The 144,179-nt window shown below is 41.3% G+C and overlaps 1 protein-coding gene, 2 long non-coding RNA genes and 1 pseudogene across 10 annotated transcripts, besides 1 other annotated feature; 2 read left to right on the forward strand and 2 right to left on the reverse strand.

Annotated features, from left to right (window-relative positions):
* Nucleotides 1-1,455: 1,455 nt before the first annotated feature.
* LOC105376017 (uncharacterized) lies at nucleotides 1,456-105,476 on the reverse strand. 6 transcript variants are annotated; one of them, XR_929559.2, is made up of 7 exons: nucleotides 104,812-105,075; nucleotides 86,119-86,232; nucleotides 83,227-83,395; nucleotides 69,363-69,431; nucleotides 27,454-27,540; nucleotides 2,778-2,844; nucleotides 1,456-2,177 (listed from the first exon to the last, which is right to left on the reverse strand). It is a non-coding gene; the product is annotated as an uncharacterized LOC105376017 (long non-coding RNA). The 6 variants fall into 6 exon arrangements; XR_007061451.1 differs by lacking the exon at nucleotides 1,456-2,177 and having other exon boundaries at nucleotides 2,461-2,844; XR_929558.3 differs by lacking the exons at nucleotides 1,456-2,177; nucleotides 2,778-2,844; nucleotides 27,454-27,540; nucleotides 104,812-105,075 and adding exons at nucleotides 46,297-46,590; nucleotides 105,308-105,476.
* On the reverse strand, nucleotides 49,235-49,633 carry RPS11P4 (ribosomal protein S11 pseudogene 4; annotated as a pseudogene).
* Nucleotides 51,312-51,813: an enhancer, noted in NCBI's record as "H3K4me1 hESC enhancer chr9:32729141-32729642 (GRCh37/hg19 assembly coordinates)". NCBI's record gives its function as "activates a minimal SCP1, AML or CMV promoter by ChIP-STARR-seq in naive H9 embryonic stem cells {active_cell/tissue: H9 hESC(naive)}" and the evidence as "EXISTENCE:reporter gene assay evidence [ECO:0000049][PMID:30033119]".
* LOC105376016 (uncharacterized) lies at nucleotides 61,140-89,620 on the forward strand. Of its 2 annotated transcripts, none has more exons than XR_929554.3 (7): nucleotides 61,140-61,386; nucleotides 65,509-65,584; nucleotides 67,780-67,846; nucleotides 67,942-68,080; nucleotides 86,882-87,043; nucleotides 88,687-88,792; nucleotides 89,494-89,620. It is a non-coding gene; the product is annotated as an uncharacterized LOC105376016 (long non-coding RNA). The 2 variants fall into 2 exon arrangements; XR_929555.3 differs by having other exon boundaries at nucleotides 86,887-87,043.
* Nucleotides 105,477-105,708: 232 nt separating the features above from the next.
* Nucleotides 105,709-111,370, forward strand: TMEM215 (transmembrane protein 215). 2 transcript variants are annotated; one of them, XR_929252.2, is made up of 3 exons: nucleotides 105,709-105,974; nucleotides 106,295-107,168; nucleotides 108,294-111,370. XR_929252.2 is itself a non-coding variant. In NM_212558.3 (2 exons), exon 2 carries the CDS (start codon nucleotides 106,353-106,355, stop codon nucleotides 107,058-107,060), a length of 708 nt encoding a protein of 235 aa, NP_997723.2. In that variant the 5' UTR covers nucleotides 105,709-105,974; nucleotides 106,295-106,352; the 3' UTR covers nucleotides 107,061-111,370. The 2 variants fall into 2 exon arrangements, 1 of the variants encoding a protein (NP_997723.2); NM_212558.3 differs by having other exon boundaries at nucleotides 106,295-111,370.
* The last annotated feature ends 32,809 nt before the right edge of the window (nucleotides 111,371-144,179 follow it).

Below are 144,179 nucleotides of genomic sequence, written 5' to 3' on the forward strand. Positions count from 1 at the left end.
ACCTGGATCCAAATGCAACATATCCATAATGGGACCCATTTATATATCCCCAAGTTTCTTCCATTCGTGGGCCTCAGTTACCAAATCAGAAGCCTGGGAGTCATCTTTAACTTCTCCCCTCACCTCCACCCTTATAGCGAATGGTTGCCAAGTATTTTCTACTCTACTTAATAAGAAGGCCTCACATCTAACTTAGACATTCAAAGAATCAACTGACTATTCTGCTTCCCATCTCACCCCAGCAAAATCTCCTGTGGAGATTGGAATTCTGTGGTTTTCTCATTCTGCTCTTCATATGTAACATCCATTCACTGAATGAAAACACCTGACTTGGGAGGAGTGACCCCAGCTGCAGTGAAGGGTGCCAAGTATCAAGCTGATTTCTTTTCTAAGTATTTGTGTTGAGAAAACAGGGTTTTGCAAGCCATAATCATCTTGAATTATGCATTGTTGAGCTGCTTTAAGCATAAAAGCAAAAGAAATAAATGTGTAATAATATTCAGGGTAAAGTTGGGCCATGAAAATCATCACAGTGAAGTCATTTGTGGGGCCTTGCCAGGTTCTTCTCATAAGGATGAATCTCACTAGTTCCCTTTGAAATGCAGGGGCTTGGAGTTCTGAACCACAATCCTATCTTTGTGCTCCAAGTTAAAACACATGAAAATAAACCAGAGGACAGGAGTGTGCCTGCCACCTCCTCAGCAGCCCTTCTGGCACACACGGGTAGACGATCACGTATAGATGCATCTACATGGGTAGATCCATCACCACAGCCCTACTTGATGTCATCACAAGGCATGTTCCAAGACCCATCTGGAAGGTGTTTCAGAAGAGAAAAAGCCTAGAAGACTTCAACATTTATAAAACAGCCCATGTTAATCAGACTCAATTTTATGTCAGAAAAATTTTTAAAGGAGCAAAAATGAACTAAATACTATCCAAGATTCTTTCCAGCTGAAGAAAAGTCTACAATCCCTTTAAGTCACTGGTTCTTAACTTTGGTGGCAGTGGAGGTGAAGGAGGTGTTGCAGACTCCTTTGAGAAATCAATGGAGGATATGGATTCAGTTTTCAAAAAATGCTTACACATACCCCACCCACACCCCCCAACCACAAACTTTTATGTACAATTTCAAGGATTTCATGCATCCCAGTTTAAGACCTCATGTCTCCATTTCGGCACTGACTACACATGAACTTGAATGTGACTGAAACATTTTTTGTAATCACAAAAATATAAGATTTCCACTTAGCGCCCCTGAAAATCACCTAGGTTTCTAACCTGTTCCTCTTCCATTTCCTAAGGGTTCTTACTATGGACTTCCCTGGGTGGTGGTGGCAGGGGGGCTATTTCTCAGCTCAGCAGAGAATGCTGTTTCATAGTTAAGCCAGTGTTTCTCAAACAAAAGCCTTTGGAAGAACTTGGACTCATTCCATCTCCAGGCCCATGGCTTCTGGACTGGCTGTGCTAGGAAGGGTAGGCCAAATTTTAGCTGTCCCCAGTAGACTTTCCTCTCCACTGGGCTGAGAGTATTATCAAAGAGACCCCAGATTTAGAAGCCAGGCTGGAAGTGGGTAGAATGGTTCAAGCTGCTCCTTTTCTGAAGAGACGTAACTTGGTCTGGCTTGTCTACAGGTTTGAGTCAGGGATGATGGGTGCCTGAGAGGAGGGGAGAGTGGAAGCCATTAAGACAAGGAAACTTTTAAGGGCTTTGGTGGTGCTGGCAGTTGGCATGAGTGGGACACGTGGAACTGGAGCTTGTATTAAGAAGTTAAAGCTGGAGTAAAATGTTTCCCACACTTAAATGTTCTCAGTGCTCAGATCAGTCCACCTGTCTGAAGCCGCCGGAGAGTGTCTGGGGCAGCATTATTCTTGCTGCTTTATTACTATCATTGCCATGTGGCCTCTAATCTCTGTTATTAAGAACAACTTTGTTTTACCCAGATTCTTCACTTTCTAGAAACTCTCACTTCATGATTACTTAATGGGCATTTACTTACCACTTTCATTTTCCTACAATTTGAGGGCTTTTTCAAGAATTTCAAAAAAGGGTCAAAATTTCTGATTCCCTTCTAACTGGAAGTCTTGAGAAAATATCTTGCATGCCATAACAATTAAATAAACATGTTTCAATTTCTCCAGTTGATGAAAAAGTCCAATTTTGTTTCATATTACTTCTGCAGAATTACAGAAAATGAAATGTTGGCAGAATTCCATGGGAAAAAATAAGGATTTTAGCAGTTTTGCCTAATTCAATTACATCATTACTTCCCAAACTCACCAGTTGTTATACCATATTGCAAAATGTCACCAGTACTTTCCCAGTTTCATATATTATGGAGAAAAGAGAATTTTATTATGTGCCTGTACAGAAAGTGGAAGAGGAGTTTGTACAAGAGAAGTGTCACATGACAGTGACTGCGTGCACTTGCCTCCTACAAATTCTGATAGGTGCAGAGAAAAGATTTTAACGAAGTTTATTAGTTCATAATTTTTTTAAAGAACAAAATTTGCAATTTTACTTTGCCTTAATGAGTTAACACAATGTGTTCAATGTATTATGTAGAATAATACTCATGAAATAGATGCTTTCTGTGGACTCAAAAATAGAGGCTTTACATTCACAGTTCTGTCTACCTGGAACTCCCCACCATGCACATACACACTTTCTCTCTCTCTGTCTCCTCTCTCTCTCTCTCACACACACACACACACACACACACACACACACACACACCCCTTCACAAATTCATTCCAGGGCATCCTTCATTCTTCACCTGATTGGAAAAGTGATTCTATGTCCAACGTGAGTAGAGAAGGGGCTCCAACCCAAGGACGTGGTATCTGTTTGAGAAGAAGGGAGGAAAGGTGGGAAATTAGCAAGCATAAGGTTTCAGTGGAAATTATGTCACTCTCTTCCTGCCCCAGTCCCCATGGCACTGTAAATGTGAAAGCAGCCCCAGCCCAAGCCTAAAGGAAGAATAATCTATTATTTATGAATGTAAGCAGTGAAGCCATGGAGCACTTAAAGCACAGATACTGGAAGCAAAATGCCTGGATTTGACTCCCAGCTCTAAAGGTTACTAACTGTGCCACCACAGATAAATTGTTTAACCCCTTTTTTGCTTCAGTTTCCTAATTGGTAAAGGGAAATAATAATAATAACAATAAGAAGAAGATAAAGGAGGAGGAGCAGGAGAAGGAAGATGAGCAGCAAGATGTCGGACTAGAAGGCTCCACCTATCATCACCCATCCAAGGACACCAAGTTAATAACTATCTATACAGAAAAAACACCTTCATAAGAACCAAAAATCAGGTGAGCCCTCATAGTACCTGGTTTTAACTCCATATCACAGTACAAGATATAAATAGAAACAACAAAAAGTTAAAAATCAGGGAAACAAAGTTATGGCATAGAGTTCGTATTTTTTATTTTTTGCTTGAATACGCAAACAGTGTTATGTTGTTATGAGGTTAAAATAATGGGTTATAAGATAGTATTTGTAAGCTTCATGGTAATCTCAAACCAAAAAACATACAACAGAGACACAAAAAAATAAAAAGCAAGAAACTAAATCATATCACCAGAGAAAATCACCTTTCACTAAAGGAAGACAGAAAGGAAAGAAAGAAAGAAGAGAAGACCATAAAATAATCAGAAAACAAGCAACAAAATGGAAGGAGTAAGTTCTTACTTATCAATAACATCACTGAATGTAAATGGACTAAACTTTCTAATCAAAAGACACAGACTGACTGAATGGATGAAAAAACAAGACCCATTGATCTGCTGCCTACAAGAAACACACTTCCCCCATAAAGACACATATAGGCTAAAAATAAAGGGATGGAAAAAGACATTCCATGCCAATGGAAACCAGAAAACAGTGGGAGAAATTATACTTATATAAGACAAAATAGATTTCAAAACAAAAACCGTAAGAAGCTACAAAGAAGATCACTAATGATAAAGGGGTCAATTCAGCAAGAGGATATAACAATTTTAAATATATAAGTACCCAACACTGGATCACCCAGATACACAAAGCAAATGTTATTAGAGCTAAAAAGAGAGATAGGCCCCAATACAACAATAGCTGGAGACTTTGAGACACTTGACTTTCAGCACTGGACAGATCTTCCAGACAGAAAATCAACAAAGAAACATTAGACTTAATCTGCACTACAGACTGAATGGATCTAATAGATATTTACAGAACATTTCATCCAATGGCTTCAGATTACACATTCTTTTTCTTAGCACATGCATCATTCTCAAGGATAGGCCATATGTTAGGTCACAAAACAAGTCTTAAAACATTCAAAAAATTTTAAATAATGTCAAGCATTTTCTCTGACCACAGTGGAATAAAACTAGAGATTAATAACAAGAGAAATTTTGAAAACTATGCAAACACATGGAAATTAAACAATATGCTCCTGAATGACCAGTGGGTCAATGAAGAAATTAAGAAGGAAATCGAAAATTTTCTTGAAACAAATGATAATGGAAACACAACATACCAAAACCTATGAGATACAGCAAAACCAGGACTAAGAGGGAAGTTTATAGCTATAAGTGCCTACATCAAAAAAGAGAAAACGGTGGCTCACACCTGTAATCCCAGCACTTTGGGAGGCCGAGGCAGGTGAATCACAACATCAGGAGATCAAGACCACGGTGAAACCCCATCTCTACTAAAAATACAAAAAATTAGCTGGGTGCAGTGGCAGGCACCTGTAGTCCCAGCTACTCAGGAGGCTGAAGCAGAAGAATGGCATGAACCTGGAAGGTGGAGCTTGCAGTGAGCTGAGATTGTGCCACTGCACTCCAGCCTGGGCGACAGAGAGAGACTCCGTCTCAGAAAAAAAAAAGAGAAAAAAACCTTCAAATAAACAACCTGATGATGCATCTTAAGGAATGAGAAAAGCAAGAACAACCCAAACACAAAATTAGTAGAAGAAAAGAAATAATAAAGATCAGAGTGGAAATTAATGAAATCGAAGTGAAAAAATACAAAAGATCAATGAAACAAAAAGTTGGATTTTGAAAAGTTAAACAAAATTGACAAACCTTGAGCCAGACTAACTAAGAAAAAAGAGAGAAGATACAAATAAATAAAATCAGAAATGAAAAAGGAGACATTACAACTAATACAGCAGAAATTCAAAGGTTCATTAGAAGTTACTATGAGCAACTATATGCCAGTAAATTAGAAAATCTAGAACAAATGGACACATTTCTGGACACATACAATCTACCAAGATTGAACCAGGAAGAAATCCAAAACCTGGACAAACCAGTAACAAGTAGTGAGATCAAAGCCATAACAAAAACTCTCCCAGTAAAGAAAAGCCCAGGACCCGATGACTTCAATGATGAATTCTACAAAACATTTAAAGAAGAAATAATATCAATCCAACTCAAACTATTTCAAAAAAATAGAGGAGCAGGGAATACTTCCAAACTCATTCTATGAGGCTAGCATTACCCCAATACCAAAACCAGATAAAGACACATCAACAAAAGGAAACTGCAGGCCAGAATCTCTGACAAATATTAATGCAATTTTTTGCAACAAAATAATAGCAAACCAAATTCAACAATACATTAGAAAGATCTTTCATCATGACCAAGTGGGATTTATCCCTGGGATGCAAGAATGGCTTAACATATCAAATGCTTTGCGAAGAAAGTTCAACATATCAAATCAATCAATGTGATATATCAACAGAATGAAGGATAAAAACCATATGATTATTTCAATTGATACTGAAAAAGGATTTGATAAAATTCAACATTCCTTCATGATAAAAACCCTCAAAAAAACTGAGTATAGCAGGAGTATAAGTTAACATAATAAAAGCCATATACAACAGACCCACAGCTAGTATCATACTGAATGGGGAAAAAACTGAAATCCCCTCCTCTAAGATCTGGAACATGACAAGGATGCCCACTGATATCACTGTTATCCAACACAGTACTGGAAGTTCTAGCTAGAGCAATCAGACAAGAGAAAGATATAAAGGGCATCCAAATTAGAAAAGAAGTGAAATCATCGTTGTTTGCAGATGATATGATCCTATATTTGAAAAAATCTAAAGATTACACAAGAAACCTATTAAAAATGATGAACAAATTTAGTTGCAGGATATAAAATCAACATAACCAAAATCAGTAGCATTTCTATATGCCAACAGTGAACAATCTGAAAAAGAAATAAAAAAGTTACCCCACTTACAATAGCCACACATAAAATTAAATACCTAGGAATTAACTAAAGAAGTGCAAGATCTCGATAGCCATTCCAAGATGGCCGAATAGGAACAGCTAAGGTCTGCAGCTCCCAGCGTGGTCAAAACAGAAGAAGGTGCTTTCTGCATTTCCAACTGAGGTACCTGGTTCATCTCATTGGGGCTGGTTGGACAGTGAGTGCAGCCCACAGAGGGTGAGCCAAAGCAGGGCAGGGTATCGCCTCACCTGGGAAGTGCAAAAGGTCGGGGGATTTCCCTTTCCTAGCCAAGGGAAGCCGTGACAGACTGTACCTAGAAAATTGGGACACTGCCACCCAAATACTGCACTTTTCCAATGGTCTTAGCAAACGGCACACCAGGAGATTATATCCTGTGCCTGGCTCGGCGGGTCCCATGCCCATAGAGCCTTGCTCACTGCTAGTGCAGCAGTCCAAGATCAAACTGCAAGGTGGCAGTCTGGCTGTGGGAGGGGCATCTGCAATTGCTGAGGCTTGAGTAGGTAAACAAAGCAGCTGGGAAGCTCAAACTGGGTAGAGTCCACCTCAGCTCAATGAGGCCTGCCTGCCTCTATAGACTCTACCTTTGCGGGCAGGGCATAGCTGAACAAAAGGCAGCAGAAACTTCTGCAGACTTAAATGTCCCTGTCTGACAGCTCTGAAGAAAGCAGTGGTTCTCCCAGCATGGTGTTTGAGCTCTGAGAAAAGACAGACTGCCTCCTCAAGTGGGTCCCTGACCCCCATGTAGCCTAACTGGGAGACAACTCCCAGTAGGGGCCAACTGACACCTCATACAGCCGGGTGCCCCTCTGAGACGAAGCTTCCAGAGGAAGGATCAGAGAGCAATATTGGCTGTTCTGCAATATTTGCTGTTCTGCATCCTCTGCTGGTGATACCAAGGCAAACAGGGTCTGGAGTGGACCTCCAGCAAACTCCAACAGACCTGCAGCTGAGGAACCTGACTGTTAGAAGGAAAACTAACACACAGAAAGGAATAGCATCAACATCAACAAAAAAGACATCCACACCAGAACCCCATCTGTAGGTCACCATCATCAAAGACCAAAGGTAGATAAAACCACAAAGATGGGGAGAAACCAGAGCAGAAAAGCCGAAAATTCTAAAAACCAGAGTGCCTCTTCTCCTCCAAAGGATCACAGCTCCTCACCAGCAACAGAACAAAGCTGGACTGAGAATGACTTTGACCAGCTGACAGAAGTAGGCTTCAAAAGGTCGGTAATAACAGACTTCTCCGAGCTAAAGGAGGATGTTCGAACCCATTGCAAGGCAGCTAAAAACCTTGAAAAAAGATTACACGAATGGCTAACTAGAATAAACAGTGCAGAGAAGACCTTAAATGACCTGATGGACTGAAAACCATGGCACAAGAACTATGTGATGCATGCACAAGCTTCAGCGGAATACAGAGTATCAGTGATTGGAGATCAAATGAATGAAATGAAGCAAGAAGAGAAGTTTAGAGACAAAAGAGTAAAAAGAAATAAAACCTCCAAGAAATATGGGACTATGAGTAAAGACCACATCTACGCTTGATTGGTGTACCTGAAAGTGACGGGGAGAATGGAATTAAGCTGGAAAACACTCTTCAGGATATTATCCAGGAGAATGTCCCCAACCTATCAAGGCAGGCCAACATTCAAATTCAGGAAATACAGAGAACACCACAAAGATACTCCTCGAGAAAAGCAACCCCAAGACACATAATTGTCAGATTTACCAAGGTTGAAAAGAGGAAAAAATGCTAAGGGCAGCCAGGGAGAAAGGTCGGGTTACCCACAAAGGGAAGCCCATCAGACTAACAGCTGATCTCTCAGCAGAAACTCTACAAGCCAGAATAGAGTGGGGGCCAATATTCAACATTCTCAGAGAAAAGAATTTTCAACCCAGAATTTCATATCCAGCCAAATTAAGCTTCATAAGTGAAGGAGAAATAAAATCCTTTACAGACAAACAAATGCTGAGAGATTTTGTCACCACCAGGCCTGCCTTACAGGAGCCCCTGAAGGAAGCACTAAACATGGAAAGGAACAACTGGAACCAGCCACTGCAAAAACATGCCAAATTGTAAAGACCATCGATGCTAGGAAGAAACTGCATCAACTAACGGGCAAAATAACCAGCTACCATCATAATGACAGGATCGAATTCACACATAACAATATTAACCTTAAATGTAAATGGACTAAATGCTCCAATTAAAAGACACAGACTGGCAAATTGGATAAAGAGTCAAGACCCATCAGTGTGCTGTATTCAGGAGACCCATCTCACATGCAGAGACACACATAGGCTCAAAATAAAGGGATGGAAGAAGATCTACCAAGCAAATGGAAAGCAAAAAAAGCAGGGGTTGCAATCCTAGTCTCTGATAAAACAGACTTTAAACCAACAAAGATCAAAAGAGACAAAGAAGGCCATTACATAATGGTAAAGGGATCAATGCAACAAGAAGAGCTAACTATCCTAAATATATATGCACCCAATACAGAAGCACCCAGATTCATAAAGCAAGTCCTTAGAGACCTACAGAGACTTAGACTCCCACACAATAATAATGGGAGACTTTAACATCCCACTAACAATATTAGACAGATCAACGAGACAGAAGGTTAACAAGGATATCCAGGACTTGAACTCAGCTCTGCAACAAGCAGACCTAATAGACATCTAAAGAACTCTCCACCCTGAATCAATAGAATATACATTCTTCTCAACACCACATTGCACTTATTCCAAAATTGACCACATAGTTGGAAGTAAAGCACTCCTCAGCAAACGTAAAAGAACAGAAATTATAACAAACTGTCTCTCAGACCACAGTGCAATCAAACAAGAACTCAGGATTAAGAAACTCACTCAATACCAGTCAACTACATGGAAACTGAACAACCTGCTCCTGAATGACTACTGGGTACATAACAAAATGAAGCCAGAAATAAAGATGTTCTTTGAAACCAACGAGAACAAAGACACAACATACCAGAATCTCTGGGACACATTCAAAGCAGTGTGTAGAGGGAAATTTATAGCACTAAATGCCCACAAGAGAAAGCAGGAAAGATCTAAAATCAACACCCTAACATCACAATTCAAAGAACTAGAGAAGCAAGAGCAAACAAATTCAAAAGCTAGCAGAAGGCAAGAAATAACTAAGATCAGAGCAGAACTGAAGGAAATAGAGACACAAAAACCCCTTCAAAAAATCAATGAATCCAGGAGCTGGTTTTTTGAAAAGATCAACAAAATTGATAGACCGCTAGCAAGACTAATAAAGAAGAAAAGAGAGAAGAATCAAATAGACGCAATAAAAAATGACAAAGGGGATATCACCACTGATCCCACAGAAATACAAACTACCATCAGAGAATACTATAAACACCTCTACGCAAATAAACTAGAAAATCTAGAAGAAATGGATAAATTCCTGGACATGTACACTCTCCCAAGACTAAACCAGGAAGAAGTTGAATCTCTGAATAGACCAATAACAGGCTCAGAAATTGAGGCAATAATTAACAGCTTACCAACCAAAAAAAGTCCAGGACCAGATGGATTCACAGCTGAATTCTACCAGAGGTACAAGGAGGAGCTGGTATCATTCCTTCTGAAACTATTCCAATCAATAAAAAAAGAGGGAATCCTCCTGAACTTATTTTATGAGGACAGCATCATCCTGAAACCAAAGCCTGGCAGAGACACAACAAAAAAAGAGAATTTTAGACCAATATCCTTGATGAACATTGATGCAAAAATCCTCATTAAAATACTGGCAAACCGAATCCAGCAACACATCAAAAAGCTTATCCACCATGATCAAGTGGGCTTCATCCCTGGGATGCAAGGCTGGTTCAACATACGAAAATCAATAAATGTAATCCAGCATATAAACAGAACCAAAGACAAAAACCACATGATTATCTCAATAGATGCAGAAAAGGCCTTTGACAAAATTCAACAACCCTTCATGTTAAAAACTCTCAATAAATTAGGTATTCATGGGACATATCTCAAAATAATAAGAGCTATCTATGACAAACCCACAGCCAATATCATACTGAATGGGCAAAAACTGAAAGCATTCCCTTTGAAAACTGGCACAAGACAGGGATGCCCTCTCTCACCACTCGTATTCAACATAGTGTTGGAAGTTCTGGCCTGGGCAATCAGGCAGGAGAAGGAAATAAAGGGCATCCAATTAGGAAAAGAGGAAGTCAAATTATCCCTGTTTGCAGATGACATGACTGTATATCTAGAAAACCCGATCATCTCAGCCCAAAATCTCCTTAAGCTGATAAGCAACTTCAGCAAAGTCTCAGGATACAAAATCAATGTACAAAAATCACAAGCATTCTTATACACCAATAACGGACAAACAGAGAGCCTAATCATGAGTGAACTCCCATTCACAATTGCTTCAAAGAGAATAAAATACCTAGGAATCCAACTTACAAGGGATGTGAAGGACCTCTTCAAGGAGAACTACAAACCACTGCTCAATGAAATAAAAGAGGATTACAAACAAATGGAAGAACATTCCATGCTCATGGGTAGGAAGAATCAATATCGTGAAAATGGCCATACTGCCCAAGGTAATTTATAGATTCAATGCCATCCCCATCAAGCTACCAATGACTTTCTTCACAGAATTGGAAAAAACTATTTTAAAGTTCATATGGAACCAAAAAAGAGCCCACATTGCCAAGTCAGTCCTAAGCCAAAAGAACAAAGCTGGAGGCATCAGGCTACCTGACTTCAGGCTACAGTAACCAAAACAGCATGCTACTGGTATCTAAACAGAGATATAGACCAATGGAACAGAACAGAGCCCTCAGAAATAATTCCACATATCTACAACTATCTGATCTTTGACAAACCTGACAAAAACAAGAAACGGGGAAAGGATTCTCGATTTAATAAATGGTGCTGGGAAAACTGGCTAGCCATATGTAGAAAGCTGAAACTGGATCCCTTCCTTACACCTTATACAAAAATTAATTCAAGATGGATTAAAGACTTAAATATTAGACCTAAAACCATAAAAAGCCTAGAAGAAAACTTAGGCAATACCATTCAGGATATAGGCATGGGCAAGGACTTCATGTCTAAAACACCAAAAGCAATGGCATCAAAAGCCAAAATTGACAAATGGGATCTAATTAAACTAAAGAGCTTCTGCACAGCAAAAGAAACTACCATCAGCGTGAACAGGCAACCTACAGAATGGGAGAAAATTTTTGCAACCAATTCATCTGACAAAGGACTATTATCCAGAATCTACAATGAACTCAAAACAAATTTACAAGAAAAAAACAAACAACCCCATCAAAAAGTGGGTGAAGGATATGAACAGACACTTCTCAAAAGAAGACATTTATGCAGCCAAAAAACACAGAAAAAATGCTCATCATCACTGGCCATCAGAGAAATGCAAATCAAAACCACAATGAGATATCATCTCACACCAGTTAGAATGGCGATCATTAAAAAGTCAGGAAACAACAGGTGCTGGAGAGGATGTGGAGAAATAGGAACACTTTTACACTGTTGGTGGGACTGTAAACTAGTTCAACCATTGTGGAAGTCAGTGTGGCGATCCCTCAGGTATCTAGAACTAGAAATACCATTTGACCCAGCCATCCCATTACTGGGTATATACCCAAAGGATTATAAATCATGCTGCTATAAAGACACATACACACGTATGTTTATTGCGGCACTATTCACAATAGCAAAGACTTGGAACCAACCCAGATGTCCAACAATGATAGACTGGATTAAGAAAATGTGGCACATATACACCATGGAATACTATGCAGCCATAAAAAAGGATGAGTTTATATCCTTTGTAGGGACATGGATGAAGCTGGAAACCATCATTCTCAGCAAACTATCGCAAGGACAAAAAACCAAACACCACATGTTCTCACTCATAGGTGGGAATTGAACAATGAGAACACATGGACACAGGAAGGGGAACATCACACACCGGGGACTGTTGTGGAGTGGGGGGAGTGGGGAGGGATAGCATTAGGAGATATACCTAATGCTAAATGACGAGTTAATGGGTGCAGCACACCAACATGGCACATGTGTACATATGTAACAAACCTGCATGTGGTGCACATGTACCCTAAAACTTAAAGTATAAAAAAAAAATTGTGTCCCATGCTGTAAAACCATGTTCATTTTCTTAATGTGCCATATCCAAAGCAATGTATTCTTGCTCGGGTAGACTGAGATGTTATTTAGAGTAAAAGGTTGGCAGTGGCATAAGGGCAGGATGGAGAAGAGAGAAAGGCTCTGTACTTATCACCTCCTCTCTTCCTACTAAGATACGCAGTTCTCCTTGTAGTAGCTGCAGCCTCTATGTTTCGATACTACTAGTAATGGGATAACTAGGCCTTTTCTCTTCCCAATGTCAACAGTCCCATTCACTTCCAATCTGGTAAATTGGAAACAAATTAATGACTCCTAGTTTCATTTATCATACTTCAGTGACTCTTTCTTAACCTTTAAAAGGCTTATTTCTCGTTATAATTATCATTATTGGCTGGGCACAGTGGTTTATGCCTGTAATCCCGCACTTTGGGATGCCAAGGTGGGCAGATCACTTGAGGTTAGGAGTTCGAGACCAGCCTGGCCAACATAGTGAAACTTCATCTCTACTAAAATACAAAAATTAGCCGAGCATGGTGGTGGGTGCCTGTAATCCCAGCTACTCGGGAGTCTGAAGCAGGAGAATTGCTTGAACCTGGGAGGTGGAGGTTGCAGTGAGTGGAGATAGTGCCACTGCACTCCAACCTAGGCAACAGAGCAAGACTCCATCTCAATATATATATAATGACAGAAGGTGATATATATAGATATAGATAGATATATATCATTACCAAGCCAGGTTACCCCAGAATTCTAGCCTTGCATTTCACTATTTACCAATGAGCAGGTATCCTGAACTATTAAACTTGATTCCCAGTATGTGCCTTTTGCTTTCCTTATGCTGTTCTCTGCTGGATACAGCCTCCTCCCTAATCTAAACCTATCAGACCATCAACCTGTCTTTTAAATTCACATTTATAACATTACCTCAACCTCCATTTAAAAAATGAGCAGGCCTTTATGTGTTGACCTTCGTTGACAAAAATGATAAACATTTTTGTGGCAACCACTCTACCAAAACTAAGTACAGTCATTTATATCTATATCATAATACCAGTGTATTACACACATAGCATGGCCTTGATCTAAGTCAATCTGCATCATAGTTTCTGTGTATCTTCTGTATAAAAAGAACAATGAAAATATCTGTAATTATTTATATTTCATTATTAATCACTTTAATAAAACATTTTATAAACATTTTCAGCCCATACCTCCAAAGTAGATTGATCTACTCTGATGCCCAAAGTTATTTTAATATAATGCCATTAATAGTATATAGCAACACATTTAAAAGGTTATGATTTTGTCTTGATCTGTACACTAAAATTGAGCTTCAGTGCTCAATGGGCTAAAAAAAGTACAACTCCTCACAGTATTAAACATAAACATTATGATTGGAATGAGTTTCATCATTATTGTTCTTTCATGCAAATCCAAAACACAAAAACAATATGATGATGTTGGAACTATTTACAGTACGTTAACCATCAGTTAAGTTTTAAAGATTGGAGAGGTTATAGAAAGAAGAAAAAAGTCATTTATTTCTTGGAATTTTTAGTATCTACTGATTATAACATAACTAGTAAAGCTTAGAAATTCATTTTGTAAGCTGTAATATTATTATCTGTACTAATAAAAAAGTAAACAGCAAAAAAAGAAGTGAACGATCTCTATAATGAAAACTATAAAATATAGATGAAAGAAATTAAAGTGAACAAAAAATGGAAAAATATTCAATGTTTATGGATTGAAAGAATCAATATTGTTAAAATGTCCATACTACCAAAGCAATCTACAGATTCAATGCAATCCCTATCAAAATACCAATGACATTCTTCACAGAAATAGAACAAAAATCCTAAAATTTATATGGAACCACAAAAAACAAAAAACAAACAAACAAAAAAGACAGAATAGCCAAACCCATCCTAAGCAAAGAGAAAAAAACTGGGGGAATCACATTACCTGGCTTCAAATTACTACATAGCTATAGTACTGTAGTACTACTTTTGGTTACTGCAGGGCTACAGTAACCAAAACAGCATGGTACTGGCATAAAAATAGACACATAGACCAATGGAACAGAATAGAGAATCCAGAAACAAATCCATACACCTACAGTGAACACATTTTCGACAAAGGTGCCAAGAACATACACTGAAGAAAAGACAGTCTCTTCAATAAATGGTGCTGGGAAACCTGGATATCCATATGCAGAAGAATAAAACTACTGCAGAAATAGATGAGAGACCCGTATCTCTCATCACATGCAAAAATCAAATCAAAATGGATTAAAGACTTAATCTAAGACCTGAAAGTATGAAACTACTACAAGAAAACATTGTGGAAAATCTCCAGGACATTGGTCTGGGCAAAGATTTCTTAAGCAATACCCCACAAGCATAGGCAACCAAAGTTAAAAGGGGGCAAATGGGATTATATCAAGTTTAAAAGCTTCTGCAGAGCAAAGAAACAATAACAAAGTGAAGAGACAACATACAGAATGGGAGAAAATATTTACAAACTGTCCATCTGATAAGGGATTAATAAAAAGAATATATAAGGAGCCCAAACAACTCTTTAGGAAAAAATCTAATCCAATCAAAAAATGGGCAAAAGATTTGAATAGATATTTCTCAAAAGACATACAAATGGCAAACAGGCATATGAAAAGGTGTTCAACATCACTGATCATCAGAGGAATGCAAATCAAAACAACAATGAGATATCATCTCACCCCAGTTAAAATGACTTTTATCCAAAAGACAGGCAATAACAAATGCTGGTGAGAATGTGAAGAAAAGGGAACCCTTATATGCTGTTGGTGGGAATGTAAATTAGTACAACTACTATGGAGAAGAGTTTGGAAGTTCCTCAAAAAACTAAAAATAGAGCTAGCATACGCTCCAGCAATCTTACTGCTGGGTATATACCCAGAAGAAAGGAAATCAGCATATTGAAGACACATCTGCACTCCTGTGTTTGTTGCAGCTTTTACAATAGCTAAGATTTGGAAGCAATCTAAATGTCCATCAACAGATGAATGGATAAGGAAAATGTGATACATATCCACAATAGAGTACTTAAGCCATAAAAAAGAATGAAAGCCTGTCATTTGCAACAACATGAATGGAACTGGAGGTCATTATGTTAAGTGAAATAAGCCAGAAACAGAAAGACAAATATCACATGTTCTCACTTATTTGTGGGACCTAAAAATGAAAACAATTGAACTCAAGGACAGAGAGAGTAGAAGGATGGTTACCAGAGGCTGGGAAGGGTAGCAGGGTGCTGGGGAGGAAGGGAGATGGTTAATGGGTACAAAAAAATAAAAAGAATGAATGAGACTTACCAGGTTGATAGCCCAACAGGGTTACTATAATCAATAATAACTTATTTGTACAGTTTTAAATAATTAAAGGAGTTATTGGATTGTTTGTAACTCAAAGGATAAAATATTTGCAATCACCCCATTCTCCATGTGTGCTTATTTCATATTCTATGCCTATATCTAAACATTCATGTGCCCCATAAATATATATACCTACTACGTACCCACAAAAATTAAAATAATAATTATATATATAGAATAAATAGGATTCATGAGAAAGAAATAAGTTATTATACTGGCAGCATCTCGTGCCTAGCACATAGTATGCACTAGAAAAGTACTTGCCGTTCCCGTCTGGGAGGTGAGGAGCGCCTCTGCCCGGCCGCCACCCTGTCTGGGAAGTGAGGAGCGCCTCTGCCCGGCCGCCCATCGTCTGGGAAGTGAGGAGCGCCTCTGCCCGGCCGCCCTGTCTGGGAAGTGAGGAGCGCCTCTGCCCGGCCGCCCATCGTCTGGGAAGTGAGGAGCGCCTCTGCCCGGCCGCCCATCATCTGGGAAGTGAGGAGCGCCTCTGCCCGGCCGCCCATCGTCTGGGAAGTGAGGAGCGCCTCTGCCCGGCCGCCCTGTCTGGGAAGTGAGGAGCACCTCTGCCCGGCCGCTGTGCAATCTTCCAAGTGTGAAGTGACAGCCTTTCTGCAGGTGTACCCAACAGCTCCAAAGAGACAGCGACCATCGAGAAGGGGCCATGATGACGATGGCGGTTTTGTCGAAAAGAAAAGGGGGAAATGTGAGGAAAAGAAAGAGAGATCAGATTGTTACTGTGTCTGTGTAGAAAGAAGTAGACATAGGAGACTCCATTTCATTCTGTACTAAGAAAAATTCTTCTGCCTTGGGATGCTGTTAATCTATAACCTTACCCCCACCCCGTGCTCTCTGAAACGTGTGCTGTGTCAATTCAGGGTTAAATGGATTAAGGGCAGTGCAAGATGTGCTTTGTTAAACAGATGCTTGAAGGCAGCATGCTCCTTAAGAGTCATCACCACTCCCTAATCTCAAGTACCCAGGGACGCAAACACTGCGGAAGGCCTCAGTGACCTCTGCCTAGGAAAACCAGAGACCTTTGTTCACGTGTTTATCTGCTGACCTTCTCTCCACTATTATCCTATGACCCTGCCACATCCCCCTCTCCGAGAAACACCCAAGAATGATCAATAAATACTAAAAAAAAAGAAAAGAAAAGAAAAAAGAAAAGTACTTGCAGTTACTACTGCACAGGTTTAAACAATTTCACCGGGACAGGACAATTTTATGAGTTATAATCACCGTCCTTTAGCAATCCTACAAACACACCTCATTTTCATCTGTCACCCTCTCCCCTTTCACTCACTGGCCAGTTGCTCACTCATAGGTGGGAACTGAACAATGAGAACACATGGACACAGGAAGGGGAACATCACACACCGGGGCCTGTTGTGGGGTGGGGGGAGGGGGGAGGGATAGCATTAAGAGATACACCTAATATTAAATGACGAGTTAATGGGTGCAGCACACCAACATGGCACATGTATACATACGTAACTAACCTGCACGTTGTGCACATGTACCCTAAAACTTAAAGTATAATAATAAAAAAAAAAAAAAAAAAAGAGGGAAGGTTGATGCTGGCCATGATTCCTTGGGAAGAACCAGCAGAACCAGTTTTCTCTCCCTGATGACTGAGAAAGGATTTTTTTAAGTTTCTCTGAACTGAGGTTGAAGAGAAGGGGCTGGTGGTGGTATCTGAGGAGCTCCCTGGGCTCTGGCATGTTCCCACAACTCCCTAAGACTTGCTTTAAATGAAGAAACAGAACCTTTAAACAAGAGTGTGGACTTCAGAGAAGTGACCTCTGCCTTGATTCCTAAGTGCCCTGCATCCCAACTGGACTTGAGCAGCATGAACCTCCTAGAACGTCCCGCCCCACCAGGCAGGCAGCAGTTGGGCATAGATGATTGGGATGATGTTGAAGCAGAGAAGACCTAAAATACCCCTTTTGGGTTTCCCACTGACCAGAAAGGTGTGGACAACAGTAGACCCTCTCTGTGCCCCAGAGGAGTGTGGGGGGAAAGAGAAAACCAATCTGAAAAGATATTAAAGCCCTGATGCAGGGACAACACAGCCAAAATGGAGAGGACCGCATGGCTGCAGGCCAGCTAGCAACTTGGTGCTCTGGTAGGTGCCAGTGTGGCAGGATGGCAAGGCCTGAGCACAAGGAGTTTTGCCCATCTCAGTGAGTAACAGAATGGAAAGATACCAACAGCCAGGGGCCTGATCCTCTTGCCCCTGAAGCTATGACACTACCTAAGATCCCTGGATCTCCCAACACCACTGCCATCTCAGGTTGGTAGTGGGGTCAGGGATTAAAATCTTAAATTAACTCAAGTAGAAGCCTGAAATAAATAACTTCACCTCAAATGAACTGAGATTAAATTTTCTGCCAGATAGCGAAATGGAGTTTGAAATAGAAAATAACCTGAGTCATAGAAAAATAGAGCACAGAGACGGAAAATTCATACTAACTTATTAGACAGTGGAAATGCCTGAGATGCATGTTGAAGAGTGCCCTCTAAACTGTGCCTCACTGTGCAAGATTCCATTGAGAATTCTGCTTAGGCAGTCCTCCATATTGCCACTTTCTTACTGAAGGACTAAATCCCCTAGGTGGATAGCTGCTAGAAATGGCAGAAAAAGAAGAAACAAACTAGACATCAAGGGGTAGGTAACCAAGGATTTACAGTGACTATGTGGGACCCACTGCGGCTGGGCAAAGGCAGTACAGCTTGCTAGACAGAGCCCTGAATTTGAGTCAGAGGTCTTGGGTTCAAATCCCAGTCCCTTACTTTGCTCTGTAATCCTGAGCAAGCACTTCAGCTTCTGAGAACCTCAGCCTCCTTATCTATAAGCAGCTTCTCCAGGTTAGGGTTAAATGAGGGCAGGTATGGAAAGTCCCCTCACAGAGCCAGACATATGATAGATGCTCACTGAGTATCTGAAGAATGAAACCCTGCCTCTAAGTCCTTTACTTCCAGACCTGCCCTGGCTTCTTCTCCCAGGTTGATGGTCCTAACTACCATGCATGATTCCATCTCTGGCTCTGGTCTTGTCCTGAGTGGGTGGAAGACCCAGAACCAGGATGCTACCCACACCAATTAAAGTATTATTTGCTCTTTGGATTCTTGAAGTCCTGCTAGCTGGCTAAATAGCCCTGAGTACCCACCCCAACAGTATAAACCCCAATTCACACACATACTTCCCTCGCTGGCTGGACCTGTGGGGTGCCAGCATGTCATGAGGCTAACTTGGCCCTATGTGGCCAGAGGAGCTGTAGATCCCTTGTCCCAGAGACACCATGGAGTTTTATCTTATAACTGAGGATGAAGGGGTTATTGTAAATAAACAGACGGCTTGGGCTTCATTACTAAGCCAGAGGAAAATTGTACAGCAATATCTTATTGTCCAGTTTAAATGGTGTTCAGGCCAGGGCGCTAATGGGGACTCTTTGTGAAGAAAGCAGAGGCAATGAATTCCTCCCTCAGTAATAAAAGGAGCAGAATCTTGAAAGAGGAGTAGCACTTTAAAAGGGGTGGCCCTTTAAAAACTTCCTGGGGCTGGTAGAAAGGAAAAGGGGGTGCACTGGGAGCCAGACACTGAGAGGGACCCCAGAGTCCTTACTGGTGGGAGGCCTGCATGCCTCCCTGACAGCTTGATATATTTCAGTGATGGAAACTGCTGACCATACTTTCTGTTTAAGTTAGCACATTTTGTTGGCTACCTTGTTGTAGGTGTTGAGTTATTCTTTCCCAGCTCCCCATCTGTATCACTTTTCTCCCTTTAGCACACTTATGTCAGGGTCAACATTCTTAATAATGAAGTCAAAATACCCTGTTGTCAAGGCTTCCAGAAAAAAAAAAAAACGCTAAACACAAAGAAGCTGTTAAGGCAGCTGGGATTACACCGGGAAGGGAGGGATAAATTCAAATTGCACTCCATGAAACCTGTAAAACTCCATCAGCTTTACCAGTTTCTCTCCAGCCTCCACATCCCCAAGGACCTCATTGTCCCTAAAGAAACCCATTAGTGTGCACAGGCTAATGAGACCCTCCAGTCACTGGAACAGGAGAGACTCAACAGGGAGCCCATTTCTGCACACTTGGCAGCAGGCTGCTGGAAACACCTGGTCCTCCCATCCACCCCGCAGGCTCAGGGCAGCAGTGACTCCTTCAACCTTGGCTACTCAAGGAATTTTGCTTGAAGAGACAGCCCAAGGAGTTAGAAGACTTCTTTTTGGTGGGTTCTCGTCACTAGCCTGGAATTCCTGTCCCATCTGGGGGACATTGTGTCATAGTTTCATCTTTAAAAATTGGGGAGGCTGTCTTGCAATGCAAATGAGTTTTTCATGAAACTCAATGTGGAGACATTAATAGCACCCAGCTGTTTATTTCTGAAATAAGGAATTATTCCCAGAGATTTGGAGGGTGGCACATGATGACAGGCATGACAACCCCCATTTAAACAGGGATTAACCTTCACAGACTAAGCACTCTCATTCCATTGCTAATCCCGTTTCTACTGATAGGAACTGCTTGGAGCTTGGGGTAGCCCAACCCTACAGACAGAAAAAAAGCTGCGTAGCTGCCCCTGTATCTTCCTCTACAGCCTCATTCCTCCAAGAGCACGCCATGGCCCTGCATTGGTGGTTTCCTCTCGTGATGACACTAGGCCATCTCTGCTTCCACAGAACACACACCATGTTGTCTGCCTAGCTAGAGGTCCAGTCAATACTTTGTAAGTCTTAGGAGTCAATGCATCCAACCATATAGTTTAAATATTGGCTATGTGACCTTGGGCAAGTCATTTAATCTCTCTGAATCACAGTGAAATCAGAATACTATTATTTCTCTTGCTGGGTTGTTGTGAATATTAGAATTAATGTCAGGAAAGCGTTCCACAATCTAAGAGGGATTGAATAAGTGGTTTTTGGTAGTCATGGTAGTAGCAGACAAGTTGTATATTTAGAATAATGAGTACTCACTCCAGCCACGCATTTTACTGATCTGACTCAGTGGCTTTAAGATGGTTTATAGCAGGAGAATTCCCTTTCTTTCCTGATGAAATCAGACACAAAATCTCCATTTCATAAAGCGAATAGCAGGACACTGCTCTGGTGGAACCGGGACAGATAGCCGGGACTCCTGCCCACCTGGCTCCCCCACCTTTCTGTGGAAGTCCCTCAAGTTCCTGCAAGAAATTCCAGGATGACTCACAGCAGTTTGAAAACCACAGGTTTCATTTACAATTGCCATTTTATTTACCAATGCCAGGGACCTGAAAGGTAGAGTCTGAACTTAGGGGCTATCCAAACATGACACCCTAAGTGTGGTCACTCTGAAGCAGGTCCTTGCCACACAGGGCTGTCACTGCTCAGGCGGAGGCCTTCCCTTCACTCACCCGCACAAGCAAAATGCCCTGCCACAAACCTTTCCTGTCTCCAGCCGGTCTTACTCATGCCTACCTGAAACCTCTGTCCCACACCAGCCCCTATCTTATTTACCTCTCAACGTGACAATCACAACTCATACACCGAGCTTAGCTTTACTTTTAAAATGTCATCTCCCATTACGTAAGTTTATTTTGCATTTACATGGCGCTTTATACATTTATCTAATTGATTCCTTGTCCTGACCAAACATGGCAGGTTTGTGGAACAGAATGTTACATGGAAGTTTCAGCAGAGGTCCAAAGACAATGGGAACTGCATTCCAAATGAGGTGCCAAAGAAGTTGCGGGATTTTCAAAATAGGTGCCAAGAACCAGCTCCCCGGTTCTTAGACCCTTTTTCCACAATGAAGGTATAGAGGATGGCAATTGAAGCATTTCTCAAGAGGATTTCTTTGGAGAGAGCTGTAGTATGAAACCTACTCCCCAAAAAGAGGGGTAGGGGGTCCCACCTGACTCCTGGTAATGTGGCCTTCAAGGAAATAGGAGAAGATTTTTAGAGAGAGCTGTGGACATGTAAGTGTAGCTTTTCCCCACCATGCCCACTTTAGTGAGGTCAGAGGTGGTGCCTTTCCTCTCATCTCAATTTTTAAAAGGTTGATTTTTAGGAGAAAAATGATATGTTCTAACTGCCTGACTGACACAGAGGTCCAGTGTGTGACTCCCACCTGAAGGCAGGTGGCTAGCTGCTTCAAAAGCAGAGTGAAAGAAAGACAAAAGGCTCCCCTAGCTTGTGGGGCAAAAATGATGTGTTTTTCACAGACCAGGTGTGGGCCTCCCACGGGAGCTAACCGACGTTGGCTTGTCTTAGGTTGTTTCCAAGAAGACCACCTAAAGGGCAAACAGAGAGAAGCTGAATGGATGGCTGGATTGTCAGGGCCTGAGGAGGAAGAGCCATCTGGAATAGAGAAGCTCTGTCAAGGGGATGCAGGTGAGTGACCACCAGCCACAGGGCAGGGGCACTCCATGGAGAAAGCAGCTGCCCTGTGGGCAATCTGAAATGCCCGCCAAGCCAAGAGGGCCCCGGAGCAGAGTGGCACAGCAGTGGCTCTCAGAGGGAGCTCCTGCCTCTCTCCCTCTCTCTGGATTCTAACCACAAAGCACAGCTATTGGGATGGGAGAAGAGGAGAAAAAGTCGATGAGTTAAAAAAAGAAGAAAATGACCGCAGCCCTTCCTGCATGCAGCATGCTCAATCTGCAGGAGGGGAGAAATGCTGATTTTAAATCAAATTCGTAGGACTCAACATTTTAATCACCAGATTGAGATTATTTTTATTACCCCAAAGTAACCAGAAAACTCATGCAACTGCCTGATTTTTCAGCTAGTGGCAGGGGAAAATGAGTCCCATGGTCTGGATTAAAGGGACAGTGAGAGACAAAAACAGTTACTTTATAATTGTATAGTTATATGTTCTTGGTCAACATGAAGAGTTAACACGGATCAGTCTCACCATTAAGAGCTACGGGTATCATTCAGAACTTTTTATGTGGCTGGCTTAGGTAAATGAAGGAAATTTACTGGCTCATGTAACTGGGAAGTCCAAAGATAAAGCTGGTTTCAGGACCTCAAATGGAGCCGTCACCTCTCTCTTGCTCATCTAGTTCTGTTAACACATTGAGCTCATTTTCTTCCAATGCAAATTGGCTTTATTTGTGCAGAAGTTGCAGCCACAGGCAGGCAGCTATAGACTCGCATAATCCCAGCTTAGTTCCAGAAGAAAGAGAGAGCTTCTTGCTTTCAGCATCTATAAGCAAAATCCCAGAGGAGTACCTGATTGGCTTGTCTTGAGCCATGTGCCCACCTGATCGATGTCCAGCAGGGGCAGGGTGCTTGATCTTGCAATGTTGCATGGAAGAGGTGTCTTACTCCAAAGGAAGTGGGCTGGGACTACTTGAAGAATGGGACAGGCGTGCTGGGCGGACCAAAACAACAAACACCAGTTTTCCACATTGTGTAGCACAGGAAAATGCAGCTCAAAGATATCAGCTGCATACTCTTCCTATGCAGTAGAAAATAATGATTATTATAACAATTAACATCTTACCACTGGGGATCCTTGCTTATGCTCTTCCCTCAGTCAGAGATGTACTCTATCAAAATTCTGCTCATTTTTCAAGCTCAGCTCAAATATTATCTCCTCCATGAAGCCTCTCATGATTTCCAGATATGAAAATGAATTGATCCTTTTACTGCAGTCTTATTGTATTTGTAGAGTTCTCAGCCTTGGTTCTGCAGCAGAATCAGTGAGCAGCTGGTTGAAATGCCACCTCTCTATCAAATCTTCCCTGACCTCAAAAGCACAAATACTCTTCTCTCTACTCGTATAATAACTAAAGCCTTCTAAAACCATCACTTTCTTGTCGACTACTTCTGCACATGCACCCAGATTATTGCTTTTATGAAAGCACATGGCTTTGCATTTGGTACATCGGGAAATTCTGTTTTATTGAGTCAGGCAGCAATTCCTTTTACACTTTGTGCTAGTTTTAAAATAAGTTCACAAATTTTTGAAACTCCTCTCTTCAAGAGGTGGAGTCTAATTCCCCTCCCTTTGAGTGTGGGTGGGAACAAGCTACTTGCTTCTAGTTAATTGAGAAAAAAGGTTCTGTGATAGCGTGCAAGTAATAAATGGTGCTGCAACTTCTCTTGCTCTCTCCTGAATTGTTTGCTCTAGGTAAAGTGACTCACAACTACCAGATTGTGGGAACACTGAAACAGCCTATGGAGAGCCCTCATGGGAAGGAACTGAGGTCTTCTGCCAACAGTCATGTGAGTGGTCATCTCCAAAGCAGATTGTCCAGCCCCAGCAAAGCCTCCAGATGATGGCAACCCTGCAGCTAGCCTGACTGCAACTGCAGGAGACTCCCTTAGCCAGAACCTCCCAGCGAAACTGCTCCTTAATTCTTGACCCATAGATACTGAAATAACAAATGTTTGTTGTTTTAAGACACTAAATTTTGGGATAATTTGTTACACAGCAATAGATAACAAATGCATACTTCTACACATAGATGTGGCAAGCATTCTTAACACTGGGTGTCTTGGCGTGGGTTCCTCAGGAAACAGAGCCTGAGGAAAAGGCTAACGTGCTAATACTAAACTATGGAGTTTATTGCAGGGAAGCAGGAGCAAGAGCAAACCTTAGAGTGCATTACTAAGCAGGGCCCTGCTTGGGATCACTTGCCACTGATTGTTTCATCTTGCAGGACCGATTCTGAAAGGCTGTGAGTTCACTTGCATCTCAGGTCAGTTTGTACAGAGGGTAGAAGTGAAGAGGATTTATCTATCTGCTTTTAACTCCCTGTAGTCAAGCTTTCTTCACAGGACATTAACACTCTATATTTCCTGGGTCTTTACATGGTCTCCAAGCAGGTCCCTGGTGTCACATGCCTTGGGATGAACAAGGAAACACCACTTTCCTAGGCATGGGGCAGGGCACTGCCAGGTTGTCACACCTGAGATCAGTTGCAGCTCACACAAAATTGGTCACCAATTAGCAGCTCGAGCAGAACAAATGGGCAAAGGTCCTAGACAGATGGGGCTAAGAGGCTCTGGTGGTACAGAAGAGGTACCTGATAGACAGGGTGTGGGTGGCACAGCGTGTTATCTGTAAGTTTCCTCAAAACTCAGATTTGGAAAGGGGTAAGATCATCAGTAAAAATGGCCCAAAATACTGTCTGGGATCAGCCAAACTCCAATCAAAGGGACCTGGACATAACCTCAGAGACTGCAACCAGGAAACTCAGATGCCTAAGTAATTGAATTAAATCTTTAAGTCCAAAGATGCAGGTGTTGCTAGAAATAGAGAGTCCCAGCAGCATTAAGAGATGGAAGTTCAGCAAGAGAAGAGCGGGCAGCAGCTCCCACCATGTCCAGGGCAGAGGGTACCCCAACTTGTGTACCTGAATATACGACCAGTAAGGCAGGTAAACCCCAAAACGAAGATAAAGATAAGTTGGTGACAGCAGCCATTAAGGGCTCATATAGATGAGTCCCTTTGTTCTAGTCTTGAGCTTACCAAGTAACTGCCTCTGTATCATTCATCTTCCCAAGTAAACATCCCAAAAGGGAGAGAGTGTTCCGATACATAATCAAGAGGATCAGATTCTCTTGTCGGTTCCGGTTGGTATGAACCATTCAGCCCACTCAAGGTATAGGTATGATCACCGTTCTTATTTATCCAATTAACTGCTCATGTTCTCCCCTGCAGGGATGTACCAGGACGACCAGCCAGCCTTCTGCAATGAGACCCAGTGGCCCTTTTCCCAAACCATGGCACAGGATTTAAAACAACCACACACAAACAAGAAGTTTAGTCTACACAGTAGAGGTGGACACGCACACACTGTAGGCAGCATATAGACACTGGGGTCCGGCTGGGCTGGGTCAGCAATACTCACGGCACTTGAGGAGGAAGGGCACCTTCCTGGGCTTCCACCTAGAGGGACACTGGCACCCAGCTCTCCAGCCTGCCAGGAACTCGGCCAACCATTCCAGGGTGGGTCCTTTTCAAGAACAACACTTGGCCCCTCCTCCTCCTTTAAGTACTCTGTCCACTTGTTTCACTGAGGTCAGCTAGCATAGAGCCCACCCTACATCTCAGAGGAGGCAAATCTACACGTGCTCCCCTGGAATGCCCCCTCTTTCTCTCTTCTCCACCTAGAGCACCTCTCCTCCAGGGACCAAGGAGAAAAGCTCCCTCTGCTGTTTGATGTTGACACCAGCCTCCCACAGACAACGCTTCTATCCAGAGGTGGGCTTAGTACTTTCCCTGGCACAGACTAAAGTGTATAGCCATTCAGGGCTATGTTGCACTTCATTTATTCCCTCATTCATTCATCCATCAAATGCTGGGGGGTTCCTACTTAGAAGCAGAGCAGTCATGGTAGAAATAAGACTACAGATTCAGAAATTGCTGAAACATGGTTTTTTTCATATATTTCAACTGCATGCCTAAAGAAATGAGAGACATATCAGCCTGAAGCTGGGTGACTGCTTCACCTCAGTTCAGTTCTGAATGTACCAGTTTTCTGGATTCTATATCAAATCCACTCACTGTCTCCTTCCCAGAAATTGTTTTCAGATCCACAGGGTTGAGGCCCTTATATTCACAAATAAACAAACTTAGACATTGCATTTGAAAAGTGACTCAAGGGCATATTTTGAAAACCAGGGAAATAACAGCAAATAAAGATAAAACATATATCTGAAAAGAGATTAGATACACATTTAGAAAGAAAAGGAGTCATAGCATTCCTTCAGAAGAAGGATGAGAGTAGGGCACTACTACAGATATCTGTATTCGTTGAGTTTTTAACTTTTAGAACACATGACATTGAGTTCCTGCAGATTCTGCAGTGTCAGGTTCCTCATCCCAGCAGGGCAGCTGCCCTGGGAGAGGGAGGAGCCCTGGACTTGGGGTCAGGCCCCAGATGACTGCAGAAATGATGCTGGGCCAACAGGGGAAACCCTACCACTGAGGGGCTCACAGCCCAGAGGGGAAATGCTGCTAAACAGAAGCACAAAAATCTCCCAGAAGATTCAACCCTGGCTGTGCATCAGAATCACTGGAGGCGTTTTTGTGGGGTTTTTTTGTTTTTTGTTTTTTTAACATTCATGCCTAAGCCCCACCCCTGTCTCCTGAATCTGAATCTCAAGGTCAGACATCACCTCCACTGTCCAGCTTTTCTGATGCCTCCAGACAACACAGTTCCTTCACCTATGACCCTGTACTCCTGGGTTTTTGTCACCTTCCTCCTCGCTTATGTGTTCGCCTGCCCTCCAGCTCCCACTAGACTCTGAGCAAGGTGAGCCAGAGAAATAACTGTCATTTGATTACAAAGCCTTTTTCCCCAGAAAGTGGTTGGATATTCAAAATTAAAGTTAAGAGTTCTTATATTAATGCTTGGAATCATATGTAACATTTCCTTTTTAATTGTGATCTGGGCATCCCACTTATCACTTTTGGAATTTAGAAGTAAATTTCCTAAGGTGGCTATTACAGGCCCTGAGATATACTCACCAGTCTAGGTAGTGACCATGGCCTAAATCTTGTTCAGCCACAGGACTGCAGGGTGAGCCCTGAGCAGGGAATGGCTGTCAGGCAACTCCGCACGGAAAGCTGTTCTCACTTTCTCTCCCAGCCAGTGACTCACCTGCAGCTGCTGCATGACAGGGGCCCCAGGCAGTAGACGGGACACTGTGAACATCGCCCAATTGCCAATTTTCATAATTTGGAAGACCTAGAAATGGGAAAACAGACTACAATAAGCCCTAAAACCACATCACATCTCTCCACGCCACAGAGTTTATTTTCTATTGCTAATGTCATCAGCTGTGTCATCTAGTAGTGACATATACTATTTTTCCTCAAAGCCCCTCTGGTGGCAAATGTCCCATGGGGTCACCTTCTCAGTCAGCTGAGTCAGAATCACAGAATTCTAGAAATGCAAAGCAGGCAGAGCTCTTCCTAATAAGAGCAGAACTGTTCACATATCTTGAAAACCTACTATGGGCCAGCCCTTCATAGATCTTTTTTTACTTAAACCTCACACTAACTCTGACATGTAAGTTTCACTGGTCTCATATTTTAGATGAAAAAGCTGAGATTTGGAAAAGTGATGTGATCCTCTCAAGGTTACATATCTAGTAACCCAGATCTGTATAATCTAAAAGCCCCGGTTTCTGAAAGTGGGGATTATATACAAGGCAGCATGCCAGAGTCACATGAAGTCTCATGGTTAAACAGCACATCCTCTAAAATGTTGATTTTATTCAATGGTAAATAATTTAAAACACCATCGTTATTGTTTTTTTAATTAAATTACACATGAATGCATTGTGGGGGAATACAAACTTGCACAAAATTTAAAGATAAAATGAAAAATGTTGAGGAACTCATCATACTAATGGAAGCTACTTCTTCTGGCTTTGCTCCCAGACCCCCAGGGTTCCCTCCAGAGTCCTCTGCCATGAGGAAAATCCTGGCAGAAAGATTTAAAGGCATGGCCATAGGTCCTCAGTTTCAGCCCAAACAGGACTCAGGAGTGGCACCCCCAAGTGGAGGAGGGGAGAAGGAGTGGTCATGGAAGAGCCAAGCGTGGTGATTGCATGTTGCTGCGAGGCTTTGTTTCAATGCTCATCACTGGAGGAATATAAATTATGTAAGTCCCTGGGCTGCCAAGCCCCTTCCCACCTAACTGACAAGGTTTCCAAAGTTTTCCAGTGTGGAGAGGAGAATCTATCACCAAGTAAATGAGCCAGAGGCAGGTCCAGCCCCCCTTAATCCTGGCCCTATGCCACTCCTTATCACTAGTCCTCCCACTGCCAGACCTTACTTCCCCTAAGTCCTTGCTATCTTTTTCATTAAAATACCCTGAATCATCTCTGAGGTGGCTGCAATCAGCAGGGACTCAATCCTGAGCTAGTTAGGTTCGTCTATACTCTGCCCGAGGCTTGGAGTGCCTCCAGAGAAGTCAGTCACTGAATTCCAAAGGGGATGAGGGGAAGGACTCCAGTCAGGCACTTGGTCAAGCTGAGCTGGGCATGTCATAGCCTCACATCCTGATATCTTTGAAGTTAATAGGGATAGCCAAGAAAACTACCAAATAAAGCAAAGAAGGGCACAGCCTTGTGGGACTATGGAAAGGAGACCCTGATCAAGAGGCAACAGAAGCAAAGCCATTAAAGTGGCCCCACACCTACAAGCACGCTGCTGCCAGTCCACGCCATGCCCAGTTCCCCCAAACACACCTGCTCCCTGGCGCCGCTGACTCACTGACACTTGCCATTCCCTTTCACTGGGAGGCCCTCTGCCCTGCTCATTGCATGGCTAATTCCTACTCACTGCTTGTGACTGGCCTCAGCTTTAATGCCACTTCTTCCAAGAAGATTTCCCTGATTCTCTGCGATCTGGGAACCTCCTGTATACTTCCTAGGAACACCCTACATTTCCCCCATCCAGGTGCTTACCAGATGCATGATAATTGCCTATATATTTGTGAGTGTCACCAGAGCATGAATCCTCCGAGACAATGCCTGGGACATAGTAGGTACTCTGATTGTCTTCTGAATGAATGAAAATTAAAGACATGCCTTAAGTCCCTGAGAAGGCCCATTACACCACAGGGATACACTTTCCTGGCAATTCATCTAGCCTCAAAAGCCCATAGCAATAAAAGGCTGCTTTTGAGAGAGCTGAGAAGGAGGGAGGAGCACATGCAAACAACTAAACACCTACCACCTGCATGAGGACACAGGGATGAAACAGAAAAGGTCTTCTCACTGCAGAAACTCAGTCTGATGAGGGAGACTATTAGGCTTACAATAGCAAGGACAGATTGCTTCGGTACAAAGCTGGAATGGGGACAAATGTGAAAACCAAACTGAGTGATGCCTTTGCTTACGTACTAATCTTATTGCTCAGAACGACTCACGAGACAAAGATACTCACGAGACAAAGATTTCAGGAGAAAATGTTCATGAGAACTTTGGTAGCTATATTTGTAAGGTAATTGACAGTCAACAAAATTCTTTCATATATATCATTTTATTTCATCTTATTCATGTATCAAATATTTGAGGGTGCTTATCTGTACTACACTTAACATCTAGTGTTAGGAAGGCTGGGAGAATTAAAAAGTGACTGTCTTCAAGGAGCTTGGAGTCAAGTTGGGAGACACAGGCAACCTCAATTCAAGGCAGAGAGATGAAAGTCAGGTAAGTCACGGTTGTTTGAGTTGTAAAAGAGTCACTCTGGCTTAACTAAAAAAGGAAATGTTTTTCTCACATAATTTAAATGTTACCAGAAAGGGGTCTCTGGTTCAAATGCCTCTGATAAAAATGCCCAGGAATATCTTTAAAGCCCAGGTTTAGCTTTATCCAGCAGCCTGAATAATGTCCACCAGCCACTTCTCTAATCTCTTGGCTTTGCCTTGGCTGGGCCGACATCACTCTCAGGCTCCACATGGCAGCCACTCACAGCTTCAGGCCCATAGTTTCCAAGGCCCGAATTGACCTGAAAATAGAGCTTCTCTTCTCTGACAGGTTCTAACGAAAGACCAGGGCCTTATTATCCCTGGCCTGGGTGATGATCATGAGCCTACCAATGAGCCATGGGAATGGAATTAGAGTATTGTAACCCTAGGCCATGTCCCCAAACCTTGCCCAGCTCCAAAGCTGGTGTGGGGTCAGGCCCTCCCAAACTGCATGGGCTGTGTAGCAAAGTGTCATTAAAAACAGTCTGGTAATTGGCCATGTACAGTGGTTCATGCCCGTAATCCCAGTGCTTTGGGAGACCGAGGCAGGAGGATCTCTTGAGCCCAGGAGTTTAAGACTAGACTGGGCAACATAGCAAGACCCTGTCTCTATACAATACATTTTTTTACTTAGATATGGTAGCATGCATCTATAGTCCCAGCTATTCAGGAGGTGGAGATGAGAGGATCACTTGAGCCCAGTAGTTTGAGGTTACAATGAGCTATAATCATGCCACTGCACTCCAGTCTGGGAGACAGAGCTATTAGGCTGGTGCAAAAGTAATTGCGGTTTTTGCAACTACTTTTAATTGCCAGAACTGCAATTACTTTTGCACCAGCCAAATAGAACTTGTCTCAAAAAAAAAAAAAAACCACCAAAAGAAAAAAAAACCCAATAAAATGCTTGACAATTAGTCCTCAGGCTAGCTTTGTGTTTCCATTCATTTTACAAGTGAGGAAAATGATACCAATAAGAGCAAACGCAGGACTAAAGCCTGGTCTTCTGACTCAGTCCTATGCTCCTCCCATCAGTGCTTGCCTGATAATAATTATTAGCACTTAATTATAATAGCAATTAATTATTAATAATAGGGGAAGTGCTTAGGGCACTGCTGGAATTCGGAGTGGGACACTTCTTCCTTGTGTGGGACTGTCCCTAGCATTACAAATGTTTCATTACATTCATGGCTCTAATACCAGTGACACTTGCTTCCCAGCATTGTAACAACTAAAATGCTTGCACACACTTTCAAAGGTCCCCTTAGGAAGACAGCACCTCCCCTATTTGAGAAAAACTGTATGTTATCACAAGTGAACCCTGTTAGCAAGAGGTTCATACTTCTTGGAGTTTAAACATAAGCTCTAACCTCTCGCTTTAGAGATAGTCTGAGCTTTTGATTGAATATGCCTTGGAGATCATCAGGCCCAAATCCCTGGGCCGGTAGTTCTGGCTTGGAGGAGAAGGGGTAAGCGAGGGTGAGAGGGAAGAAGATGGGCTGGGAATGCATCCCTGAAAGGTGAGTATGAAGGGTTGCAGGTGGGAGGTTTCAGCTTCCCATTAGTGCTCCTCTTACTCAAAAGTGAAATCACAGAATTAATGCATTTTTTATAGTCAGGATTCAAGCTATTTCTTAGGGGAGAGGGTGTTTGTCCTCCCTTACTTGAGTAAGATAAGAAATTACAGAATTGTGGGGAAGTAGAATGCTCAATTCTGCACAATACTCACGAAGAGAGATGTTGCCAAACTGACCTGCACTCCGGTGGAGCAAACAGGGTATGTGGGAATTTAAAACCAGGTCGTCACATGAAGCACATTCCATAGAACAGGCAAACCTATGCCTGGCAAAATACTCAAAGCGAGACAAGAAATTTGCCTTCTAAGATACTGAAGACATCACCTAGGAGTAGACTTGGAATTACTCTACATATCCCAAAGGGACAAAACCAGTTCTAATAGGACCTGAAAACAGCTGGCCCATGAGAGATATCTAATAATAGAATGAGCCATCTGGGAAGACAGTGAGTTGCCCACTGCTGGAGGCATCCAAGCACACATTGAGATGTTGAAGTGGGTTTAAACTTAGTCTCTCAAACATTCTGAAGCAACACAAGATGGATGCAGTTTAAGTGCTCCACACATTGCTAACAGACCGTGTCAGAGGCGTGTGAACCAGAGCAACAGCATCTTGAAGAGGAGCCGGGTAAAATGAGGCTGAAACCTACTGGGCTGCATTCCTAGATGATGAAGGCATTGTAAGCCACAGGATGAGATAGGAGGTCAGCACAAGATACAGGTCATAAAGACCTTGCTGATAAAACAGTTTGCAGTAAAGGAGCCAGCCAAAATCCACCCAAACCAAGATGGCGACAAGAAGGCGACGAGAGTGACCTCTGGTTGTTTTCACTGCCACACTCTCACCAGTGCCATGACAGTTTACAGATGCCATGGCAACATCAGGAAGTTACCCTCTATGGTCTAAAATGGGGAGGCATGGGAGGAGCCAAGATGGCCGAATAGGAAGAGCTCCGGTCTACAGCTCCCAGCGTGAGCGACGCAGAAGACAGATGATTTCTGCATTTCCATCTGAGGTACCGGGTTCATCTTACTAGGGAGTGCCAGACAGTGGGCGCAGGTCAGTGGGTGCGTGCACGGTTCGTGAGCCGAAGCAGGGCGAGGCATTGCCTCACTTGGGAAGCGCAAGGGGTCAGGGAGCTCCCTTTCCGAGTCAAAGAAAGGGGTGACGGCCGCACCTGGAAAATTGGGTCACTCCCACCCGAATATTGTGCTTTTCGGACCGGCTTAAAAAACGGTGCACCAAGAGATTATATCCCGCACCTGGCTCGGAGGGTCCTACGCCCAAGGAGTCTCGCTGACTGCTAGCACAGCAGTCTGAGATCAAACTGCAAGGCGGCAGCGAGGCTGGGGGAGGGGCGCCCGCCATTGCCCAGGCTCGCTTAGGTAAACAAAGCAGCCGGGAAGCTCGAACTGGGTGGAGCCCACCACAGCTCAAGGAGGCCTGCCTGCCTCTGTAGGCTCCACCTCTGGGGGCAGGGCACAGACAAACAAAAAGACAGCAGTAACCTCTGCAGACTTAAACGTCCCTGTCTGACAGCTTTGAAGAGAGCAGTAGTTCTCCCAGCATGCAGCTGGAGATCTGAGAACGGGCAGACTGCCTCCTCAAGTGGGTCCCTGATCCCTCACCCCTGAGCAGCCTAACTGGGAGGCACCCCCCAGCAGGGGCACACTGACACCTCACATGGCAGGGTATTCCAACAGACCTGCAGCTGAGGGTCCTGTCTGTTAGAAGGAAAACTAACAAACAGAAAGGACATCCACACCAAAAACCCATCTGTACATCACCATCATCAAAGACCAAAAGTAGATAAAACCACAAAGATGGGGAAAAAACAGAATAGAAAAACTGGAAACTCTAAAACGCAGAGCGCCTCTCCTCCTCCAAAGGAACACAGTTCCTCACCAGCAATGGAACAAAGCTGGATGGAGAATGACTTTGACAAGCTGAGAGAAGGCGGCTTCAGACGATCAAATTACTCTGAGCTACGGGAGGACATTCAAACCAAAGGCAAAGAAGTTGAAAACTTTGAAAAAAAATTTAGAAGAATGTATAACTAGAATAACCAATACAGAGAAGTGCTTAAAGGAGCTGATGGAGCTGAAAACCAAGGCTCGAGAACTACGTGAAGAATGCAGAAGCCTCAGGAGCCGATGCGATCAACTGGAAGAAAGGGTATCAGCGATGGAAGATGAAATGAATGAAATGAAGCGAGAAGGGAAGTTTAGAGAAAAAAGAATAAAAAGAAATGAGCAAAGCCTCCAAGAAATATGGGACTATGTGAAAAGACCAAATCTATGTCTGATTAGTGTACCTGAAAGTGATGGAGAGAATGGAACCAAGTTGGAAAACACTCTGCAGGATATTATCCAGGAGAACTTCCCCAATCTACCAAGGCAGGCCAATGTTGAGATTCAGGAAATACAGAGAACGCCACAAAGATACTCCTCGAGAAGAGCAACTCCAAGACACATAATTGTCAGATTCACCAAAGTTGAAATGAAGGAAAAAATGTTAAGGGCAGCCAGAGAGAAAGGTCGGGTTACCCTCAAAGGGAAGCCCATCAGACTAACTGCGGATCTCTCGGCAGAAATCCTACAAGCCAGAAGAGAGTGGGGGCCGATATTCAACATTCTTAAAGACAAGAATTTTCAACCCAGAATTTCATATCCAGCCAAACTAAGCTTCATAAGCGAAGGAGAAATAAAATCCTTTACAGACAAGCAAATGCTGAGAGATTTTGTCACCACCAGGCCTGCCCTAAAAGAGCTCCTGAAGGAAGTGCTAAACATGGAAAGGAACAACTGGTACCAGCCACTGCAAAATCATGCCAAAATGTAAAGACCATCGAGACTAGGAAGAAACTGCATCAACTAACGAGCAAAATCACCAGCTAACATCATCATGACAGGATCAAATTCACACATAACAATATTAACTTTAAATGTAAATGGACTAAATGCTCCAATTAAAAGACACAGAGTGGCAAATTGGATAAAGAGTCAAGACCCATCAGTGTGCTGTATTCAGGAACCCCATCTCACGTGCAGAGACACACATAGGCTCAAAATAAAAGGATGGAGGAAGATCTACCAAGCAAATGGAAAACAAAAAAAGGCAGGGGTTGCAATCCTAGTCTCTGACAAAACAGACTTTAAACCAACAAAGATCAAAAGAGACAAAGAAGGCCATTACATAATGGTTAAGGGATCAATTCAACAAGAAGAGCTAACTATCCTAAATATATATGCACCCAATACAGGAGCACCCAGATTCATAAAGCAAGTCCTGAGTGACCTACAAAGGGACTTAGACTCCCACACATTAATAATGGGAGACTTTAACACCCCACTGTCAACATTAGGCAGATCAACGAGACAGAAAGTCAACAAGGATACCCAGGAATTGAACTCAGCTCTAAACCAAGCAGACCTAATAGACATCTACAGAACTCTCCACCCCAAATCAACAGAATATACATTCTTTTCAGCACCACACCACACCTATTCCAAAATTGACCACATACTTGGAAGTAAAGCTCTCCTCAGCAAATGTAAAAGAACAGAGATTATAACAAACTATCTCTCAGACCACAGTGCAATCAAACTAGAACTCAGGATTAAGAATCTCACTCAAAACCGCTCAACTACATGGAAACTGAACAAACTGGATACATAACGAAGTGAAGGCAGAAATAAAGATGTTCTTTGAAACCAATGAGAACAAAGACACAACACACCAGAATCTCTGGGACGCATTCAAAGCAGTGTGTAGAGGGAAATTTATAGCACTAAATGCCCACAAGAGAAAGCAGGAAAGATCCAAAATTGACACCTAACATCACAATTAAAAGAACTAGAAAAGCAAGAGCAAACACATTCAAAAGCTAGCAGAAGGCAAGAAATAACTAAAATCAGAGCAGAACTGAAGGAAATAGAGACACAAAAAACCCTTCAAAAAATTAATGAATCCAGGAGCTGGGTTTTTGAAAGGATCAACAAAATTGATAGACCGCTAGCAAGACTAATAAAGAAAAAAAGAGAGAAGAATCAAATAGACACAATAAAAAATGATAAAGGGGATATCACCACCGATCCCACAGAAATACAAACTACCATCAGAGAATACTACAAACACCTCTACGCAAATAAACTAGAAAATCTAGAAGAAATGGATAAATTCCTCGACACATACACTCTCCCAAGACTAAACCAGGAAGAAGTTGAATCTCTGAATAGACCAATAACAGGCTCTGAAATTGTGACAATAATCAATAGTTTACCAACCAAAAAGAGTCCAGGACCAGATGGATTCACAGCCGAATTCTACCAGAGGTACAAGGAGGAGCTGGTACCATTCCTTCTGAAACTATTCCAATCAACAGAAAAAGAGGGAATCCTCCCTAACTGATTTTATGAGGCCAGCATCATTCTGATACCAAAGCCGGGCAGAGACACAACAAAAAAAGAGAATTTTAGACCAATATCCTTGATGAACATTGATGCAAAAATCCTCAATAAAATACTGGCAAAACGAATCCAGCAGCACATCAAAAAGCTTATCCACCATGATCAAGTGGGCTTCATCCCTGGGATGCAAGGCTGGTTCAATATACGGAAATCAATAAATGTAATCCAGCATATAAACAGAGCCAAAGACAAAAACCACATGATTATCTCAATAGATGCAGAAAAAGCCTTTGACAAAATTCAACAACCCTTCATGCTAAAAACTCTCAATAAATTAGGTATTCATGGGACGTATTTCAAAATAATAAGAGCTATATATGACAAACCCACAGCCAATATCATACTGAATGGGCAAAAACTGGAAGCATTTCTTTTGAAAACTGGCACAAGACAGGGATGCCCTCTCTCACCACTCCTATTCAATATAGTGCTGGAGTTTCTGGCCAGGGCAATCAGGCAGGAGAAGGAAATAAAGGGTATTCAATTAGGAAAAGAGGAAGTCAAATTGTCCCTGTTTGCAGACGACATGATTGTATATCTAGAAAGCCCCATTGTCTCAGCCCAAAATCTCCTTAAGCTGATAAGCAACTTCAGCAAAGTCTCAGGATACAAAATCAATGTACAAAAATCACAAACATTCTTATACACCAACAACGGACAAACAGAGAGCAAAATCATGAGTGAACTCCCATTCACAATTGCTTCAAAGAGAGTAAAATACCTAGGAATCCAACTTACAAGGGATGTGAAGGACCTCTTCAAGGAGAACTACAAACCACTGCTCAAGGAAATAAAAGAGGATACAAACAAATGGAAGAACATTCCATGCTCATGGGTAGGAAGAATCAATATCGTGAAAATGGCCATACTGCCCAAGATAATTTACAGATTCAGTGCTATCCCCATAAAGCTACCAATGACTTTCTTCACAGAATTGGAAAAAACTACTTTAAAGTTCATATGGGACCAAAAAAGAGCCCGCATCGCCATGGCAATCCTAAGCCAAAAGAACAAAGCTGGAGGCATCACACTACCTGACTTCAAACTATACTACAAGGCTACAGTAACCAAAACAGCATGGTACTGGTACCAAAACAGAGATATAGATCAATGCAACAGAACAGAGCCCTCAGAAATAACGCCGCATATCTACAACTATCTGATCTTTGACAAACCTGAGAAAAACAAGCAATGGGGAAAGGATTCCCTATTTAATAAATGTGCTGGGAAAACTGGCTAGCCATATGTAGAAAGCTGAAACTGGATGCCTTCCTTACACCTCATATAAAAATCAATTCAAGATGGATTAAAGACTTAAACGTTAGACCTAAAACCATAAAAACCCTAGAAGAAAACCTAGGCATTACCATTCAGGACATAGGCATGGGCAAGGACTTCATGTCCAAAACACCAAAAGCAATGGCAACAAAAGACAAAATTGACAAATGAGATCTAATTAAACTAAAGAGCTTCTGCACAGCAAAAGAAACTACCATCAGAGTGAACAGGCAACCTACAGAATGGGAGAAAATTTTCGCAACCTACTCATCTGACAAAGGGCTAATATCCAGAATCTATAATGAACTCAAACAAATTTACAAGAAAAAAACAAACAACCCCATCAAAAAGTGGGCGAAGGACATGAACAGACACTTCTCAAAAGAAGACTTTTATGCAGCCAAAAAACACATGAAAAAATGCTCATCATCACTGGCCATCAGAGAAATGCAAATCAAAACCACAATGAGATATCATCTCACACCAGTTAGAATGGCAATCATTAAAAAGTCAGGAAACAACAGGTGCTGGAGAGGATGTGGAGAAATAGGAACACTTTTACACTGTTGGTGGGACTGTAAACTAGTTCAACCATTGTGGAAGTCAGTGTGGCGATTCCTCAGGGATCTAGAACTAGAAATACCATTTGACCCAGCCATCCCATTACTGGGTATATACCCAAAGGGCTATAAGTCATGCTCCTATAAAGACACATGCACACGTATGTTTATTGCAGCACTATTCACAATAGCAAAGACTTGGAACCAAGCCAAATGTCCAACAACGATAGACTGGATTAAGAAAATGTGGCACATATACACCATGGAATACTATGCAGCCATAAAAAATGATGAGTTCATGTCCTTTGTAGGGACATGGATGAAATTGGAAATCATCATTCTCAGTAAACTATCGCAAGAACAAAAAACCAAACACCGCATATTCTCACTCATAGGTGGGAATTGAACAATGAGATCACATGGACACAGGAAGGGGAATATCACATTCCAGGGACTGTGGTGGGGTGGGGGGAGGGGGGAGGGATAGCACTGGGAGATATACCTAATGCTAGATGACAAGTTAGTGGGTGCAGCGCACCAGCATGGCACATGTATACATATGTAACTAACCTGCACAATGTGCACATGTACCCTAAAACAAAATATGATAAAAAAATAAAAAATAAAACAGTAAAATAAAATGGGGAGGCATGAATAATCCACCCCTTGTTTAGCATATCATCAAGAAATAACCATAAAAATGGATAACCAGCAGCCTTTGGGCTGCTCTGTCTATGGAGTAGCCATTCTTTTATTCCTTTACTTTCTCAATAAACTTGCTTTCACTTTATTCCATGGACTTGCACCAAGTTCTTGCACAAAATCCAAGAACTGTCTCTTGGGGTCTGGATCTGGACCCTTTCCTGTAACAACCACATACAGATAATAGTTTGTGAACTATGTTCAATTTCTATTAGAGTAACTGTAAGGCAAGACCTCTTTCTGCTGCACTCAAAAAACCTGCCGGAATATGCATGTGGGGGACATTATTGTAGGGTAATTTTGAATCTGCCCTAATTGACAAAGAAAAAATGGAAACCTCTAACAAACTTTCATACTCTATTGATAACGCAGTACTTTTAACAAAACAAGTAGTCACCTGGTTAAGAACTGCCAGCCTAAGAGGTTGTGACCACTAAAATTTGTCCAACCAGAAGTGGAGTCTACAAAACTCTACAGGCTAGCGTGCCTAGAGCATGCTCAGTAATCCACCCCCAAAATCTCAGCCACGTGGCATTTACCTTTGTGTTTCTGACTATCCCATGGGCAATCAGAGGTCCACAGACAACCAAAGGTTAAAATGAGATGGATGTTACATGTCACACACTGCCTGGGGGAGTGCTTGCAAGTTGCACAAAGCAACTGGAACTTCACTATGTCACTCCCTCATCTGAACTACTTGCTGAGACAGCTCTTTTTGTAAAGGGTCATTTCTGTCCGGCAGCTGAGCTCTGGGACAGAAATGATGTTTGGCAATACCAGCCTCTAGCAATGAAGCCAACTTTAAATCAGAAATGCTGTGAGAGTGTGGGATGCCAGATTGTGTTTTACAGAGGCTGGAAAGCTCCAATCTTGCCTGGCAAGGCTGTCAGAAGGATCTCTCCAACTCTTTGGTTTTCACAGCCTCTGGAGCTGAGCTAGCTGCTCACTACACATTTTCATGACCATCGAGTCCCTGTGAATGGAAGTGTTCTATTTCATACTGTGGGTTTTGGTGTGAATTCTAGATCGCAGCTTAGGTTAAACTACAAAACATGGGTGTTTCTGTGGGACACCAGAGGCACTGGAGATAATTTGGGTGAATACACAGAAATCTGTGGAAGAGTAGGATTTGGTCTTTGTCAAACGGTCTAGAGTGGCTGTGCCTTGTTCTTTATCTTATAAAGAAATCAATGCATACTTTACTGCCACCAACGCCCCTTCCTTCATATCACCAAAGTCATTCTTCTACTATTCAGAAAAAAGGGATATTGTTGCTGCTTAGTTGTAAGGGTTCATGGCAGCAAACATTCTTCAGAAGAGATCTATAACTTTCTGGATGCTGCTGCCCCCGTCTCGTTGCTATGGTTAGAGTACATGCTGCTTCTGTCTTCTAACCTTCTTACGCAGCACTGTGGCCATCACTCATTGGTACTATTCATGCTCCTGCAAATTAAAGCACAGGTGCTGCCCTCCTCTCAGGGTGCTTCCTATAAAACTGAGCAAAATGAGTATTCATCCTGATGCATTCAAAAAATATTTACTGAACACTGATATGTGCTTGTCTGGTATCTCAAGCTGATTTGCTTTATCTGAAAAGCGTCTAGTTTACAGATGGATTAGCTTTCCCTTGTATTATTTGCCAAATATTCTAAATAAATAATATAAAGGCAGAGATGCTGTAAAAATTATAAAAATGAAGGTGTCATATCTCAGGATTCTATAGTCAGCCCTTTATCCTTTCTCTTCTCACTCTACACTCCTCCTTGGAATGTAAAATACCCTTTAATGATTATAATTAGCCCCTAAAGTCTCTATCATCAGTCCATACATGACTGCTGAATTTCATACCTATATGTGCAACTACTAACCAGTCATCTTCAGAAGTCAGGCAAGAAATTAGATTCATGACATTCCCAAACCAGAATTCATCGTTTGGCAAAGCTCCCACCCCCCCTTCTCCACCCCTCTCCTCCACCGCTTTCCCTCCCAAATCACCTGCTTCCCTCCATGGGCTCCAGGTTTTAGCTGGTGGCACCGCCCATCAGAAACACTGCTGTCCCATTGGATTCCTTTTCCTTCACCCTCCACATTAAATCAGAGAACAAATCCCACTGATTGAACCTCTCAAAGAGTCCTCACAACTCTTTTTTCCCTTTCTTTCCTGCAGCCACCACTGAGGCCTCCGCGCCTCTCACTTGGACTATTTTTCTGATTGGTATCCTCGCCTGCAGTTTAACAGCCTCCAACCAGAAGTGGAGGTTCTGTCCGTGGGATCTAAAACACGACTCTGATCGTGTCACCACCACCCTACGAAAATGCTTCAAGTTTTCCTCATCATCTGGGAAATAAAATCCAGCATCCTTAGAGGGTTCAGATCCTCCCACTCCCCCTGCATTGAACCTGCACTTTAGGCTTACCCAACCCTAGTAATTAGTAGCATCCTATTTCTTGTTGCCATATCTTTGCCTTTGTTTCCACTGCCTGAAATCTTTCCCCACTTCATCCATCTCATAACTTCTTATAATTCAAATAATTCTTATTTGTGCTTTAAAACTCACTCACAGGCAGCCTCTTCCTGGAAGCCTTTTCTGACTTACCTGCTCCTTGTTGTTTCTGCATCTTATATGCCAATTTTCTATTGTTCTATTTTGTTTTGTTTTGCTTTGTTTTTATATGAGACAGGGTCCTGCTCTGTTGCCCAGGCTGGAGTGCAGTGGCACGAGCTCAGCCTCAACCTCCTGGGGCTCAAGCAATCCTCCCACCTTGGCCTCCCTAGTAGTTGGGACTACAGGCACATACCAGTACACCTGGCTAATTTTATTTTTTGTAAAGACGATGTCTCACCATGTGGCCCAGGGTGCTCAAACTCCTGGGAGCAATCCTCCGGGATTATAGGTGTGTGCCACCACACCCAGCCTTCTATTGTTCTTATCCCCCAATTGTCACTGGGGATCCCCTATTACACCATGAGCTTCCTGAGGGCAAGGATTATTTCTCTCTGCCTCCTCTGTTCTGGGTACTGTGCCTGGCACATGGTACAAGCAAATGAGTCTTTGTAGGTATAAATAGATAGATGCTCTCAACTAGACTCCAAAGTGTGTGTGTGTTGGGCGGGGGTGGTGGGCGGGAGAAAGAGAAAAAGAGAGGACAGAAGGGAGGGAGAGGGATTTAAAAAAAAAATCAACAGTTTTTCTAGTTCTTTAAAAATGGAGGCTTAGATTCACCTCTGAGGGAACATTGTTTCTTGTGTCTGGAAAACTTTAATGACCCCTTATGCAAACATGAGGCTATCATCTTCAATTGCAATGGAAAGTTTTTAGAGGCAATCAGGGCTCAACTGCTCTGCATGGAACGTAAGGGTAGTCTTTATTGATGATACAGAGGCATTCCCAGGATTACTATACTACTGGGAGACTGGCGGTAGACTGAGATGAGGAGAAATGGAGTGTTCCCCTGGGTGTTAGTGGAGTGGGGCTCTGGATCTGTGATAGGCAGGAACTCGTAAAAGCACTCCTATTGTAGGGAAGCAAATGAGCCCCTGCAAGGCCTCAGGCTGGTTGTGAGGGGATCCAGCACCAGGAGGTGTTCCCTGTGGAAGAGCATGACCAGAGGACCAGAGAAAAGACACACGTGGTGTCCAGTTTTACGGCACCCTGACTGTGTCATTCCTCCTGTTACCCCATTCTTCAGTAAAGCTTTTTTAAATGTACCAGCCCCATCTTGGTTGAGATTTGGGTAATTAATACAGCAACCAGTGTCCACTGTCACTGAATCAACACAAAGACTACCAATGTAGTCTCAAATTGAAGCTGAGTTTATTACGCACCAGGCAAAGGAGAATTAAGTTTCTTTCTTTTTCCTTTTTTTTTTTTTTTTTGCTGTTTAAATGATTTATTTTATTTTAAAAATCATTTATTTCTTTAAATTTTATTTTATTTTTTAAGTTCCGGGATATATGTGCAGGATGTGCAGGTTTGTTGCACAGGTAAATGTGTGCCATGGTGGTTTGCTGCACCTGTCAACCCATCACCTATGTATTAAGCCCTGCATACATTAGCTATTTATCCTAGACAATCAAGTTTCTTAAGAAAAGTCAGTGAGTGTTCCCCAAACTGAAAGTGAAAAGAGTAGATACAGTATGGAGAAGGGGAAGTTCTTCCCAAGTTTCTGAATGGTTCAAAATGGATCATAAAACCTCTTTTTACTTTTGTTACTTTTCTGGTTTTGAATCATCAAGATGCAGGTGTGGTTCTCAAACAGGTCCAGAATGGGCTGCATAAGGCTGTAGAGATCTCAGTGTCATGCAGTGGGCAAATGTGAATGGGGATGCCGGAGGCTTGGTAAAAATTGTTTTAACATTCTTGTTTGGATAAAACAGTGCCCAGGTCATTTATAACAGTCTGAGTTTTAACACAGATAAAAAGTTACTACAGTTAGAGGCCTGATGTCAGGCCAAGGTGACAAGCAACAACCTGGGTGAATTTTGAAATGTGTAAGGTTCCTGAGAAGTTCCCAGGGTACCCTGGAGAGGCTATCTTGGTAGAATACTAGTAGCTCAGATGTTGGATATTTGGCTATTAAAGGACTCCTGAGCCCAGAACATCTAGGGCTGTTGGGGTTATATGACTACCATCACCCCCAAAATGAAATCGCCTTTCAACTCAGTTGTTCTCTACAACTAGGAATACTGACTCTTACTTTTGTTTCAGTTAAACTCAGGGAAAGCATCACATCAGAGTTAGAGGTGGGAAATTAGATCTATTCTGCACCGACAATAGCACTCCGCATTACACACCAAAACACACAGATGATAGTTTTGTCTATTTAAGCAATATAAGGCTCCTACTAATTTTTTTTAGAAATTGTTATCAATTCCTTTTTATGAAAAATTACCACTGAGGTATTGTTCCTTTTTTTCCAGCACAGTTGAAATTGTACGTGGTAGGGAAGTTTTTAATTAGTCCATTCTGAGCAGGAACGGTGTGTGCTCACTGCAGTAGGAGCCTAATAAATTACTTCATAATCTCAATTGGAGGCTTTGTGTCTGAAAATACTCATTAGTTTGCACCAGCAGCCGTCAGCTTCCCATGAAAGGTCTTAGAACCATGCTGCAGTAGGTTTAGATCAAGTTGCTTGGAGCAGAACTTCTGGGGCGGTGAAAACAAACAGGCCATACAGATCTCAGCTGCAGGGTCTGGGGATAAAACAACTTGGAAACTCCATGTCAGCCCCTTCTGCCCATGCCACACTTTCCTGCTTACAAAGCTCTTCTTCCACCCCGAAAAAGCTTTTCCATCTTCAAATCATTCCAGTGACCCCCTTTTTTGAAGTGTGGATAAATCTAAAGCCTAGGAAATACATGTTGCAGACTAGTGAGAAAATGTTTATACTGTCCTATTTAGACAGACAGATAAATAGAGACAGAGTTGGATGGATAGATGGATGGATGGATGGATGGATGGATCAGGTGATGGATGGATGCAAACAAACAGACATTTAAAATGGGAGGGTAAAAATGTTATTAGCCCAGCTGGTAAAATAATTCCTCTCGGAGGGAACACGGTATGTGGATACGTTGGTAAGTCACCCAGATTAGGTAAGGGTAAGACCCCAAGATGCATGGTCTTATGATAAAAGATGGTCTCTAAACTGCTAAGGAGAGACAGTCTTGCTGATTTCAAAGTTCTGTAAGTGTCATGTCTTGGCGGTTTGGACGATTGCTGAGGTAGAGCTGTTCTGCAAAATAAAGGGATGAGAATTTGCAACTAGGAATGGAGGATGCAGGGAGAGAGGTATGAATCAATAAAGTGAGGTTTTGTACACAAGAAAAGAAAGATGGAAAATTTCATACCTTAGCAGAGTAGGCAAGCTGAGATGTCTAAGGTGACTTTGAAGTTATTTCCTGTAGGATGTACGTAAGTAAACTCCTCCTTCCACCTGCCCTAGAAAACTGTTTCCCAGAAGTGGATCCCAAGCCCATGTGCAGGGGGTTTATTAAGGTGTGCTCCCAAGGGAGATGAGTGAAGGAGTGGGGAAAACAAGACAGAGAAGGATAAAAAGTCAAACAAAAGTTCGATCACAGTCAAGACCTTCGGTCTGATCATATCAGGGAAGTCAAGAGTGTGAGTTACACCTTAGAGTTGTCCCAACCAGAGGTAAGAGAGCTGGGCTTTCATATAGTCACACTAGCATGGGCCAACGATGAGGAGGGGAGGGGAATAAATTCCTAAGCACTTCCCGCTCCCTTTTATAGAGGAAAGGGGGCTCCAATAGCCTGAGGGCAGCCCTCTGAAGACGAGTTGCAGATGCTGATTGTGAGAAGCCACACGGGCAGGGGCAGAGCACAAGACAGTAAAAGTAGAGCTGAGATCTGATACAGCACTGACACTGTCACTATGAAACCCTCTAATAGAGTGTACATTTGCTCATCAATGCTTCCGTATGAGTCAGTCCTTCACGGTAATCAAAGAGAAACTGACATATGCATCCAGGTCACATCTGCACGGAGTAAAAGCAGAGCCTGTGCTTCCACGTGCAGAGAATGGAGAACATCTGTCATCTGGGTCCATGTACTTTTGGAACAAACCTCACTCACAAGTACATTGAAATATACTATGTATACTAGCAAGGCTATACTGCTGATGCTGCACTGAAATGGAATTTCTGTTATCAAAACTCGATTTCTATATGGGAGGCACATGTATTCACATCTGTGTTCATTTCTGCTAATAAAACGCCCATGCTCCTCACTGCATCTAACACAGTCGAGCATTCCAGGTCCCCACAATCCAACTCCATTTCTTGAATCAGCTTTTTCTCGGCCAGACTCCTGCCATGTGCTGCTCCTCATCCACACGCTGTGTCCTGCACGGTAGCCACCAACTAAACAACATGCACCACACTCAGAGCTAATATGGGTTATGGGTGTCTCTTAATCCTAACAATAACTCCATGTCTTAGATGCTATTTTACTTAACAGTTGAGAAAACTGCAGTCTGATGAGGTAAAGTCCAAGTTCTCTAAGTAAGAAGTGGAGCTGGCATTTGGAGTTAATGCTTTCAGCTGCTGCACTGCTCTGCCTCCGTGGACACGGTCCCCTCCTTCCAAAACCCCTTCCCCATGTCAGAATGTCAATACCCTACCATCATCCAAGGCCTTGTTCAAATGCCATATTCTCCACAAAGCCTTTAAATCAGGCAGAGTTCTTAGAGGAAAGGGACAGAAATCTAACGTATGTAAAAGAAAATGTATTAGTTTCAGTGGTTGGAAAGAATACTGGGGTGGCCTACATGTTCCGAGGGATGGCTGCGGGAACCCTAGGGATTAATGCAACTAGAATTTTCTCTCTAACTCTTTCATTTTACATTATCTCCCCCAGCCCAACAGGCTCAGAAGTATAAGACACCCTCCCCCTTCTCTGTCATTGTTCATTTATCATCCCAGGAAAGACTCTGATGAGCCCTGTTTGGGTCATGTGCTTATCCCTGCCCTAACCACAGAGCCCAAGGGAATAGAGTATTATCATTAGCCAGGCCAAGGAGGCTGGATTGTTACACGAGAAAGCAGGTGGGAGGAAAACATTCCAGGCAGTTCACAGCACTTGCTCCCACAGTTCATTACATTGTCCATGAACACCCAGATAGAATCACTCTGTTCCAGTTTCTCTGCCATAAAGCAACTATTTATTGTGCTCATAGATTCTGTGGATCAGGAATGCGGGTGGGACACAGTGGGGATGGCTTGTCCCTGCTCCACAGTGTCTGGGGCCTGAGACAAAAGACTCTAGGCTGAGGCTGGATTCATCTGAAGACTCACTCTCCGTGCCTGGCAGTCGATGCTGGCTATCGGCTTGTAGCCTCCGTTCCTTTCCACATGCGCCTCTCCATGTGGTCTCGCTGTACAAGATGGTTGGGCTTTCTCACAGCAAGGTGGCTACGTTCTGAGGCTGAACATCTTAAGAGAGAGAGAATGCGTGCCGTGTGAGAACTGTATTGCCTCTTTTAATTTAGCCTTACCAGTTCTGCTGCATTTATTTGGCTGGAGCTTCCCAAGCCTGCCCAGGTTCAACGGCAGGGGAAATAGATTCCACTTCTTAATGAAGAATGGCAAAGTTCTACAGAAATTTTGCTGTAGACATTTTCAGAAAATACAGACTGCCACACATTTTTTCCTATGAATTCTTTCGTGTATGTTTTCCATATCTTCCCTAAATTACTATGAGTGCTGTGAGATAGTCATCTTTGTATTTCTATGCAGTGCCTTGTACAGGACCTTATACACAATCAAGCTTCAAAATATGTTGGTTGGCAAAATGCCTCTGACAGCAGCATCCCAATTTTTCTACCAACAATTTTTTTTCTTTTTTTTTTTTTGAGACAGTCTGTTGCCAGGCTGGAGTGCAGTGGCACAATCTCAGCTCACTGCAACCTCCACTTCCCAGGTTCAAGTGATAGGAGAATCACTTGATTCTCAGCCTCCCGAGTAGCTGGGACAACAGGCGCGCACCACCATGCCCACCAAATTTTTGTACTTTTAGTAGAGACTGGGTTTTGCCATGTTGGCCAGGATGGTCTCGATCTCTTGACCTCATGATCCGCCTGCCTCAGACTCCCAGAGTGCTGGGATTACAGGCGTGAGCCACTGTGCTGGCCTCTACCAACTATTAATAGCTGTGTGACTATGAGAAAAATTACATAACATTTCTGAGACTGTTTACAAACTGAGAGAGCTTAAGTTTGTGGTTTCTAAATATTCTGATTTAGCAGCAAACGACAAATCACTTTCTTCAAACCACACCTAATATAGAACCTCGGTATGCAAAACAGACTTTTTAAAAAGCAACAGCAAAGATGCTATGGTTGAAGCAGGTAGAAGAGGAGTAGAGAGTGACCCACTTCCCTCTCCCTCCCCCTGGCTACGTGGCTGACCCTGAGACAGCATCATAAAGATGGTAGTCATCTGCTATTTTTAATCTGTCCAGAATGTCTTTTGATAAGAGAAGAGAACCACTACACACAAACACACACACACACACACACACACACACACACTTATAAATTCATATCAAGAACATGGAAGCACATCAAAACCAAAGACAAACCTTGCATTGCAATTAATGTTGACCATGAGATCTGAAGTCTTTGGTAAAGGTGGTTATTCCAGCATCTCAGGGCCAAGAGGAGTCTTAGTGTTGAGTCACCCAGCTAGTCAAGCCAGATGCGTAGCCTCTGTGTGATGCTGCCTCTAATCATTTTCCCTGTACTTATTTCAAAGAGATTTCATAATAGAGGAAGATTACTGCCAAAGCAGATAATTTTGTCTTATTTTGTTTTGAGACAGGGTCTTGCTCTGTTGCCCAAGCTGGAGTACAGCGGCGTGATCACAGCTCACTGCAACCTCCACCTCCCAGGCTCGAGCGATCCTCCTACCTCAGCGTCCCAAGTAGCTGGGACTACAGGCACGCACCACCAAGCCTGGCTAATTTTTGTATTTTTTGTAGAGACAGGGTTTCCCCAGTTGCCCAGGCTAGCCTCGAACTCCTGGGCTCAAGCAATCTGCCTGCCTTGGCCTCCCAAATTGCTGGGATTGCAGGCGTGAGCCACCGCGCCCGGCTGAAGATGATTTTGAAAAGCACAGGAACGCTTGCTCTTTTTCTGCACTTTTCTTCAGTTACCTTTGTGCCTTTTTCATGTGCAAATGATATCAATGAAATATGTGTGTTTTAAATTGAGGCCCTACCACTTGCAGGAATTCCTTTCTCTTTTTCCTGCTGCTTCAACCTGCCTGCAGTCAGACTTCTATGTCACAGTCATATCCAGGAACACAAATAGTGCTTGTTGCCAGAGACCCAGGATGATAATTTTCCCACACAGAACAAGACAGTTTCCAGGGGGATTGCTCTTAGAAAAATATACCTCAAAGTGAACATGAGGAGGAGGAACTATGAGGCAAGAGGGGAGCCCAGAGGCTCAGTTTCCCAGGCCCTCTCGCCCTGGTGTAGAGGCCCCTCCTCACTCATGAAAGAGGACCAGGCAGGGTCCAGCACATAGTAGGCACTTAATAAGAGCCAAGTGAATGAATAAATGGCATGAAACATGCAAGTTTATTCCATTTTAGTGAATTCACATAGGAGTATAATAGTGGAAAATGGAAAATGGTATTTGATCACCTGTTGTCCCAGAGGGGATGCACTTAAGGATTCAGTAATAACTTTCCAAGTACTGTTTCCTAGATTCTGAGCTCATTAATCCTTAGAATCAATGAATGTCAGCATTGGAAGGACCTTACATTCAGAAAATCTCTTTCAAATACCTGCAGTTGGCCCTGAAGGTCTCCAAACTGAGCTTTCCTGAGTGTACTGTGTAATATTAAGAGATAGTATTTGGAGAGAGGACTCCATGGTGAAACACGTTTGGGAAGCCACATAGTAAACAGAGGTAATTAGGTATCTTTCCTGGACAATGTCTCAAAGTCTTTATTGGCTACTGTTCATTGTAAATCTCCAAGGGACAATACAGTGGACAGTGTTTATCAAACATTTTTTTAATGAGAAAATAACTTTATTTCATTTTGGGGAGTGGGCAGACATCCAGTCCCAGAACTTCTGGAATTGCTTCTTGGTGCTGGCAGTCTTGGTGACTTGAGCGTACTGCAGTACAGGGTCTTGCTCGGGGACTAGCACTCACCCACGATGATATGCCAACCTAGACTTCCCTGAAGCAGGAGGACAGGCTCACGGACACATTCTTATGGCACTTCTTGGAGCAACTGTACTTGTACATGTAGCAGAGATAATCCTAGTGGATGACAGTGGTCCTCTCCATCTTCATCTTGGACCCCTCACCAGACAGGATCTGCCTTCAGATGGAGACATTACCAGTGAAGGGACATTTCTTGTCCATATAGGTTCCCTCAATGGCTTCTTTGGGTGTCCTGAAGCCCAGACTGATGTTCTTATAGCACCAGTTTCTCCCAGCAAGTCCCTCTTTTTTTTTTTTTGAGGCGGAGTCTCACTCTGTCACCAGGCTGGAGCGCAGCGGCATAATCTTGGCTCACTGCAACCTCTGCCTCCCGGGTTCAAGCGATTCTCCTGCCTCAGCCTCCTGAGTAGCTGGGACTACAAGCGTGTGCCACCACATCCAGCTAAATTTTGTATTTTTAGTAGAGACAGGGACCCTCTTCTTTTTTGTTTGTTTATTTGTTTGGGTAGATACAAGGTCTCACTATGTTCCCAGGCTGGTCTCAAACTCCTGGGCTCAAGTAATCCTCCTGCCTTGGCCTCCCAAAGTGCTAGGATTACAGGCATGAGCCACCATCCCAGATCTGATTACATTTCAATTCTTCCTGTGAATACATTGGGGGTAATCTATTCTCTTCCCCTTCTTTATCAAGCCCTTACCATTCTAATAATACAGTCCTAAGACTCTGTTATAATATGCCAAGTCTCTCTAAGACATTTAATAAAATACAAATTAAAAATACCAGCAGGATTGTTTTAACTAGTCAAGATGATTCTAATGTTTAGATGGAAGAAGCAACAAACAGAAATAGTGACGAAATAAAGAAGGGGGGAGCTGTCACCACCAGACGTCAAAACATATTATAAAAATATAAGAACTAAAACTGCATAGTACTGTCACATGGCCAAATCAACAGCTCAGTGGGATAGAATATGGATCCAATGTCCAGAAATGGATCCAATATATACAGGCACCTGGAGTCAGGGGGGAAAATATGAGTCATGTAAATGCATAGAACTGGGATATGAGTTAGCCACTGAGACAAAAATAAAGTTAGATCCATACTTAACAGCATCCATTTTTAGGCTTGACATATTATTTGAAACTACTCATACCCAATTACCTTTGGCCTGGTTAAAACTTCCCCTTCCTGTATGGTTGTTTGCGAAATAGCCCACTTGTTCCTCATCTCACCGACCTAAAACTCAACACACCCCACAGCTGCTGACCACAATAAATCCCAATGGTCAACACCAGAGTCATGTAAATGAGGTCCCCCTTCCTGTGTGTTTTCTTTAAATTAGCTAATCCATAAACGTTGTGGGAAAGCCCAAGGAATAACACCCATGGATATTAATAAAAGCACCCACTCCCTAACCATGGTTGAGCTTCCTAGCACCTGCAGACTCCTGTAGGCCTCCTGTCAGTGTCTGTGGCCTCTCTGACCTGTGAGTAATGCATTTCTTCTCTTTCATGCCCTCTGGCTTTACCTCCTCATTGTGTCTCACCCAAACCTAACTTTCTCCCTACTCAGGGCTCTCCTAGAGAGTTCTATCCTTGCTTTTAACCACTCTCAAGAGAGTAACTTCAGGACCAAATTATAAAGAAACCATAACAATAGAAATCACAACCACCAGAATAAATTCCAAATGGACAAAAGATGTAAGCATAAAAACTGATATCATAAAAGTACTGGAAGAAATTATGGAATAATTGTTTTATAATCTTGGAGGGGGAAAAGCCTAATTGCAATAAAAACCCAGAAACCATAAAAGAAAGGAATGATGAACTTGACTAAGAAAAAAGTCAGGGGGAGGAGCCAAGATGGCCGAATAGGAACAGCTCCGGTCTACAGCTCCCAGCGTGAGCGACGCAGAAGACGGGTGATTTCTGCATTTCCATCTGAGGTACCAGGTTCATCTTACTAGGGAGTGCCAGACAGTGGGCGCAGGTCAGTGGGTGTGCGCACCGTGCACGAGCCGAAGCAGGGTGAGGCATTGCCTCATTTGGGAAGCACAAGGGGTCAGGGAGTTCCCTTTCTGAGTCAAAGAAAGGGGTGACGGACGGCACTTGGAAAATCGGGTCACTCCCACCTGAATACTGCGCTTTTCCAACGGGCTTAAAAAACGGCGCACCATGAGATTATATCCCGCACCTGGCTCGGAGGGTCCTACGCCCACGGAGTCTCACTGATTGCTAGCACAGCAGTCTGAGATCAAACGGCAAGGCAGCAGCGAGGCTGGGGGAGGAGTGCCTGCCATTGCCCAGGCTTGATTAGGTAAACAAAGCAGCCGGGAAGCTCGAACTGGGCGGAGCCCACCACAGCTCAAGGAGGCCTGCCTGCTTCTGTAGGCTCCACCTCTGGGGGCAGGGCACAGACAAACAAAAAGACAGCAGTAACCTCTGCAGACTTAAACGTCCCTGTCTGACAGCTTTGAAGAGAGCAGTGGTTCTCCCAGCACGCAGCTGGAGATCTGAGAACGGGCAGACTGCCTCCTCAAGTGGGTCCCTGACCCCTGACCCCCGAGCAGCCTAACTGGGAGGCACCCCCCAGCAGGGGCACACTGACACCTCACATGGCAGGGTATTCCAACAGACCTGCAGCTGAGGGTCCTGTCTGTTAGAAGGAAAACTAACAAACAGAAGGGACATCCACACCAAAAACCCATCTGTACCTCACCATCATCAAAGACCAAAAGTAGATAAAACCACAAAGATGGGGAAAAAACAGAACAGAAAAACTGGAAACTCTAGAAAGCAGAGCGCCTCTCCTCCTCCAAAGGAACGCAGTTCCTCACCAGCAACGGAACAAAGCTGGACGGAGAATGACTTTGACGAACTGAGAGAAGAAGGCTTCAGACGATCAAATAACTCTGAGCTACGGGAGGACATTCAAACCAAAGGCAAAGAAGTTGAAAACTTTGAAAAAAATTTAGAAGAATACATAACTAGAATAACCAATATAGAGAGGTGCTTAAAGGAGCTGATGGAGCTGAAAACCAAGGCTCGAGAACTACGTGAAGAATGCAGAAGCCTCAGGAGCCGATGCGATCAACTGGAAGAAAGGGTATCAGCAATGGAAGATGAAATGAATGAAATGAAGCGAGAAGGGAAGTTTAGAGAAAAAAGAATAAAAAGAAATGAGCAAAGCCTCCAAGAAATATGGGACTATGTGAAAAGACCAAATCTATGTCTGATTGGTGTACCTGAAAGTGATGGGGAGAATGGAACCAAGTTGGAAAACACTCTGCAGGATATTATCCAGGAGAACTTCCCCAATCTAGCAAGGCAGGCCAATGTTGAGATTCAGGAAATACAGAGAACGCCACAAAGATACTCCTCGAGAAGAGCAACTGCAAGACACATAATTGTCAGATTCACCAAAGTTGAAATGAAGGAAAAAATGTTAAGGGCAGCCAGAGAGAAAGGTCGGGTTACCCTCAAAGGGAAGCCCATCAGACTAACAGCGGATCTCTCGGCAGAAACCCTACAAGCCAGAAGAGAGTGGGGGCCGATATTCAACATTCTTAAAGACAAGAATTTTCAACCCAGAATTTCATGTCCAGCCAAACTAAGCTTCATAAGCGAAGGAGAAATAAAATACTTTACAGAGAAGCAAATGTTGAGAGATTTTGTCACCACCAGGCCTGCCCTAAAAGAGCTCCTGAAGGAAGTGCTAAACATGGAAAGGAACAACCGGTACCAGCCGCTGCAAAATCATGCCAAAATGTAAAGACCATCAAGACTAGGAAGAAACTGCATCAACTAACGAGCAAAATAACCAGCTAAATCATCATGACAGGATCAAATTCACACATAACAATATTAACTTTAAATGTAAATGGACTAAATGCTCCAATTAAAAGACACAGACTGACAAATTGGATAAAGAGTCAAGACCCATCAGTGTTCTGTATTCAGGAAACCCATCTCATGTGCAGAGACACACATAGGCTCAAAATAAAAGGATGGAGGAAGGTCTACCAAGCAAATGGAAAACAAAAAAAGGCAGGGGTTGCAATACTAGTCTCTGATAAAACAGACTTTAAACCAACAAAGATCAAAAGAGACAAAAAAGGCCATTACATAATGGTAAAGGGTTCAATTCAACAAGAAGAGCTAACTATCCTAAATATATATGCACCCAATACAGGAGCACCAAGATTCATAAAGCAAGTCCTGAGTGACCTACAAAGAGACTTAGACTCCCATACATTAATAATGGGAGACTTTAACATCCACTGTCAACATTAGACAGGTCAACGAGACAGAAAGTCAACAAGGATATCCAGGAATTGAACTCAGCTCTAAACCAAGCAGACCTAATAGACATCTACAGAACTCTCCACCCCAAATCAACAGAATATACATTCTTTTCAGCACCACACCACACCTATTCCAAAATTGACCACATACTTGGAAGTAAAGCTCTCCTCAGCAAATGTAAAAGAATAGAAATTATAACAAACTATCTCTCAGACCACAGTGGAATCAAACTAGAACTCAGGATTAAGAATCTCACTCAAAACCGCTCAACTACATGGAAACTGAACAACCTGCTCCTGAATGACTACTGGGTACATAACGAAATGAAGGCAGAAATAAAGATGTTCTTTGAAACCAACGAGAACAAAGACACAACATACCAGAATCTCTGGGACGCATTCAAAGCAGTGTGTAGAGGGAAATTTATAGCACTAAATGCCCACAAGAGAAAGCAGGAAAGATCCAAAATTGACACCCTAACATCACAATTAAAAGAACTAGAAAAGCAAGAGCAAACACATTCAAAAGCTAGCAGAAGGCAAGAAATAACTAAAATCAGAGCAGAACTGAAGGAAATAGAGACACAAAAAACCCTTCAAAAAATTAATGAATCCAGGAGCTGGGTTTTTGAAAGGATCAACAAAATTGATAGACCGCTAGCAAGACTAATAAAGAAAAAAAGAGAGAAGAATCTAATAGACGCAATAAAAAATGATAAAGGGGATATCACCACCGATCCCACAGAAATACAAACTACCATCAGAGAATACTACAAACACCTCTACGCAAATAAACTAGAAAATCTAGAAGAAATGGATAAATTCCTCGACACATACACCCTCCCAAGTCTAAACCAGGAAGAAGTTGAATCTCTGAATAGACCAATAACAGGCTCTGAAATTGTGGCAATAATCAATAGCTTACCAACCAAAAAGAGTCCAGGACCAGATGGATTCACAGCTGAATTCTACCAGAGGTACAAGGAGGAACTGGTACCATTCCTTCTGAAACTATTCCAATGAATAGAAAAAGAGGGAATCCTCCCTAACTCATTTTATGAGGCCAGCATCATTCTGATACCAAAGCCGGGCAGAGACACAACAACAAAAGAGAATTTTAGACCAATATCCTTGATGAACATTGATGCAAAAATCCGCAATAAAATACTGGCAAACCGAATCCAGCAGCACATCAAAAAGCTTATCCACCATGATCAAGTGGGCTTCATCCCTGGGATGCAAGGCTGGTTTAATACACGCAAATCAATAAATGTAATCCAGCATATAAACAGAGCCAAAGACAAAAACCACATGATTATCTCAATAGATGCAGAAAAAGCCTTTGACAAAATTCAACAACCCTTCATGCTAAAAACTCTCAATAAATTAGGTATTGATGGGACGTATTTCAAAATAATAAGAGCTATCTATGACAAACCCACAGCCAATATCATACTGAATGGGCAAAAACTGGAAGCATTTCTTTTGAAAACTGGCACAAGACAGGGATGCCCTCTCTCACCACTCCTATTCAATATAGTGTTGGAGGTTCTGGCCAGGGCAATTAGGCAGGAGAAGGAAATAAAGGGTATTCAATTAGGAAAAGAGGAAGTCAAATTGTCCCTGTTTGCAGACGACATGATTGTATATCTAGAAAGCCCCATTGTCTCAGCCCAAAATCTCCTTAAGCTGATAAGCAACTTCAGCAAAGTCTCAGGATACAAAATCAATGTACAAAAATCACAAGCATTCTTATACACCAGCAACAGACAAACAGAGAGCAAAATCATGAGTGAATTCCCATTCACAATTGCTTCAAAGAGAATAAAATACCTAGGAATCCAACTTACAAGGGATGTGAAGGACCTCTTCAAGGAGAACTACAAACCGCTGCTCCAGGAAATAAAAGAGGATACAAGCAAATGGAAGAACGTTCCATGCTCATGGGTAGGAAGAATCAATATCGTGAAAATGGCCATACTGCCCAAGGTAATTTACAGATTCAATGCCATCCCGATCAAGCTACCAATGCCTTTCTTCACAGAATTGGAAAAAACTATTTTAAAGTTCATATGGGACCAAAAAAGAGCCCGCATCGCCAAGTCAATCCTAAGGCAAAAGAACAAAGCTGGAGGCATCACACTACCTGACTTCAAACTATACTACAAGGCTACAGTAACCAAAACAGCATGGTACTGGTACCAAAACAGAGATATAGATCAATGCAACAGAACAGAGCCCTCAGAAATAACGCCGCATATCTACAACTATCTGATCTTTGACAAACCTGAGAAAAACAAGCAATGGGGAAAGGATTCCCTATTTAATAAATGGTGCTGGGAAAACTGGCTAGCCATATGTAGAAAGCTGAAACTGGATCCCTTTCTTACACCTTATACAAAAATCAATTCAAGATGGATTAAAGACTTAAATATTAGACCTAAAACCATAAAAACCCTAGAAGAAAACCTAGGCATTACCATTCAGGACATAGGCATGGGCAAGGACTTCATGTCCAAAACACCAAAAGCAATGGCAACAAACGCCAAAATTGACAAATGGGATCTAATTAAACTAAAGAGCTTCCGCACAGCAAAAGAAACTACCATCAGAGTGAACAGGCAACCTACAAAATGGCAGAAAATTTTCGCAACCTACTCATCTGACAAAGGGCTAATGTCCAGAATCTACAATGAACTCAAACAAATTTACAAGAAAAAAACAAACAACCCCATCAAAAAGTGGGCGGAGGACATGAACAGACACTTCTCAAAAGAAGACATTTATGCAGCCAAAAAACACATGAAAAAATGCTCATCATCACTGGCCATCAGAGAAATGCAAATCAAAACCACAATGAGATACCATCTCACACCAGTTAGAATGGCAATCATTAAAAAGTCAGGAAACAACAGGTGCTGGAGAGGATGTGGAGAAATAGGAACAGTTTTACACTGTTGGTGGGACTGTAAATTAGTTCAACCATTGTGGAAGTCAGTGTGGCGATTCCTCAGGGATCTAGAACTAGAAATACCATTTGACCCAGCCATCCCATTACTGGGTATATACCCAAAGGACTATAAATCATGCTGCTATAAAGACACATGCACACGTATATTTATTGTGGCATTATTCACAATAGCAAAGACTTGGAACCAAGCCAAATGTCCAACAATGATAGACTGGATTAAGAAAATGTGGCACATATACACCATGGAATACTATGCAGCCATAAAAAATGATGAGTTCATGTCCTTTGTAGGGACATGGATGAAATTGGAAATCATCATTCTCAGTAAACTATCGCAAGAACAAAAAACCAAACACCGCATATTCTCACTCATAGGTGGGAATTGAACAATGAGATCACATGGACACAGGAAGGGGAATATCACACTCCGGGGACTGTTGTGGGGCAGGGGGAGCGGGGAGGGATAGCATTGGGAGATATACCTAATGCTAGATGACGAGTTAGTGGGTGCAGTGCACCAGCATGGCACATGTATACATATGTAACTAACCTGCACAATGTGCACATGTACCCTAAAACTTAATGTATAAAAAAAAAAAAGAAAAAAATCAAAGATCTTACATGGCAAAACCCAACATGAATGAAAGCCAACAAAATGGGGAAACAGTTTTTATAGCTCATATCACAGAGAAAGGGTAAATTCCTTAGTATAAAAGAACTCCTACTAATCAATAAGAAAAAAAGTCTGAAAATGCAATAGAAAAAAATGAACAAAAATTATCACTCCACAAGAAATGAAATACAAATGTCTCAAGACATCAGAAAGCATAATCAACTTCATTCATAATAAGAGAGATGCAATTTAAACTATACTGAGTTACCACTTATAGTAAGTATGGTTAACTACTACAGGTAGAGGAAAAAGGTAGGAGAACATGAAATAGGCATAAAATATACCTGCAAATTTGCAGGAAAATGTCAACACTGTTGCTTGTCGGGAAACCGGATGGTTGAGAGACTGAGAAGGAAGGAAAATGTCAGTGTCTTTTTTTTTTTTTTTTTTTTGTACCTTGAGAATTTTGAATCATGTGAATGACTTTGAAACATGTGGAAAAAATAAATAAAATTTAATTTAAAAAATCAATTTTCATTTCACCATTCTACTTTGCTCAGCTGCAGCTGGCCTCTGCTTTCCTGGCCCCTCTTCAAGAACTGCAAGAGCTTCTCAAAGTCCTCATGACATCCAGAGTGGTTTTGTAGCTCATGAAATGAAAGTCGTCCTCAGAACATTGCCAAATCGTTTCACATTTTAACGTGATGTTTCTGACAGAGCAGCTGTGGCTTCATTTAGCAGAATATTTGAGCATCTTAGTCTAAATACAACAGTTGGGCTCCTAGAACAAAAGGTTGTGGGGATGCATGTGTAAAAAGTCTGGAAAAGACTGTTTTTCTCTGTGGCATATACTACATTTCAGAACTGGAATTTTATTTTTACTTTATTATTCTGATTGGGTTTAACACGATAATATTATAAATAGTATAAGTAATATTTATCCCAATTCCAATACGCAGGTATATATTTTGCTTTTTGTCTCTTCACTCTTATAAAATTTAATTATTCTCCTTAACAGTACTGGGTGGAGTATAGTAGAACATCAGAGCAAGGAAGAACCTGAAAGTTCATTTGATGGTATTATTTCTCACAAGAATCTGTTTGCTGGGTATCAAGGGAATACCAGGTGACCTCTTTCCCTCTGTATTTGAATCTATTGTCTATTTCTCGAAAGACTCAATACAACAATCCATTTCAGGTCCTGAAATGACATGCGGGGCCAGGATGGTTTCTATTAACATATGCAAAGCCCCAGGAGGGTGGGAAGGAGAACTTGGGAGAACTCAGAACTGCAGAGACCAGCCTGGCTTGAAGAGTCTTAGGAAATACCATGAGATCTTGCCAACATCATAGGAGCAAGTAATTCTAACTTAGTTCAAATAAACAAAAGTTACAAAGATTTATAATACAGGTTAAGCCCCCTCCACATGGCACAGTGATGTTATAGTTCAACCTTTTCCTGTTTTAAAAACAGAGGAAAATTCATCCCTTAGTGACCTTTTTTTTTTACCTCCCAGACTAACCCTCTTGAATAACCATAATAATCCTCAACCTTTGATAAGCATCAAGGAACCAAGGGAGAAAGAAGAATTAAACCTACAAGTATAAGCTTTGCCCCCAGTATGAAAGAGACACAGCCAATCACTCTTCTTGTGGCATCTCACATCCTGTGCCACTCAGCACCTGCCTTTGATACTAGAAGTGTCCCCAGATGGACCCAGCCTTTCCTGACATTTTGACACATATGAAATATGTCCATATCAACCATGGAAGTTCTGCTTTTATTCAATGTTCACATCTGCCATCAATATTATAATTGTTTGAGAAAATAAATAAAACCAGTTTGAAGTCTAATGATCCAGACTGAACAAGTACTGTAGTGGGAACACAGATTATGAAAGAATGGTCCCATCCACAGCCAGGGACATGTGGGACTTTAGAGGGCTCCAAAAAAGAACTTTTCCATTCACTCCCTTCTTAAGCCCAAATGAGGTAAAAAGGTCTACTTTGGATTTTATCTGTTATTTCTAAAACCAGCTGAAGAGAGCACAGTTCCTGCAGGCAGATGTTATTTATTCCTCAATAATCTTTGCAAAGGTAGAGTTCATCATTCTTCTGAGAAAAGCTTGGGAAAGCTCTAGTTGAAGCCCTTAAGTTAGAATGAATTCATACCCAAGATTAGGGCCTGAGAATTCCTACGGTACCTGAGTGTCAGGTTCATAGAGGTATTTGCCTACCTCGGGAAATTCCGGGTCCAAAGGAACTAAAGAAAGCATTACTAACCACACAATATGGGAGCAATGTCTCCGCTTCATTGGCCAAGAAAAGCCTATTCAAGACCTTGAGTTTTTGAAGAAGTACAAGGGATATTTTACACAGCTTCAGTCCCAACCACCTCCCTGGGAATCTGTGGACACTATGGATAGTGGTGGTTGGAGTAGAAAGTGAGGCTTAAAATGCTCCAGGCCTGGTGTGGGAAATACCCAGTCCCCTATCTTCTTTCCTGTTCCCTAATCAAAGAACATCTGTAAACAATCATGCCACTCACAAGTACCCAGATGTAACTGCAAAATCCTGCTAAATACAGTGCTCCAGGCACACACAGCAAGTGATTAGGATTAGCCCCAAAATTCAATATATTTCCCAAACTTGCTTTAGATCAGGGTTCCTCGACAGCAGCACTACTACTGTTTTGGACCAGATCATTCTTTCTTGGGGATGGCTGCACGGTGCATTGTAGGTTGTTTAACAGCATCTCCAGCCTCTACCCATCTAATGCTAGCAGCACCCCCCACTCATTGTGAAAACCAGAAATGTCTCTAGACATTGCCCCCAGTTGAAATATACTGCTTTGGATAATAACAGAAGTCAAGTTACTCCAACCATCAAAACTTAAGAATCACCTGAAATAGAAAGAGTAACACAAATGAAAGTATCTCTGGATGGTCCCCTATTCCGATTCTAAAAAGTTTATTGGGAGATACATGTTTATGCAAGGGGCTAATTTAAGTATCAATTACATCTACAATCCCAGCAGCCTTGGATAAAATAGTCTGCTCTAGAAGCAAGAGAGAGAAATTTGTGGAGACCTGTTATCTTAGGCTGTAATTATAGTTGGGAAACTTCACGTGAAGAATCAGCCACAAGAAAGTATACAGAGATAGGGAGGGCTTATGGGGTCTTGCTGGTGGTCCACTTATCACAGAGCTGCCCAGGTTTCTCCCATAATAAAGTCCTGGAAGCTTGGAAGGATAATTATCAACAAAACAGCTTAGCATTTACTGAGCTTTCTATAGGCACAAGGCATTTTACATACAAGTATTTCACTTTTATTATCTTATTTAATCCTCACAAACATCTTAGGAATTGGATATTATTCTTATTCTCATCATACAGATAAGAAAATGGAGACTCAGAGAGATGAGGTACAAGTTTCCACAGCTAGTGAGTGCCAGTTTCAAAATATAAATTCCATTGTCCTGGCCGCAAATCTCATATTCTTTCTGCTACATGAAATATCCAGGAAAAATCGGATGCACCTCCTCCTCTTGGGGTCCCTCTTTTCACAATAGTCTGAGTTGAGTCCTACCCAGCTATATGACTCCTCCAGGTTGGGAAAGAGTCAATTCCCTAGGCAGGTCCTGAGTCAGAAGACTGCATATCCCCAAAGTGGACAAGCCTCAGCAAGGCCCTGCCAACTCCCTCTGAAAAAGGGGATCAGCACAGAATTGGTCCCTGAGGAATCTAGGCCAATGTGGGACTGGCAGTAACATCCTTAAGGGAAGATCCAAGCACACAGTAGAATCTCTCATTCTCCAGCTTTTTCTGGGGTTCTAAAGGATAGAACTTGTGTGCAATTGTATTAACCAATCACCATTCACCTGGGCAGTGACTCACCTAGAACATGAGTCACGTTTCACCCATTTCACTAGACCAGTGGTTCTCACACTTTAGAGTGCCTCAGAGTCACCTACAGGGCTTGTTAAACCACAGATTGCAGGGGTACCTAAGCCCAGAATTTCTGATTTGGTAGGTCTGGAGTAGGTCCTGATAATCTGCTTTTCTAACAGGTTGTCGGGTGATGCTGATTGTGCTAGTCCTAGGAACATCTTAATAACTACGTCGCCTTATTAAGCCTTGGATAAAGAAGACCACTTCATGGTAGGTGAAGTTCCTCTACCCTTTCCCCAGCCCCAGGCTCATATTCAGACAGGATTATTTTATGAATCCAGGTTACACCTTCACAGCCCAATAGAACTCAGTCAAGAATTCAACAGAGCAGGATTAGGAGAACATAGGGAGAGGGCTCCATCCTACAGGGCTGACCTCCTTCTCAGAGTGGGGTTCTTCTCTTTCCTTTGGGGAGCCAGAGTGCCAAGAAGGTCTTGTGCAGCCACAGAACAGCATTTCCCACTTGCAGGGTCCAATGGCCACGCATCACTAATCCTCCCCACAAATCCTTCCTCCAGCACCCCTTTCCAACAGCTTTCTCCCCATTTGCCAGGGGCTGTTCTGGCTCCCTACTCATCTTGCGAGCACACTGGCGGGCCAGGAAGGGAGGTGTAAAGGAGGAAGTCTAAGCTGGTGGGTTATTAACAGTTTGGCTTGGATGGGAAAGGGAATCTGAGCAGGGAGACAAAGTTATTACTGGAGACAGTCTGTTTATAGGCCTAAAGGGTCAAGAATTCCTGCTAAAAAGAAAATCCTCCAAAGACCACCCAAACCAATGAAGTATCAATACATCGGTCAGACTCAGAACTCAAAGATGGTATTAACAGAGTGGCATTTAAATGCCCCTTTTGTGAGTCCCTTTGAATCCTAGGCTAGGCCTAAGCCGTCTCCCTCCGTGATGAAATAGGGACAAGAATGTCAAGCTGATACCTGAGTTGCTCCTGATCGAGTAGGATTCAACTGTTCAGGACTGCATAAAAGGCCCAGCCGTGCATTTCAACTGGACAAGGCTACAACCAAAATGACAGTCATAATATTCTTGGCTTATTAAAGATATTTTATCATGTCATCCGAGACTCTAAGTTTGCTCTGCTGGCAAGTGGCTTGAAGACCAAAGTAAAAACGAATCTCTGTTATCTGGATTTTTATAACCAGTCTGGCAAGCCAGGAAACTCTTCCTTCAGGTGATATCTTGAAGTATGAAAAACCAAAAAAGGATACCAGAGGCTACAGAAGGAACTGTGGGGCAGTCAGCAAATCCACAGATTAAAACAGACAGTCACATGCCAAGGGGATAGATTAATATTACTACTATTAACAGTGGCGTTAGAAATTTGGGGGAGCTCATTTAATCACACTCCCACCCGACGCTGGTATTGAGAACAGACACAGGCAAGAAACCAGATGAGGATCAAAATAGTATCAGCTTTAATACTAGTAAAGCTGGATTTAAGACTGAAGCTCACTCCTGTGGTCCAGGCAGGGACTTCCTGCTTCCTCCTTCCAGGTCTGGTCATGGGGGTCTGACATGGGAACAGTTGGGTCTGCAGAGTAGACACTTACTCAACTTATGTGTGGAGGATCAAAGAACACCCAACACCCACAGATGGCAGAACAGAATCAGAGAGAGAAAGTAGCCTCTAGGCTGCCTCCAGACCAATGGTGTCAGATGCAGTTTCAGGTTGAAATCATTTGTTTACAAAAAAGGAAAAGTGAAGCAAAAAAAAAAAAATGTGGATGGCTGTGGGAGATTAGGCCTCAGAGATGGGGCCAAGAATAGCAGAAACATATACTTGGTGAGTATCCCTGACCAGGTAAGTTGTTCCTGACAGGAAAGTGAAGAGGGGACGAAGCGGGAAGGAAGTTTCCTCCCCAGGACTGCTGCTAGCAAAATGCCTCTTTTTTTTTTTGAGATGGAGTCTCACTCTGTCTCCCAGGCTGGAGTGTGCAGTGGCACAATCTTGGCTCGCTGCAGCCTCCCCTTCCCGGGCTCAAGCAATTCTCCTGCATTAGCCTCCTGAGTAGCTGGGACTACAGGCGTGCACCACTATGCCCGGCTAATTTTTTGTATTTTTGATAGAGATGGGGTTTTGTCATGTTGCCCAAGCTGGTCTCAAACTCCTGAGCTCAGGCAATGGGCCCATCTCAGCCTCCCAAAGTGCTATGATTACAGGTGTGAGCCACCACACCCGGCCCAAAATGCCTCTTCTGTGGGCCAAGGCAGAAGTGTGGGAAGATTAAGAGGATGCCAACCCTCCAAACAACAGTGACAATAACTGCTATGTTCACTTAACTCCTACTGTTTGCCAGGAGTTGTTCTTTCATACATTTAAATTTTGGAACAATCCTGTGTGGAAGGTATAACTATCCCCATTTTACAGATGAGGAAATGGAGGCTGACAAAGGTTACATCACTTGCCAAGGTGAGGGTGTAACTGAGTCACAGAGCTGCTGTGACTAGCTGCAGAGTCTATGCTTGTCCCATCACATTCAGCTACATACTCTCCTCCAGAACAGAGAGGGAAATGCAGTCACCAGAGAGTTGGAACTATGTGTATGCACAGCAGGGTGACTATCTAGGTTTTATCTGGGTGAGCACTTCAGACACTGCAATTCTTCTCTTAAACACCCATGCATATACTTGTAACTACTCTTCTTTAAATGAGGCATTAAATGAGGCATGCAAAGCTCTGTCTTTGTAGTTCACCTGGATAATGGTAATGATGGCCTGTGTAGAATAAGTCTGTGATGTCAAACAATGGGCTGAGCCTTCCCCAGTGTCAGGAACTTACCCAACCAGAAGTCATTAAGCTCGGTGGTTTCCCTCTTGCCTCCACAAGCACTCATTAGGGGCTGCGAAAGAAATGCCTTTTTATGTACATTCTCCCTGAAGTTTCCTACTGTGTGAGATTGGCATTTGGGTGCAGATTTCATCATCTGGGCTCCCTGCCAACTGCAGTGGAATAGTTCAAACTTCCAGCCTGTGAAGTCTCCTGGTCAGGGACCTTTACGCTCTGTTTTGCTGAAGGGTATGACATTTGCAAGTCAGCAGAAGGAAGGTTTCTGTACTTCTCGAATATCTTGGTAGAAATAAAATCTTTATGAGGGAGACCCTGTGTGGGATGATTTGAGCCAACCACTTGGCTTTCTTACAGAATAGACAGGTATAATTTCCATGTCCCAAACCAGGTCATCCTAGTGTAGTTTGTCCATTTGACAAATAGAAGGCAAAGAAAGAGCAAGAAGCAATGCTGAATGCTTCGGTTTCAAAGTTCAGGGCAAAGAGCTACAACTGGAATGTTCACATTTTTTCAGTACTCATCCCACGATCTGAAATTCCTAATAATGCTGGGTTGATGGGATGCAAACTGGGAGGGCAGGCACTGGGTGTGATTTAAGCATGAGTCAAAGACCATGGAGGCTTCAGTCAAATCTCATTTTCTTTTGTCAGGAATCCTTCATAATGCCCCAGTCTCTGATGTCATTTTAGTGGAATTCAATTTTAAGCAGTGCAGAACTATAGAATTGGTTACATTAGGCGTCAGATACAAGTCCAGTCACTAAACAGTCCAGCCTGTTGGGGAAGCCTAGTGGTAACCAGGACAATCAGCAGGAGGCAGGTTAGGAACTCCTGCCTCATGGTTTACAGTTGAGCATACAGTGATTAAGCAGCAAGCTCTTAAGTTAGCCAGGCTTCCCACTTTCTGGGGGATGTTTAATTATATCACACAGTGAACGGGAAATGCAAGACTAGTTTTCTCTTCATATTCTAACAAAAAGTGGCTCTTTCCCTCTAGAGGTTTGAAATGCCTCCTCCATTGACATGATGAAAGGGAAGGGCATTGATGCCACAAAGAGAAGGCAGTTGTCCAAGAAAATACACAGAGCCCTTGGGCCGGAAGGACAGAAAGCAGAGGCCACTTCTGGCCATCCCCATTAGTGGAGGCGTAGAGGTGTCTGCTGCGTCGTACTAAGAATACCGGTATGGGGTGGACAGTGGGAGGTGCGAATTTATGAAGTATCTGAAGATGATACTCTCACAGGATTGTAGATAAGGAATTAAGAATTGAGGAATAAGGACACTGAAGAAAGATTCAAACATCCAGCATACAATGGTACAGGGCAAGTTCTTTCAGGACAAGAGTCCCCAAACATAAAAGAAGGAAAATAATCTAGACCTTGGTTACTGGGTTGTCACTAGTGTCCTAATGAGAAGTGACTGAAAATTGCCCCCACAATATGATGTTTTGTGAAGTTCTAATTAAAGACCCAGAGCTTGGTCATTCTGTATAAACCTGTTCATATCTTCATAAAATCCCAAATCCCCTTCAGGTACCATCAGATGGAGGCCCCTGACCTGAGGAAACCCTACTTCACCATCGGCAGAACCAGCCCCCAATATTTCAATGTAGGTTCTTTTCTATTTTCCCTAAGTGTTGGCCTGTCTGAGAAACAAAGAGAAAGAGTACGAAAGAGAAAAATTTTACAGCTGGGCCTCCGGGGGTGACATCACATGCCAGCAGGTTCCCTGATGCCCCCAAGCTGCAAAACCAGCAAGTTTTTATTAGGGATTTCAAAAGGGGAGGAGTGTACGAATAGGGAGTGGGTCACAGGGATGACACAGTTCAAATGGCAATAAAATATCACAAGGGCAGAAGGGCAGAGCAAGGTCACAAGGCCAGGGCAAAATTAGAATTACTAATGAGGTTCCATGTCCCCCTGTGCACACATTGTCATTGATAAACATCTTAACAGGAAACAGGGTTCAAGAGCAGACAACCGGTCTGACTAGAATTTGCCAGGCTGGAATTTCCTAATCCTAGCAAGCCTGAGGGCGCTGCAGGAAACCAGGGCGTATTTCATCCCTTATCTTCACAGTTTATGTTCAGAGACTGCAGTAAAGACAGGCATAAGAAATTATAAAAGTATTAATTTGGGGAACAAATAAATGTCCATGAAATCTTCACAATTTATGTTCTTCTGCCATGGCTTCAGCCAGTCCCTCCATTCGGGGTCCCTGACTTCCCACAACACTTCACTATTACAGTTAGGTGTCTGGGGCTCAGCCAGAATGGTGAAGCCAAGCAGGCAATCCTTCTCTGATAGGATGTTTCCTAACAAGGCTTATTTCTGCTTCCACGTGATACACATTAAAATGTTTAGTTAAATTTGAAGGCCTAAACATCACAGGCTAGGATCAGGAGATGGCTGGGCCATGACTACATATTATATACCTGGAGTTTAGGACAAAATTCAGCAGACATCCAACGTGGATGCAGATGTATTTGCTGTTAAACTCCAACATAATAATTTGAGAGTCTTAAAGAGAGTTCTTAAAACCACCAAAGGTGATTAGACCCAAACCTTATAACCAACTTGAAACACAAAAGCTGAAATATTGGGAATACTGAAATATCAGAAATGAAGAAACTAGCAAGTTCTAGTTATTCTTAGAGTTTGTTTAGATACATTCAACCAGAAACTCTTGTGTTTGTCTAAATTGGCCAATTCAGTCATGGTCATTAAAATTTATCATTCAAAAATTGAAAACAGAATTACCACATGATCTAGCAATCCCACTTCAGGGTACATAGCCAAAGGAACTGAAATCAGTATGTCAAAAAGCTATCTGCACTCTCATGTTCACTGCAGCATTATTCACAGTGGCTAAGATATAGAAGCAGCATACATGTCAATCAACAGATGAATGGATAAAGAAATGTGGTATATATACACAATGGAGTACTATTCAGCCTTTAACAAGAAGGAGATGTTGTCATTTACAGTAACATGAATAAAGCTGGAGGACATTATATCAAGTGAAATAAGCCAGTTACAGAAAGACAGATACTGCATGATCTTACTTGTATGTGGAATCTTAAAAGAGTCAAACCTATAGAGTAGAGAGCAGAATGGTGGTGACCATTCTACTGTCATTCCAGAGGATAGAATTAAGGGGGATGAGAATGGGGAGATGTTATTCAAAGGGTAGTTTCAGTAAGTTAGGAGGAATAAGTTTCAGAGAATAAGTTTCACCATGCTATTACACAGCATGGTGACTATAGTTAATAATAATGTATTATACATGTCAAGTTTTCTAAGAGTAGGTTATTAATATTCTTGCCATGAAAAAATAAGTATGCGAGGTGATGAGTATGTTAATTAGCTAATCATTCCATGATATAAACATATATTAAAACATTGTACCTCCTAAATATGTACAGTTATTTGTCAAGGGCAGATTGCCTGAGGTCAGGTGTTCATGACCAGCCTGGACAACACGGTGAAACCCCGTCTCTACTAAAATACAAAAAAATTTAGCCAGGTGTGGCGGCATGCTCCTGTAGTCCCAGCTACTCAGGAGGCTGGGGCAGGAGAATTGCTTGAACCTGGGAGGTGGAGGTTGCAGTGAGCCAAGATGGTGCCACTGCACTCCAGCCTAGGTGACAGAGCAAGACTCTGTCTCAAAATAAATAAATAAAATAAATAAATAAAAATTATAAAAAATAAAAAAATGAATTTTTAAAGATTTACAGTTCAGACCAAAATATTGATTTTCACTTGTAAAGTTTTCTTAGTACTCTTTTTCTCTTATTTTTAAAGTTTATTTTTGACCAGATAATGAATGAATATGGTTCAAAATTCAGAAAGTGAAAAAGGATGTATAAAAGTAAGTGAAATTTTTTCCTCCCACTCCCAACTCCCAGCCACCCACTTTTCCTCTCCTTAGGCAAAGTGTTATTAATTTTTGTGTGTATCTTCCAGAGATATTTGAGACATAAAAGCAATGTGGGTTGGGAAAAAGAACGTATACCTTTCCCCCATTTTTGTACCAATGATACCAGATGTCAAGGAAACGTATTTGAAGGAGAGCCCTCAACATTTCGAAAAGTTTGGCTGACAGGTTGGTAACACTTATTTATAGCAATCATAAGAACTTATTTAGCAGTTGTTTTTTATGTCTTCTTATAGCTGTGATTATATTGTTTGGGGTCAGAGACCCCTTTTGAATATATTATGAAAATAATGGATCCTCTCCATAGAAAGAGAAGCACATATGTACTTACATACAAAAAATTGCATAGAATGTCAGAAAGTTTCATTATCCACACAAAGCACTACCACCAACAACAAAGACAGCAAAGGAATCAAGGTTCAGAGAAACTAATTTGCCAAGATTCATAGAGTTACTGAACGGTGGAGCTGGAATTCAAATCAGTCTGCTCGATTCCAAGGCTCATGCTCTATCTCCACCCTTCTCTTCCCTTCCTCTCTTCTATGTATTGTTGCTACTGAGCCCTTCACTGATACAAGGGCAGGGTAGATGGTGTCAGTTCAGCAGCTCCTGTAGTCTTCAATTCCCAGCTATCTTGGTGAAATCTAACCTAGAGCTATGACTCCTTGTATGGTCTTGAGAACCTACTTCTCGAGATACAGCCTCTTACATAAAAAGTGATACAGGATTGAGAGCAAAGGACATTGAAAAATAAGACAGAGACACAGGGCCATTTGTGCAGTTGCTGATATCTTTAGTCCCAACTTCCTACATGTAGGAATTTTATGTTAAAAGTGACAGTGTCTTCCTGAAAAGACAACTGGTATCCTAAGTCTGATAGAAAATACAAGGGATAAATCAAAGATAAGATTCATAACTATGCTAGTATGAATGACTTTCTTTTCAAGAAACAATATAAAAATGATAAGTGGGGAAAAGGCATAACACGAATCAAAAGTCAAACTGTCTCTGCCCACTCTATCATCCAACTGCCTGTTTTAGAAACTTACAGGTTTCTTTTTCCTATAGAGGAATTCCGCCACACACTCCACAAATATAGGGCCTTGGACATCAAATTTGTTCTCTCTTTATAGATTTAGTCATAGTTGTATTTGTCACCTGAGCAGCCATAACCTGCTGAATCTCAATAGAAGGACAGAAAATGAGTCACAGCAAGCGAAAGGGTGCTATGAGAAGGGATATGTGGAGCAGCAGGGCAGGACCCTCTAGACAGCAGTGGTGGATTTACCCTTCTGTACATCTTTCCGGAATATGGCACAGAGAAACAGAAACAGAGATGCTGGTGCCAATGGGAAATTTTCCTGGCAATTGCATTTGTTAAAATCTTGGGTTCTGAAGTCAGAAAGATCTCTTTGAACCTTGGCTATGCCATTTTGAGTAAATTACTTACCTTCTCCGAACCTCTACTTAGAACTTCATCCATAAAACAGGGAAGATGACAACATATCTCATTGAGTTTCTGTGGGAATTAAGTAAGAATGGATTGACACAGTGTCTGACACATTGTAAATGCTCAATAAAAGGAAGCTATTAGTATGACTGGTCTGTAATTGTGGACATTTTTACCAATGGCTCATGGATGCTGTTCTGCTCATAATAAAAGCATTTTCCAGTGACATCCCAGGATGAGAAACATATTCTAAATTGGGATTTTTCTTAAGGCTTAAACTAACCAAGTCTTCTAGTTTGCCCAAAGATGTTGTTTTGTTTTGTTTTCCTTTCAAACCATGAATGAAAGTTTAATTTTATCAATTGTTTTTATAATGCCTATAGAGACAATCTGTTAATGTGTTGAATTACATTCATATTCAAATAATAAATAAACTTTGCATTCCTGGATTGAACCCAACTTTGATGTTACATTTATTTTATTTTAATTTTATTTTTCCATAGGTTATTGGGATACAGGTGGTATTTGGGTACATGAGTAAGTTCTTTAGTGGTGATTTGTGAGATCCTGGTGCACCCATCACTCGAGCAGTATACACTGCACCATATTTGTAGTCTTTTATCCCTCACCCCCTCCCACTCATCCCCAAAGTTCATTGTATCATTCTTATGCCTTTACGTCCTCATAGCTTAGCCCCCACCTAACAGTGAGAACATATGATGTTTGGTTTTCCATTCCTGAGTTACTTAACTTAGAATAATAGTCTCCAATCTCATCCAGGTTGCTGCAAATGCCGTTAATTCATGCCTTTTATAGCTGAGTAGTATTCCATCGTGTATATATATATATACACACAGTTTCTGTATCCACTCATTGATTGATGGGCATTTGGGTTGGTTCCAGGATTTTGCAACCACGAATTGTGTTTCTATAAACATTGCATGAATTTTAAATCAATGTCTGGATTCAGTTTTCTAATTTTTGTTTAGCATTTTTGCATTTATGTTCATGAGGAATACTGACCTGTACTCTTCTTTTCATGAATATTCTTGTTAGGTTATGGCATCAAGATTATCCTAGCCTTATAAAATGAGCTAGGATTATTTCTTTAATTCTATGAAAGAATTTATATAAGATTGTTTTTCTTTCTTTCCTGAATGTTTGGAAGGGTCCACTGGGGAAGTCATATGACCTGGGGTTTTCTATATGGAATGACTGCAATTTTCAGATTTAATTTTTTAAATAGCTATAGGGCTATCTAGAATTTGTTTCTTTTTGTGTCCATTTTGATAAGAATGTGTTTTTCAAGAAATTGTTCATTCATTTGAACTTTTGTTAAGTGACATAAATTCTTTAATAATACCAACTTTTTTTAAAACTTTAGTAGGATCTTCAGTGATATCCTGTTTTTCATGCCCAATGATGGTAATTTGCATGCTTACTCTGTCTCTCTCTCTCCACCCCCCAACCCGCTCTCCCATCTCCCTCTCCCTCTCTTTTGCTGCTTAATCTTGCTAGGGGTTATTGATTTTATTAGATTTTTCAAAGAGCTGACATTTAGATGTGTTGACTTCTGTTCTATGACTTTTCCATTTTTACTCTTATCTTTATTATTTCATTTATTCAACCTTCTTAATTTGTTGTTCCTTTTTAACTCTTTGAGATAAAAGTTTAGATAATGTGCTCTAAGTCCTTTTTTAATATATACATTTAAGGACAAAAATTTTCCTCTATGCACTGTTTTAGCATCATTCATATATTTTGTATGTCATATTTTCATTATCATTCAATTTATAATATTTTCAAGTTTCTATTGAAACTTCGACTCATGGAATATTTGGATGTATATTACTTGATTTCTAAATATTTGGAGATTTTCTAGTTATTTTTGTTATTGATTTGTAAAAATAAAAGATTCTTTGAGACTTACTTGAAAAACATATGTGTTCCGAAGTTGCTGGATACACTGTTCTATTATGTAAATTAGATTAATTTATCGATTAAGTTTTCTAAATTTTCTGTATCTCTACTGATGTTTGATTCTTCCATATGTTACTGGGAAAAGTTGTTAAAATCTTCCACTATATTTGTAAGATTGTTCACTTCCCTATTTAGGACTGTTAGATTTTGTTTCACATATTTTGAAGCTATGTTATTAGGTTCATACAAACTTGAACTATTGTATCTTTCTGGTAAATTAACCCTTTAAAATGTCATCTTTAATACGTCTTGCCTTAAAATCTATTTTGTCCAAGTCCTTACATTCAAGGTATGTCTCTTAGTAAGAAGCATACAATTGTGGGGTTTTTTTCTATTTCTTTTTGCTTTTTAATTGATGTATGTCAATTTATATTTAATGTAATTACTCACATTTGAATTTGTATCTATCATGTTACTATTTTCTAGTTCTTCCTCCTCTGTGTTCCTTTTTCTCTCTTCCTACTTTCTTTTGAATTACTCAAATATTTATTCTGTATTTCTCCTCTATTAGAACTTTTACTATGATGTTCCTACATGTGGTTGTCTTTGTATTTATACTACTGTGTTTTATGTCTTGAATCTATGGTTTGATGCCTTCTACCCATTTTGTACATTTTTCATCCTTTAATGCTTGAAATATTACTTCTAAATCATTCTCTGTTTTCTCCTTTAGGTATTTCAGTTACATGTGTGTTAGGTCTTGTCACCTAGTTCCATGTCTCCTGTGCTTTTTTCTGTATTTTCTATATTTTTTTCCTAACACTGTATGCTTCAGTCTGGATATTTTATATTCATCTATCTTCCAGATAAATAACCATTTCTTCAGATAGCTGTTACATATTCTTAATCTATTGTGTTTTTAATTTCAGGCCATTTGGGGAGTGTTTAAGAGGGGCATTTTTCCAGTTCTAGAATTTCTTGGAGTTTTTTTCAGGGCCTTTTCTCCTTGGAAAACCCTAAAATCCAATTCTTATCTCCCCACCATTGTGAGAAAGCTCTGTTTGGCAACTTTGCCCCTTAACTGCCTCTTTTTTAAGTCAGTGAATACCTCCAGGAGATAAGTGGTTTAGACTGTCTCATTTTTCTGCAGGCTTTTGGCCTCTCAGGTTTTTGCTGTGTCTATAGCTCTAAACTCCGATTTTTATCTCCCCTGCCATAAGAAACAGATAAAAGCTCTGCTCAAATTCTTTGCCTCCTAGAAGTCACTTTCTACTTGGTTTCTCAAGTTCTTTGTCCTTGCTACTTAAGAATCAAAGAGAAATACTTTGAAGGAGGCTAGGCATGGTGGCTCACACCTGTAATTCCAGCACTTTGGGAGGCCGAGGCGGGTGGATCACCTGACGTCAGGGATTTGAGACCAGCCTGGCCAACATGGTGAAACCCTGTCTTTACTAAAAATACAAAAAACTAGCTGGGTGTGATGGCATGCACCTGTAGTCCCAGCTACTCGTGAGGCTGAGGCAGGAGAATCACTTGACCCCAGGAGGTGGAGGTTGCAGTGAGCCAAGATCGTGCCATTACACTCTAGCCTAGGCAACAAGAACAAAGCTCCATCTCAGAAAGGAAAGAAAGAAAGAGAGAGAGAGAGAGAGAGAAAGAAAGAAAGAGAGAAAGAGAAAAGAGAAGAGAAGAGAAAAGAAAAGAAAAGAAAGAAAGAAAAGACAAGACAAGGAAGAGAAAAGCAGTTTCAAATATCAGGCTCACCTCAATGAGTGTTCCTTTATCTCCAGAATTTTCTCCAGTCCTGGCTATCTTCATACCTCTCCAAAGCCCCTTTCCCATCTACCTCCACCTCCCCTGCTACAGGATGACTGACTGTTCTTCCTGAAGCCCTGCCACACTCAGACCGCCTGATCAGAACCTCGGTGGACACCATCCATCAACAGTGGATATAAAGGAAGCTATGGCAGTAGCACTGGGATAGTGCCTGGCACATAATAGGTACTCAAGGACATAGGAACGAATGAATGAATGAATGAATGAACTAACCAACAAACAAATGAATGTGAGAAGAGGCTAAGAAGAAAGTGAATCTCAGGAGCTGGCTCTTTGGCTCCTATTCTGCCTCCTACCCCCAAACTCCTCTCTGCTAAAAACTCTTGAGGCCTCCAAGAGTTATATCCCTAAGATCTGGTTTCCTTACAAAGGTCATGGCCTCCTTGCCTCCTGGGTCTGGGGGAATTTCAGAACCCTAATTTCTAGGACAAACTCTCCAACTACTTCTGGGATGAGTTCCTGACTTGGCTTTGGTCCTGTCCAGGGCTTACTCTGCCTTCTCAATAGCAATTCCAGGCCAAGAATTCTGAAGGCATTTCTTAAAACAGAAGATGTTTCCTTGAGTTACACTCAGTTCTCTAGAAGTTTCACTATAGGGATTTCCCTACGTAGACCTGGAGACAGACATTCAACATACATTAGGGGTCTGGGATAAGAGAAGTTTAATAAATAATATTTGTTAATAAATCCCTCTGGATCTACTCAGAGAAAATCATGTGGTGGTGGCACACTAGAGATTTTAAGATGAATAAGATGTGAAGTTTACTTTCAAGAAATTACAGCTTTTAAACCGCATCAGAATTAGTGAGCATTCTTAGTTGCAAGTGACAAATGGATTTTGTTTTACTTCTACAACTGAATTATAAAAATACATGGCCTGGCCGGGTGCAATGGCTCATGCCTGTAATCCCAGCACTTCGGGAGGCCGAGGCAGGTGGATGACTTGAGGTCAGGACTTCGAGATCAACCTGGCCACATGGTGAAATCCCATCTCTACTAAAAATACAAAAATTGGCTGGGCAAGGTGGCTCACACCTGTAATCCCAGCACTTTGGGAGGCCGAGGCGGGCAGATCACCTGAGGTCGAGATTTCAAGACCAGCGTGGCCAACATGGAGAAAGCCCGTCTCTACTAAAAATACAAAATTAGCCGGGCATGGTGGTGCATGCCTGTAATCCCAGCTACTCGGGAAGACTGAGGCAGGAGAATTGCTTGAACCTGGGAGGCGGAGGTTGCAGTGAGCCAAGATTGTGCCATTGCACTCCAGCCTGGGCAACAAGAGTGAAACTCTAGCTCAAAAAACAAAAAACAAAAAATTATCCAGGTGTGGTGGTGCATGCCTGTAGTTCCAGCTACTCGGGAGGCTGAGACATGAGAATCACTTGAACCAGAGGGGTGGAGGAGGTTGCAGTGAGCTGAGACTGCACCACTGCACTCCAGCCTGGGCAACAGAGTGAGACTCTGTCTCAAAAAAAAAAAAAAAAAAAGGCCTGAAAGTCAACTAAAACCAGGACAAGAATGCAACCAGGACTCCCTCTTGACCCTTTATTTCAGCCTCTCTCTGTATGTCAGTTTTCTCTTAGTCTTCTAGAAGTCACCAGAAACGCGACTAGTAGCAGCAGCAGGCTCTTATCACCAGCTTTGTCACCAGACACAACTCAAGAAAAAATAATCCCAGAAAAGGATTTTCATTAACTCATCTTGGCTCAGGTGCCCATTCCCAGAAAATCCACTGTGGCCAATGGGATGGATAGTCTAATTGGCTCCACTTGGATCATATGTTCATCTCTGGCCAATCAGCAGTAACCAGAAGACTAAGAACTATAAGAATACATCAGATCTCAGTCAAATTATATGTCTAACATAACTCAGCAGACAGAACAATAAACATTCACTACTACTCCCATAAGACCAAGTTCTTTCTACATGGGAAACACCCTACAATAGAGGCATTTCCTGGAAGGGCTATTCATTTTTCAGTGAGCTGTAACAGTTTTCAAATGTCTGTAGATGCCTCTGATTGCAAAAAATAGTCAGATCTTTTCATTGTGAAGACCCCTTTGTCCTCTAAACTTGCTCACTATCTGGCTAGAGCCCTCCTACTCAAGGTTATACCACTGACTGGGTCAAATCTGTTTTCTGGCTTCAGGAATGAAACATAATGAGCCAATGTATTTATCTCTGATGGGCAAAGCTCCACCTTCAAGCCCTTAAGTGACCTTGTAGACTCTACTATAGTGACATCCTGTTGATGACAAGAAGTCAGGGGATCTGAGTTCTGGCCCCACATTTTGCCTTCCAAGGCCAGATGCTGTTGGCCAGGTCACCTCTCTTGAGACTCAGGGATTCAGTATCTACCCTCCTGTTCACAGAACACAGACAGGATCATGGGGATGAATGACCATGTACACTTGAGTTGTGAAATCCTCTGCAGACCCAAGAATGGCAGTTCATACAGGGCTACCCATAGTCTCATCTAGAGCATCTCAGGCCAACCCAGTTGCCCTCATGCTCAGGAGCTCCCTCCCTTTTTAGGCCCTGTCTGTTCTGCTCATGGCCAACTTAAATTCCTCTGGCTCTTGGGTTGGGGGTGGGGAGTAGATGACCACCCTTGCCCTTAATCTGGAGTGGGCTAAGCCTAGTCCCTCCCACTATTCATGTGATGTAGGAATTAGCCCTTGGCTAAGAACAGACTCCATGCCATTCCAGGACTCGCTGCCTTAGAATGAGCAAAGAGTGGGAGGGCAGGAAGAGAAAGGAAATGTTTACCATCTGTTCAATCTGGGGGCCACTGGGAGATCGAATTTTTGACACAAAATGTTACCATGTGATAACGACAATTTTTAATAGTAGACAAAACTCTAGACCAGGAGACAAGGGACCCAAGTTTTCCTTTTGACTTGGTCTCTAGCTACGTGTCCCTTGAAAATGTAAATTCACCTCTGTTTTCTTACCTACAAAATAGAGTGATTGGATCAGGTAAATTGTTCTCCTTCTGTCTCTAATATTTGATGATATGGAAGCCTGTGCACAGGAAGGAGTGCAGTGGCAGAGAAGAGGGATATAGACACTCTGTGTAGATCTGTGGTTCCTGACATTGGCCATGAACCCCTAGGAGAGAGGACACAGAATTTTTTCAAAGGGTTCTCAAACTTACACATGAGCCAAGAATTATCTGCAGACAGAATTAAAAAAAAAATTTCACACATATATGTACTACTTTCAAATCTACATGTGTGCTACTGGGATTAATTAAATGTGAATTCATTTTAAAAAGAAATTTTTTACATTATAAAATACTTTCAATCCACGGATGCCAAAAGAACTACCATCATTGGGGAATCTTTTTTGTTTGTTCATAATAAGGTTTTCTTATGAAATGGAGAACCAGTGATGATGAGGAAAACTTACAGTATGGAGAGATTGTCCCTGGGGAAGTTTCAATTTAACTACTGCCTATGAATTATGAGAAATTAAGGCTAATTTTAGACAAAATCCTGTTTTGCTTTTAAAACCTAACCTTAATGTCGCCTCCTCTATGAAGCCTCCCTGCTGGGTCACCATGCTGCCCATAGCCCCAACAGGATTAGACATCCTATTAGTCAGGGTCCTAGGAGGAAAAAAATGACACACTGAAATAAGGATAATTTGGCAAAGATTTGCTACAGGATTATTTACAGAGGTATAAGCAGTTTATAAGGAAAATACAAGGGCTAGTGCCATACCCAGCGTGCTACGAGGAGGGCTGTTTCCACCTGAGGCCTGACAGCAAAGGGAAGAGTGATTGTTGGAACTGGCAGGAAAGCGGTATGGAGACGGCCACCTTGTGTGGAGCTGTGGTTCTTGTTGGAGGGATGCGGCCAGCCCAAGGCCACACTGCAGGGGAAGCCAGGGGAATAAATACCCCACCTCACTCTCCTCCTCCACCTCCCATCACCTACTGCTGCCCCATGAACAAGTGCAGCCAGAGACTGGGAGACAAAGGAGTCCAATGACATAGCTCACGCAAGCCAGTGTTCTAGGGCAGAATGCTGGGTGAAGAAGGGTGAGAGCAGGCCTGGAGGAGCAAGCAGGAAACATCCTCACACAATCACCTTCTTTTCTGAGCTCCTGCAGGACTCTGTACTTATCTCTCTCTAGCTCTTTCCCTATTCAGTGTTAATAGCCTATTGATACTTCTGCCTCTCCACTACACGGTGAATTCCCTAAGGGCAGAAACTATTTATCATTTGGTTTTGCAGTCACAAAACTAAGCACAATGTAGATCCCTAAGAAATATTTGTTGGATTTTTATGTGAGGCAACAGTTTTGGAAAGAAGTGCCATATGGTCTGCATAGGTGGCACCCGCTGCTGCTGCTGGGTGTGCTGAGGACCTGCGGGTCCTGGAACACATCTCCTTTCCCACAGCACCACATGAGATGAATGGGAAAAATCGTACCTGTCGAGTGTTTCTGAAGCTGAGGCTGATGGAAGCCTATTGAAAGGGGAAAGGTTCCCTTGTCGCCCTCGCAGGGTGTGCGATTGTGGCTCACTTCTTCAGTGCCCCACTGCTCAAACCTCTAGGGGAGCATACAGACGGGCAGGCTGTGGGGCTCCAACCCCACGGCAGTGTTTAGGGGTGAATGTTTACAGATCCTGAGGCCCCAGTGGGCGTGGGTTACAAGGTGCTCCTTTAGTTTTGCTCTTTTAGTTTGCAGGGCGGCTTGTGTTAACCAGCTCAGTTAGAACCTCTACCTTGTCGCAAGGACAGAGGGCTTTCTGTATCCCGGATTCTTGCCTTGGTGTACCGGAAGAATCGGATCACACGTGGGCTTGGAGAATGAGTGTAAAGTTTTATTGAGTGGAAGTAGCTGTCAGCCGATGCGGGGAGCCAGAAGGGAGATGGTCTTCCCCTGGAGGTGGGCCTCTCTGTGGCCCCAGCTCTCCTCCGATCGCCCTGGCCAAACTCCGCCTCGTCCCCGCCGTTGGATGGCCTGCCGGGTGCCGGCGTCTGTCAGTGTGCTCTTCCCTTCAACGTCCTCTCGCTGTCCAGCCGCTTGTCTTCTTCGTCAACGTGTTCCTCTCACCGTCCAGCAGCTTCTGTGTCTCTGCCTTGCTAGAGTCTCGGGTTTTTATAGGCCCAGGGTGGAGGCATGGCGGGCCAGGGTGGTCTTGGAAAATGCAACATTTGTGGGTGAAAGCAGGATTGTCTGTCCTCACCTAGGTCTGTGGGGATGGACCCCTAGCCAGGGACCCGCCTTTCTCTACCCAGCACTTTCCTGCCCCACTCCCGTATCACTACGATCGTAACACAAGTAACTAAAACCTCAAAGCTCATGGAGTTAACCTAAATTTATTGGAGAATCAAAAGAGGGGTAAGTGGAAGCAGGGTGAGGGTTACCTATTGAATACGATGTATACTATTCGGGTGAGTGGTCCACTAAAAGCCCAGACTTCACCACTACAATTCATCCATGGAACCAAAAACCACTGTATCCCTAAATCTATTGAAATAAAAAAAAATCAAAAATTAACATACCCTTCCCATTTATCTGATTCTCTGAGGTCACCTTTAATTGTCTGAGCTATTTTTACAACTCTACGAGTTGTAGATAACTGATAGCAATAAAAATGATTCCTATCCATAGACACACAAAAAATAAGTAAATTTTCCAAAAGTTTCCATAGGTCACCTTTCTTGTTCTTACTTCAAAGTGTCACTTATTAAATTGCCTTCTCTTGTTCCCAGAGTCACATAACTTTGAACACAGAAATCATGTGTATTCTGATATGTTCAAAGAAAAAAAATTACATACTATTTACAATAGGATTTTTAAGTACCTAACAAAAAATGTGCTAGACTTTAATAGAGAACATTGTAAAAACTTTATTGAAATACATTAAGAATAACCAAATAGATGTAGAATGTTCATCCAAATGATGTGTAGATTTAATGCAATTCTGATCAAAAACCCACATATATGTTGTGAAACTTAATAAGCTGATGCTCAAATTAATACAGAAATACAAAGACTAGCCAAGACACTCTTAAGGAAGAATAAGATGAGAGGATTTCCTTGCCAGATATCAAGACCAAGAAAGGATAGACAAAGCCACCAATAGAATAAACAGAGAACTCAGAAACAGACCCACTATATATGGACATTTGACACATAACAAAAATAGCATTGTGGATCAACGGGGAAAGGATGAGCTCTTCAATAACCAGTGGTGGGATAATTGGATATACATGGGGGGGAAAATGCTACATTAATTCCTACCTCTTACCATACACAAAAACAAACTCCAGATATATGAAGTCCCTACCATCACATCATTTAAAAGAATCATTTAGAAGAAAATATAGGAGAATATCTCATGACCATGGGGTAGAAAAGGATTTCTTAAACAAGACATAAAAAGCACTAACTATAAAAGAAAGTACCGATAAATTTGCTGGTATTAAAATTGCCCAAAGAGACACCCTAAAATATAGTGAAAAGAAGAAGAGATATTTGTAACACACGTAAGGAACAAAAGGCATACCTAGAACCTATAAAGAATGGCCAATATGATTTTTGGCATTTTTTGTTTTTTGTTTTTTTTTTTTTAGACGGAGTCTCACTCTGTCACCCAGGCTGGAGTGCAGTGGGGCGATCTCGGCTCACTGCAAGCTCCACCCTCCGAGTTCACGCCATTCTCCTGCCTCAGCCTCCCAAGTAGCTGGGACTACAGGCGCCCGCCACCATGTCCGGCTAATTTTTTGTATTTTTAGTAGAAATGGGGTTTCACCATGTTAGCCAGGATGATCTCAATCTCCTGACCTCGTGATCTGCCCGCCTTGGCCTCCCAAAGTGCTTGGATTACAGGCATGAGCCTCAGTGCCTGGCCAAGAGCAGCTGATATGAAAAAGGCAAGCAACTAAATAGAAAAATTGGCAAAATACTTGAACTGGCAATTTAGAAAAGAGGATGTCCAAATGGTGGATAAATATAAAAAGGGGCTCATTGGTCATTAGGGAGCTGCATTAAAACTACAATGAGATACTATATAACTACAAGATAGACAAAAATTTATAAGTCTGATAAAACCAATTATCAGCAAAGACGAGGAACAGTGGAAACTTGTATACACTCCTAGTGGGAGTAGTAAAAGGAGACACATTTGGGAAACAATTTAGTAATGTCTAATAAAGTTGACTGTGCACATGTATATCCTGCAATCCAGCAATTCTACACCTAAGAATATACCCTAGGGAAACTCCTGCCCATGGTCCCCAGGAGATATGTACAAGAATATTCATAGTAACACTGTTTCTGACAACCCAAAACTGGAAACAGCCCACATGTCCATCAGCAGTAGAATGAATAAATAGTTGTGAAGCACTACTCATCAAATAAAATGAATGAGCCACAATTGCACAGAACATGGAGATGTCTCTCAAATATAATTTTAACAGAAGAAACAATCACCAAAATAAATATATAGTAGCTTTCTATTTTATATAAAGTCCAAAAAATAGACAAAACTAAATAATGTATTGTTTAGGGATGCCCACGTAGGTTGTGCTGTTACTTATTGCTGCCATAACAAACCATACAAAAACTTAGTGGCTTAAAACAACCATGATTCTATTTGCTCACAATTCTATGGGCCAGGGAGTTGCACAGAACACACCAAGAATCACTCATCTCTGCTCCATGATGTCTGGAGCTTCAGCTGGGTTGCCTCAAATATCAGGTCTGGTTGGAACAGCTTGACTGGGGCCATAAGTATGGGGCCTTGGTTCTGGCTCTCAGCTAGGTTCCTCAGATCTCATCCATGAGGGCTTTCCACCTGGCTAGCTTGAGCTTCCTCATAGCATGGTGGTCTCAGGGTTGCAAGAAGAAATATTCCCCAAAAACTTATCCCAATGTGCAAGCACTTATTAAATCTCTCTTCCATGCTTGTTAATGTCCCATTTGTCAAAGCAAGTCATATGGACAAACTCAGAAGTCACTGTGAGAGGAGACTACACTAGGGCAGAATGGAGGGAGCCATGGTTCATTTAGGGGGCCACCAAAGTAATGGTCCACCACAGCTGAAAGTAAGAAAATAATATTCTCAAAAATAGTGGTTACCCTTCAAGATGAAAAAGGGATGCAATCAGGTAGGAGCACAAAGGGAGCTTTCTAAAATATTGGCAATATTCTATTTCTAAACTGACTGGCCGTTAACATAGGGTACATTTTATTCTTCTTTAAAATGTCAATTCCACTTGACTCAATATTATGCAGGCATCACAGTTTTCATTTGTATACTTGCAAATAATTTACAGTTTAATGTTTTCATTACAAGATAAGAAACAGGGAAATATATATGTATATTACAAAGACCCCAACTATTTATTAGAACCATTGGAAAGAGAGCTAGAAGTAAATAAACCTCCACACCTCCATGAGTGGTTGTGTCAGAGCGGTAGTAGAACCATGATTGATTAATATAAATTTTCTTTTTATATTTTTCTATGCCTCCCAAATTTTCCATAATAAACACATATCACTTTTAGAATCACTAAAACTTTATGGGGGTAAAAACATGAATCACACCTCCCACAAAATGTTGTCTAGGTTATTTGAAGAAACATGGATTCCCATGAGGGATTCTAGTAACCTCTGCACTTCTCCTGACTGGCTTCACTTTAGCATTCCAGTACTTCTCATTGTGGCTACCAGAAGTTAATTTCTGGAGCACAAGGTATCCCAGGCTTTTCAGAATAGACTCTGATAAAAATTAAATCAAAACCACTTGAATTCGTTCTTGGACATGAATAGTATTGCCAAGCCCTCGATTCAGTGCTAAAATGGGAACTGTCAGTCAGAAACAAAAGGGGCAAAAGGTGACAAAGAGTGATGAATTGAGGTGTCTTGCAGCCTCTCTATTTTGAATCACAAGATACTGAGAATTTGGCAGAATGGACTTTTTCTGCAGGTGATCTACAAATGTTCCGTCTTCTCTGATTTAAAATCATAATTGGAGGAAGTTAACTCCAAGACCTGCAGGAAGTTATGGAGGAGGAGGGGAAAGCAACCAACACCTAATAAATTAAGAACTTGGACTCTGCTGTCCAACTTACTCACTGTAAGACCTTGTACAAGTTCCTCCACCTCTCCAGGCCTCAGTTTCCTCATTCCTAAACTGGGGACTTAATAGTGCTACCTTTAGGGTTGCTGTGAGGAGGGAATGAAATAGTAAATGTAAAGTGCTTAGCACAGAGTCCAGAATATCAAAAGCACTCAATAAACTATAGCATCTCCCATTGCCAGGACAGGTGAGGCACCCACACAGGTCACAGCAGATGCCTAGGTATGGGCCAGCACTCTGCTGAGAGCTTCACATATAGTCAGCATTTTATATCGCATCTGACCCTCATGGTACCTAGGGATTAGATATTATTTTCCCCATCTTACCGATGAAAAAACAAACAGAAGATCTGAGCATCTATAACCCGCCCAAGGCCGCAGATCTCCTGCATAGCAGGGCAGTAGTTGAAGCTAAAGCTGTTTCCAAGGCTTCTCAGAATCTAGTGGACAGGAGAGGAGGGCTATACTCTGAGAAAACACTCCCACTTCTTTTTGTTCACAGTAACCACCACTGAAAGTAAAACTCTGAAATGTTTTGGGCTGATGTGAATACATGTAAGTAACAAGCACCGTGGAATCAAAAGACTGAAAAACACTACCAATGTCTGCAAATTACAATTACCAAGGTGGCCGGGCCTAAAGACTGAACTTCAGCGTGGAGGGGTCTTTAAAAACTCAAGGATCTGTTCCCAGACCTACTTACATTGAGAAAAACGCTTCCTGGGTCATCTCAGAATCTTGTAAATGTTTACATTGACTTTGGACCTGATATTCCTTTTCATATGATGCGATGGAGTGAGGAAAAGACCACAGAGGGCAGACAGAGGCAAAATTGCTCCCCTTCACCAAGGCTTATGGGGAAAAAGAAATGAACTTGCCTTTCCCGAGGAGTCCCCCCTCCTCGCAGGCTAGGAGCTATTCCATTCTTAGGCAGGATTTTATGAGAAACAAGTCTTCCTGGGACAAGGCTGGCTACAGAGAAATAAAACAATGTGCACAGACCTACCTTTTTCTTTCTTTTCCTTGTCTGCGTTCAGTATGACTTCACTGGCAATACTGAACTGGAGAATAAGAAGGTATACCGCTTTGCAAAGTTTGAAATTTTTGTTAAGACGGCAAGCTGGCTCAGGTCCTTTTTCCTGGTCTTCTCTAGCGCCGCGGTGTGCTCCTGGGAGCTGAAGCCAGAGACGGTTAAACTGCCTCACTCTCTAGGGTCTAAATGACTTTTCCTACCCTCTGCCATCAATCAACCCCCTGAGACCAGAAATTGGAGAAGGGCATTTCCCCTAAGACTCACAGAAACCCCGCCTTTAAAAAAATTCTCCACAACCAGAGTATGGCCCCTTCAAAAAACATCCATGTTATATCTTTAAGGCATTTCATCTCCCTCAATTCCTTCACTCAGCCTTAAGCACACCTTCAAATCCTTATGCAAAGGACTCAGGGAATTCAGGTGAGTTCCCCTGAGCCATGATTTTCTCCAAGGAGCTGATGTTGCACATTAGAACTAATAGGCTTCAAGTAACTGCAGCAAGACTAATATCTTCTGCTAATAATGCTGTGAGTGACTTGAGTTTCCAATGAGCTATTATTTGTAGAAAGACATTGACTTTACTCTTGGACTCTTGAAAGTACTTGACTGATCTGAGTTAATTAAGCCACATAAGCCTCCTGAAAGGCAGAGAGAAGACCCAGGAAGAAAAAGAGGAGGGAGAAGAACAGGAAAGTGTTGACTAACACTGAGATGCACCTGCCTGCTGGTCCAGTAATATTATAGCAAGTGGACCTCACTACTGCAGCCAGTGAAACCCCAGGGAAATTTACAGATCCTTTGTAACAACAGAAAGTGTCATTGACAGTGATTAAAATATTAGAATCATAAAATACTCAGAGCTCAAAGGGTCCTTAGAGATCATCTGGGACAACGCCTCATTTGAAGACTGAAAAAAGATGGCCGTTTCACTAAGTGAGAAGGGAAGACAGGCCTGCTGACCCTCACAACTCTTTCTAGGCTGCTGGCAATGAGCTAGCTGGGACCTTGGACTGATACTCCTTGCAGTAGAAGTGGCTGTGCTCAAACCAACTTCCCCCAGGACCAGGGGAGCCGAAGACTCCAGGGGCTTCAGGAAGCTCCCTAAAGAGCTGCACCTAAACGTAGACCTGGCTTAGCAACTGAATGCAAAATATTTGTTACTCAATAACAAGGCTGGTCCATTAAAAAGGACAGCAACAGAGGGTGAGGTTCTCTTGCTAGAACTCAGTCCTCAAATGCGTCCAGCTGCACCTTGACCCAAGCATGCTTCCCCCATAGGGTGCTGGAGATGATGGGGTGCCTCTTCTCACCCTTCTCCCAGTGAGCTCCAGCCCCTGCCACAATGTTTGCTGGTGTTCACCTATAGCCTTTGCATGACACCCAGTGACACATTAGCCCTTCCAGTCCTTTCCTGTGGTTGTTTTTCACTGAATACATTATGACTATCTTTCTACATAAGTAACCATTACATAGGAAAACATTGTCTTTTAAGAAATGACTGCATAGACATACTAGAAGGTAATAAACCAATCCCTACTGACTAGTTGTTTCCAACTTAGGTCCTTTCAATTTTTCACAATTAAAAACAATACAGTTGGCAGTAAATAATGTACAAACATCTTTGCATGTTTTCTAATCATTTCTTTCATATAAGTTTTTAGAAGTGGAATTGCTAATTCAAAGAATATGGACTTTTAAAAGGGTTTTGATATGATCTGCCAAGTTTTTTTGTTTTTGTTTTTGTTGTTTGTTGTTGTTGTTTTGTTTGTTCTGTTTTGTTTTTCAGAAAAATGGTATTAGGGTAGGTTCCCACCAAGACTTTTGAGATAGATCATTAATGACTTCAAATAGTTTCCTTGTGTTTCATTCACTTTCATTCTAATAGAAAATAACAGCCTAGTCAAATGCCAAATGGTACATTTCCCAGAGGTATGAATAAGTTGGATAACTTTCCTCACATTGTGACAGTTTTGGAGAAATGAACCCAGGTCACGACTGTCTTCATATCTCACTGCAGTGAGATAAAGGAGCTTTTTCTTTATGACTCATCTTAATTTTGATGAAGCTAGCTTTGGATAGTGATAGCTCCTGCATGGTGGAATTATGGATAATGGTTATTCTTTATTTTGCTTATCTGTATTTTCAAATATTTTTTGCAATGTCCTACTAACACTACTGCAGAGTTTCTCAACCTCAGCACTACTGACATTTTGATCTAGATAATTATTTGCTGTGGAGCTGTCCTCTGAAGCATAGGATATTTAGCAGCTTCCCTGGTGATATGGTTTGGATCTGTGTCCCCACCTAAATCTCATGTTGAATTGTAATTCCTAATATTGGGGAAGGGACCTTGTGGAAAGTGATTGGATCATGGGGGCAGATTTCCCCTATGCTGTTCTCATGACAGTGAGTGAGTTCTTACCAGGTCTGATGGTTTAAAAGTGGCACTTCCCCCACCTCTCTCTCTCTCTCTCCTGCCGCCATGTGAAGAAGGTGCTTGCTTTCCCTTCACCTTCCTCCATGATTGTAAGTTTCCTGAGGCCTCCCAAGAAGCAGAAGCCTGTACAGCCCACAGAACCATGGGCCAATTAAACCTCTTTTCTTTATAAATTACCCAGTCTTGGGTAGTTCTTTATAGCAATGTGAGAACAGACTAATACACCTGGCCTCTGCCCACTAGATGCCAGCAGCACTCCTAGTTGCAACAACCAAAACATCTCTAAATATTTCCAAATGTCTCCTACAGAGTCATAATTACTCCCAGTTGAATGCCATTGAACTAGTGTAATAGACAATACTAAGTAATACAATAATAAGATATTATATAACATTATATGATAGTATGTAGTAATAATAAACACTTACAGTGCTGTGTGCCAGACACTATTCCCAGTGCTTCAGGGATATCATCTTGTTGATTCTCTTCAACAATCCTTTGAGGTAAGTACTATTATTCTATCCATTTTACCTAAACGGAAACTGAGAACACAGAGGTTGAGTAACTTGCCCAAGGTCACACAGCTAGATAGTACAGGATCCCAGATTGAAACCCAAGAAACTTCAGAGCCCACGCTCACAATCATTTCCTGCAGTTGTCTCAGAAGTCTTTTTAAATATTCTTTTTAGTCATTTAAATTTTCCAACAAATCTCACAATATTTTAAAAGACACACAATAATACAATGAACATCTATATACTCATCACTTAAATTTACTATTAGGTTGGTGCAAAAGTAATTGCGGTTTTTGCCATTGAAAGTAACGGCAAAAATCGCAATTACTTTTGCACCAACCTAATAACTCTCAAGCTTTTTCCATACTTGATTCATTTGTCCCTCTTTATTTCCTCCGCTTTCTTTCTTTTCTTCTTTACATCTTTCCTTCTCTTTCTGTCTTCTTAGAAGTGGAATCTTTCTTCCTTTCTCCCTCTCTCCCTTTCTCCTTCCCTCCTTTCTTCCTTTCTGTTGTATTGTCCCTTACATAGGTCACTGTGAAGTTCTAAAAAATATTGATGTTTTCTGACATAGCCATCATGCCTATAACACTAACAAAATTAACGATTCTTTAGTATCAATTCATGTTCAAATTTCCTTGATTATCTCAAAATTTTATTTTAAACCTCTAAAAAGTCCAGCTTTGGACTAAGAAGAATGAAGTGGTGATTCCCAGCAAATTGTGAATCCTAAGGGAAGAAGGATGGAGTCATAGTACATTTCAGAAGAGCTCTATGTGGTCTGGGCTGCAAATGAAAAGAGAACACAGAGTCCCCAACGACCATAAGAACCTTTAAGGTAGGCAGGATTTGGGTTCCCCAGAAGCAAGACCCTGAGGCAGGGAGTTAAGTGCAGGTCGTTTATTTGGGAGGTGATCCTAGAAAGCACAGGCAGGGTGTGGGGAAGTAAGATAGAGACGGGAAGGAAAGCAATTCGGGGTAGGAAATCAGCCAGCTACCCCTGGGAAACTGGAGCACAAATTCCCCTGGAGACTCCAAGAAACAGTAGATTGGCCTTATTTATCCCAACTGTGGGCTGAAGAAGTCGGGGTTTTATCCACTGACTCCCCATCCATCCTTGGTCGAGGACAGCTCCAGAGCCATTCACTCTGGCACGTCCAGCTTTCCTTGCCCCCAAGGCCAGTGTTCTCCCTCAGCCAGAAGAAAAGCTCAGGGTGACAGGAGTTTTCAGGAAGCAGCCTAAGTGAAGAGGCAAATTCCAAGGGGTTAGCCCGGGCACCTGCAGTGTCTGCTAGGATCCCCGTTTACCAGTGAGGCTCATTTATTCTTTCACCAAACATGTATTGAATGCTTGCTTAGTCTTGGCCAGACAGTGTGTCAGGTGCTGGAGCTCACACACAGAATAGGCCTCCCTGCACTTGAGAAGAGCACAGTCTGTACACATGTGTAGAGAGATTAAATTGTCATACACTATGGTAAGTGCTATGCCAGAACTATAAGTTTTTGTGCCCACCAAAGGTGAGCAATTAAAATGAGTTTTTTTAAATAAAGCATTATAAAATATTATAAAATATAGAAGACCTCTGTCTAGAAGAGTCAGACAAATGTCCCCTCCATCATGATAGCCAGACACCCAAATAAGGCACTTAAATAAAACAAGGTAAAATACTAAGTGACAGGGTCAGCTCACCTAGCGGGTGAAAAGCAGAGCCAGGACAAGAAGCCACATTTTCTGACTCCTAAGCCAGTATTCCTTCCACTCTACCCACAGTCTCTAGGAGTTGAGATCTGGCACCAATCACAATGCCCAGCTCACAGTAGGTACTCAGTATCTTCATGACATGGACACAGAGCATTTGCTTGACCATGAGAAGGGAAAGTATAATGACCTAGTGCCCACTTACAGTCACTCTCCATTCCCACCCCCAGGGCTAGGCAACTACTAATCTATTTCTATCTCTATGGATTTGCCTTTTCGGAAAAGTTTGTACAAATGGAATTATATACCATGCGTTGCTTTGTGTCTGACATCTTTCACTAATCATAATGTTTTTGAGGTTCCTCCATGTTGCACATGTACTAATACTTTGTTAATTTTTATTGCCAAATAGTATTTCACTGCATGGTTATAACATATTTTGTTTATTCATTTATCAGTTGATAGACATTTGGATTGTCTCAACTTTTTGGCTATTGTGAGTAATACTATTATGAACATGTGTGTTCAAGTTCTTATGTGCATATATGTTTTCACTTCTCATGGGTAGATACTTAGGAGCAGAATTTCTGGGTCATATAGTAACTCTATTTTGTAAGAAGCTACAAAACTGTTTACCAAAATGGATGCCTCTCCTTATTTTATACTCTATTTTTATTTTGAATTATTTTAAAGTAAATTATAGTCCTCAAGATATACCATGTAGCCAAAAAGCATTATCCCACTTAACAAATTGTCAATAATGCTTATTATCACAAATTCAGATTTCCACTACGGTTTCCTGAAGATATGAACATTTGAGTCACTGGAAAGTAACACATCTCTCTGAAGATCAGTGAAGTGGCTTTCTGGTTTATATATCAGCCTCCTGTGAGTTTCGTTAGTCTGACCAAGTGAATGAACGATTTGACTGGCTGTTGGCTTGAGTCTTGGGCAGCCTGGATTTAAAAGATGAGCTGGAAATTTGGAGTGGGGACACTGGGAGGGCAAGTGCGTCAGCTGTGGGAGCCAAGCTGGATAGTGAGGTAAACTAAGGGAGTGAGGCCACCATATCAGGCCAAGGGTAAGAATAAGAAGTGGACGCCAGGGGAGATGACAGGAACAAAGCAAATGTGCTGAGAGGTTGAGATGAGAGAACACACAGACACTGGGAGAAAGGAAGTAACTCAATCACAGTGTCCAAGAAAGAAAGGGCTTTGTCCCTATTCCTGGTTCCCACAATGAGGGATTTTTCCTAATGCAATCTTGGCTTCTCCGTACTCTGAGGTGAGTTACTTATCTAGCTGGTAAATTTGGGAGAATAACTGGGTGTGCCTGGCTTGTTCTTCCTCCTGGAAGTGAAAGAAACAGGAAGTAGCCTGTCCCTTCACATGGAAGGCATCTTCTCCTCCTCCAGGCAGGGTCTGCCCAGGTCCAGTTTTCTCAGAATGGGGTAAAGTCAACTGAATTCTGAGGTTGGAGTTGATAAAGATGCTTAGCTAATAGACTGAAAGGCACATCCTCCAGCCCCGTCTCCATCAGTAATAGAGGCGTGTTTTGGCCTCCTTTGTTCTGTTCCTCAATTTCTTCAGCACCACATGGTGAAGAGAGGTGCCATTAGTGACTGCCCTTCAAAGATGCCAATATCCAGACACCCAAGGCCAGCAATACTTCCTGCCCTTACAATTGGTGAGATTTTCCAGTATCCTTTCAATAGTGTCCCTGGTTTAGAGTTACCTCAAATGGCTTTTTCTTCCTTGAAATAAAAGAATCTTGGGTAGAATAAGACATTTCTCTGAAAGTTAGGCTCAAAAGATAAAATGGCAATTGGTTTAAGTTTTTATTACTAATTTGGGAGACATGATGCAGGTAGGCAGAGAAGCACTTGTCTACATACATTTTTACATTAATTTTTTTGGATTAGAAATTTTATATTGTCAAATATGTTTAATAGATAGCAGTAATGTTAATGTGTTAATAGCAAAAAGCACCATTTCGAATGTTATCCTTCAAATATTTCTGAGCACAAAATGATTGATATTAATGAGTTAAAATAATTTCAATGGCTATGATAGAGTATAAATTTTAAAAAGCTGTTTTTTATTTTAATTTTAGATTTTTAAGCATGCCTTTTAAATTCCAGTTTTTTTCAGATTTGCTTTTGTTATTACTTTATTTACTTTAAATTTTTTATTTTTAACTATTATGGGTATGTAATAGTTGTATATATTTATAGAGTACATGTGATATTTTGATACAGGTATACAGTGTGTAATATTCAAATCAGCGTAATTGGGATGTCCATCACCTCAAGCATTTATCATGTCTTTGTGTTAGGAATAGTCTAATTCCACTCTTTTTGCTATTTTAAAATATACAATAAATTATTGTTAATTTTTACATTAACATTTATTGAAGCATCATATACATAAAGGAGCCAAACCATTGATGTACATCTGAATACATTTTCACAAATAGAACTCACTCATTTAACCAGCACCCAGATCAGAAAGGAGATAATTTTAGACCACAGAAACCCTCCTTGTTCCCCTTATGCCAAAACTCTTCAGTCACACATATTTGTGTGACTCCAATAAATTATAGACCTCAAGATATACCATGTAGCCAAAAAGCATTTTCCATGCTCGCCAAAAAGGAGGAGGAGCCGAACGTGCCTTCCATGTGAAGGGAGGGGCTACTTTCTGTTTCTTATAGACAGCTCACTTCCAGGAGGAAGAAACAAGGTCTGGGTTTTATCCAACATCTGGATACTCTTTTATTGTGTATGGTTTTTTTTTAACACTCAGAGGGTAACCTTATTTCCAAAGCTTTGGGAATACCATCACCATCGGGCCCAGGTAGCACTTACAGTAGATCAAGGTGCAACACTGTCAGATAATTTTGGCAAATCTAGGTAGATTATATGAATTTCTTCATCAGTTATGTTTTATCCACTTTCTGTCTTTTAGAGATCTCTCAATATTTTTGCTCTACTGATGACTTTCTATTTTCCAGGGCTGTGGTGGAATTAATCTTAAAATGCACACTCACCAGATCTCTAATCCCATTTCTCAATTTTGGGAGACTGAGAAAAGGGAGGCATATGAGTTTGGGCTGCCATATTGATCCAAGCTGCAAGTTCATTTTTCATGACTATGATATCTCAGTGTATTGATGTAATATGATTCATATAGCCAATTCATATTTTTCCATACTAAAATTAATGTTGCAATTAATATCCTTATATACGAATATTAGCATATGACTCTGATCGTTTCTGAAGAAACCTTTTTAATGCCTATTGAGTAAAATAGGAAAATAAGTTGGTAGTTTCTGTGTTAATAGATATATTATCAAAATATATACGATAGCAAATATATTATCTAAAGGCCAAATATGCTACAGTACTAATATGTTTAGTACACGAGAATTTTAATCAGGTTATGGCAAGATGTCAGTCAAAGGACACAAAATTTCTGTTGAGAAGAATAAGGTCAAGAGATCTTTAGTACATCACAGTGACTACAGTTAATAATAAATATGATGCCTGAAAAGATACAACATATTGATAAGGGAATAGATATTAAGTGTCCTCACCCCCAAAAAATGTTAAGTATGGGAGGTAACACATACACAAAATACTTGATTTTTCCATTTCATAATATCAAAACATCATGTTGTATACCATAAATATACATAATTTTTGTCAATTAAAAAATAATTTTTTGAAAAAAAAACAAATCAATCTTTTGGGGGATCAAACCACATCAGAACTCTCTATTTCCAACTCTTTGTGATTCCTTACAGTCTATTTCCTTGCCCTTTCTTTATTCCTGTCCCAAACATACAGAATCAAAAGAGAGACAACATGGGGAAAGATCTAAACTGTTGAATATGCTCAGTTCTCGAGAGCAAATGGATGTTTGGCTGGAACCACTCAGATACCTAAAAGGCTTTTATATTCAGAACCCTAAATTTAAAACCCTTAACTTGCACCATCTTTCATTTTTAACTTAAGATTTGTGAAAATTAGCCAGGCATGGTGGTGTGCACCTGTAGTTCTAGCTACTCAGGCGGCTGAGGTGGAATGATTGCTTGAGCCTGGGAGATTGAGGCTGCAGTGAGCCCACCACTCCATTCCAGCCCAGGCAACAGTATAAGACACTGTCTCAAACAAATAAACAAGAAGAGAGACAGAGAGAGAGAGAGAGAGAGAGAGAGAAGAAGGAGGAGGAGGAGGAAGAGGAGGAGGAGGAGGAGAGAAAAGAAAAGAAAGAAAGAGAGAGAGAGAAGAAAAGAAAAGAAAGAAAAGAAAAAAAGAAAAGAAAGAGGCCATGCACAGTGGCTCACACCTGTAATCCCAGCACTTTGGGAGGCCAAGGCAGGCAGATCACGAGGTCAGGAGATCGAGACCATCCTGGCTAACACAGTGAAACCCCGCCTCTACTAAAAATACAAAAAATTAGCCAGGCGTGGTGGCGGGCGCCTGTGGTCCCAGCTACTCGGGAGGCTGAGGCAGGAGAATGGCATGAACCCAGGAGGCGGAGCATGCAGTGAGCCAATATCATGCAACTGCACTCCAGCCTGGGCAACAGAGTGAGACTCTGCCTAAGAAAGAAAGAAAGAGAGAAAGAAAGAAAAGGAAAGAAAGAGAGAGAAAGAAAGAAGAGAAAGAAAGAAGAAAGAAAGAAAGAAGAAAGAGAAAGTAAGAAAGAAAGAAAGAAAGAAAGAAAGAAAGAAAGAAAGAAAGAAAGAAAAGAAAGAAAGAGAAAGAAAGGAAGGAAGGAAGAAAATAAAAGAAAAGGAATCTGAACAGACAAATAATAAAAGTAAGTGGAATGACTAAGTAATCAAAAACCTCCATGAAAGAAAAGCCCAGGACCTGATGACTTCACTGGTGCATTCTACCAAACACTTAAAGACAAATTAATGCCAATCAAATTAGTACATTGAAGAGATATCTGCAACCCCATGTTCTTTACAGCTCTATTCACAATAGCCAAGATTTGGAATGAAGTTGAGTCTGTTGATAGATGAATGGATAAAGAAAATGTGGTAAATATACACAATGGAACATTATTTGGCCATATTAAAGAATAAAACCCTGTCATTTGCAGCAACATGGATGAAACTGCAGGTCATTATGTAAGTGAAATAAGCTAGGCACAGACAGACAAATAACACATGTTCTTACTCATATGTAGGAGCTTAAAAAGTGGATTACATGGAGGTGGAGAGTATAATGGTGGTTTACTAGAGGCAAGGAAGGGAAATGGGAGGGAAGGGATAAAGAGAAGTTGGTTAATTGGGTACAAAATCACAGGAAAAAATAAGTTTTAGTGTTTGATGGTACAGTAGGGAAATTGTAGTTAAAAATTATTTATTATATATTTCAAAATAGCTGGAAGAAAAGAAATTGCAATAGTCCTAACACAAAGAAAAAATGAGATGATGGATATTCCAATTTACTCTGATTTGATCATTACACATTGTGTACAGGTATCAAAATATCACATGTACCTCAAAAGTATGTACAACTATAATACATCAATTAGAATACAAAAAGTACTGATAAAAAGAATGCCCATCCTTCTGAAACACTTCCAAAAAAGTGAAGAGGAGGGAATACTTCCAAATTCCTTTTATAAGGCCACCGTTATCCTGTAGTTTGTCTGTTTACTATGTTAATAGTTTATTTTGCTCTGCAGAAACTCTTCAGTTTAATTAGGTCCCATTTGTCGGTTATTGGTTTCGTTGCAATTGCTTTTGGCATCTTCATCATGAAATCTTTGCCCGTTCCTATGTCCAGAATGGCATTTCCTAAGTTATCTTTCAGGGTTTTTATAGTTTTCAGGTTTACTTTTAAGTCTTTAATCCACCTTGAGCTGATTTTTGTATATGGTGTAAGGAAGGGGTCCAGCTTCAATCTTCTGCATATGGCTAACCAGTTATTGAATATGGAATCCTTTCTCCATTGCTTGTTTCTGTGAAGTTTCAAAGATCAGATAGTTGTAGGTGTATGGCATCATTTCTGGGCTATTTTGTCCCATTGGTCTATGTGTCTGTTTTTGTACCAATGCTGTGCTGTTTTGGTTACTGTAGCCTTGAATATAGTTTGAAGTCAAGTAATGTGATGCCTCCAGGTCTGTTTTTTTTGTTTTTTTTGTTTTTTTTTTGTTTTAGCTTAAAATTGCCTTGGCTATTTAAGCTCTTTGGTAGTTTCAAATGAATTTTAAAATCATTGTTTCTACTTCTGTGAAGAATTTCATTGGCAGTTTCAAAGGAATAGTGTTGAATCTGTACACTGCTTTAGGCAGTATGGCCATGTTAATGATGTTGATTCTTCTTATCCATGAGCATGGAATGTTTTTTAATTTGTTTGTGTCATCCCTGATTTCTCTGAGCAGTGTTTTATAATGCTTGCTGTAGAAATCTTTCACGGTCCTTGTTAGCTGTGTTTCTAGGCATTTTATTATTTTTATGTCAGTTGTGAATGGAATTTCATTCCTGATTTGGCTTTCAGCTTGGATGTTGTTTTGGTGTATAGGAATGCTACTGATTTTTATACATTCATTTTTGTATCTGAAACTTTGCTGAAGTTGTTTATCAGATCAAGGAGCTTTTGACCAGAGACTATGGAGTTTTCTACATATAGAATCATGTCTCTGCAAATGGATAGTTTAACTTTTTTTATTTTGATGCTTTTTATTTCTTTATCTTACCTGATTGCTCTGGCCAGGACTTCCAGTACTATGTTAAATAACTGTGGTGAGAGAGGGCATCCTTGCCTTTTTCTGATTTTTAAGGGGAATGCTTCCAGCTTTTGCCCATTCAGTATGATGTTGGCTATGGATTTGTCATAGATGGCTCTTGTTTCTGAAGTTTGTTCGTTCAGTGCCTAGTTTATTGAGGGTTTTTAACATGAAGAGATGTGGAATTTTATCAAAAGTCTTTCCGGCATCTATTGAGATAATCATGCGGTTTTTGTTTTTAGTTCTGTTTATGTGATGAATCACATTTATTGATTTGTGTGTGTTCAACCAACTTTGTATCCCAGGGATAAAACTTACTCGATTGTAGGGGGTTGGCTTTTTGATATGCTGCTAGATTTGGTTCGCTAGTATTTTGTTGAGGATTTTTGCATCTATGTTCATCAAGGATATCGGCCTGAAGTTTTCTTTTTCTGTTGGGTCTCTGCCAGGCTTTGTTATCAGAATGATGCTGGCCTCATAGAATGGGTTGAGTAGGAGCCCCTCCTCCTCAACTTTTTGGAATCCTTCAGCAGGAATGGCTAATTTTTTTGTGTGTGGAAAACAGTGTGTTGCTATATTAACCAGGCTGGTCTCAAACTCTTGGACTCAAGCAATCCTCCTGCCTTGGCCTCTCAAAGTGCTGGGATTGCAAGCACGAGCCTGTCCGGTAGGTTGTATGTTTCTAGAGATTTATTCATTTCTTTCAGGTCATCCAATTTGTTGGCATACAACTGTTCATGGTAGGCTCTTATGACCCTTTGTATTTCTGTGGGCATCAGTTTTAATATTCCTCTTTCATTGATAATTTTATTTATCTGATTCTTCTCTTCTTACTTAGTAGTCTACCTAAAGGTTTGTCAATTTTGTTTATCTTTTCAAAAAAACCCAACTCTTAGTTTTGTTCATCTTTTGTGTTGTTTTTCTAGTCTCTAATTTATTTCTTTTCTTTACTATTTCTTTCCTTTTGCTAACTTTAGACTTAATTTGTTAATTTTCTTTGACATGTAAAGTTTGGTTGTTTATTTGAGATCTTTATTTTTTCTTAATGTAGGCACTTATCTATAAAATTCACTTTCAGCACTGCTTTTGCTGCATGCCATAAATTTTGGCATGTGTGTTATTTTTGTCTCAAGATACTTTTTGACTTCCCTTTATTTTTGTTTGTTTTTGTTTTGTTTTGTTTTTGAGACAAGGTCTCACTCTGTTGCCCAGGCTGGAGTACAGTGGTGCAATCTTGGCTCACCGTAACTTCCCAGGCTCAAGCAATCTTCCCCAGCTCAAGCAATCCTCTCGCCTCAGCCTCCCAAAGTAGGTGAGACTACAGGCACGTGCTACCTGTAGAGACAGGGTTTTACCATGTTGCCCAGGCTGGTCTCAAATTCCTAAGCCCAAGCCATCCGCCCACCTTGGCCTCCCAAAGTGCTAGGAATTACAGGTGTGAGCCACCACACCCGGTCCTAACTTCTCTCTTGATTTCTTCTTTGATCCATTCTATTCAAGAGCACATGGTTTAATTTCCATGTATTTATGGATTTTCTAACTTTCCTTCTGTTACTGATATCTAGTTTCACATCACTGTGGCTCGAAAAGATATCTCATATGATTTCAGTCTTCTTAAGTTTGTTAAGATTTGTTTTGTGGCTTGGTATGATATATCCTGGAGAATGTTCCACATGTACTTGAGATGAATGTGTGTTTTGCTGCTGTTGGATGGAAAGATCTATATATGTCTGTTAGGTCTATTTGGTCTATAATGTTGTTCAAGTCTGCTGATTCTTTTTTGATTTTTTTTGTCTGGATAATATATCCATTGTTGAAAATGGGGTATTAAAGACTCTTACTATTATTGTATTGCTATGTATTTCTCCTTTCACTTGTGTTAATATTTGCTTTATATATTTAGATTCTCCAATGTTGGGTGCATATGTATTTACAATTGTTATACCCTCTTGATGAATTGACCTTTTTATTTGTCTCTTCTGACAAATTTCAAAATAGACTGAAAGTCTATTTTGTATGATATAAGTATAGCCACCTCTGCTCTCTTTTTGTTACCATGTGCATGGGACATCTTTTTCTCTCTCTTTACTTTCAGCCTATATGTGTCCTTAAAGCTAAAATGAGTCTCTTGTAGGCATCATATATTTGGATTTTGGTGAGATTTTTTTTTTCTAATCCATTCAGCCACTCTATGCCTTTCGATTGGAGAATTTAATCTATTTACATTTAAAGTAATTATTAATAGGTAAGGACTTACTGTTGTCATTTTGTTTATTGTCTTCTGTTTTATAGTTTCTTTCTTTATTCCTTTCTTGCTGTCTTCCCTTGTGGTTTGATAATTTTTTGTGATAGTGTGTTTCAATTTCCTTCTCTTTATCTTTGATTATCCACTACAGATATTGTTTTCTTTGTAACTACCATAAGGCTTACATAAAACAGCTTATAGTTATAATAGTCTATTTTAACCTGATAGCAACTTAAATTCGATCACATACAAAAACTATACTTTTACTCCACCCTCAATATTTTATGTTAATGTTGTCACAATTTGCATCTCATTTCTTAATATTCTGTATCCACTAATAAGTTACTGTAGCTATAATTATTTTTAATACTTTTGTCCTTTAACTTTCACATTAGAATTAAAAGTGATTTATACACCACCATTATAATATTTGAGTTGTCTGGATCTGACTATATATTTTTTTACTAGTAAGTTTTATACTTTCATATTTTTTCATGTTTCATCCTTTTATTTCAACTTGAAGAATTCCCTTTAGCATTTCTTACAAGGCAGGTCTAGTGGTAATGAATTCCCTCAGTTTTTGTTTGTCTGGGAAAGTCTTTATCTGTCCTTAATTTCTGAAGAGCTTTGCTGGTTAAAGCATTTTTGATTGGCAGGGTGTTTTTTTTAATCCAGCACTTTGAATATATCATCCCACTCTCTACTGGCCTGCAAGTTCTTGCTAAGAAATCTGCTGATAGTCTTTTGCAGGTTCTCTTGTACGTGATGAATCACTTTTCTCCTGCTGCTTTGAAATTCTCATCTTCAACTTTTGACAATTTGATTATAATGTGTCTTGGCAATGATTTATTTATGTTCAATCTAATTGGAGTTCTCTGGGCTTCATGAATCTGGATATTCATTTCCCTCCCCAGATTTGAGGAGTTTTTCTATCATTATTTCTTTAAATAAGCTTTCTGCTCCCTTCTCTTTCTCTGCTCCTTCGTGTACTCCTATAATGCATGTATTGATTAATTTGATGGTGTCCTATAAGTACCATAGACTTTCTTTATTCTTTTTCATTCCTTTTCTTTTTGTTCTTCAGGGTGACTAATTTCAAATGACCTATATTTAAGCTGGTCGATACTTTAAAATGTATATGCCAATAGAAGCCACCCATGGTGGCACACACCTGTAGTCCTAGCTATTTGGGAGTCTGAGACAGGAAGATCACTTGATCCCAGGAGTTTGATACTGTAAAACACTGTGATCATGCCTGTGAATAGACACTACACTCCAGCCTGGACAACAGAGCAAGACCCCCGTCTCTCTTTTTAAAAAGGTGCCAATAGAGAAGTTGGAGGCACTAAGAAACATGGAACAGTCAAAGGAATTTTCACTACTTTCTAATTCCTATTCAAAGCAATGCCAGGCATCATTCAGATATTATCTAAGTAATTAATAGATAATATGGTTAATTTTATATGTCAAATTGGCTAGGACACAGTGCCCAAATATTGGTCAGGCATTACTGTGAATGTTTGGCAAGAGTGTTTTTCGACGATTTTACATTTAAATCACAGGACTTTGAGTAAAGCAGATTACCCTCCATAATGTGAATGGCCCTCATCCACTTATGTGAAGGCCTGAATAGAACAAAAGGCTGACCTCCCCCAGGGCAAAAGGGAATTCTCCAGCAGACTGCCTTCAGATTTTATCTGCAACATCTGCTCTTCCTGGTTCCACAGCAGACTGCCTTTGGACTCGAACTGCAGCTCCCTCTCTCCCTCTTGAGTCTCCAGCCTGCTGGCTTCCCCAACTTATTTTGGAATCACACAGTTTCCACAATCACATAGCCAATTTTTAAAAATATACCTGTTTCTTTGGAGAACCCTGACTAATACATTACCCTGCATGCCTTCCTACCTTCCTCCAAAGTTGTGAATTGTTCACTGCCCAGTTGGGCTCCCAGACAAGCAAGGTTCACTTGGTGGGTAAGGCAGATGAAGGGTGCATGTCCCTAACCCATAGTCAAGCTTCTTGGTCATTTCAGAAGTAATGGACTGTTTCAAAAGGAGACCATTGTATAATCCTTTTTATTTACTCCCCTGAAGCAGAAATTGTAAACCCATGACTATATCCAATTATAACTCTCATTCAGAATATTAAAACTTGTTTTTCTTTGTTCTTTAGTGAAAACACAGGCAATGTCCCAGCACAATTCCTAACAAACAGGCTTTCGGTATGAGACACTGGGGAATTTGCCTCTTCTCCATCTTTGCTGTCTTCTTTCTTTCTTTCTCTCTTTCTCTCTCTCTCTTTCTTTTTTTTTTTTTTTTTGACAGAGTCTCGCTTTGTTGCCCAGGCTGGAGTGCAGTGGCATGATCTTGGCTCACTGCAACCTCTGCCTCACAGGCTCAAGCAATTCTCATGGCTCAGTCTCCTGGGTAGCTGGGACTACAGGCACCCATCACCACAACCGGCTAATTTTTTTTTTTTTTTTTAGTGGAGACGGGGTTTCACCATGTTGGCCAGGCTGGTCTCGAGCTCCTGACCTCAAGTGATCCACCCACCTTAGCCTCCCAAAGTGCTGGGATTACAGGTGTGAGCCACCACCACCACCAGCCATCTGTAATCTATCTTTCTTAAAAATGAAACAAATATGGGCCAGGCACAGTGGCTCACACCTGTAATCCCAGCACTTTGGGAGGCTGAGGCAGGTGGATCACGAGGTCAGGAGTTCGAGAATAGCCTGGCCAACATAGTGAAACCCTGTCTCTACTAAAAATACAAAAATCAGCCAGATGTGGTAGCACACACCTGTAATCCCAGCTACTTGGGAGGCTGAGGCAGGAGAATCGCTTGAACCCAGGAGGCAGAGGTTGCAGTGAGCTGAGACGGCACCATTGCACTCTAGCCTGGATGACAGAGCAAGACTCTGTCTCAGGAAAAAAAAGAGGAAACAAATATGTATATAACTGACTCAAGAACAGTAGACAACAGTCACAATATTTTAATTTTATCTTTCTCTGGGGGCAAGGGGTGGAGAATGGTCCTAATGTCATCCCAAAACAAGATCTTTTTTCCAAAATAGTCAATCTTCTCAACACCATTGGGTCTGTAATGCTTCCTTTATCTTGAACTAAATTCTAATAAATACATAGTACTATTTCCAACATCTCCCTTCTACTCTATTGATAAGTGTGACTTTTTTTGCACCATACCAGACAGCTTTAATTATTGTAGTGATTAAATTTAGTTTCACAGGTGGTTAATAAAGCCCTGACTTTATTGCTTTTCTCTCTCAAACCATTTTTACTATTTATATGTGTGATTTCCCAGATGAACTTTAAAAGTCATTTTTTCAAGGTCCAAGAAAATTTCCATTTGGGATTTTAATTGGACTTGTGCTAAACATATAAATTAAATGGGGAAGAGTTGGAATCTTTAGCATAGTCAGTCTTTCCACTAATAAATATGCCATTTATTCCATTTTTATTTAATGTAGCTCAATAAAACCTCCTAGTTTTCTAGGCTTCAGCTCTATACATTTCTTGTTGATACTCTCCTTTAGCAGAGCATATTATGCTTATAATTTGTCTTGTTATGAGATATGCCCCCAATCCCTATATGAAATTTGGAGCTATGGATTCTGCTCTCAAAGAGTTTAAACTCTAGAAGGATGTTAAGTAGCAGAATATACACCAGGTACATCTTCAGTTGACAGCTCAGCCACCAGAAAATCACTCCACTCTTTTCCTCTGGCCACTACTTCCTTCCTATCCTATTGTTACGATAAAGGAGTTCCTGGCAGCTCTGTCACCTAACAGCTGACTGGACTGTGAATGGGCACCTGTCCCAAAATGATACAATGAATTCTTTCCCTGGGACTTTAAAATTAAGAGATCACCACCTCGTCTGCCTCTAGGTGACCAGATTGGTAACATGGACACACTGGAGCTACTGGTGCCATGCTTTTCCACATGGATACCAGATAAAGGGAAGAAATGAATCTGTACAAAGAAAGAGACCAACAAAGTAGACACAGAGAGAAGAGAAGTAAGCATCTGAGAGAAATACCCAGCAATGTTTGAGTCTCCAATTTTGACTCTTTTCAGACGTTCAGCTACATTCCTGCCCTTGAGCTCTCAGAAAAGTCCCAAAAAAAGGCCTCTTTTTTTTTTTCTGACTCAGGCTAGCTGTAGTTTATGTTACTACAACCAAAAGAGCATTCCTAATACAGAGAGAAGGTAGGCAGGATCCATGTTTCATGGGTTTTCAGGCTCCAGACCTAAAAATTCAAACCCAGAAGAGACAGAAAGGCTAGAAGAGGGCAGACAGACATTGGGAAAAGTCTAGAGAAGAAACAGGCTAAAACAGCCCCAGGCTTTATTTGGCCATCACATTTACTGTACCTCCAGGTCTGTCTGCTCCTTCCATCACACTAGGAAAGGACTGAGCCCACACCAGGGAGGAAGACATTGATGTTAGATGAGTCTTCAGCAGAAAGTGAAACATCTTTCAGTCTCAGAGAAAACAACTACAGAATTTGTATGGTACTAGACAAAAATTTCCATCTTTAGCCTTCAAAGTTTCAGAAGTTCCAAAAACTCTACTATCCTTTGAGATGGAGTCTCCTTCTATCACCCAGGCTGGAGTGCAATGGCTCAATCTTGGCTCGCTGCAACTTCCATCTCCAGGCTCAAGCAATTCTCCAGCCTCAACCTCCCAAGTAGCTGAGACTACAGGCACATGCCACCACACCTGCTAATTTTTGTATTTTTTGTAGAGATGGGGTTTCACCATGTTGGCCAGGCTGGTCTTGAACTCCTGACCTCAGGTGATTTGCCCACCTCGGCCTCCCAAGGTGCTGGAATTATGGGCGTGAGCCACCAGGCCTGGTCTCTATTATCCCTTTAGGGTTGGATAGCTGAGCTGGAAGGAAGAAGTGAAGCAAAAGGAGGAGGAACCTGAGAGATGGGGGTGATGGCAAAGTCTAGGGAATACACTTTACCAGCCAGCATGTGGTTTGTCCTGCTCTTTTGTCCCTCTGCTACAAGATCGGCCGTGTCCTAAATGGAAGCTGCTCTGTCAATCTGAACATCAGAGTGAAGATGACATGGAGAGAGGCAGCAGCTGGCTCATTACAGACATGTATAATATTATGAGCATGTAGCTTTTGTAGAACTAGAGGTCTTTTGTTGTCACCACATAATCTGTCCAGTCCTGACATACACACAACTTGCTCTGAGGGTGTGAGTTCTATAAAGGCAGACCATGTCATATTTGATTTGTACCCCCGGCACCCAGCACAATGCTAAGCACACAATAAATACTCAAGTAATATTGGATGAATGAAGCCTTTCTAGACTTCATCTGTACAATAAAGAAGTTGGAGTAGATGTACTACAGGGTATCTTCAAAGGCTAGCATGCCATGATTTCTATAATTTCAGAAATAAAAGGTTCTGTTTCCTTCTGAAACACCCACATGCCAAAGTCTCATTTCAGCCTGAATTCCTTGCTCTTCTAAGAAAAAGCCTTTGTACATGGCTGTATATGCTTACAGGATTGCAAGAACTGCTTAAGGTTTTAAAATCCAGACTATACAGGCAAGAAATTAAATACTAAGAACACCTTATCTGTCTCTGAGTATTGTGACCCTGAGTGATGTCTCCAATCCCTACCCACTGTTGCTGCTGACTTGGGCAAGTATACCTGCTGTTCAAAGACCATCTGAAATTACCTCTAAGAAGGAATTGCTTTGAAAATGAAGCTTATAATTAAACAGCAATTGAAGTTTCCTGTGGTTTTATGCCCGGGTCTTATCTAATGCCTAAGTAGATAAACTGCATGGCTTAAAAATCAGAAAAGAACTGGATGTTTGTACAAGTGACAGGAGGTCTCCACTCAGCAATCTTGCTTCTTTAGGACCCAACTTTATTTCCAGCACTATTGTCAAAACACGTCCACAACACTGACATCAGCTCAGCCCTGCAGAAGTAACTACAAGAGAACCAAGGAACATTAGAGCTAAAATGAATCTTACCTAGCACCTCATTCAAAGTCTTTGTTTCATTAAGAAGTTGAAACACAGGAAGGTAAAGTTATTTTCCTAGGGTCACCACCATAAGAGGGGATAATCAAAGGACTTAGGAGGTAAAACTATAATGACTTGGGTGACTTACTGGACGTAGGCTGTTAGGGAGAGAAAGGAGTAGAGAACAATTGCAAATATTCTCAGTTGGCAAATGGAAGGAATGATGAGGTTGGGTTTGGAACATAATCCCAAAGGACACAATCCCAAACCCCACAATCCCTAATGTTGAAATCCCCATAGATCAAAATCACTAAAGTCTAAATCCCTGAAGTCTAAAGTCCCTAGCAAGTGTGAGGTGTCTGCATACCATCCAGATTAGAGATATCAAGCAGACAGTTGGATATTATAGATTTGGGGCTGAGGGAAAATGACAAAGCTAAAGAGAGAGTTTTGGGAGTCATCAGCCTATTCAGGCTGTTCGAGGCTATTACAGAATGAGAAGAAAGAGAAGAGAAATCAAGAAAGGGGAGAAGCAAGAATAGAACCCACAGAACATCAGTATCTAAGGGGTTTGTTAAAATAAAAAATAAATAAAATAGGAGTTTATAAAGTAGCCTACAAATAAGTGACCAGGGAGATAGGAAGAAAACTAGGATAGAATGGTGTCAGTAAAAGAAACGGTTTTAAGAAGGGAAAACTTTTCAATAATTGTAACACACGTAGCGAGCTGCTTCCCCAGTATTTAAAAGGAGCAGTATGCTGCTCCTTTTAAACAAAACCCTTTTTTCAGACCATCAGTGGATCTGGTAAATAAATAAACAACAATTTCCCAGGTACCTTTGTATCCCAAAGCTCATCCATCTCTGGTCAATTACAGGCAGATGCCTATCTACTTGGGGGGGCTGCCAGGAAAATTATTATTGTCCTCATACAAGTGGCCAAAGAACTGGCACCTCACTTTTACCCTTTGCATTTTCTCCTTTCTTCCCTCCTAAATGATTCTATGCCTAAAGGTGCAGCAGCTGTCTAATGGTCATGAGTACAAAAGATACAAAATAGATGATGGAGAGGAAAATGAGAAGGATCTGCTTCCTGATCCACCCCTTTGAAAGTGAGAAAGTTGGGAGTTGACCTTGGCTCCTCCCTTCATCTCACTTCACTGTGCTCCAAGACACTTCACTCAACCCTTAAATACCCTCAGATCTGCTTCCTTCCAACTCCTCTACCAGCCCGACATTGTTAAGGCCACATCATGTCTTGCCCGGCTTACTGAACTTCTCAGCTTACTGAACAAGACTCCCGGCTTCCAGACTTACCAGCTCCAACCTATGCTCTCACCTGCCGCCCCTTTCAGTCAAACTGGAATGTTTTTGTATTGATCTTTGCTTAAAATACATCAAGCGTTCTTCATTGCCTAGTGGATAAAAAGTCCTTAGTCTCACAGCCTTTATGATTTGTTTGGCTCCTGTCATACATGATGAAGACACTAATTATGATGACAAATATATATACATATACATGTGTACGTGTGTGCATGTGTGTGTAATTTTTGTACACAGACTATGTACCAAGCATTGTGCTAGGAACTTTACGTTTATTTAATCCTCACAATGTTTCCTCATATATTTGGTATTAATCTCATTTTACAGATAGGACGACTGATTCTCAGAGAGGTTAAGTCACTTGCCCAGGAATATACAGCTAGTTTAACTGGGGAAGGCCTGGATGTGAAAATTCTTTCCAGTAAATCAGTGTCTTGACATGAAAGCATGTACCGCTCATCAACCTGTTCTCCACCGCCCTCCTCTATCCTAAATGGGCAGCCCTGTTGAAGAATCACAGCCAAAGCCAGTCTTGCCCCCCGGGGCCAGAGGAATCCATCTGCCCCTGCCTACCAGAGCGGGAGGAACGCAGGCTCTCAATGCCTGCTTCAGCAAGGGAGGAGAGAATCGCCCAGAGCTGAGCGGCGTCGTAGGGTGGTGGTCCTGACCGGTCAAGGCCCCTTCTCCTCGTGAACTGGGGGCCAGGGAGCCCTTCTCCCTGTCCCCCCGGCACCACAGCGCTGTAGAAGTGAAATCCCGGCTCCAAGGTCACCCTCTCCCGAGCCTGGAGCTGGAAAGCCACGGGGACTCCGGGGACTCCCCCAAGGCCCGGACTAGCCTGGCACCCACCCCTCACCACTAACCCACTCCGCCTGGGCGCTGGTTCTGTGCGCTCCCGCGGCGCAGTCGCTCCGCTGCAAGAGCGCTTTCGCGCGCCGCCACCGCCCAGAGCCGGGACCAAAGCAGTCCTCGGGCACCGGCTCCCCGAGGGACACACACCCCCCCGCGCCCCGAGTCGAGGGGTTGAGAGAAGGGCGGTCGGGGAGCCCCTGGGCCTGCCGTCAGTCACCCGGATTTGTAACTGGAGAAGGGTGCGGGTCCCGGAGGGACATCTCCAGCTGGCACCTAACTCCTCGGATCCCGGACTGGGAGCCCGAGCTCGGATATTGCAACGGCTGCCCCGTGGGCAAACCGACCCTGGTTTCCGACTCCGGCCACTGGCAGCCTCGCGCCCCAGACCCTTCCCGGGCACGGAAGCGGGTCAGGTCGCCCTGCTCAGCCTCCGGAACGGCGGCGGCACAAACCCCGGCCGCTCCCAGCAGCCCCGACGAGACCCCGGGCAGCGCCTGCCGCCGGGTGGCCTCCCTCTGGGGCTGACCCCCTCGCGCCCCCGCGCGTCTGTCTGCGTTTCTGAGCCTGCTCTGACAGTGATGTAACAAGGCCAGGCTCGCGCCGCGTCCCCTCTTTCCCAGACTCAGTGCTCCCTCCTCCTCCCGCGCCCCGCGCTCTGCGCGCTGAGCTGGCGCCGGGCTCCGCTTGCACAGCACCGGGACCGACGGGCACTGCTGGGAGAGCCGCTCTCCCAGGTTCCACCTCCCCGATGCAGAGTCCGTGGGGGAAACCAGGCTTTCCTCCCAGAACCAAGGGAGCGAGCCGAGGGGGCAGCTGCTGTGGGGGCTTCTGAGGAGACAGCCTGGCTTCTTTCCCTACTTCCTGGAGAGGGCAGGAAACCTCAGGTACCTCGTTGACCCCAGCCGGAGCGTGTTGATATGAGAGAGAGACGGAGGTTGCAATAGTGAGAGGAAGAGAGGGAGGGCACAAGAAAGGGAGGGAGGGAGAGGGGACGGAGAGAAAGAGTAGAAATAGAAACAGGGAGAGATTGCAAGAGAAACGCAGAGAGAGAGATAGAGAGATTGCAAGAGAGATACAGAGACAGAGATCAAGACTGAAAGTCAAGAAGCAAGTCGGAGACAAAGGGCAAGAGAAAGACAAGAGTTGATGGGTGGGAGCTTGACTTGGATTTTTTTTTAACGCACTGTGGTTTCATCTCTGACAGAATAGAGGAACGCTGCTCCCTGGTCAGCAAGCAGCCCCCAACCTGGATGGAGTGAAACATGCGGCCTGATGACATTAACCCGAGGACTGGGCTGGTGGTGGCCCTGGTCAGTGTCTTCCTCGTCTTTGGTTTCATGTTCACCGTCTCTGGGATGAAAGGGGAGACTTTGGGAAACATCCCCCTCCTGGCCATCGGGCCAGCCATCTGCCTACCAGGCATCGCAGCCATTGCCCTGGCCAGGAAAACCGAGGGATGCACCAAGTGGCCAGAGAACGAGCTGCTGTGGGTCCGCAAATTGCCCTGCTTCCGGAAACCCAAAGACAAGGAGGTGGTAGAGCTGCTGAGGACCCCTTCAGACCTAGAATCCGGCAAGGGGAGCTCAGATGAGCTGGCTAAGAAGGCGGGCCTCAGGGGGAAGCCTCCCCCACAAAGCCAGGGTGAGGTGTCCGTGGCCAGCTCCATCAACAGCCCCACACCCACGGAGGAAGGAGAATGCCAGAGCCTCGTCCAGAATGGGCATCAGGAGGAGACGTCCAGATACCTGGACGGCTACTGCCCCTCGGGCAGTTCCCTCACCTACAGTGCCTTGGACGTCAAGTGCTCAGCAAGGGACAGATCTGAGTGCCCTGAGCCTGAGGATAGCATCTTCTTTGTGCCCCAGGACAGTATCATCGTTTGCTCCTACAAGCAGAACAGCCCGTATGACAGATACTGTTGTTATATCAATCAGATACAAGGCAGGTGGGACCACGAGACCATCGTCTAATCTCTGCCTACAAAGGTGGCTGGATTGATAGAATATGACTAAGCCCAGCTCCCCGTGGAAGCAAATTGCTCTGCTTGGAGAGCCTTCACACTGTTAGAAATTGACCTGGTATGTGATGGGTGTGATAACCTCTGGTACCCGAGAGTCATGTAAATAGGCATGTTGGGGACACATTTTAGGGAAGGGCGATGAGGGTTAAGGACACTGGAAGAGGCAGTGGGTAGGAAAGGAAGCTACTCCAGTTGCTTCTTAACAATTTACACAATGTTAAATGTTTTGTAAAATAACCCAAAAAGTGCTATCCAGAACCAGCTGAGAGCAAGATAAATCTAGAGTGGGCTGCAGATGTGAGGCATCAAATGATGCATGAGCTGACCACAGGGAAACTGAGCTGCTTTATGTTTGAATAAGTTGAAAATAAAATTAATGATCCGTTATATAAAGTAATTTTTGCCTGGTTAAAAGCTTATCACACTTGGTATTTGCTGAAAGAAAAAAAAATCAAGATACAAGAGTTAAACCCTCCTTAGATGGGATGGTTTTTGGGAAAAGGGTAGTTAAAGAGAGTTGGATTATGTAACTGAGTCTTGTGGCATTATTGTCTGACAAGATCATGGTCTCTAATAAAGTAAAATAAGTGTGAGCAGCTATGTGAAAAGTTAACATTTTTAGATGGCTATGTTACTTCTTAAACTCTTCGTTTAAATCCATTTATTGCATCTTTATCTGAAATGGGTTTTTTCTAAACATTTACTATCATTCATGTATTATTTCCTTACCAGGTGCAACATTATTTGAAATGATACTTTCATAGATTGGAATTTGTTTTCATCAAGACAAAATGAATTTTACATATATATCCAAGTCTTTAACATTGGCAGACATGTACTGATAATTACCATTCCTACATACCTTTTAAAATCTGAAAACTATAAAGTCTACACATTAGCCTTGAACATTGCACATAATTTGTATGAAATGCAATGGTTAAACCTTTGGAAGTGTCATTATTTGTACATTTGTTCAACTCCTCTCACAGACTGTAAATGCCAGTGAAACAAGAACTCATCTACTAAATTTAACTGAAGCCTAGATTTTATTAAGCTCACCTGATCAGTGAACATTACATGATAAAAGTCTCTTTATTTCATACATTTTTGCTGCTGAGGAAAACAACAAATCACAATGATATCCTAAAATGTGCTTTCTATTTCACTTGCTCAACTGCAATAGATAAGAAGGCTATCAAGCAGAATGCCATTTGATCCCCGGTGAAGAAAAATATGAATTATATATAGGAATGGTGATAGAGTTCATCTTGAAGATCAGAAGTATTTTGTATCCTTCAAAGAATGATCATTTTAAGTGATCATATAGTCTTAGTCACTTTCTCCCAAAAGGGGAATTGAGGACAAAAATTTGGGCATATATGTTTTGTGTATTTCAATTCCAACTCTGCAATTCTTTCTTAAGTATAGCAATTGTTCTGTCTTAAGAATCATGGTATTTTTAAAAAATCATAATTTTCAAGTCAAGTTCAAGATCAAAAATATGTAATTATTTTAGTAGGGCTTAAATATCAGAAATGAGATGCATGATCTTGGGCAAATTTTATCTTCTTACACCTGAGTTTCCTACTCTGTGAAGGGAGGGGGAACTGATTTACACTTGATTATTTCTATCATTCATTTTCAGTGTAAATATTCTATGGTGTTATGTCAAAGGCATTTTATATATTGCCAGGAAATGAGTTACAGCAAAATGCATGCCAAAGTTATGAAATTTATGATAATTATGTGACATACATTGCACAGCTACTACTCAAAAAAGAATTTTGTAGATGTATGAAAGCAGATTATTCAACACAATGCATTCCTGAGAATAAAATGAACATAATCAGAGTAAAATATTTTTGAGGAGAAAACTTAAAATGTTGGTATAACTCAAAGTAATCTAATACACAACCTTGCACTAAATGTGATTGACATTTGGATTTGGGATGGGGAGAGATAGTTTCCTAAAATCACAGTAACTTTTAATAATTGTAATGCATTTTGAAAACAGAGAATCATATTTTTATAATGGTGAGAACTATGCAATAACTCTTTAGGAATGAAAACTTCCTTTAAGAAGTTTGCCACCGTTAGAGATGAGGAGATAGTGAGACAGAGAGATGTTCACAGAGACTCAGCAAATCTTAGACAATAATGCTGCAATTTTCTGAAAGAAGATGCTTGCAGTGTCAGGTATGGTTTGGGGGTTGGAAAAGTTACTTTTCTGATTTCTTGGAACCATTTAAAACTCCTTTATATCATTCTGTCTCTTTCCAAATTGAGGGTCAACTACTAGTTTAGAGATATAAGGTATTTTATCTTGTTTTCAAGTTCTACTTCAGAAGAAAACCTATTTCATGTTTCTTCTCCCATTACCTACTTAAGATACTTAAGGTATTTAAGTATGCATTTGAGGAAATATTTTCCTGTGCTAAAATAAAGGTTTGCAAATGTTGGTGTGAGAGGTTTTAACTTTGACCAGTGAGAATAAAATGTATGATTGTGTGTGTGAATTTCTCCTAACATATTAACCAACTCCTTTCTATATGCAACAAGGTAACCTGGTGCCCCAAATCAATACTTGTAAGTACTATTCAGAGTTAAACTTCCAAAGTCAAAAAATATATATACACAAAAAAAGGGGAAAAGCCACATTTTTTTGAACAGAGGTAGAAGAGAAAGAGAAAAAAAGTGTCTCAGCCCTTTAGAGGAAAAGAGAGCAACTCATTCTGATGAGTTACACAGTTTTAGCAAATTGTTCTTATCAATATAATAGACATGAGGATTGTTCCTGGTAGCCTTCAAGAGCTCCTAGACAGATATAAATTTAAGTAGACATTACTTTATTTTGCTGTTAATCCAAGTAGACATTGCGACTTGATTCTGAATAGGCATTTTATTTTCAAAATTTTTCTACTGAATTTCTCTTGCTCTGTATGCCTACTTATTGTGCACATGGGTTGTTTTTCCAAACTGCTTCTTGATTCTTAAGTGAGAATTCAGACATGATACTCAAACGAGAGCATATTAGACATCTGTTTTAAGATTTATTTTCTGTTGCAGTCATCTTGGCAAACAAAATCCAGATACAGTTAAGTTCAGGCTCTCTTCCAAACCCTGCTAAGCAGCTGCTTTGAAAATGTTTTCAATACTATGGATCTTAATATCCACTGAGATGACAAATGTAGGAAAGGAAGATTCATTCTGTTAAATGTTTTTTCTCTTTTGCAATGTCCAAGCTCTACTTATTTATTAATAGCCTCCCTCTGTACCCATAACATCATTTATTTGGTGAATTCACTGTTATTAATACTAGTATTTTATCACAGTAAAGAAAAGGTTTCTGAAAACCCACAACCTCACTATCCTAAAGCAACTACTGTGTTTCTATTTTGGTATATCATCTTCCAGGCTTCCTCCACATGCAAATGCAGCATACATATTATAATAGTGTGTTTTTCTTTTCTCTTTGAATTATATTCCATGCATGTTTCCATGTTTCTATGTAGTATTTCTAATTATCAATGAACGATTGTGTAATATGCCATTTTAGTGATGTTCCATAATTTATCATGCCATTCCTTATTGCTGGCAAGATACTAAGTTTTATGGATGATTTTGTATGTTTTTTTCCTATTGCTGGTTACACTGCTATATTATTTGTTATATGCCAATAGAGAGGAACTTTACTATTGAACAGGTATCTCCTTGTGGATGAGAGAGAGGAGGCAGAAATGTGTAAATGAATGGAACTCTCCATATTGTTGTGTGGGTCTTCCCTTCACTCTTGTGGATATAAGACCCAGGGTGGGAAACAAAACGATGCTTCTTCCAAAAGATCCTCCCATCAGGACCAGAACTAGTATGTTTAGGAGTAAGATGGAACATTTCCCCAGCTAAGATACCAGTGGTGTGTTTCTCACAATTAGATTACAGTGGTGTCAGTCTTCAAGAGCATCGTGTTCAACAAGCAAAATGATAAATAGATGTAAACAATAATAATGACTTTGTAATATGCCAAAAGCATTTTCTTAAAGTACCTCATCATATATTTTATAATAGATGTATTTCATATGTATATGTATTGTCGCCTATCAGTGACTTACAAATGAACTGGAATTTCAGGAATCTGATAGACTCTGCCCTTGAGTTTTCTGTGTTTCAGTTTCCTACTGGGAAAAACTAAACTGAGGATGGAAATGGGGACAAATGCTTGGTTTGCCCAAATATCTTAATAAAAGACTAGATTCCATTCAACCTCTTGTCCAGTTCACATAAAATCATGTAGACACCACTGAGTCTGAGACCATGACTTTGATTTCTCATGACCTACCGCAGGGTCCTCACTCTATGGGCACCCAACCAAAAGAAATGTGTACATGATGCTGCCCAGATACACAAACAGGCAGGCACTGATGTTAGATAGCCAGTCTTTGGCAAGTTGTTCCTGGGACTGACCCTTACTAGGGATTCTTTTTTTATTTTTCCCTTTATTCCTTCCCTGACCCCAGATTACAGCCTGCAGACTTGGTATTCTCGGTGATAGTACAAAGCTTTGCATGCTTTATCCCTAATAAGGTACAGAGTTACAAAATGAACCGATTACAAAACAGTACATAAAGCTATTAAAAATCTCCTGTGCTGCTCTTTGACAAATCTATCTTTAGAAAGTTGAACATAAAAGATAATTTTGCAATTAGTCACTTTCTTATTTTTCATGGTAATGAACTATTGTACATAAGACAACTCTTCAGTAGGAGGCCAGACCACATTTGTTTGAAAAAACTAGGCTTTTGAAAATCACCTGCCTGTATCTGAACATGAAAAGTATGGGCAATTATTTTCTTTCTTTCTTTCTTTCTTTTTTTGAGACAGGGCCTTGTTCTGTCATCCAGGCTGGAGTGCAGTGGCATGATCTTGGCTCACTGCAACCTCCATCTCCTAGGTTTCAAACGATTCTTCTGCCTCAGTCTCCCCAGTAGCTGGGATTACAGGCGCCTGCCACCAAACGGCAAATTTTTGTATTTTTAGTAGAGACGAGGTTTCACCATGTTGGCCAGGCTGGTCTCGAACTCCTGACCTCAGGTGATCCACCAGCCTCAGCCTCTCAAAATGCTAGGATTACAGGCGTGATCCTAGCACTGCACCTGGCCATTATTTTCTATATAAGTGATTAGACCACCAGACCAACTCAGAAAGGCCCACTCTGTTCCTCTGCTTTTCCGAACTACCTCCCATCCCCTGCGGGAGCTTCTTGAATATTCCTGATTGTGCCCTGCAGCTGACCACCCTAAGGCTTTGCCCCAACCATTTTCTGTGCCTCAAATGCCCTGTCTTCACCCCTCTGCTGCGTAAGGCCCTAACGTCCTTCAAGGAGAAGCTGCCACATCTTCCACCATCTTCTGGATTTTCCGACTCAGAACTAATCCTTCTATTATTCTCTGGCCTCACAACACCCTCCACCACTATCATCACACACATTAGTTGCATGGGTATCTGTCTCTCCAACTGTAGTGTGAGCTCCTTGAAGGCAGGGACCACATTTTATCCATCTTTCCAATCCCCTACTTCACCCCCTGACACACTCATTTATTCCATCTTGCTCAGTGAAAACTCTAAATTGCACCATTTAGGTCACCCTCAAAGCCTACTTTCTTTTTCAAGTTGAATATAGTCAGCAACAATATGGGTTAAAATTGGCTTCTGTGGGTTGGGACCCTAACTTTTATTTTAGTATATTGTTTCTTTGGGAAAACCACGTCTTATATAACAAGAAGAAAGAAAGAAATCCTTCCAGAACATTTTCCCCTACCTCCATGATTAACCTAACTTCCACTCCATGAGTCAGAGACTGCACCAAACACGTGATAAGAACTGGTGGTTCTAGGAGCATGTGACAACCATTGAATTCCTGACCAGAAATAAGGTGAATCAATGTACTCAGGTTAATCCTGCAAGTAGGTCAACAAAATATAATTCCTCAGCTTTGACTATTGTCCTTCTAATATGTTTTTTCACCAATAATTCTAAACAAGACCTTCAAGACGACCTGGATATTCTCTTGGGTCAATATTGAGGGGCTGAGGTGCAGACCCTCTCCCACCGCCCCCAGTGATGCTCCCCTTCTCCATGAAAGCTGTAAATACTCAGAGACCATGGTTTGTAATTCAGAGAAGTCCCGGCTTGTTCTGGAACAAGAGATAGCATTGTTCAGCAATTCCTGTGAGCAGAATTTGAGGCCAGTCTTAATAACTTCTGACCCATGTAATTTTTCCTGTGAATTTTCCCAACTATCTGACTAGGTAAAAATAGGATTTAATTGGAGTAACTCTTTATCTTGACTGTGGTGAATATCAGGGTCTCTTTTAACAATAGAAAGAAAGACCTCCTTTAAGTATGTATAGGAAAGGGAGCATAGGGAAAGAATGAGCAGAATTGTGGGCATGGGGAAAAGAGCCAACAATCCCTGATTAAGCCAGTCACTTTTGCGGCATCCACCCCCTCCATCCCCCTAGCGTTACCACTTCTCTTCTCTACTTTGGAAGCAAATGCTAGAAAATGGACTAAGAGGACAAACCAAACAGAAAATGTTTTAAAAACGTGAAGAGTAAAAGGAAAATGTTAGAGAATTTTAATATATTTTTAAATGGCTGTGAAAATAAATATGTACTTAATTTAAGTGTATATTCCAATAAGGGCAATATTTAGCTAGAAATATCCTGCTGGGCACAGTTAAATATAAAATAGTATCCAATAAATAAGATCAAATGGGTTCAAAAAACTATTCAACAATAGACTAAAAAGTATAATAAAAACTATGAAGCTAAATGAATATAAAGTGAATAAGACTAGCTGAAGTATTAGAAGGATAAAGACAGTAAAGTTAAATAATTTTAAATGCATAAAGTCAGCCAAAATTTTCCACTGAAAGAAGAATGGGGTATTAAATGCAAGCAACAATACAGAGGCCAGAACTAAGACCCCAGCAATGTGTTGCAGGCTGAGGCAAGAGCAAACAAGGGACACAGGTTGTGCTCAATTCTCCTCCCAGGCGAGATCCCCTCAAAGCAGGGTGTCACCCTTCAGGTTGCAAAAATTCAAGGCCCAAATGATTTTTTGGATATGACACCAAAAACACAGGCAACGAATGCAAAAATAGACAATGGGATTTCACCAAACTAAAATACTTATGCACAGAAAAGGAAACAATCTACAGAGTGAAGATAACCTAGGGAGTGGGAGAAATATTTGCAAGCCATACATCTGATAACAGGTGTATTAATCTGTTCTCACACTGCTAATAAAGACATACCCTAGATTGAGTAATTTATAAATGAAAGAGATTTAGTTGACTCACAGTTCCACATGGCTGGGGAGGCCTCACAATCATGGAGGAAAACAAAGGAAGGGCAAAGGGGATGTCTTATATGGCAGCAGTCAAGAGAGCATGTGCAGGGGAACTCCCCTTTATAAAACCATCACATCTTGTGAGGCTTATTCACTATCATGGGAACAGCACCGGAACAACCTGCCCCCATGATTCAATTACCTCCCCACCCCCAGGTCCATCCCACAACACATGGGTATTACTACAGTTCAAGGTGAGATTTGGGTGGGCACACAGAGCCAAACCACATAAACAGGTTAATATCCAAAATGTATCAGGAGCTCAAACAGCTCAATAGCAATAAAACAATCCAATTTTTAAATGGGCAAATGACTTGAATAGACATTTCTCCAAAGAAGACATCCAAATGACCAACAGGTATAAAATGCTTAAAATAATTAATCATAAAAGAAATACAAATTAAAGTCACAATAAGATATCACCTCACACCTGTTAAAATGGTTATTATCAAAAAGACAAAAGATAACAAGTGCTGGAGAGGATGTGGAGAAAAAGGAATCTTTGCACACAGTGGGTGGGAATGTAAATTAGTACAGTCATTGAGCTTCCTCAGAAAACTAAAAGTAGAATTACCATATAATCCAGCAATCCCACTACTGGATATATACACAAGCGATATGAAATCAGTATGTTGAAGTGATATCTGCACTCCCATATTTATTGCATCACCATTCACAATAGCCAACATATGAACCTAAATCTTCACTAACAGTTGAATGGATAAAGAAAGCATTGTATATTATACACAATGAAATATTCAGACTTTAAAAAGAAGGAAATTTTGTCATTTGTGACAATATGGATGAACCTGGAGGATGTCAACGCTAAGTGAAAAGATTCAGGCATGGTCTCATATGTGGAATCCAAAAAAGTTCAACTTATAGAAGTAGAGAGTAGAAGTGTGGTTACCAGAAGCTGGAGTAAGGGAATGAGGAGATGTTGGTGGATAGGTACAAAGTTTCAGTTAGACAAAAGGAGTAAGTTTTCCAAATCTATTGTAAAGTGTGGTGACCATAGTTAACAATAATGTATTGTATTTTCAACATTGCTGAAAGAATAGATCTTAAGTGTTCTCACTATAAAAACATAAGCATGTGAGATGATGTATTATGTTCCTTAGCTTGACATAATTATTGTACAATGTATACAGGTACCAAACCATCACTTTCTACCCCATAAGTATATAAAACTATTATCTGTCAATTAAAAATAAAAAGGTAATTTAAAACACATGTCTGAATATATCCCCAAAAGTTCATGCATTGGAAACTTAATTTCTAATGCAACAGTGTTGGGAGGTAGGGCCTTTTGGGAGGTATTTAGATCATGAGGGCTCCACCTCCATGAATAGAATAATACCATTATAAAAGGGCTTAGCAAAGGGAGTTTGGCCCTTTTTTGACCTCCCACCTTCTGCCATGTGAAGACATAGTGTTCCTTCACTCCAGAGGATGCAACTTTCAAGGCACCATCTTGGAAGCAGAGAACAGCCCTCACTAGATACTGGTGGCTTGATCTTGGACTTTCCAGCCTCCAGAACTGTGAGAAATGAATTTCTGGTTTTTGTAAATTACCCAGTATGTGGTATTCTATTATAGCAGCACCAAAAAAAAGACAAAGACAGGAACTGAGTGTACAGTATTCCATGGGGCTTTTCTGAAGACTAGCATTCAAATAACTATACTTTGTGAAGTCTTCCCCCAATTCCCAAATCTAGAAGCATCAATCAGAGAAGTCAAATTTCCAGAAGTCAGAAAGATTGAAGTATCAAAAGAAAGAAGAAAAAGTTACGTAACCCCCAGAATTACCCTTATTTTCTTGGCCCTCGTCATTCACTGCGTAGCAATCTCTCAATAAACCCCTCTTCCCTCAGCAGGGAGACTTGAATGATCAGAAAAAATATATATCTGCTGGACATATTTTGCTTCCAGATGTTAGATTTTGAGGTTCCCAACTTTACCCAACAATAGTTGCTAGGTCCTGCCTTCACTGTAGGTACAAAAATTGGTATGGACTTTTTATAAGAGTTCTAAGAAGGTTTATAATGCATATTTAATATCTCAAGGAACCAGCAACCCATTGGAAAACATAACCCTTGCCTTCCCTAGTCCTACCCTACAAGACCTTGAATGAGCATTCTTAGCCCTACCCAAGGCCTAAGCAAATATCATTAAGGTAGGCCAGTAGTTCTCAAGCCCTAGCATACATCAGAATCACCTGTAGGGCTTGTTGGAATACAGAATGCTGGGGCCATCTCCAGAATTTCCATTTCTAAAAAAATTATCAGGTTATACCAATGATATGGGTCCCAAGTCTCCTTCAATTTGTGCATGTGTACTTTTTAAAAGGTGAGATCTGGCTATGTTGCCCAGGATAAAATTTACAGGCATGATCTACAGCCTCAAACTGCTGGATTCAAGCAATCCTCCTACCTCATCCACCTGAGTAGCTGGAACAACAGGCATGCACTACCATGACCAGCTGCTTTTAAGTGGTTTTATATCCAGGAGTCTGGTATAGCCCCTAGTCCCAGCTATGCCCAAGCAGCAGCATTTGGATCTAATGTCTGGAACACAATAAACATTCAGTAAATAATTTAATTGAATTAATGAATGTATTAGTCTGTTTTTACACTGCTGATAAAGACATACCCAAGACTGGGCAATTTACAAAAGAAAGAGGTTTATTGGACTTACAGTTCCACATGGCTGGGGAGCCTCATAATCATGACAGAAGGTGAAAGACACATCTCGCGCAGGGCAGCAGACAAGAGAAGAGAGAGTTTGTGCAGGGAAACTACCCTTTTTAAAACCATCAGATCTCATGAGATTTATTCACTATCATGACAATAGCACAGGAAAGACGGGCCCCCATGATTCAATTGCCTCCCACCAGATCCCTCCCACTACGTGTGAGAATTCAAGATGAGATTTGGGTGGGGACACAGCCAAATCATATCATTCTGCCCCTGGACCCTCCCAAATCTCATGTCCTCACATTTCAAAACCAATCATGCCTTCCCAACAGTCCCCCAAAGTCTTAACTCATTTCAGCATTAACTTAAAAGTCCACAGTCAAAAGTCTCATCTGAGACAAGGTAAGTCCCTTCCACCTATGAGTCTGTAAAATCAAAAGCGAGTTAGTTACTTCCTAGATACAATGGGAGTAAAGGCATTGGGTAAATACAGCTGTTCCAAATGGGAGAAACTGGCTGAAACAAAGGGGCTACAGGTCCCATGCAAGTCAGAAATCCAGTGGGCAGTCAAATCTTAAAGCCCAAAAAAGAACTCCTCTGACACCATGTCTCATATCCAGGTCATGCTGATGCAAGAGGTGGGTTCCCATGGTCTTAGGCAGTCCACCCCTATGGCTTTGCAGGGTACAGCCTCCCTCCCAGCTGCTTTCATGGGCTGGCATTGAGTGTCTGCTGCTTTTCCAAGCACACAGTGCAAGCTGGCAGTGGATCTACCATTATGGTGTCTGGAGGACGGTGGCCCTCTTCTCACAGCCCCACTAGGTGGTGCCCCAGTAGGAATTCTATGTTGGGGCTCCAACCCCACATTTTCCTTCCACACTGCCCTATCAGAAGTTCTTCATGAGGGCCCCACCCCTGCAACAAACTTCTACCTGGGCATCCAGGCGTTTCCATACATCTCCTGAAATGTAGGCAGAGGTTCCCAAACCTCAATTCTTGACTTCTGTGCACTTGCGGGCTCAACACCACATGGAAGTTGCTAAGGCTTGGGGCTTCCACCCTCTGAAGCAACGGCCCAAGCTGTACCTTGGACACTTTTAGTCACACCTGGAGCAGCTGGGATGCAGGGTGCCAAGCCCCTAGACTGCACACAGCATGGGGGCCATGGGCCTGACCCAGGAAACCATTTTTTCCTCCTAGGCCTCTGGGCCTGTGATGGGAGGGGCTGCTGTGAAGACCTCTGACATGCCCTGGAGACATTTTCCCCATTGTCTTGGGGATTAACATCTGGCTCCTCGTTACCTATGCAAATTTCTGCAGCCACCTTGAATTTCTCCTCAGAAAATGAGATTTTCTTTCCTATAGCATTGTCAGGCTGCAAATTTTCTTAACTTTTATGTTCTGCTTCCCTTATAAAACTGAATGTCTTTAACAGCACCCAAGTCACCTCTTGAATGCTTTGCTGCTTAGAAATTTCTTCTGCCATACCCTAAATCATCTCTCTCAAGTTCAAAGTTCCACAAATCTCTAGGACAGGAGCAAAATGCTGCAAGTCTCTTTGCTAAAACATAACAAGAGTCGCCTCTGCTCCAGTTCCCAACAAGTTCCTCATCGCCATCTGAGACCACCTCAGCCTGGATTTCATTGTCCATATTATTATCAGCATTTTGGTCAAAGCCATAAAACAAGTCTCTAGGAAGTTCCAAACTTTCCCACTTTTTTCTGTCTTCTTGTGAACCCTCCAAACTGTTGCAACCTCTGCCTGTTACCTAGTTCCAAAGTCACTTCCACATTTTTGGGTATCTTTTCAGCAGCATCCAACTCCTGGTACAAATTTACTATGTTAGTCTGTTTTCACACTGCTGATAAAGACACACTCAAGGCTGGGAAATTTACAAAAGAAAGAGTTTGATTGGACTTACAGTTCCACATGGCTGGGGAGGCCTCACAATCATGGCGGAAGGTGAAAGGCATGTCTCACATGGCAGCAGACAAGAGAAGAGAGAGCTTGTGCCAGAACGCCCCTTTTTAAAACCATCAGATCTCATAGGACTTATTCACTATCATGAGAACAGCACAGGAAAGATCTGCCCCCATGATTCAATGACCTCCCACCAGGTCACTTCAACAACACGTGGGAATTCAAGATGAGATTTGGGTGGGGACATAGCCAAACCATATCAATGAATAATTCAGTTTATTTAATTCCTAAGACTGAGATTCTGTTTTGGGGCAGTGTACTCCACTTTCCCTGATGGAACAGAAGCCTAGTCCTCTACCCTAACTTGCTCAACTGGGCTCACAACTCCCTACCTGTCTCCAGACCTTGCAGGGACTATGTGCACAAAAACCAGACCTTTTGCTTAGTGAGGGAGATCTGAGGGAACCCAAGTGGGACAGGCCCTCTTTAGACCCTGGGATTTAGACTCCTTGTCTGCCTGGTAAAAGCCCACTCCATCAGGATCAAGTTTGTCCCAACCATTCCTGGTCAACTCTTCTCCCTGCCAAACCATTCCTGAGATCCCAGCAGGATCCTAGCTACAGGTACACAGCTGCATTGGAATCACAGGGAAAGTATCTGAACCACGTTCTGATGGTGAATTTGAAATGGAGATTTGCATTAGAGATCTCGGAAGCTTTCTCTAGCTGCCAGAATAGAGAATGGTTTACTTTATCATTTTCTTTTGTACTATTTTAATCATGCTTTTGGTGCATGGATTGCAGTGGCTAATTTCCTTCTTTCTTCCCTGTGACTTGGACCTGTGAACTGTGCAGAAGAGAAAACCATACTACGGCCCTGGGAGAGAAATATACTCAGGCTTTGATGGATTGTAGAGAAAATAGATTCTAAGAATGAAGATTTTCCCCAAGAAATTCAGGAAGAAAAATTAAAATCTATTGTTTATTAATATCCCAACACTTTAGTATTTTTATTATCCAAGGACTCTGAGGAAGTCCAGGTAACTGCCTGTGTAGAGACACTTTGTAGAATGACCCATCTGTGCTAAACCACAGCCTTCCCACTCCTTTACTTTTGCAGCTTCTACCACTGTTTCCCTTGGAAACCAAAGTAGCAGCTGCCTACAAAGACATCTCTCTCCCTCCTCACTCATTAGTCCCAAGGATTAGAGCCTGTTTTCTTCCTCACTGAAAACATTTGATGTTAGGGGACTGTGTGCATATGAGAGACAATGTAAAAACAGTACCACACTGGGTCAGACACATTGTGCATTCCATCTAATATTCTGTCTTGGATAGTTTCATTTTTCCTCTTCATTTTATATGATACGCCATCAATTTATTTTGTGTTGTAATGGCTTGTGTACACAAATCTTCTCTATTAGCTAGTAGGCTATTTAAAGTCTAGGGATGCCAGGTGCAGTAGCTCATGCCTGTAATCCCAGCACTTTGGGAGGCCAAGGTGGGAGGATTGCTTGAGCTCAGGAGTTCAAGACCAGCCTGGGCAACATAGCAAGACCCCATCTCTAACAATAAAATAAAATAAAGTCTAGGGAGAAATCAACATATAAAAGAGATACATTCACTCCCATGTTTATTGCAGCGCTATTCACAAGAGCCAAATATGGAATCAACCAATGGGTGTACCATCAGATGAATGGATAAAGAAAATGTGGTACATGTAGACAACAGAACACTATTCAGCCATAAAAACAGAATAAAATCTTGTCATTTGATGGATCTGGAGGACATTATGTTTGATGAAATAAGCCAGGCACAAAGAGACAGATACTTACACCTGGAAGCTGAAAAAATTGGTCTCATGAAGGTGGAGAGTAGAATAATGGTTATCAGAGGTTGAAAAGGGTAGAGGGGAGGAGAGATAAAGAGTCATTGGTTAATGGGTACAAAAGTACAGTTAGATAGAAGGAATAAGATCTAGTATTCAGTAGCACAATGGGGTGACTATAGCTAACAATAATTCACTGTATATTTCAAAATAACTAGATGAGTGCATTTGGAATGTGTCCAACACAAAGAAGTGGTGAATGTTTGGGTGCTGAACATTCCAATTATCCTAATTTAATCATTACACATTGTATAATTATATCAAACTATCACATGCACCCCATAAATGTGCACAACCATTATTAATCCATAAAAATTTTAAATTTAAAAAATTAATAAAATTAAAAAATAAAATCTTGGGAGAACATGGTTTTTTGTTTGTTTGTTTTTGAGACAGGGTCTCACTCTGTCACCCTGGCTGGAGTGCAGTGGCACAATCAGGGCTCACTGTAGCCTTGAGCTTCTGGGCTCAAGCGAACTTCCCACCTCAGCCCCCTGAATAGCTGGGACTACAGGCATGCACCATCACATCTGGCTAATTGTTTGTATTTTCAGTAGAGATAGGGTTTCACCATGTTGTCCAGGCTGGTCTTGAACTCCTGGACTCAATTGATCCACCCACCTTAGCCTCTTAAAGTGCTGGGTTTGCAGGCGTGAGCCACCAAGCCTGACCAAAAGAACATGGTCTTCTGTTTGCCATTCCCCACAGAGTCCTGACAAAGTCCTTTGCTTGATAAAAGTGAGTTGGATTATGTAATTTTTGATTACATAATTATTGATGTAATATGATTATAGCCCAATGATGAAAGTTTTAGCACCCATTGATGATTCTTGCCTGAATCAATTATTACTCTAATGACTGCTATTCATTTTTCTTCACTCATTCTACATTTGTCAATTGTAATTCTACCCTAATAAAGAACTTTTCCTTCTCCTCCCTTTATTTGTTCACTTATTTATTTATAAATGAGTATGAATTCATGGACTATTATTTTATGCAATGGGTTATCTTCTGTTACAGTCATTTTTCCAGCTTTACTGAGGTATAATTGACAAATAACTATTATTTTTAATAATCAAATTGTCATAGATTGTCATTTTATGCAATGGGTAGAATTCTGTAACTATCATTTTTTAATGATTAAATTGCCCCAAATTTGGCCAAGGAGAACACTTTCTGGCTTGCTCCTGTTTCTCTTTGACTTATCTCCTCTTACTTTAATCTTTTTTTTACTTTTTATCATGTTTCCATCAAACACTTATTCATTACAAAAAGAAAAATAGTAATCTTACAGCAGATAAACCTGGTAGATGACACCTTAACAAAGTGACCAAGTTAATATCATCATCAGTAATGGTGCCTTTTGATATTATGTGCTGAGAAGAACATGTAATCACTTTGATAGTATTTCTGCCAAAAAGTGGATAATCACAAAATAATCATGAGGAGACATAAGAATAATCCAGACTGGGGGACATTCTACAAAATACCTGGCCTATAGTATTCAAAAATGTCAAGGTCATAAAAAAACAAAGACTAAGAAATGATCCAGATTAACAGAAACTAGAGACATGACACTAAATGCAATGCATAATCCTGGATCAGATATTGAACCTAAGGGGGAAATTTTGTTATTAAACAACATTGGGACAATTAGAAACATTGTAATAAGGTTTTTAGATTAGAAAGTAGTACTGTGCCAATGATAATTTTCTGATTTTGATCATTTTGCTATGGTTATATTAAAAACGTGCCTTTATTCTTATGGAACAGATACTGAAGTACTTAGGGAGAAAGGAGCATCACATCTGCACCTTACTCTCAAAAGATTCAGAAGAATGATGCTGCAGTTTGAGTGTGTCCTCCAAAAAGCATGTGTTGGAAACTTATTCCCTAAGGCAATAATATTGGGAAGTATGGCTTACAGGGATGTGTTTAAGTTATAAGGGCTCCACCCGCATGAATGGATTAATGGCAATTATAAAAAGGACTTGAATCTGCAAGCACACTCTCTTGCCTTCTTTTGTCCTTCTGTCTTCTGCCATGGGATGATTCAGCAAGAAGGTCCTAGCCAGATGCTGGTCCTTTGACCTTGGACTTCTCAGCTTCCAGAGCTGTGAGCCAATAAATTTCTGTTCATTATAAATTACTCAGTCTCAGTTGTTCTGTTATAGCAGCAAAAACAGATGAAGACAAATAATAGGTAAATGTGGTCATCTGGATGAAGGATATGGAAAATTGGATGAATGGCATATGGCATTTTTTGTGCTGCTCTTGCACCTTTCTGTGTTTGAAATTGAAATTAAAGGTTATAAAATTAAAAGCTACAAAAACTGATTTGGATAAAACTCAATAATAGTATTGAGGCTTTATTTTTATTCATTTATACTTCACTACGTTCTAAGTAGGATTAAAGCAATTTAAAAGCCTATCTATTCAACAAAATTTTTAAAAATTCAGTGTCTTCAGCTGGGTTCTCCTAGAGGCATACACTGAGCCAAGGATTTCAGTGCAAGTAGCTTATTTGGGACATGATCCTAGAAAGCATCAGTAGGGGGGTGGGAAGTGAGATCAGGAAGGAAAAGAAACAATCAGGGTGTGTTATTGAACAGGTTACAGCTGTGGACAAATAGGGCTATATTCTATTTGGGAGACAGTGTAGAGCTGGCTCCTTTCCTGAGAAACAAGGAGCCTGGGGTATTAATCTATCAATTCCCACCAGCCATTAGTTGAGGGCTGCTCTCTTGAAGGTATTAACTCCAAGGCACTGCACTGTACACAATTTTAGCAGGCTACAATGGCCAGAGAAAACCCTCAGGAAAGAGTCACAGGTTCTGCATCTGGAAGGCTGTAGGGTTGGTATGCACATAAATAGTAAGGAGGGAGTCTGGGTGGAGCCCAACCATATCTGCTAAAGTAAGTGAGCAAATCAGAGCTAAGGAAAATAGATGAATCAGGGTGAGTTTAGTGTATAAAATGCATACCCTTAGGTCCTATAACACAGCAGTCCCTAACCTTTTTGGTACCTGGGACCAGTTTCGATGGAAGATAATTTTTCCATGGATGGGGGAGGAGGTGGGTTGTGTGGTTTCCAGATGAAAGTGTTCCATCTCAGTTCATCAGGCATTTGATTCTCATAAGGAGACCACAACCTAGATCCCCCACATGCACAGTTCATAATAGGGTTAATTCTCCTGTGAGAATCTAACGCCACCGCTGATCTGGCAGGAGGCTGGAGCTCAGGTGGTAAATACTCCCTCTCCCTCTGCTCACCTCTTGCTGTGCCAACTGGTTTCATAATACTAGTCTGTGGCCCAGGGTTTGGGGACCCCAGCTATAACACAAATATGTGCTTTTATCAGAGGCCAATAACATTAAGAAGATTTGTGAGAGAATATGTCTACCCACCCTGTCACTAACTTCTAAATGTTTCCCATAATATTCCCATAATAATCCTCAACAATCACATTGCCATCATGTCACTTCTTTATAGGAAAAGAGTTCTAGAAATTTACTGCCGTGAAGAGTGTACATCCTTTTACTCATACAAACTTACCTGTTTTAAAATTCAAGAGCTCTCCAGGATCTGGTAAGTAACTTCGTTTCTCCTGCCTGCACTCTGCATTTTTTGAGACTTTGAAGATATATTCTTTTCATTTACATCTTTTTAGACCGAAAACATTTTTAATTAGATTCTCACTCAGCAGTTTATTTTATGAATTATGGGAAGATGCTCGTGTAGACTTCTCACTGACCAATGTCATCAGCAGGGCTTCTCTTTGAGATTCATCTGCCCTTGACCCTGAACCCCTCAAACCAGCTCTGGCATGGACTCAGCAGGGAGAAGGACTTGGGTAACTGGCTCTTTAAAATGTGTTCTTCACACCACATAAAACTACAGGGTCTAGTTTTCAAATGATCCTTGCCAGTGGCATGCCCCCCTCATCAACAAAAGAAACCCTATCATACGAACATGAGTGAGGAAAATCAGATTTCACTTTGAAGAAAACATCACTCTTTCTGGCCCAGCATGTAAGGAGCTTCAAAGTCCCCACTCCTTTCAAACAACAAGTAAAAATTTGAACAGACTGAAAAATAAACAACTCTCAGATCTATCAGAGAAGTGAGCTCACCAGGCAATATACTGCCTCCCAAAATTGGAGGGATAGACAGAGAGGGTACAGAGAATCGAAATACTGGAGCAGAAACACAACACAAACAGAAACATCCACAGGAACCAGTAGCAGGGTAGAAAAACCTTGAACTGTAACTGACAAATTACTAGAGGCTTAGTGTGGACAAATCTGAGAGTTTAGAACTACAGGGGGAGTCCTATACTTTTGTAAGTCTTGCCTCCTGGTTCTCAAAGTGAATCAGAGAAAAATCCCTTGTGCTTCCAACACGGAGAGAGAAAATACAACAGAGCATTGAAATATGCCAGAGCATTCTGTTGTTAACAAGGCCTGCCCTCAAGAGAATCTACTTTATGAGAGCCTAAACTATTGGGGTTTTATTCGAGGCTAACCAAGCCTTGGGGAGGGAAATACCTACTCCAGCTGTCTCTAGCCACATTGTCCCACTAAGCAGTGGGGGAACTGAGAGGCACTTGTGAAATTCACAACCCAGGGGCACAGGCTCACTAAAAGACTGAGACCCAATCATAGGACCAGAGACCACTTTTCCTCCCTTAATACCAACTACCACATTACTGAAGGCCTATTTACCAGAGTTCTTTTTATCTGGTACATCATGTCTAGCTTTCAACAAAAAATTACAAGGCATACTAAAAGGCAAAAAACACAGTTTAAAAAGACAGAGCAAGCACTAGAACCAGACTCATAGAATTATCAGACTGTGAATTTAAAACAACTATGATTAATACACTAAGAGTTTTAATGGAAAAAGGAGACAGTATGCAGGAACAGACGGATAACATAGGCAGAAAGATGGAAGTGCTAAGAAAGAATAAAAAAGAAATGCCAAATATAAAAACAGTGTAACGAAATAAAGAATGCTTTTGATGGGCTCATTAGTAGACTGCATGTAGCTGAAGGAACAATCTCTGAGCTTGAGGATATATAAACAGAAACTTCCAAAACTGAAAAGCAATGAGAAAAAATATTTTTTAAAAAACAGAATATCCAAGAACTGTGGAACAACTACAAAATGTGAAACATACACATAATGGGAATATCAGAAGGAGAATAAAGAGAGCAAGGAACAGAAGCAATATTTGAAGGAATAATGACTGAGAATGTTGGATACCAAACCACAAATTCAGGAACCTTAGAGATACCTCAGAGAACACCAAACTGAATAAGTGCCCAAAAAAATATTTACACCTAGGCATATAATCTTCAGCTGCAGAAAATCAAAGGTAAGAAAAAAGATGAAAGAAGCCAGAGGAAAAAATTCCTTACCTATAGAGGAGTAAAGATAAGAATTATATCCAACTTCTCCTCAGAAACCATGCAAGCATAAAGAGAGTGAAGTGAAATATTTAAAATGTTGAGAAAAAAAAACACCACTAGCCTAGAATTCTCCATCCTGTGAAATTATCCTTCAAAAGTAAAGAAGAAATAAAGACTTTCTCAGATTAAAAAAAAAAAGGCTGTGTGTGGCAGCTCATGTCTGTAATCCCAGCACTTTGGAGGCTGAAGTAGGAGGATCACTTGAGGCCAGGAATTTGAGACCAGCCTGGGAAACATAGTGAGACCCTGTCTCTACAAAAAAATTTTTAAATTAGCCAGGAGTGGTGGTGCTCAACTATAGTCCCAGATACTCAAGAGGCTAAGATGGGAGATTCCCTTCAGCCCATGAGGTTGAGGCTACGGTGAGCTATGATTATGCCACTACACTCTAGCCTAGCCAACAGAGAAAGAAAAAAAAAGAAAAGAAAAGGAAAAGGAGAGAGAGAGAGAGAGAGAAAGGAAGGAAGGAAGGAAGGAAGGAAGGAAGGAAGGAAGGAAGGAAGGAAGGAAGGAAAGAAAAAAAATTCAGGGAATTTATAGCCAGTGGACCTGCCTTACAAGACATATTTTTAAAAGTTATTAAGAGGGAAGGAAAATTATATAAGTCAAACTAGGAACTGAATGAAGAAAACAAGAGTATTAGAGAAGGAATAAAGTAAAATAAAAACTTTTCTTTTTCTTATTCTTAATTGACCTAACAGATAACAGTTTGTTCAAAATAATAACAGCAACAATGCACTTGATTAGAAATTATGTTTAAGTAAAGTGAATGACAGCAATGGGATAAGAGGCATGAATTAGGAATATTTTATTATCATAAGGTACTTGCACTACCTGTGAAGTGTTATAGAGTTATTTGAAAGTAGACTTGGACTCATTGTTAATGTATATTGCAAATTCTAAGGCAACCACTGAAAGAAGTAAAAAAAGAAGTGTAATTGATGTGCTAAGAAAAGAAAGAAAATTGAATCATATAAAATGCTAAATTAAAACTACAAATGGCAGAAAAAAGAGTGGAAGACAAAAATAGGAACAAAGAACAAGGGCAATTAATAGCAAGCAGTAACAAATATGGTAGATATTAATCCAACAATATCAATAATTACTTTAAACATCAATAGTCAACATATGACAACTAAAAGATATTGCCAAAGTAGATTAAAAACAAGATCCAACATTATGTTGTCTACATGAATACCACTTAAATATAAAAATACATATAATTAAAAGTAAAGGGATGGAGAAAAATATATCACGCTAACACTAATCAAAAGAAAACTGGAGTAGCTATATTAATTTCAGACAGACCAGACTCCAGAGCTGAGGTAATTATCAGGGATAAAGAGGGTGCTGTAGACTGAACTGAATACCTCAAAATTTATATGTTGAAGTCTTAACCCCCAATGTGACTGTATTTAGAGATAAGGCCTATAAAGGAGGTACTTAAAGCTAAATGAGGTCTTAAGGAAGGGTGCCTGTTTTAATGGAATAAGTATCTTTATAAGAAGAGACACCAGAGATCTCATTCTCTCTCTACACACAAAAAGAGGTCATGTCAGCACACAGCAAGATGGCAGCCATTCAGCCAAGAAGAGAGGCCTTACTTGAAATGTATTATACTGGTACCCTGATCAGACTTCCAGCCTCCAGAACTGTGAGAAAATAAATGTGTGCTGTTTCAGCCACACGGTCCATAAGGGTATTTTGTTATTTGTTTTAGTTTTTGTTGAGATAGGCTCTCGCTTCATCACTCCAGCTAGAGTGCAGTGGCTCAACCACAGCTCACTGTAGACTATTGCTGGGCTCCAGCAGTCCTCCCATCTTGGCCTCCCAAGTAGCTGGAACTACAGGTACATGCCACCCACCACATCCAGCTATTTTTTTTTTATCTTTTTGAAGAGGCAGGGTCTCACTATATTGCCCAGGTTTGTCTCAAACTCCTGGCCTCAAGTGAACTACTCAACTTGACCTCCCAAAGTGCTGGGATTACAGGTGTGAGCCACTGTCCTCAGCCCTATGGTATTTTGTTAAGGCAGCCTGAGCTGACTAAGACACAGGGGCATTACATAATGATAAAGGGGTCAATTCTCCAGGAAGACATAATAATCCTTAATGTGTGTCTACCTAAAAACAGAGCATCAAAACATGTAAGGCAAAATCATCACACTGGAAGAGGAGAAATTGGTAAATCTATGATTATAGTTGGAGACTTCAACACCCCTCTATCAGAAAATGGTCAGATCCAGAATGCAGAAAAATCAATAAAGACATAGCTGAATTCAACAACACCATTAATAAAGTGAAGATAATGAATATCTGTAGACTACTTCATCCAACAACAGAAGAATATGTATTCTTCTCAAGTTCACATGGAACATACACCAAGATATACCACATTCTGGACCATAAAACACACCTTAAATTTTAAGGAATAGAAATCATACAATGTATGCTCTTAAACTACAATGGAATTTAACTAGAAAATGATGATAGAAAGCTGGAGAATCCCAAAATGCTTGCAGATTAAGCAACACACTTCCAAATTACGCATGGGTCAAAGAATAAATCTCAAGAGAAGTTTAAAAATATTTGGAACTAAGTGAAATAGAAAATAAAATATATCAAAATTTGTGGTATGCAGTGAAAGCAGCACTTAGAGGAAAATTTATAGCATTGAATGCACATATTAGAAAGGAAAAAAGATCTAAAATCGATCATCAAGCTTATACCTTAGGAAACTAGAAAAAAAGAGCAAATTAAATCCAAAGAGAGAATAAAAATTAGAGCAGAAATCAATAACACTGAAAATAGGAAATCAATAGAGAATGTCAACAAAACCAAAAGCTGTTTCCTTGAAAAGATAAAAATTAATAAGCCTCTAGCCTGGCTAACTAAGAAAAAAAGAGATGACACAAATTACTAATATCAAAAATGATTTCTGCTGCCTTGTAACTTCTAAAATTTAACAGACTGGGCTCTTGTCATCAGGCCAGCAGAAAGAACTGTAGAAATGTAAGGATTTCCATTGTCAATTTGATGTATATAGACCTCTCTTCATTTTTGTTGCTTGTGAATTTTGTCCCTGGAGATTTGCTGACTTGACATGAGATAATTATGATATTTACATAACCCTGTTTTTATCATGCAGTTCAAGTTTTATAATTGCCCTTTTAAATATTATGCCTACTGAATCTGTTTCTTTCTGACAGAGCGTACCAAGTGTTCTAATGTAAATTTGTTAATTACTTCTTATGTTCCTTCAGATTTAATGCATTAAATTTCTTGGCTGTATTGTACTTCCAAAAAAAAAAAAAAGAAAGAAAAGAAAAAAAGGAAGACAGGACATCAGTACAGATCCCATGGACATTGAAACAATAATAAAGGAATATTATGAACAACTCTATGCCCACAAATTTAATAACCTAGATGAAATAGGCTAATTTTTTAAAAGACACAATCTGCCAAAACTCAAACAAGAAGAAACAGACAATCTGAATAGGCCTATATCTATTAAAGGAATTGAATCAATTTTAATAACCTTCCAAAACAAAAAGCACAAGGCCCAGATGGGTTCATTGGTGAATTCCTCCAAACATTTAAGGAAGAAATTATACTAATTCTCTACAATCTCTTTCAGAAGACAGAAGAAGAGGGACTATTTCCTAACTCATTGTATTAATATAAGGCCAGCATTACCCTAATTGCAAAATCTAAAAAAGACTTTAGAAGAAAACTATAGATCAATATCTCTCATGAACATGGATGCAATCCTCAAGAAAATTTTAGCAAATCAAATCCAACAAGTATAAAAAGAATTACATATTACAACCAAGTGGCATTTATCCTAGGTATGCAAGGCTAGTGCAATGTTTGAGAATTAAATAATGTAATCCATCATATATGATATCAACAGGCTAAAGGAGAAAAATCACATATCATATCAACAGGTGCAAAAAAAATCTGACAAAATCCAACATCTATTCATGATAAAAAGTCACAGGAAATAGCAATAGAGGATAACTTCCTCAACTTGATAAAGAACATTTACAAAAAACCTATGGCTAACATCATACTTAATGGTAACAAACTAAAAGCTTTCCCACAAAAATCAGGAACAAGGCAATGATGTTCCCTCTCACCACTTCTTTTCAACATAAAACTAGACAACCTAGCTAACGCAATAAGACAAGAAAACAAAAGTATACACATTGGGAAGGAAGAAATACAACTGTCTTTGTGCACATGACTTAGACATTATTGTCTACATAGACATTCTGAAATAATTGATTTTTAAAACTCCTTCAACTAATAAACAATTATAGCAAGATTGCAAGATACAAGGCTAACATACAAAAGCCAATCACTTTTCTATATACCAGCAATAAACAAGTAGAATTTGAAGTTAAAAATATAATATCTTTTGTATTAGCACCACCTCCAAAATGAAATACTTTATGTATAAACCTAACAAAATTTATACAAGATCTACATGAGGAAAACTACAAAACTCTGGTGAAAGAAATCAAAGAACTAAATAAATGTAGAGATATTCCATGTTTACGGACAGGGAGTCTCAATATTGTTAAGACGTCAGTTCTTTCCAATTTAATCTATAGATTCAGCACAATTCCAGTCAACATCTTGTGAGGTTATTTTATAGATACCAACAAACTGATTCTAAACTTCCTTTGGAGGGACAAGAGAACTAGAATAGCCAACACATTATTGAAAAAAAAGAACAAAGTTTGACGATTGACACTACCCAACTTCAAGACTTACTATAAAGCTACGGTAACCAAGACAGTGTGTTATTGACAAAAGAATAGCAAATAGATCAATGAAACAGAATAGAGAGCCCAGAAATCAACTTACATAAATATAGTCAATTGATCTTTTTTTACAAAGGAGCAAAGGCAGTACAATGGATAAAGCTTTTTAATATATGAAACAACTGGACAGCTACACATAAAATATAGACTTTACACCCTTCACAAAAAATTAACTCAAAATTCAGATCATAGGCCTAAATGTAAAGCGCGAAACTATAAAACTCCTAAAAGATAGCATAGAACATCTAAATGACCTGAGATATAGTTATGACTTTTTAGTTATAATACCAGAGGCACGATCTATGAAAGAAATAATTGATAAGCTGGAATTCATTAAAAGTAAAAACTTCTATTCTGCTGAAGACAGTATCAAGATAATTAGAATACTAGCTACAGACTGGCAGAAAATGTTTGCAAAAGACGTATCTGATAAAAAGTTGTTATCCAAAATATGCCAAGAATTCTTAAAACTCAACAGTAAGAAAATGAAGAACCAGGCCAGGCGTGGTGGCTCACGCCTGTAATCCCAGCACTTTGGGAGGCCGAGATGTGTGGATCATGAGGCCAAGAGATAAAGACCATCCTGGCCAACATGGTGAAACCACACCTCTACTAAAAATACAAAAATTAACTGGGTATGGTGGCGTGTGCCTGTAGTCCCAGCTACTTGGGAGGCTGAGGCAGGAGAATCACTTGAACATGGGAGGCAGAGGTTGCAGTGAGCCAAGATCACGCCACTACACTCCAGCCTGGGCAACAGAGCAAGACTCTGTCCCCACCCCCAAAAAAGTGAAGAACCCAATTTAAAAATCAGCAGAAGATCTGAACAGCCATATTACCAAAGAAGATAAACAGATGGGAAAAAAAAGCACAAGAAAAGATGCTCTGCTTCACATGTCATCAGAAAACTACAAATTGAAACAATGAGATACCTCTACACACCTATTAGAATGGCCAAAATCCAGAATCCTGACAACACCAATTCTGTGGAGCAATAGGAACTCTTCAATCATGGCTGGTAGGAATGCAAAATGGTATAGCCATTTTGCAACACAGTTTGACAGCTTCTTACAAAACTAAATATACTCTTGTCATACAGTCCAGCAATTGCAATCCTTAGTATTTACCCAAATGAGTTGAAAACTTATGTCCACACAAAAATCTGCACATGGATGTTTATAGCAACTTTATTCATAATTGCCAAAACTTGGAAGCAACCAACCAAGATGTCCTTCAATAAGTGAATGGATAAATAAACTGTGGGACATCCAGACAATGGAATATTTACAGTGCTAAAACGAAAAGAGCTATCAAGCCATGAGAAGGCATGGAGGAAACTTAGATACATATTTATTATAGCCTTTTCAGATGTATAGTTATATCTGTATAATTCCAGCTATATAACATGGAAAAGGTAAAACTGTGCAGACAATAAAAAGGTCGGTGATTGCTAGAGGTTGCTAAGAGGAGTGGGAATTAATAGGAAGGGCACAGAGGATTTTTAGGGCAGTGAAACTATTCTACATGATACTCTAATCGTGAATACAAGTCATTATACACGTGTCAAAACCCATAGAATGTACAATACCAAGAGTGAACCCTAATGTAAACTATGGACTTTGGGTGTTAATGATTTATCAATGTAGGTTCATCAATTGTAACAAATGTACCACTCTGGTGGGGGATGTTGATAGTGGGAGAGGCTGTGCATTTGAGGGCAGGCAGGGGGACAGGGAAAATATGGGAACTCTGTATTTTCTGCTCACTTTTACTATGAACCTAAAACAGTTGTAAAAAGTAAAGTTTATTTAAAGGGAAAAAGAAAAAACATCACTGATTTTAGCTGAATGGAGATTATTACAAAGCATTTCTGCCCTCTGAAAGCTAATAAGAATACACAGTTCTAGAAAGGATGCCCTACATAATAGGATCTTACACTGGAATCCATGACCAAACTCCATGAAAATATATGCAATGTGTGAGCGTGTGTGTGTGTGTGTGTTTTCAAACATGCCTTTCTTCCCCTGGGAGGAACTCCAAACCTTTCATCATGATTCTTAGTGGTTGATCACTATCCCCTTCCCAAAATTTTAAGGCTCTCAGGCCTACAACAATCAGCTCTGAGTATCTGCTTCTGACACCTTTCATTTTTTTCCCAGTGGCTGATACACAGTCAGCAAATGATGCAGTAGCAAGATCCCTCCCCAGCTTCACAAAAGAAATGCAGCTTGTGGGCTGCCTGCCATGCTTGGATGTCAGCTGATTATCCATGACTGATAATCGGCTCACATCCCTTCAAGGGAGAAGCTGCCATGTGCTTCGTGTCCAGAGATGCAGAGGAAACACACTGTGACATCAGGAATAGCACGTTCCCAGACACAGACATGGCCAGTTGAAGGACATACCCACATCCCCTACCCCCAGGAGAAAAGAGAAGGCAGGGGAAAATGTATAGCATATACTTATAATTACCAATATGGTTATAGCTATGCCTATCTCTCCTTCAACTGCTTGACTTTTCCATCTGAAGTCTAACCTAAAACTATTTTTAAATCAAGAAACAGGCCAGGCGCAGTAGGTCATGCCTGTAATCCCAACGATTTGGGAGGCCGTGGCAGGCAGATCACTTGAGGTCAGGAGTTTGAGAACAGCCTGGCCAATATGGTGAAACCCTGTCTCTACTAAAAATACAAAAATTAGCCGAGCATGGTGGCAGGTGCCTGTAATCCCAGCTACTCAGGAGGCTGAGGCAGGAGAATCACTTGAACCTAGGAGGCAGAGGTTGCAGTGAACCCAGGAGATCACACCATTGAACTCCAGCCTGGGCGACAAGAGCGAGACTTCGTCTCAAAAAAAAAAAAAAAACAACTTCAATGTACTTGTGTGATTTCCTATTCCTGCTACAAAGTAAATACAGATAATAAGAAAATTCTTCACTTATAATAGAGATTATAAGTGAAGTCTGAAATTTTAGTGCACCCAACTGGGTGCGGTGGCTCACGCCTGTAATCCTAGCACTTTGGGAGGCCGAGACTGGTGGGTCACTTGAGGTCAGGAGTTCGACCAGCCTGGCCAGCAGGGTGAAACCCCATCTCTACTAATAATACAAAATTTAGCTGGGTGTGGTGGTGCATGCCTGAAGCCCCAGATACTTGGGAAGCTGAGGCAGGAGAATCACTTCAACCTGGGAAGCAGAGGTTGCAGGGAGCTGAGATCGCACCACTGCACTACATCCTGGGCAACAAAGTGAGACTCTGTCTCAAAAAAAAAAAAAGAAAAAGAAAAAAAAGAAAGGAAGAAAATTCTGAGGGAAAATCTATTTTCTCCCACTCTCTCCCTTGGAGAGGACATCCACTCCTCCCCATCAGGTCACCAGCCTTCCTACCCCACAGCTCCAAGTCAACAGTTCCACCATTTGCTTTTGTAATCAGATTTGACATATCGATTGTCTTCTTATCTTTGACTTTCTCACTCTTCACACCTCCTCATCTAGCCAGTCCCCAGGTCCTCTCAGTGTTCCCATAGCCACAATTATTACATCTGATTATTCCTTTCTTCCAGCCCTGGAATGGCCCAGAGGACTCAACACAATAACGCCAATGACATTTTCTAACCCCATTAGTTTATCCCATCGCTTTTCCTGACAATAACTACTTCTCTTTTATTCAAAAATAGAAAATATTAAGTCCTTATGGCGTACCTCAGTAAGGTGTAGGAACTTTAACACAACTCTGTGATATAAGTGTCATCTTCCTTCTCACAGAACAGACTACTGAAGCTCTCTTCACAGAAATTCTAAGTTGCTGCGATCACCAGAGATAAAATGATGAGAAAAAGAGGTGCACAGATTCTATTGAAGGTACCCTTCATGAGTGTCCTTATGTCCTGCCTACATGCCGATGTACAGCAGGAAATCTGAGTGGACCCACAGAACTCCTGCCCCATGATAACCCTCCAGTACTGACACATTCAGACAGACAAGGCACATACCCTGGTGAAGGTAGAACACAGCCGAGAAGTCCACTTGACTTTGTCTTGGGACAGGCCCCAAAGATTGGCAAACCCTCTCTCTACTTTGACCTATGGTCTATAAGTGAGGGGTTATAGCTCTTTCATTATTTCTTAAAACTTGAAAGAAATGGTTCATTCTTCTCAATAAAACCACATTGGTCAAAGTACATATGCCTTTTGCTGGCATTATCCCTGCTCCCTGGGGTAACAGGGGTTTACTCCTACTTATCTGAGCCTCTGGTTGGTAGCAATATAGACTTCTGATAAACAAAAGATTAAGAAACATGTTAAGCATACTTAATAATATAATTTTACACGTGAGAAAAAACTCTCAGAAAAAAAATTCACAAAGTCCTTCAGAGTGACAAGAGGTAAAATCACTGGTCCTGATCATTTCTGGCCATTTTATTTACCGATCCTTGTCAATATCAGCTTCATGACCAGCACAGCCATCCTAGCGCCTTCTGTTTGGCCTGACCAGGTGTTAGGCTGACCCTTACTACAGCCTGCCCTTTGGTTGCTGGCGTTACCAGTGAGCAATGCTAGCACAGCCAGACCGCTGGCCCTGTGTGGTCAGCACTCCCAGCTGCAGCCCCTGCTACAAAGACCTCAGGACAACAGCCAAACCTGTGGCCCAAGGGGCAGTGAAAACGGGAGTTCAGAACACCTATGTCTGCCACTGCTGGGGCACAGAAACAATACCCCAAAGTACAGCGCTTTGGCTTGCTGAACACTTTTGGATTAAAGGAAACTGGAAGGCCTTAGAAGGTTTCACTTGTTTCTCCTTGAACCCCTTCCCCACCACCACCAAGCACAGAGAGCGGTTCTCTCTGGAGGTTCCCTCATCTGACTGGGGAATGCAAGAATACCAAATACCACATGTTCTCACTTACAAGTAGGAGCTAAATGATGAAAAGTTATGAACACAAAGAAGGAAACAACAGACACAGGGGTCTACTTGAGGGTGGAGAGTGGGAGGAGGGAGAGCAGCAGAAAAGACAACAGTTGGGTACTGGGCTTAGTACCTGGGTGATGAAATAATCTGTACAACAAATCCTGTGACATGAGTGTACCTATGTAACAAACCTTCACTTGTACCCCCGAACCTAAAAGTTTTTTAAAAAACAGGCCAGGCGCAGCAGCTCACCCGTGTAATCCCAGCACTTTGGGAGGCTGAGGCAGACAGATCACTTGAGGCCAGGAGTTCGAGACCAGCATGGCCAACATGGCAAAACCCCATCTCTACTAACAATACAAAAATTAGCCGGGCATGGTGGCGCAGGCTTGTGATCCCAGCTACTTGGGAAGCTGAGGCAGGAGAATCGCCTGAACTCACGGGGCGGAGGCTGCAATGAACCGAGATGGCGCCCTGCACTCCAGCCTGGGTGACAGAGCAAAACCCTGTCTCAAAAAAAAATAAATAAATAATAAAAATAAAAAATAAACAAAAACAAAAGAAATACAATTGTCTTAAGACTCCATTTCCAGAAATCCCATCAAATAACCAGGAAAGATTAACTACTGGAAAAGAGGAGAGACTAAATAAAAGTCATCACCACACCCAGACAGACTTTCTATCTATTCTTCTGTAGGCAGTTCTGAGAGATTACTGAAAAGATTTTACATGTGTAATAAGATAACCTTTGTTCACAGTGCTCCAAACCTTCCCGTAACTTGTTCTGTTCAGCTTTCAAAGGGGATCATTTACAAACTACTGTCTGCTCTTTGGGCTCATTTGATTCCCCTGAAAATCATTTGCTATGCCTCAAAATTGTCTACACCCCCATTTCCCTGTCCCTGATGAAGAGGGTGCTATTTTAAGCCTCAGCTATCTGGCCCTTCTTTGAGTCTCATATCTGTGGGACTCCTGTGTCCATGTGCATATTAATAAATTTGTATGCTTTTTCTCCTGTTAATCTATCGTGTTTGTTTAGCAGACTTGAACCTGCAGGAGCGTGGAGGGTATTTTCGTCCCTACACCTTTTTCATGAAGTAAAAGACAAACCAGTAGATTGTATAGCCCTTACAAGTTGTCCTTCCAAGGAATGAAGGGAGCTAATTTGCACTGCAGCAAGGAGAGACAAATAGCATGGCAGTCACCTAAGAAACATAAAATACTTTACACAGACAAAATAACCATGCAGGATATGAGTTGCCAGTCACAAATTACACACTTTAAAATTGTCATAGTAAATATTTATTCAATATAAAAATTATCTTTTGATAGGCCACAAGACACCGGGCACATCAAGGTGATTAAGGAGGACACAGTCTGGCCGGGCGCGGTGGCTCACGCCTGTAATCCTAGCACTTTGGGAGGCCGAGGCAGGCGGATCAAGAGGTCAGGAGTTCGAGACCAGCCTGACCAACACAGTGAAACCCCACCTCCACTAACAATACAAAAATTAGCCGGGCGTGGTGGCGGGCACCTATAGTCCCAGCTACTCGGGAGGCTGAGGCAGGAGAATGGTGTGAACCCAGGAGGCGGAGGTTGCAGTGAGCCAAGTTGCGCCACTGCACTCCGGCCTGGGCAACAGAGTGAGACTCCGTCTCAAAAAAAAAAAAAAAAAGGAATGAAATAGGTTAATATGTGTAAAGTGTTTAGAATCACATATTGCATGTAGCAAACGCAGTGTGAGAGATGGCTGCCAAGATCATTACCATGGAGGATCCAAGAGGTCAGGGTGAAGTATTTGTTCAGTTTGGACAGAGAGCCAGGAAAGCTCTCTGAGCTGTAACAGGAAAAAATTGGAACTGGACTTTAAGACAATGAGTCTGGCATGAGGTAAGGGAGGGAATGAAATGGGAATGGCAGTTGGGAATTGGGGAAGTGAACATGGGCTCCAGGCTGTGGCAGAGGGAGTTCTCCCCCTGAAGATAATGTGGGCAGCTTCCAAGGGCTCCTTAGCATTCGGGTGGCTACACCCCTTAAGGCTCCTACTCTTCGCTCAAACCACATGATTAGAATGTAAAGGACCATGAAAAGGGTTTAATATCTGTGACAGGAAAAGCTGCTCTCCAAAGAGTGGAACGTAACTCTTGATATATCAAAAGGAAAACCGACCTCTAAAAGCTTCCAGTTTTCTTTCTGTGTCCTGAACTAAGACTGAAAGGAAGCTAAGGATGTCTTGTTTAAAAGGACATACAGGTCTTCACAAAAAGAGAACAGACACTTCCCTCTTCGGAAGGTGTTGAGCGTTACTTTAAAATTCCCTTCTAAAGGCTTGTCCCAAAATCTATGTTCTTACTGTGTGCTACTTCCATAAGATAAAATAACAGTGATCCTTCTTAAAACGCAAAATATCACCTGTCCCATACAAATTTAATATGGCAACAAGAGTAACGTATTCCATTAACCAGAAGCCAGTCACTAATGAGGCCCCAAAGGACAGCTGGATTTGACTGAGACCCTAGAGGACAAATTGATCTAGAGCTCTGAATGAGATGCTGGCATGGGTGAGGGTCCAAGCAAAAGCACAGGACAGGGAGAATGTGAGAAGGAAGCCACATAAAGGAAGCAGATGCAGAAAGGAGAATAAAGCAGCTTAGGGAATATATTTGCCAATCTCAAAATTTTGTTGTAAACCAGTCCTGCCCTGACATGTCTGATGAAACTTACATCTGCCACCAAACCAGAAAACCTTGGTCCTCAGTGCCACCTGACTTAACGCTCTCTCCTCTTAGCTGCATGTACACCCCTGCCAGGGACCACTACTCACTCATTTTCCCCAGGAAAAAGGAAAATGAGAGAATGTTTACAGTTTTTATAGTTTTAACCCTCAGTGGTTTCAGATGATCTGAAGGGAGCAAGTGTCACCCCTTCCATGCAGCCCAAAGATGCCATGAAAATATCAATGTCTAGGCTCCCTACATTTCATGAGAAGAGTGTGACACGCTGATCTACATGGCCAGAATGAGTAAAAACACAGGTACAGAACAAAGACATGACTTTAAGCTGACCTACAGAGCAGTTGGTTGTTAATCACTCCAGGAATTAAATTAAAAGAGCTTCTCTCTGGTTCTGTAACGGGGACAGCAGTGCCAAAGAACTCTTTGCGGGATGCAGTAAACTTCTTTCCTTCCAGCCAATAGGTGACCATTTCCCTTTTTCCCAGGGAGGAAAACCACAAGTGTTAATTAGGGGAGAAATAGCCAATTCAGCCAGAAAGGGAGCCATCTGGAGATAGACCCATCAACTCATTGGACATGACAGGGCACATCCTCAAGTCTGCCCAGGGAAATCCTGGGGTCCCAAGGGACTGGCATCCCCAAGAGACAGCTCTTAAATTGGTTTCCCATTTGCTGCTGAGTGCACACCCTGCATTCAGGGCAGAGACCACTGCTTCATGGCACCTGGAGACACAGGCAGATTGAGTCAGTCACCGGCACACACTCACCTGTGCTGCCATGGCTAACAAATCCCACATGTACTGCCAAGCTGGGAGGGGAGACACAAACTTGGGCTCTGCAGCTACTTAGCCCTTCTGACAAAGCTAAAAGAGTATAATGACCCGGCAATTCTGAAGAATAACGTCTTTTCAGGACAGTGACTAAACAGGCATATCGCCACATGAAAAATTAGTGCCCTTCCAACAACTGTGGATCAGTCACAGCCTCCTCCCAGCACCGGGGTCAGAATTTCTGCCTCTCATTTACATGGAAACTGGAATTTGAAAGCTGTCACTCCAGATTCGCTCTGATACACTCTGCAAGAGAAAACATTACCTGCTTGTATTTGCTGACCAGATTCAATCAAATTAATTGTAATTCATTTCAATAAACACTCATGCGGCCAGAGCCCTGTGCAAAACAAGTTTCAGAGTTAAGAGTGTGGTGCTTTTCCTGGGATTTTCTATGTAGGTTACCATGGTACTCTCTCTGAACAGATTTCATATTTAAAATATACAAAAATACCACAGAAACTATTTGGGCAATGTCTGGAGGGAACCGCCCACAACTAATGCACATGCATCTCACATTATTTTATAGCTGGTTAGATTGGCTTGCAGCAGACCTGGTTTCTTTATTCTTTTTCTAAGTCACACAATTATTATTTCTGTGACTTTCCATCTGAGGAAACTGGAGCAGAGTGAAGGGGTCCAGTCACACCACAGCTAGTGTGAGCTGAGAAAGAATCAGGCTCTGGTGGCAGGAGAGCCAGGACTACCCCCCGTCCACTGCATCTGCCCCATGGATGGATCGAGCACAGGGGGGTCTGAAAATCTCTACCACCTTCAGCTCGCATTCGCTCCACCTTCTGTCCCAGGTGTAGTGAATTTCAATTACTTTCATATAGTTAATTTCATTGCCTTTTCTAGGGATTGATCCTCTTTTAAAATAATGACACCTTACAAGGGAAGCACCCCGGGAGTACCTCACTGGGAAGAGTTCATAAATGGATTTCTTCTATTATAGGAGGAATGTCAAGCACTGGGAGAAGATTGGGTTGAGTGGCTGGAAATGAGAAGGATGCTGAAATTAGGGGGAAGAATTTGGAAAGAGAATGTGGAAAAAAAACAGACATATTTTGCCTGTTGCACAGTTTTTCCAAGGATTGTTGTCCCTTCCTCTCTTTTCTCTTCCTCATCCCCAAGAAGGAACATCTTAAGAGATGTCCTATCTGCTCATAAAGGTCTGGGGATGAAAAAAATACATATTCTTTATGAGCCAAAACAAACCAGCCCTATGTTGCCCAGGCTGGTCTCAAACTCCTAGGCTCAAGCAATCCTCCCGCCTCAGCCTCCTGAGTAGTGAAAATCAAAGAATTTCCAGTTTTGTTTGGGACTTTTTCACCTGTAGCAGAGACATAATATGCAATGCTGCAAATTTTTATCACGAGTTTACTGGGCACAGTGACTCTTAGGACTTTAATGGTGAGAGTTCCCTTGTAGTGCTTCTCTCCCATGCCTGCCTCCACACATACAGGTGGCCAATATATACCTTGACTTGTAAATTCCTAAGACATACCAGTATGTAGTCTCCAATTTGCTCCAAGATTTGATATGCACTTGAACTACACTGGATTTTCAGAGCTGGAGGACAGAAGAGGAAATAACACAGTTACATAAGTCCAGGCAACATCCCTTGCTTTTGCCTTGCCCTGAAAAACTGAGCAACTCTGAAACATGACCAAGAAAATTCAACTTCAAGAATCTCACCTAGCGAAGAGGTATCCCAGAGCACATCCCAGCAAACATCCCCCAAGTGCTTCACATATAATAATAAGCTCTACCTGATTAGCTTTTCCCATCACAGTTACGTGGCAGGGGCTGCTGACCTGGGGAAAAAATCTTGTATATTCTAGAGAAAAGTTGGTGTCCACTCTTACTTTTGGACAGTTTTTCAGGGATATCTGCCCCTTCTTATCACATACCTCCCTCAAGCAGCCAGCCTTTGGCTACCTGAGAGAAAAGCAGTCAGAGCAAGGTAAAGATATGAAGCCTCCTGAAAACTCTGCACTCTCATTCTAACCGTTTCTTAGAGCCAAGATGGTGGGTCTGCCTTGTCAGGTGCATCCCACATCATGATTTTTTTTTTTTCGAGACAGAGTCTTGCTCTGTTGCCAGGCTGGAGTGCAATGGCACAATCTCGGCTCACTGCAACCTCTGCCTCCCAGGTTCAAGCGATTCTCCTGCCTCAGCCTCCTGAGTAGCTGGGATTACAGACACGCACCACCACACCTGGCTAATTTTTTTTTGTATTCTTTAGTAGAGATGGGGTTTCACCATGTTGACCAGGCTGGTCTCGAACTCCTGACCTTGTGATCCGCCCACCTCGGCCTCCCAAAGTGCTGGGATTACAGGAGTAAGCCACCATACCTGGCCCACATCATGATTTTTGCCACAGCCATACACTCACCTGAGCTATTATTGAGTTAACATCTTTCTTTAAGTGGCCTCAATTAATCTTTTTAATAAAGAGTAGGAAAACTTAGAGAGTCAAAAGAAAGCATCTTACTACCAAAGTAATTCCCATTTTTCCCTGACAATCAGAAGCACTGAAAGAAAACAGAAAAACAAACAACTTTCTCATGATGTGACTTAATGGTAAGCTCTTGTCTCTTGACCATCTAACATCACCTACTGGCGGATCCAAAGGTAGTGAGTTATCTCAATTGATTGTTCACAGTCAGTTACAGATCAAACTCCTTGTTCTATGCTTTCCCCTCTTCCCATTACTGCACTAAGAATAAATAAATATTAATAAGTAAATAAATAAAATCACCTAGTAGTATGACCTTGTGTTTGGGGGTGAGGGGCTCTAGGAAAAGCCCAAGCTCCCTCTCCCACACCTGCACATGCATACAGATGCACACATCCACACCCCACCTTCCACACACGTGTCACCATGGAGAAACTTGGATCCATCATCAAGTGCCCCACGCTGGGCCATAGCTGTCAACAGAGATTGGGAGCTTGGATGGTTAAACCAAAAGGATTAAGTCTAATGTCACATGGCGCCCTTCCTAGATCTCTTCCAGATCGTCCCTCCTCCTTCACTTCTTCCCACTCCACTGGGTGGTCAGATAGCCCAGAGGCTGCCTCCCACTTACTGGGCTCCCAGCTCCCACACTCAACCCTCGGAAAAAACAAAACTGGGGGACCCGGAGGAGGTATGGAGAGAACAGCTGAAGCTAGCCTGTTTGGGGCCTCCAAGAAAAGAATTCTGAGCTCTGTATAGGTCTTTTGGACCTTCTTTCATCTGGAGCCTTAGGATGCTGGAGTGGATCCTAAGGAGCCTTGAGCTGCGGGGCAGAGGAACTTCTCTTGCTCAGAAGTGGTTCTGCTCAGTCAGCAGGATCTGAATGTCATTTCCTCTGACAGTCAACCCTAAACCTTGTTAACAAGTGACAACACTGAGTGGCCAACCCTGTGTTTTTATTACCCTGCCCACCTAATTAAGCTTCATTAAGCTGGAAAGAGGCAACATTTGGATAATGCCAACCAGAATAATTGTTCTGTGAATAATTGTATTAATTATATAAGCCAATCATGACTGAACAAAAATAATGGAAAGTATATTACTTCCAATAAGGCAAGTAATAAACTTGAAACAGCACTTGCCATTTTTAAAATTTTTATACTAAAATTCTCTTTTGAAGCTCCATAAAGACATTATATCATATTAATAGTTATTACCATTTGTTGGCCCTGACATATATACCAAGTACTGTGCTAAGATTCTAATAAGTCTACTATGTCATTTTACCCTTATAGCTTCCCTAAGAGGTAGTTAGACTCACCCCCATTGTATGCGTTAGGTAACCGAGGCTAAGGGAAGCTAAATACATGCCCAGGAGAACAGAAATTTATAAATTGCAGAGCCAGGATCCCAAAATCCCGTGCCTTAAACAGTTCAATAATATCACCCTAGATCCTAAACTACTTCCCCTCATACACATGAATCATGGAAAGCAGAAAATGAGAGAGCTTAAATACCATTGTCTATAGAACAGAGGATACATTTGCCTTATTTTGAGCTTTTACCAACCCAGTAGAGGTTTAGAGAAAAGACTTTTAGTTTAATTCTAATCTTTTGCTACTTGAGTCTTTTACTTTTAGGTAAAGAGCCTCCATTAATGAATGAAAGTGGTTTTTAAAAGGGCATGGCTTAGGACATTTGAGTATCTTTTTTGGTTTTAAGTAACACAAATAACCTGGTTGGTAATGCATCATAACCAGAAATCCAAATGGAAATTTTCCACTTGGTGGCCGGCTTTTGAAAGATGGCCTCAATGTTCCCCTCAGCGTGACAAACTTTACACAGCTTTCTCTGACCTCCCCTTCTTAGAGCACTTATTTTAGAAAACTTTCAATTGTAAATTATTTCTGATCCTTTGAGATG

Source organism: Homo sapiens, chromosome 9 (assembly GCF_000001405.40).
Source record: "Homo sapiens chromosome 9, GRCh38.p14 Primary Assembly".
NCBI lineage: Eukaryota > Metazoa > Chordata > Mammalia > Primates > Hominidae > Homo > Homo sapiens.

Bases quoted from the DNA above. Each gene is read 5' to 3' on its own strand.
- TMEM215 (NM_212558.3), top strand. From the start codon at position 106,353: ATGCGGCCTGATGACATTAACCCGAGGACTGGGCTGGTGGTGGCCCTG.